A 144,179-nucleotide genomic window follows, 5' to 3' on the forward strand; every position below is an offset into this window, starting at 1 on the left:
TTTGTGGATTAAAGTATCTCTTGTGTTTTATTTGTATGTTGTCATCATTTTTGAGGGCTCAAGGCATGTCTATTTATTCATATGTCAACGTGTCTTGTAGATTTATAATATACCTATCGATGATCTGGGGTCTCATGCTGGACACATTCTTCTTAAGAATCTGCGACTTATGTAAATTGACGAGTGACATTATTCTTAAACCATCCATTCGTATGGGTGAAGTCGATCAAAAATCAGTCGAATTTATCTCGAGTGCCCCGAGTACTCGACATTCGACATTGACAATCGAATGCGACATCGTACCTCTGACTGTCAAACTTTCTTAGTGTAAAACGCTGGCCATTCATCTTTGAATGACGAGTATTTCAATTTCATTTTTAGTAACATAATTTAAAATGAATAGCAGTGATGAATATTATGAAGTTGGTGTGTAGAAAAACGTGCAAATAACGTGTTTACAATCGCTTCTGAATTGAAACACGATTTTAAAATTATTTTATCCTTTGCCAACCTCAAAATACATATAATAATATACGTGTACATAAATATGTAGTAAGCTTCTAAAATCGAATCCATTAAATGAATAGGTTTTACACATTTCGTATAACTTGTCAATGTGTTTACATCGAGCCAACGATCATTTTATATGTTGCTATGTCTTAGTCATAGAATAAAGAATAGTCCAGAAACCGCATACGCACATCAAACTGAAGGCGACTAAACTACTCATAAATGAGTAGGTTTACGTTTTGACCCATTACTTTCTTTGTAGACGTCGCTCAGTACGCAACTCCTGATTTGAATTCAACTATGCCGTGTTGTGTCCTTTTAAAGTGTAGAAATACTGCTATGATCTTAAAAAACAGGATGGTATCACATTTCATGTGTAATTAGCAAATGAATGTGTATGTAACAAATGCATTCCTTAAAAATTGAATTATTTTTCCATCTGTCAGATTGTCGAAGAAACAAAATGAACATTTTGTAAGTGCTGCCAGGGTAATAAAATTTTTTACCCTACTTTGCTCATCTAATGGGAGAACTAATGAAAATTGGATCTCGGATTAAACAACTCTATCGTAGACATTTGACCGACATTATCTTTAAAACATCAAATATTATTTACCATAATATAAAAATATCCGTTTTATGTAAAATAAAATTTGTTTTATATTTTAAGTTTAGAGTTCATTAATTCAATTACTATTATTAAATGACCCTTTACTTATCTACTCTGTTGTGTCAATCAATATTTCCTCGTGCACAATAAAATTTTAGAGAAATTAACAGATTGCTTTTTAAAAAAAGTAAAAACCTTACAAATATAAGGTAAAAAAAATAGTCATAACACAAATGTGTTATGACTATTTTTTTTCCCATCGTGCAATATTACGCGGTGACATCACGAATGCGCGCGGCGAATGTGGGGGGATTATTGGACACAGTCCGATGTATTCAAATATGATTTTACACTCCTTCTGGACTATTCTTAATTCTATGGTCTTAGTAAATATTTTCTTTTGTTCTAAAAAAATAAAACGCACCTATTCAAAGTACCCAAAGAAGCGAGTTTGACTAGAAACAATACATGTTTTTTTTAAATTTAATTTGTTGAGGCTTTTACCATTCTTGGTAATAGTAGTCAGAAACATACAATATCAACAAATTTTAAATGTGAGCAAAACAAGAAAACAAGGCAGAAACATCGTTTATTATAAAGGAACAAAATTTAATTTAATGCTTGTTGTACGCTGATGATGCAGTTCTTTTAGCAAGCAGCAAGGAGGCTTTGCAACAACTCTAGAATGTACTAGTATGATGTATGCCTGGAGAGCGAATTGGTGACGAACGAAAGAATATCATAACCTAATCAGTGCACGTTAGGGATGCTTGTTAAAATGAATGTCGTGTTAGTTTTTGGGGTTGCATATTGGTTTAATTGGTATCCTGACAAACAGACAGGTACGTCTGGAAACCAGCAGACATAGAAAGGTCGGTAAGTGGTAATGTACAAATATTTCATAACATTTAGTAAAATGTTTGACCACAAAGTAAATTCTTTAAATATTAATAACATTAAATATATTTATGTTACTAAATATTTTTATACTACCACTAACCGACTTTTCTCTGTCTATCGGTTTTGGGACGCACTCGTCTCTTTTGTCTCTGTTTGTCTCTGGTAGGTGCACTAGAAGTAAATAATCAATTTATTGTAACAATTCTCGTACCAACATCGAAATGCATTCACCCATATCCAGAATACATAGGTATGGCAATAAGTTCGAACAAATATTTGATATTTTCAATACATACACTGTAAATGCATTAAAATGTAATCTCACTCGTAATTTTTTAAAAAAGGAATAAATTTATTAAAAAATATATTATTAAATTTAACTATGTTTTCTTGGATACGTATTGTTTATTACTTTATATATAAATTGTACATTTGTGGATTTATTGCCAAACTCCAACTTCTTCCAACCAACTTATAAAATAAAGGTGTTTTTGAGATTATTTAAGTTTTCATATCGCTCCAAAAAATGTATTATTTACAATTTATTATTGTAGCATTATTTTTCTTTTTCATTATTACCTAGCTAAATACAAACCACTTTACGTTTATGTTAAATTATTCTCAATTTCACTTTGTTATATTTATATTTAGAACATAAGATTTTCTCACGTTGATTGTTATCTTTTATTTGTCATCTTAGATATGTTATGTTTCTTTTTTACTTTTGTGCAGTTTTTTTAAAAATATATTTTACTTTAACTAGTTTGGTGAGGTTGAATTATATATTTATAAAACATATTAGATATTACATACTGAATTGTTCACTGCTGTGATTATTTCTGTAAATTTTTATATTGTAAAAGGTTATTTGAACCGTTGATATAAAAATAAATAAATAATTACAATAAAATGCAATCCCATTATGGGCACTGGCAACACTGGACATATACAACTCCAGATGCCAGGCCTCAAAACTTTAAAGCGCAACATGTCGCCAACGACCGAGAAACTAAATTCATATAAGTAAATATATACTAGTCCGTGTTAATTTAATCTGAAAGGTGAGGGCGTAGCATAAAAGCAGACAGGTAATTTCCTATTTTAATCTGTAAATTAGAGCACTAGTTTACACTAACATTCCACTTCTGACAGAAGCATTAAAGTTTAAATCTTCCAGGCACATGGCCTCGACTGCTTCCAATATTGCTTTCATCAATACATGGGATAAATATTTATCAACAATCATCAGAAGCTCCGCCCAGCAATCGCCCGCGTTCCTGGCGCTTGGAGAGTTATTCCCCAAATAGAACGATTTATTCCTGAACTGGTGAAAGCGAGATCTTTCGAAAAACAATATTTCTTTATCACTTTGTTAAGTAGAGTTGTTCGCCATCAGGGGTGCTATTATGGATCTAATCGCGGGGATTTTCATGTATGGGCAAAATTATGTATAAAACTGTTCAAAAAACGGGAAAAACGAATACGGTTTAGCCAATTCAACCAAATTAAATGTTTTGAGTGATGCTTAAGGTCGCCATCGTGTTCTACATGAAAATCAATATTTTTGATTTCGCGTGTTCATATTTGTTTGACGTTTATTTATTTATGAAACTTTTAAAACATCATTTTAATTGTACATTGTCGGGCTTATTGCCTCCAACCAACAACCAACCAATAAAATAAAAGTTTTATTTTTATAATTCAAGTTAAAATATATTCAATAGAAAATAAAGATAAAAAAGCTAAAGATATATAAAAATAAAATTAATGCATTTGTATATAAATTACCTTAAATCAATACTATTACTCAATTGGAAAAGGGAAAAAAGAGGAAAGAGGAAAGGAGGAGAGATTGGGAAAGAGAAAGGAGATGTTTCTTCAGACGTGATTTAAACAGAGATATTGTAGTAACATCTTTGATGGTGGATGGGAGATGATTCAACAGTCGAACGGCATGGACACTATATGAGTAAGAGAAGAAAGAGGAATTCTGGATGGGTATTTTATTTTTTTTAACTCCCCGCTCGCCACTTGTATGTATATATGTTTGTATATGCATATATATATATATGTATATGTGTGTATGTCCGTATGTGTGTATGTATATATATCAAAATGTGTATACGAGAAAGTTTATATATTTTATTAGTCTGTGCTTTTTATTAACTTGTAAAACATTATCATGTATTAAAATGTAATTGCCTAGCTTGGAACGGGGTGTGTACCCTTGTTAGCTGGGCAAAGTAAACATAAAATTGTATTTATGATAAAATGTATAGATAAAAATATTTAAAAAATAAAAAATAATAACAAATCTTATTTGAAATTAATAAATAAAATTAATTCGTCGACTACTAGAAACTATGCAGCTTATTTTGATATTCCGGCCCGCAACTCGGGGGAAAATTGGTAATCTGACCCTGAATAAAAAAAGGTTCCCCAAGCCTGATTTATAATGTTCCCTATCAACACAAAGTAATCCATCCAATTAATTGTTCTACTGGCTGGTTAGTTATAATTGTTTTTAACAATGATTGATTGCTTAACTGACTAACGCAATGTGCGCCTAGGTTAACCCCATGCTCCCTGGTGGTACAAATTTGTCCTGTGCCGCGATTATGAACGCTATCTTCATCTGCACATATCGAGACGCTACACTTGACTTCTGTACTATCTCTATCTACCTCGTTACGCTCATCATCTCGGCGTCATATGATCAAATTCGACCAATGAATGACCCCGAAAATTTAGTCCGCGTTCCTTACTTCATAAAAATTAAAAATAGTTCTCATTTATATTTTAAACAGGCTTCTGTAATAAAAAGTGCCCATTTTAAAGCCATTTAAACCCATGATTTTTGTATGACTTTTGACAATTACCAAGACGGTATGCTTAGCGATCATCTGTATTTATCTACCGAGCGATTAAAAAGCCGACTCCTTTGACGTCTTGATACGTTCACTCGGGAAGATAGTAAAAGAGAAAAAGATATTGTTGGTAAAAGCTCACAATTACAAACGTGGCCCAGAGGAATACGCAATGTCACTAGCGTCAAAGGATTTATATAAAGTTTTCTGACGTAACCTGTGCTCCGAACTCATTTTGTCCCCAATTAAATGGCAGAGTGGCTGCAGAGTGAGCAATTATTACTACGATGCGCCGCGCCTCGGATTTTAACAAGAATTATGAGCCCGAGCTTTTACGAGCAAACATAACAAAATCATTCATTTTTCCGTCAACCGCGTCGCTTTTTCTGATCTCCGTCCCGCCTTTTGCCGTTCCCCGAGTTGACTCTATTTTACATCCTCATAAACTGGTGAATAATTGCGACGCGAGATTATTTCATAAAACATAGTACGGAGCATATTTGTCGCCGTCAAGGTGTATGCTATTCATTACATCTTCTTAAAATATATTGACTCGGATTGTGGCTCAGTTCATAAAGAGTAGACACACTTCTACTCACAAGTCTTTGGTTCCATCCCTCATTATTTTGTGTCTTGTCAATGACATATAATACATGAACACGCCATATAGAGTAAAGTATGTTTAAAGGTGTCTTAAAAGGCCTTGGTGTCATATTTGACGAAAAACTTTAATGAGGAAGTCGAGTGTCCCAAAGCACTCGACATCGACAATCGAATGCATTCAACAATCAAGCATATTTCATTTAAATTATTTATTTATAATTCTTGATGGAATTCCATTGTAATGATGTAATAACTTATATTTACATATAAGTTATTAAAAAATACTTGGTACACTTCCACTTATTTATTTTGACCAATTAGCGCTTTCACCCTCCAATGGGCATCTTCAGGCTGGTGAATATTATACAGTGTAAAAGTAAATATTATCTAAATCAATATAAATCAAGTATATGCTACCAAAAATTGAAGGATACTCATTTTTGGTACATAAAAAGTTTGTATTTTAACATTAATAATCAACATTCGTTTTTGGTGGACCCAAATCAGGTTTTCCTTCAATTCCTTATAATGTCAACCCATTTATTTATTTTCACTGGATTTTCACGAATGCAAACATAATATTAACTCACATTTATTTTATTATATCGAAAAATACTGATTAACATCTTAAAAAGCATCGGATACGCGATAACTCGATTGATGTTCTGAAAAACTTTCTGACAAACAGAAAAGTTTTAGTTAAATACACAAAAGCTGGGCTACCCCAAGGATCCATTCTGGGTCCAATATTGTATATTACTCACGTCTCGTAAATGTCAAATTTTTATAAGCATAAACAAATCAAAACAGGGATGGGGAGTACCCTAAAGAAGAGAATTTGTAGGTCTAGGCATTTTCAGTGCTTATGATCTGTCAATGGCTGGTTTAAGTGGCCATTTTACACACTGTGTAACATTCACCATTTTGCCTACGTTTGAACATCCATTTTTCTTCAATTCTTCCAATTGTTGATTTTAGTCAAGTTAAACAGCTGAAACCTTTGTTGCTGTGAAGAGATTCATCTGATTGATTTCACATACTAGGCAACGCCTGAAAACAATTTTCCAATTTTTAAGCTTCTTCTTGGACCAGTTGGTTTTATTGCATGATTTGTTAATCTTAATGACTCTCGAGGAGGGAAAATCCAGTCTTTTGACTACGAACATTTGGACGAACTCAAATATTGTAATTTTTAAGTATGTTGTCATCTAAAACATTTAAGTTTGTAAGTGAAAATTCTTGATGGAAGTTCATTGTAATTTATTATATAAATAAAACACGAGTGATACTTCAATCCACAAATTTGATATATCTGGATATCACTGATGGTCACTGGTGACCGGTTTCATCGCTTTCGCGACATCTTCGAGACTGGTATCTTTATTAAAAAGTTAAATGTATTTATACAGAACAGAGGTAAGGATACACAATTCAAAGTTATATGTAAGTAAATTAAATAAAGTTATTTTTATCTTAAGGATCATTATCAACAAATTTTCTATGGGTTAACTAATGAATTGATATAATGCTATTTTAATGAGTTTAAGTATTTTATTTTATTTTAGAAAACAAACGTTCCATCGAATTAAAAAATAATGTAAAAATAATTCATATTGCACCCAAAGGCCATAAACTTGACAAATTAGAAATTCTCGAAATTAATAGATTAAAAAATAAACCTGACGTAGAATTACTTAATGAACAGATAACACATGTGCATTCTCCATTACTTTACCCATTGTGATATAATTTTACTAATGACTTTTTACCCTTTGTTTTTCAGAAATCATTATTTACAAAACCACACTCAAGAAGGATGAGACACCAAAAATAAAATAAAATACTTAAACTCATTAAAATAGCATTATATCAATTCATTAGTTAACCCATAGAAAATTTGTTGATAATGATCCTTAAGATAAAAATAACTTTATTTAATTTACTTACATATAACTTTGAATTGTGTATCCTTACCTCTGTTCTGTAAAAATACATTTAACTTTTTAATAAAGATAACAGTCTCGAAGATGTCGCGAAAGCGATGAAACCGGTCACTGGATATTCCAAATTTGTGGATTAAAGTATCTCTTGTGTTTTATTTGTATGTTGTCATCATTTTTGAGGGCTCAAGGCATGTCTATTTATTCATATGTCAACGTGTCTTGTAGATTTATAATATACCTATCGATGATCTGGGGTCTCATGCTGGACACATTCTTCTTAAGAATCTGCGACTTATGTAAATTGACGAGTGACATTATTCTTAAACCATCCATTCGTATGGGTGAAGTCGATCAAAAATCAGTCGAATTTATCTCGAGTGCCCCGAGTACTCGACATTCGACATTGACAATCGAATGCGACATCGTACCTCTGACTGTCAAACTTTCTTAGTGTAAAACGCTGGCCATTCATCTTTGAATGACGAGTATTTCAATTTCATTTTTAGTAACATAATTTAAAATGAATAGCAGTGATGAATATTATGAAGTTGGTGTGTAGAAAAACGTGCAAATAACGTGTTTACAATCGCTTCTGAATTGAAACACGATTTTAAAATTATTTTATCCTTTGCCAACCTCAAAATACATATAATAATATACGTGTACATAAATATGTAGTAAGCTTCTAAAATCGAATCCATTAAATGAATAGGTTTTACACATTTCGTATAACTTGTCAATGTGTTTACATCGAGCCAACGATCATTTTATATGTTGCTATGTCTTAGTCATAGAATAAAGAATAGTCCAGAAACCGCATACGCACATCAAACTGAAGGCGACTAAACTACTCATAAATGAGTAGGTTTACGTTTTGACCCATTACTTTCTTTGTAGACGTCGCTCAGTACGCAACTCCTGATTTGAATTCAACTATGCCGTGTTGTGTCCTTTTAAAGTGTAGAAATACTGCTATGATCTTAAAAAACAGGATGGTATCACATTTCATGTGTAATTAGCAAATGAATGTGTATGTAACAAATGCATTCCTTAAAAATTGAATTATTTTTCCATCTGTCAGATTGTCGAAGAAACAAAATGAACATTTTGTAAGTGCTGCCAGGGTAATAAAATTTTTTACCCTACTTTGCTCATCTAATGGGAGAACTAATGAAAATTGGATCTCGGATTAAACAACTCTATCGTAGACATTTGACCGACATTATCTTTAAAACATCAAATATTATTTACCATAATATAAAAATATCCGTTTTATGTAAAATAAAATTTGTTTTATATTTTAAGTTTAGAGTTCATTAATTCAATTACTATTATTAAATGACCCTTTACTTATCTACTCTGTTGTGTCAATCAATATTTCCTCGTGCACAATAAAATTTTAGAGAAATTAACAGATTGCTTTTTAAAAAAAGTAAAAACCTTACAAATATAAGGTAAAAAAAATAGTCATAACACAAATGTGTTATGACTATTTTTTTTCCCATCGTGCAATATTACGCGGTGACATCACGAATGCGCGCGGCGAATGTGGGGGGATTATTGGACACAGTCCGATGTATTCAAATATGATTTTACACTCCTTCTGGACTATTCTTAATTCTATGGTCTTAGTAAATATTTTCTTTTGTTCTAAAAAAATAAAACGCACCTATTCAAAGTACCCAAAGAAGCGAGTTTGACTAGAAACAATACATGTTTTTTTTAAATTTAATTTGTTGAGGCTTTTACCATTCTTGGTAATAGTAGTCAGAAACATACAATATCAACAAATTTTAAATGTGAGCAAAACAAGAAAACAAGGCAGAAACATCGTTTATTATAAAGGAACAAAATTTAATTTAATGCTTGTTGTACGCTGATGATGCAGTTCTTTTAGCAAGCAGCAAGGAGGCTTTGCAACAACTCTAGAATGTACTAGTATGATGTATGCCTGGAGAGCGAATTGGTGACGAACGAAAGAATATCATAACCTAATCAGTGCACGTTAGGGATGCTTGTTAAAATGAATGTCGTGTTAGTTTTTGGGGTTGCATATTGGTTTAATTGGTATCCTGACAAACAGACAGGTACGTCTGGAAACCAGCAGACATAGAAAGGTCGGTAAGTGGTAATGTACAAATATTTCATAACATTTAGTAAAATGTTTGACCACAAAGTAAATTCTTTAAATATTAATAACATTAAATATATTTATGTTACTAAATATTTTTATACTACCACTAACCGACTTTTCTCTGTCTATCGGTTTTGGGACGCACTCGTCTCTTTTGTCTCTGTTTGTCTCTGGTAGGTGCACTAGAAGTAAATAATCAATTTATTGTAACAATTCTCGTACCAACATCGAAATGCATTCACCCATATCCAGAATACATAGGTATGGCAATAAGTTCGAACAAATATTTGATATTTTCAATACATACACTGTAAATGCATTAAAATGTAATCTCACTCGTAATTTTTTAAAAAAGGAATAAATTTATTAAAAAATATATTATTAAATTTAACTATGTTTTCTTGGATACGTATTGTTTATTACTTTATATATAAATTGTACATTTGTGGATTTATTGCCAAACTCCAACTTCTTCCAACCAACTTATAAAATAAAGGTGTTTTTGAGATTATTTAAGTTTTCATATCGCTCCAAAAAATGTATTATTTACAATTTATTATTGTAGCATTATTTTTCTTTTTCATTATTACCTAGCTAAATACAAACCACTTTACGTTTATGTTAAATTATTCTCAATTTCACTTTGTTATATTTATATTTAGAACATAAGATTTTCTCACGTTGATTGTTATCTTTTATTTGTCATCTTAGATATGTTATGTTTCTTTTTTACTTTTGTGCAGTTTTTTTAAAAATATATTTTACTTTAACTAGTTTGGTGAGGTTGAATTATATATTTATAAAACATATTAGATATTACATACTGAATTGTTCACTGCTGTGATTATTTCTGTAAATTTTTATATTGTAAAAGGTTATTTGAACCGTTGATATAAAAATAAATAAATAATTACAATAAAATGCAATCCCATTATGGGCACTGGCAACACTGGACATATACAACTCCAGATGCCAGGCCTCAAAACTTTAAAGCGCAACATGTCGCCAACGACCGAGAAACTAAATTCATATAAGTAAATATATACTAGTCCGTGTTAATTTAATCTGAAAGGTGAGGGCGTAGCATAAAAGCAGACAGGTAATTTCCTATTTTAATCTGTAAATTAGAGCACTAGTTTACACTAACATTCCACTTCTGACAGAAGCATTAAAGTTTAAATCTTCCAGGCACATGGCCTCGACTGCTTCCAATATTGCTTTCATCAATACATGGGATAAATATTTATCAACAATCATCAGAAGCTCCGCCCAGCAATCGCCCGCGTTCCTGGCGCTTGGAGAGTTATTCCCCAAATAGAACGATTTATTCCTGAACTGGTGAAAGCGAGATCTTTCGAAAAACAATATTTCTTTATCACTTTGTTAAGTAGAGTTGTTCGCCATCAGGGGTGCTATTATGGATCTAATCGCGGGGATTTTCATGTATGGGCAAAATTATGTATAAAACTGTTCAAAAAACGGGAAAAACGAATACGGTTTAGCCAATTCAACCAAATTAAATGTTTTGAGTGATGCTTAAGGTCGCCATCGTGTTCTACATGAAAATCAATATTTTTGATTTCGCGTGTTCATATTTGTTTGACGTTTATTTATTTATGAAACTTTTAAAACATCATTTTAATTGTACATTGTCGGGCTTATTGCCTCCAACCAACAACCAACCAATAAAATAAAAGTTTTATTTTTATAATTCAAGTTAAAATATATTCAATAGAAAATAAAGATAAAAAAGCTAAAGATATATAAAAATAAAATTAATGCATTTGTATATAAATTACCTTAAATCAATACTATTACTCAATTGGAAAAGGGAAAAAAGAGGAAAGAGGAAAGGAGGAGAGATTGGGAAAGAGAAAGGAGATGTTTCTTCAGACGTGATTTAAACAGAGATATTGTAGTAACATCTTTGATGGTGGATGGGAGATGATTCAACAGTCGAACGGCATGGACACTATATGAGTAAGAGAAGAAAGAGGAATTCTGGATGGGTATTTTATTTTTTTTAACTCCCCGCTCGCCACTTGTATGTATATATGTTTGTATATGCATATATATATATATGTATATGTGTGTATGTCCGTATGTGTGTATGTATATATATCAAAATGTGTATACGAGAAAGTTTATATATTTTATTAGTCTGTGCTTTTTATTAACTTGTAAAACATTATCATGTATTAAAATGTAATTGCCTAGCTTGGAACGGGGTGTGTACCCTTGTTAGCTGGGCAAAGTAAACATAAAATTGTATTTATGATAAAATGTATAGATAAAAATATTTAAAAAAAAAAAAATAATAACAAATCTTATTTGAAATTAATAAATAAAATTAATTCGTCGACTACTAGAAACTATGCAGCTTATTTTGATATTCCGGCCCGCAACTCGGGGGAAAATTGGTAATCTGACCCTGAATAAAAAAAGGTTCCCCAAGCCTGATTTATAATGTTCCCTATCAACACAAAGTAATCCATCCAATTAATTGTTCTACTGGCTGGTTAGTTATAATTGTTTTTAACAATGATTGATTGCTTAACTGACTAACGCAATGTGCGCCTAGGTTAACCCCATGCTCCCTGGTGGTACAAATTTGTCCTGTGCCGCGATTATGAACGCTATCTTCATCTGCACATATCGAGACGCTACACTTGACTTCTGTACTATCTCTATCTACCTCGTTACGCTCATCATCTCGGCGTCATATGATCAAATTCGACCAATGAATGACCCCGAAAATTTAGTCCGCGTTCCTTACTTCATAAAAATTAAAAATAGTTCTCATTTATATTTTAAACAGGCTTCTGTAATAAAAAGTGCCCATTTTAAAGCCATTTAAACCCATGATTTTTGTATGACTTTTGACAATTACCAAGACGGTATGCTTAGCGATCATCTGTATTTATCTACCGAGCGATTAAAAAGCCGACTCCTTTGACGTCTTGATACGTTCACTCGGGAAGATAGTAAAAGAGATAGAAAAAATATAAAAACAAAATTTATTTTTTATAGTGGCAACATTTTACGACTAAATGCTCTTATATGTTGATAGGGCAGAATCTAGCCACATTATCCACATAGCCACAGTAGCGGGTTGTGGTCAAGGGCTAGTGTCTCGGACTCACGGATCAAAGGTCCGTGGTTCGAATCTCACTCTACCCCAACTTGTTTCCCATTTTCTAATAGTGAGTTATTTACAACTCGTTGAAAATGGCCCTCAAAATTAAATACTTGCGTAAATTATAAGAACGCAAATATTTCTTTTAAAAAAAAAAATTTAAAAAATTATCTGTGCATCTAGGCATTCGTTTTCAAAACTGACAGTCATGTCGGAATTTAATTCGACTTCAAAATTTACTTATTTCTCTCCTAAGTTTTTAATGGGCTTTTAAGAAAAAGTGTCAACCTCAGAACGATGAAAAAATGAAATAAATCGTAATTACAGGAAAAATTGCTCTGTGAAACAAATTTTTCAATGAGTAGATATGCCCGTCGAGGGGTACGAGACCCGTCGGTACAAACCGATGTACTTACATCAAAACTCAATGGAGGGGGGGGATTCCTGTTGTTGTTTTAAATTTAGAAATCAAAATATTACCCATTCATTTTTTGGTCTGGGTAGGATTTGCTTCACAAAATGTAAGTAAGGGTACTTACATTTTGTGAAGCAGATAACGAAGTTTTATTTATTCATATTTTCTCTCTTACAAACCATAATTAATAATAAAAATAATGTGACCTCACTGGAGTTACCCGTGCCGAGGACACTTCACAATATACTTTTTTTTTTTAAATATTTTTACATTTGAGAATAAACAAAGAAGACTTACTTAATAAACAGAGATAATTAACAAAATGTTCAGACAGTTTTCAACACTACGTATTTATGTTTATAATTAATTTATGTCATCATCATCATCATTCCCTTTCCGCACCTAATGGTGCATAGGGCACTGCATTGATACACCAATCGCAGCGTGTGTTGATCATTTTTGTTACATGGAGGTAAGATGATCAGTCTGACGCTTTAGGTACCAGTCCAGGGACTATGAAGTATTCTAGTGTGAAAAGACCCTTTAAAATAAATATTTCAACCATGTCGGGAATCAAACCCGAGACCTCTTGCATGGAAGGCAAACGCACTGACCATTACACCACGAGGCCGACAATGTTTATACATGTATATTATTTATATTACAAAACGCACAATGAAAATAACAAAAACCTAACATAAGTTACACACTTGTGGAGCAGTTGATTCAATATTGGTTTGGGCGAATGAGACAATTCATTTTACTTCTACCTAGCTCCACTATCCATTTTTTATAGCGTTTTTGAATATTTTCTCGTTCCTAATTGTGTTAACCTTTCCCTCGTTGTCCTAAAAACACCCGCACGTTACGGTGCTGTGTAGTCACTACACATTTTAAAAAAAGGAGATTTAAAAGGGAAAAATGGATTATTTATAGGGAATGGCTTTAATTAACCATAATTTAATTCTTAGATGACAATATTTGAAATCTAACTGCTGAAAACATGAAAAAACATTGGGGTATCGCTAACGACTCGGGCGAAACGTACACCCGCGCCAACTTCCCGAGAACTACTGAGTAGCTATATACTGGACTACGTGACTGAAGCTAGGGTTTCCTAGGACAGCGGTGCCCGTATCTTAACGGTCGTAGTGAACGGTGATGCGGTGGACAGCCGTCGCAACAGTGACTAGAGAGTGGTTTCCTAGGAAAACGGTTTTGATAACATTTATTAACACCGTTTTCCTAGGAAACCACTCTCTAGTCACCGTTACGACGGCTGTCCACTGCATCGCCGTTCACTACGGCCGTTAAGATACGGGCACCGCTGTCCTAGGAAACCCTAGCTTTACTGAGAGTATACTATTGATGATATTTGTAATTTATCCCCGATTTCCGATAAAATGCTTTTTTTGTGCCTTATAAGTACTTATTATTTAATAACAAATTGTTTCAGTCGATACGTAAATGTGTAATGGAGGAATACTGAAAATCTAAACCCAATATTGATTATATTTATAAAGATATTATAGTTATTAGACGCAATGTATACTAGTTGCACATCACCGGGGAGGGAGGGTTAATAGATAGTGGAAGTGGGTTATAGATTTTAATTTAATAATACTCATATTAATACTACTATTTACACAAATAATTAAATAATAAAGTAGACTTTTAACCTTCTCTCCAAAATCAATATTAATGTCCCATTTCGCGTGACAAGAAAAAAGTATTTATTCCATCCGCCAGTCTGTAGCACTAACTATGCACAACACTTTTTCCTGTATCGTTCTTGCTCTAACTGTAATGTTTTTTTTTTCAAATACTGATATATTTTACATGCCCCTTAATTTATTTAAAAATAAATTAAGACTTATTATTTCTGGCTGCGATACGATCCCACTTACTATTTAATGATGCACACACCTGAACACTTACGGGAACACTAATACACATAAATACACATCTACACCTACTCTCATACAAATACACATAAACACATCCTTTTGTTGTAACACAATTTAATAATATGTATGATTTTTATTTAGAAACTTTGCTGCTCTGTCTTTAAACTGTATTTAAAAAAAAAAAGTTATTATAACATTGTCGACTGTTTGTTTCTTTAAAAAAAAAAAAAAAATATTCCCTAGTAAAGTTCAAAATAAAGAACGGTTGACTTCAAATCTATAAGGATTTGAAGCAAACCGTTATTTTTTAATATCAATTTTATGTTCTACTGTTAGTTTCCAAATGTCAGACATGACAGACTACACATACACAGTATAACAACTCCCGAAACTTATTAACAGCAAACAGAGAAATGCTTTAAATGTGTCGTGATGGTCAAGAAGCTAATGGAAGTTAATTGACGATGACCTTATAAGTATTAATGGGCCGTCATCAGCTCACTGTACTCGCGGAGACTCGCGGGGACAGCCGAGACAATGCAACCAATAACAGTACGAGTACTCGTAAGTCGCTAAAGAGAAGTAACCCACGCTAAATACACCCACATTTTGCACTCCCAAGCGCGAGACATGAACTGTCTAGTTTTTCGCGATTTATTTTAATAACCGTGATCAACTTTCTTTTTTCAACGCGTTTTTTATTATTTGAAAATGTATTAATCAACCCTTACGGACTTATACATTCATTTGACAAAATTAACATTTTTTTTAATGTTTGACGCATTTACTTTGGTACTATACAAATTATCAATATCTATTTCTGTACCTCAGAGGCAGACGGATGCAAATCCAGAATTTGATGAAATGACATTTCGATTTTCGTATCCAGTTTATGATCGTGTCTATTGATTTTGAAAAAAATGTAAGACTTATAATGAATGCACCAATGTTTTAAGATACCAAAAATACAAATTAATGTTCTGAATTATTAGAAATCACATAGAGAAAGTAGATTCTTTAGCCTATTTTTGAACATTTGATGTTTGGATTTGCATCCGTCTGCCTCTGGTTTTACAGAGAATTTGTATGATTAAACTTATCAAACAATTTGTTTTAAGTAAGAATATCGATTTTGTGGCTTGACATCATTTATATATGTACATTGGCGGGCTTTTTGTCGCGTAGTGATTTTTATACCAACATATATTATGTACAATTTACTAACATACATATTTATTTATTTATTTATTTATTAACGGACATCGTCCATGTATACAATTTATAAGGTTTAAATATTACAATAAAAGAATAGTTTAAAACATTTTTAAAAAAAAGAAAGAAGCATTGACAAACATAGGGGACATCGAGACAAGATCTGGACTATTTATTTAGTGCTCGTTTAAATCGTTGTAAACTTAAACCAAAAAAGTCCAGATCTTGTCTTGAGTTAACAATACGACAAAACAAAGGGCGAGTCATTGGAGAATTTAGGCGATAGTTTGTTCTATGCTGATCGATGAACAGTGCTTCATTGTTTCTCAATCTACGAGTCGGAATATTGAATTTTACTTGTCCCAGTAATGATGGAACATCGATTATACCATTTAGTATGCCGAACATATATATGGAGTCAATATTAGTTCTACGTTTTTGTAGACTAGAAATATTTAACATTGACTCTATTTCAGCATAAGAATAATTATCTCTCTCTAGTCCAAGCATCCACGCTATTTTTCGAAGCAAGCGATGTTGGACTGATTCAATGTGATTTATGCGATTGACATAGAATGGAGACCAGGCCACTGAAGCATATTCAAGAAGAGGGCGAACAGTTGAGCAATAAAGAGTTTTGATTGTACGGACATTAGTAAAATCAGAGGATATTCTGTTAACGAAGCCAATTAATTTCAGTGATTTATTTACTGTATTATCTATATGCTCGTTGTATGTCAGTTTATAGTCCAAAACAACTCCTAAATCTCTGATGGACTTGACTACATCAATTTTGGAGTTTTTTAATAGGTACTCGAAGGAAATTGGTAGTTTTGTTCTATGAAATGACATTATTTTGCATTTTTTAATGTTTAGTTCTAATTTATTGACTTTACACCATCGGTTAAAAGAGTTAATGTCTGATTGAAGAAGAAAGCAGTCTTGTAAAGTTTGAATTATTTTGAGAATTTTGTTGTCGTCCGCGAAGAGCCAAAAACGAGAGTAAGAGAATGATTGAATATGAACATAGTACTTAATTTTATACCGCCTTGGTTCAGGTGATCTTATTGCACCTGCCAACAGGCAATCTACGCAACAAAAGAACTGAAATAAAAATTTCAGTTTTGAATCATCATCACCATCATCATCGTCATCATCAATCCCTTATCCATACCTGTAGCCCAATCACAAATAACTATCGACGTGCTAATAAGCGACGTGATAACAATTTCTCACCATGGTTAATTTATTTATTTTATTTATTCAATAGCATAATTATACATTTTTACAATTTAAAAAAAAATTTCACTTGTTATATTTTTACTAAAACTAAAATCCCACCAAGCTACTTTTTGTAGCTTGTTGGTGAAGATTATATTTATACTGACTTAATAATATTATTTACATTTATAAAAACAATGAATAACATATAAAAATTAAAAATTAACAGCCGGACAGATCAAAATAAACATGTTTATACAATTTTTATTTTATATCACTACAGAGATGGGTAGAATTTTTGTTTCAAGATTATGGATATTCGAGCGTTTACAGGGCTTATGACCTGTCATAGGTTGGGTTCAAGTGGCCACTTTTATGTAGGTTCTACAACATTCCCCATTCCGCTTATTAGCGAATATCCATATCGGTGACATTTTTGGTTTTTGTATATATGTCATGAAACAAGGAAAGCTTTCGCTAGCGCGTTTGGAGCGCCATCTATGTATTTGATATTTGATGTTTATACAAATAATAATATATAAATTTATTTTTTAAATACAAGAAAATATATGAAAAAAATAAAATATTTACACCTAAGCTACTATTCATTTATAAACTCTTGATCGAGTAGCCACTCTCTTATTTTGCTCTTGTTATAATGTGAGTTAAATTTAAGTTCTTTTGGTTATAAATTAAAAATTCTAGGTACTAAATATTTGAGAGTTCTATTTCCATATTTATTACACACTTTTGGTACTACCAAGCCATCATTAGACGTGAAGCGTGTATTATGGTTATGTTTGAGAGGAAACTTGAATGTATTACTATGAAATTGTTCCAAAATGATGCAAAGCCACAGTAGTCCTCGAACAGACAGAGTTTTGATTGTTTTGTACAGGAGATCATTATTACTTCTTTGTTCGTAAATCTCGTATTCGCGATCACAATATTAAACGTGAACACCTAATATCAAATGTCAAAATATTTACGTTTCGCGACGTATAATCCTGCTGCGCAATCACGTATTTGAATTTACCGGTGTAAATATGGAAAATATTCCAAAACTGCTAGTTTTATTTATTTATTATTTATCACGCTATTTATTGCATTTAATGCAAATGTCAAGAAAAGCAGTCGCCATAGTAATTGTAATTTAATTTTCACTTTTTTTTTGTATTAGATACTCCTTACTATTTTGCAAATGCAATATATTGTATTATTTTTTAAAGTAAACGCCGATTATTCGCCAATGAACTGTATTTATTTACGAGGAAAACAAAAAACAAACCGACACACGCGTTGACTTATGACTGCGATAACTAAAGCATGTTTATTATTGTTCATTGTGATCGCTCGAATGCTCAGAATATTTTTTAATACGTCGATAGTTATTTGTGATTGAGCTACTGGTGATGAATAGGGCGCTGCGTCGCAAAAATAAATGAACAATATTTTGAGTTTGTTCAAATGTTTGTAGACAAGGACTGGCTTTAACTCCCTGGGGAGCTGTTAATATTAACCTATTACAACAGAGATAAAGAGCACTTTATAGAAGGTTATATAGAAGACTAGTCATCTACAAGGCTTATGACCTGTCATTGACTGGTTTAAGTGACCACTTTACTCACTGCGTAACATTTACCATTCTGCTCATATTTGAACATGGATATCCCTTCAATTCTTTCATCTGTTGATGTTTATGAAGTTAAAGAGTTGAAAACTTTATTTATGCGGTTGAGATTCATCTAATTGATATATTTAACCTACATACTACGCAACGCCTGAAAATTAAAAAAAGATTTTTTTAAATAATGCCAAAGAAGGCCACTTAAACCAGCCAATGACAAGTCAAAAGCCCTGTAAATGCCTAGACTTCCATATTCTGTTCTCAAAACTTTTTTCTATCTCTGTTGAAATAATTTTAAATAGAGATAGCCCTTCCAACAGGCATAACCATTGGCAGGTTGGTCTTGTATATTGGAATGTGAAACAGTCTATGCTGACGCTGTCTAAGGTAATTATCCGGAATATAAAAGCTAATGCTCCGCATAATTTCAGGGTTGTCAATAATACCGCGCAACAATTGAAAGAAACATTGAAACATTTATTTCATCGATTGGTTGGAAGAAATATTAGCCTCGTGGTGTAGTGATCAGCGCGTTAGCCTGCCATGCAAGAGATCTCGGGTTCGATTCCCGACACGGTTGATGTAAATTATTATTATTATTTTTTTTTATTTGGGAAAAAAACAACAGTTTTTACATATATTGTATAAAAAAAAAAGAATACATATGAACGAAAATTGTGAAAACACTCAATAAAAATTTTCCACGGTGATGTAAGATATCGATTAAGTACATTATCGGTATCAAAATAAAAGCAATTAACAATTGTTGGGCACTTAGAAACTTGCAAATAAAATGAAAATACATTTACTTATAAACAGTTATAAAAATAAAGTTAATAGAAACAAGATAAATTTAAATTTAAAGAATAAGAAAAGAAAAAAGTTATAAAAAAATAATGTAAAAGGTACAAAAATATAATAATGAACACACGAATACATTCATAATTACTGACATCATAAAACTAAAAGGGTGTACTGTCTATGAGGAATTTTCTACATTTCATATAAGAGAGATGAAAAATGTCTGCGTGACCGGAGAGAACAGTATTGTAATAATGACATGCTCTAAACAAAAAGTCGTTTTTCCTTGAGTTAGTCCTAGGTACTGGCAAATTAAATGTAGTTTGGAGTCTTGTTCTGCTGGGTTCAAGGTATTCTAAAGAACTTGTAAGTAAAGAACAGTCTACGATGCTGTTTACCAGTTTAAACAGGAATAATTAATCTGCAATCAGTCTTCTATACTCTAGAGTTTGAAATGAATTTGGTGTACAGTGAAATTTATATTTTATTAAATTAATAAATCTCTTATGTATGCTTTCTAGGTTTTTTGTGTATATTTTATATTGGGGATTCCATATAATTGAAGCATATTGACTTCTCAAATATGTGTTATATAGCAATATAAATGTTTTAATGTTTTTGAAGTCATTAGACATTCGCTTAAAAAAACCTAGCATTTTGTATGCCGTATTAATAATTCCATTAATGTGAATATCGAACACAAGCTTGGAATCTAAAACTATTCCTAAGTCTCTGATAACGTTATTTCTTGGAACCATTTCATTCATTCAAGTATACGAAAAATTTAAAGTATTATGTTTACGCGAGAAAGATATACAAGTGCATTTATTAATGTTAAGAGTAAGATTGTTGATGCGGCAATAATCTGAGAGGCGGCTCAAATCTGATTGTTGAAGGTTGCAGTCCTCAATTGAATTAATTTTCATAAATATTTAACTATCATCAGCAAAGAGTACATATTTGGCAGGATGAAAGCATTCCTGAATGTCGTTAATAAATATATTAAATAGAAGGGGTCCTAGAATTGATCCTTGTGGAGCGCCAGATGTAACAGAAAAACAGTTGGATTTATAACCAGAAATTACCACAGCTTGTGATCTGTTATCAATATTTATTAAAAATGATGTTTAAAAAAATAGAATATTTTATAGTCCCTAGACTGGGACCTGAAGCGTAAGACTGATCATCTTACCTTCGTGTTACATAAATGATCAAGATACGCTGCAATTGGTGTACCGATGCGGCGCCCTATGCACCATTAGGTGCGAAAACGGAATGAAGACGAAGAAGTTGTAAGAAATTACCATTTGGTTATAAAACCGCCAATGTTCAAATGCACATAAACAAAAACATAAATAAATAAAATATTTTAAATACTTCTTGGAACGTCCATATAAAACATCAGTAATTAAAAAATCACACATACAAAAATACTACACTCTCATTCATCCCAGATTTATATGCTTTATCCGTTACAGAAACCAAATATTATTTTGAAATAAAACTCACCCATCGTGTACTTAAATAATATAAATATAATCACAAAAAATACAATTTGAAACATTTTCTATTTCGCCCGTTAAGTAAAGGTTACGTCAATCTATTTTAAATAGGATTCGTTAGTCGATGTTCTTTTGTTTGGGGAAAGTCGTCGATAGAACAAAATGTTTTCCAAAATTGAAATTCAAACTAGTCGACCGTTGTATGGTGCGCGCGCTTATTCTAGACTGGCTATTTCCGATAACTTCCCGAGAAGCATGTGCGTTGTGTATGGTATATATAAATGATCATAAATTTGATTCATTTCTGGCAAACAACGCAGAGGCGAACTTTACCAAACGGAGAAAAATACTGTTTACCAGTCAATATGTTTTTAAATTATGGGCTTTTCCGGATAACCAAGTTTCCCCTAAATATATTTGCGGCAGACGGAAAAAAAATGTCTCGCAAATGTAGAAATTGAACGTCTATCTTCATCGGTATAAACTAATATCAATATTTATGTACGTAAGTGTGTATATTTGTATGAAAATTCAAAGCATCTTCGTCTTTTTTTTTCTTCTTCTTCTTCAGCCTATTCTCTCCACTGCTCGATAAAGGCCTCTTCCAAACGTCTCCATTCCTTACTATCACCCGCTTTCATCGTCCACGTTTTACCGGCAATAGAGGCGATGTCGTCGACCCATCTTTTCTGTGGCCTTCCAACACTTCTTTTGTTTGCCCATGGTCTCCGCTTTATTATTCTGGGTGTCCACCTGCCATCGTTTTGCCTCGCCAAGTGTCCTGCCCACTGCCATTTTAATTTCGCTGCACGATCCATGACATCCACGACTCCGGGTCGGCGCCTTATTTCTTCATTTCTTACTCTGTCTCTTAGACATACACCGAGCATCTGTCTTTCCATGGATTGTTGCGTGCATTTTAATTTCTGGCTCCTTTTTGCGTTACACACATGGTTTCTAGTCCGTATGTTGTCACCGGCAATATGCCAGATTCTTATACTTGTCTTTTTAAGCATATAAGGACTTCTTTATTTTCAAAAATACATTTCAGTTTGCCGAAAGCAGGCCCAACTTAGCCCTATTCTTCTTGGTAACTCCGCTGTCTGGTTATCTTTACCAAGTTTGACTTTGTGTCCTAGATATTAAAATTCATCAACCACTTCGATTTTATTATTGTTAATGAAAATGTCTTTCCCTGTTAGACTCGTAATCTTTGTTTTATGAATATTCCTTTTTAAACCAATCCTTATTAAAGACTCATGTAGTTCCATAATCATTTTGCCTAGTTCACTCATGTCTTTACTTCGTATCTTCGTATCTTCGTCAGTAACCGGTAATTGAACGTGGTTAGAAAAAAATATGCAAACATATTTTATTTATCATACAGAAAACTTGATTTAACTTTGTAGATAATAATATTTATCATAATCGAGGCCCAGGGCCCCAGGGGAAGGGGAAAGGGAAGGAGGAAAGGGAAAGGGGAAGTTAACATTAAAATTAAGTTTACTATATAAATTGTAGATTACCGATGAAGATACTTTATATTATGTTCATCCAAATATACTCATTGTCGTACACAAATATCGATTTTTCTTTATATACAGTTGAAGATAACTGTTAACTTCCATAGTAATCGGGGCCCTGGGCTGGTATTCTAAACGCTCTCGTGGCCGTATTATCTCATCTATTTACATACAAAATACACGAGAAAACTGTTTTCTCGTGCCACGAGAGTGGTCCAGAATAGCACCCCTGGTGCGTTCACACAACTCACTCAAGCGCATTTAAAATCTACAGGATGGTGATTTGAAAAGGGTTATGTTAAATCTTTACCAAAAATCTCTGTTGGGTTCTGTAAATTTGACCACATAACCGAGTATCGCACGCATTTACACTGCCTTTAGTATCAGGCATTGAAGAAACATTCACATTCTATCACTTCTTCACAATATTTTAAATAATACCACTTCGCCTGTTTATCTGAGAGAGCTCTTCCAACCTCTTTCACAACACGGACTATCTCTTTGTTCTAGTAACGAGAGAACCCTTTTAATACCCTGTCATCGCTCTAATTTTCTTGTAATTTAAATTTTTCTAATTTTTTTTGCAGAAAAATGTTTTTTTTATATAAACCTTGTATATTATAAGTAAGGTAAATAATAAAGCAACTCCCATATAAAAAATATTAAAAAATGGTCAGCGCGTTTGCGTGCCACGCAAGAGGTCTCGGGTTTGATTCCCGACATGGTTGATATATAATATTTATTTAAAAGGGTATTTTTACACTAAAAATATTTCATAGTCCCTGGACTGGTACCTGAAGCGTGAGACTGATCATCTTACATATGTATATGTAACGCTGCGATTGATGTGCCAATGCACTGCCCTATGCACCATTAGGTGCGGAAAGGGAATGATTATGATGATAATTATGTTCTAAATTATAAAAATGTGTTTTACTAGTTTTACTGTTTATGCTATGATACATCGCCTCTTTTTTTTCAATGCTTTTTTTATTTAAACCCTTTATTTATTGTTAATTTGCTGCATACCTATGTTATAATTTCTTATTTAATTTTTCTTTATTATTTCCTTATTTTCTGCTGTTTTTATTTCGTGTATCTATATTTTTTATAACGTGTTCAGGTGTTTTGTTTTATTATAATTGTTTTTTATTTTATACTTTTTATTATATAAATAAAAGACGAGTGATACTTTAATCCACAAATTTGCAAGATTTAATTTTTTATACAGTCGTTTCAGGGTTGCTGTGTTCGCGTTATCTAAAACATTTAAGTTTGTATGTGAAAATTCTGGATCACTCGTCTTTTATTTATATAATAAATTACAATGAACTTCCATGAAGAATTTTCACTTACAAAATTCAATTATTTTATACTTTATCAAAGGCGTAAGCCGTCGAAATAAATAACGGTAGTTTATATTTTTATACTAGATTGTTTTAAGTGTATAAATAATGGGATTTATTGTGGGCAAGCAGTTTTTATTAATAATAAAAAACATTACCCCGCAAATAAACGGTTTGGATTACTTGAGTTAATTTATTTATTTATTTACACTCTTTATCAAAAAAAAATCCATGTCCACTTTGCCCAGCTAACAAGGGTACATACTCCATTCCAAGCTAGGCAATTACATTGTAATATATTATAATAGTTAACAAATTAATATAGAGCACAGACAAACAAAATATAAACTTATTCGTATACACATTTTGATACATATACATACAGACATACACATATAAACACACACATATATAAATATATATACACATATATACACATGTACATACACACACACGTACATACACCCATGCGCATACACAAACATACATTAATAAAAACATAGACAATTTATTTATGCAAAACTTCATGGTTGTCATCTATAAATACATATTTTTTTAAATTATTCCTTCTTTTTTATATTTTATTTTCGACGTCCAGTAATAATCTCCAATCCGTGGCATGCATCAACTTTTCCGACTCTCTACGACCAATGTCATGAAAGAGCGAGGTCAACACCTTCCGCAACTTGACAACACTCCCGTCTTTCCACGATTCTGGCAAAAGGTTATGGACCTTTTTGCCTACGTAATAGTGTTGTCTCGATGCCACTATATATACAAATCTCTCGCAGAGAACAATTTCAGTAACATTTTAGGTTCCTTCTTGCACATGAGTATGTATTATGTTATGACGTGTGCGCTACCGGCGAACCAGTCCGGCCCTCGGAGGGCATTAATATCTCCTCGCGTGCATTGCGCCGGCCCGCTGGCGTCATCCGCGATCGCGCTGGAGCGGCGGCGGGGCGGCGGGAGGGGGGACACGAAGATCCGAAGGTAAAAATACATTTGGATAAATAAGAGGAGAAATGAGGGCCGCCTCGGTAATTAGACGGGTTCGCCGTGTCATGGGGCGGATAGGGGACCACCGCCACCTCCTGCAAGCTACGCACCCGCTCGCAACTCATCCTTAACCCTTTAACCCCGCCAATTATCTCGTGTATGTGGACACCATTGACATGCAATACATAGACACGCCCTATAGAGTAAAATATTTTTTTAATGGGTGACACGAAAACGTACCCATAGTGACTAAATACTGCTTATTTATACCAGTGGTGGTATTATAAATTTTATCTACCTAGGGGTAGTAATTATTTAATAAATATATGCATCTCCCCTCCCCTCCTTATCCGCTCTTCAAGCATTTTTGTCCTTATCCCGCCCAATTTACAGTAACTTAATGTTCTTAAAATAAATATATACAAAAAATCTTTGATTATTGAGTACATGAAAATAACATTTTCATATGTTTAAATTGTATGTATTTATTTGATATGTAATATATTTTCTTTACTAACTTTGTATACTATGTGGAAATCTGTTATTAGTTCTGAGTTTATACACTATATCTGTTTGTTTACTTAAAATATGTATGTAGAACTGTTGATTTCCCAAATAAAATAAAATAAAATTAAAATAAAATAAAATATATTTACAATTTTATATTTTGAGAACTTACTAATTGTCCTTATGGATTTCGGAAGTAGATTGTACACTTTAACCGAGTTGTAGGTCAATCCTCTTTGACCGAAGGTTGTATTTATTTTTTTATTTTTTGTAGCATCAAGGTGGAGTATCTAGTAACTCTTGTATTTGTAACGTACATCTAGTCAATGTCGGCCTCGTGATGTAATGGTCAGCGCGTTAGCCTGCCATGCAAGAGGTCTCGGGTTCGTTTTCACACTAAAATATTTCATAGTCCCTGGACTGGTACTTGAAGCGTAAGACTGATCACCTTACCTTCATGTAACAAAAAATGATCAAGATACGCTGCGATTGGTGAACCAATGCAGTGCCCTATGCACCATTAGGTGCGAAAAGGGAACGATCGTGATGATGAAATGTTAACTGTAGCTCTCCAAAAAAGAGACTAACTCTTGTGCTTGGAGAGTGACTTAAACTGTTTTAGCAGGGGCGAACCGTGTATATAAGCGATCATGCAAAGCTTACTATCATATTTGACTATCCATAATAATGTTCTACGGTAACTTTGTTTACAGAAAAACAAACAAGTAAATACTATTTCTTATAAATCATTGCCACTGTTTTTACTTTTCTCCAAATATATTTATATTATTTTATTTAAAAATATTAATATTTTGGACATCTTAAACCCAGTGGTGGGATTTTTCTCCTAGACAAAACTTGCAGATTATACAAATTCTTTGAAGATTCTCGATTTGGAAAACAGTAATTCAAACATTATTTCTTAAGGACTATTTTTATTTGCGATGAAACTTTTGACATATGACTCGCAACACATGTGGCGCTCGACTTGGTCGTTTATGGCATTATTAATTTCTAGAACAAATCGTCCAGTTGACATTTAAATCGTAATGAGAATACCTAATACTGACTCAACTCATTGTGCTATTTTTGTAAACTTTTATATAAGTAATGTGTTAAATTAAATTAGCTACACAATATAATAAATCACGAAGTTACGTCGTTTGAGTTGATTTCATAGATTCATAGGTGAGAGTTTTTGTATCACACAGAACCACGGAAAAATAGCAATTTATAGTATTTATAACTTACATTATAATATTATGTACCTACTATGTAAATTCAAATAAATTATATTTTTTTATAGCTTACCTGTAAATAAAATCACCGTTCGCCACTGTGTTATAGTTGTTTATATATTAGAATTTATATAGTTTTGAATAGACGAGTCATTGAGAAAAAAACAGAAAATAATATCACATTTATACTAATTAAAATTGAATGCAGTTTTTACACTTGTTCAAAAAATTTCTTTAAATTTACTTTGAACTTATTTATTTATATATTAGTTTTAATAGTTTTAAGTTCATTCGGGAGATTATTTTAATTTTTGACACCTATTTTGACACAAAGCTATTTTGACCATTACTCGTGCTGAATTTGGGGATTTTTATATTATTTTGATATCTGAGTGACTTATTCATCTCAAATTCTTTTATTTCTTCTTCTTTATAAATTTGTAAAATGGAATTTATTTTATAAATAGTGTTTACTGTATGAACTTTAAATCATTTATAACGAATTTTCGTATTGAATGTTGAGAATTTCTTTAAAATTACTTTAGTAAATAATCTTTGTACTATTTTAAGAGGGTTTAATATATTGGCATATGCATCATCGCCGTGTACCATCTAGACCAACAAGATAAAATCTTCTGTTTTCCACTGAAAACGCGTCAACAAACCATTTTAAACAATCTACAATACCTAGAATATGCGACCAATATATTTACCGAGGCTGATATTTTTTGTGACAATGTATGTAAATTTAGGTCAAAAATTATAGAAATTTTGAGAGAAGCAGACATTTGACTTTATTATTATTATTATATACATATATTTTGATTTCTTTTCTTTTACATTTATTATATTGAACATAATTTAAATTATTGTATTAAGTGTAAACAATTTTTTTGGTGTGTGCATGAGTTTCTTACACTAATATACTAAGAAATTGGCAATATATGACATGTGTACATACTGTTCGTTTACCTAATAAAATAAATAAATAAATATACACCCATCCAACTATACCATATTGTTACAAATATTGTACAGTTGAGTAAAAAGCTATTTTTTCATGATCGATTTTAAAAATATTCCTTAATTTAACTAGTTCACTAATATGGTCTTCCCATTTTAAGTTTTGGTATATGTATACACCAGTATTTGAAGATTTTATTTTTTTTAATGTGACGACACTTTGCGGCATATAATGGCCACACTGATGATCAAACGTCAAATGGTGTATAAAACTGCTTCAAAACGGAAATAAAACCAATACGGTTTGGTCAATTCAACAAATAATTATGCGTTTTGGGTAATGGTCGCAATAATGTTCTAAATGAAAATCATTATGTTTGATTTCACGTGTTCATATTTTTTGACGTTTAATCATAGGTGTGGCCATATATGAAACAAAAATTAGAGGAATGGAAAAAATAAATAATCCTTCATTTAACTACTCTCCAGGGGACAGAGAAGATTCATAATTAGTAGAAAACACTTTTGTGGCGCGTATTTTGAATGAAAATCATATCACCTTGCGCATTACCCAAAACACTTAATTAGGTTAAATTGACCAAACTGTCTTAGTTTTTTTTCGTTGTTTTAACAGTTTTATATATCATTTGATGTCTAATCATCTCTGTGGCCATTTTATGAAGGAAAGTGTCGTCGCATTCAAAAAATAAAAATCCCAAAATTAACCACTCTCTAGGTGGTAATGGTAGCGAAGATTCAGAATACCACTCCAGGGCTGCATTCAACATGCATCATATGCTCCCAAAAATTGAACGATACTCATTGTTGGTACATAAAAAAGTTTTTATTTTAACGTTCACAATCAACATTCGTTTTTTATGGATCCCAATTTTTCCCCATTCTTTTCTTAAATTCCTTATAATTTCGACCCATTTATTTCTTTTCACTTGATTTTTAGGAACGAAAAGATAATATTAACTCCTATTAGTGAATCACTGTAAGAAGAGCTTCGCAATTGTCGTAATTTGTCGTTTACAAAAAATTATATTTATATTTAGATATTAATTGTTTTAAGCTTTGTCTTTTAATGAAAAGTTACAGAATCCTTTTTACAATGTTTATCCGAAAGATTTTTACACGTTTTCATGACACATTGCATTTTTGTTTAGATTCGTCACGCCAAGCTGGCGGTCGAAGAATGACTAAATACGCGCTGGGCATGGGCTGAGCGTTTGAGCATGAGTGTCATATTTTTTTAGGACTCGGGGCAAATCTATGTATTAATATGTCAATTGTGGTCACTGACTCTGTAATTACAAATAACTGGGGGTGTCAGCGGCGCAGGGGACAATGGCGGTAGGCCCAGTCGGGATTAGTCAGCGCCAGGGTAACGAGAGCGAAATACGATTTTGATAGCGTCAAAGTGATGAGATGAGGGCTACGAACGAACCTACGAAACGACGGTATGACATGCTAAGGGGTCAGTACTTACATGGCCATTTTTTTTTTATTTCATCTTCATCATGATTATATCCTTCTGCGCACATTATTCCTGGGAAGGTGGACATGACATGTTTGTTTTAAATGTGGTTTTACGCTGAAATATCTCATTGGCTTGGGACCTGAAGCGTCACTGTCAACGACAGATCATAAGCCACGCAAATAATTAACTTGCGAGTGCCTGGCCTGGTTACCCGATTTAACTAACTCTTCTATGTAAATGTATCTACAAATACGAAAATGTTCCTTTTACAAAATTTGTTTCCTTAGTCCTTAAAATAAAGCTTGATTAGATGACAGTTGTCAGTTGTCAGCAAAAGTGACGACATAACTGCAATGCGTAGTAACGTCTAAGGAGTGATTTATATTGACACACGAAAAACCATTCGTATCTAAATTATTTTTTTAATCCAATGCTTGACATATAAATCAACATGATTATACAGGGTGTTATTGATTATACATTGGCACATTAAAATATTTTTTTAGATCGAATAAAATTTACAAAAATAAAATATTTAAAAAAACAAATGGTTGCTTACTTCTGTAGGGGAGAAATGAAGAGAGGGGAGGGGGAGTTTGATACACTGTCAACCGTACGGCCGCGCCCCCCTCGCTTCTCCCCTGCCGAAGTCAGCAACCATTTGTTTTTTAAATATTTTATGTTTAAAAATTCTTCGTTCTAAATATTTTTTTAATATGTCTTCTTGCCTATACTGATCATCATGGTTTCGGGTGTGACAAGGTTAAAAGAACACCTGTATAAAATCAGCTTTAAAACTAAAAAAAGAACAAAAATATACCTAAGCATTGCCAAAATCTATGAAATGGGACAAATTGATCAATGTAAATCGATCGAATAAAAAAAACATTTGTTGTTGTCCATGAAAAAAAGTATTTGCTGTCTTATTTTTTAGTGAATAATTGTCTTAAACACACTATAATAGGCTTGTTTTTGCGTTTTTATATCAATTTTCGAAAAAAAAAACAGAAATTCATGTTTGCATGAAAAATATGATCAAATAGATTTGATCGGTACATGATCAGTGATCAGTACTTCCCATCACTAGTCACATTAGTTTGGCAAGGACTATGAAACATTATTTTATTTTTATGGCATCCCAAATAAATAAATGAAATATTTATTCATTTGGCAACAAGTTTTCTGTCACTATTATTAGGGGAGTTCCCAAACTGTGATTTGTTTTACAAAATCACTCGCAAACGAGTGGAGGCGTACATAAAAAAAATGAGGTCAGTGATGGCCAGTATCTTTGCGACAGTGCGTATTTAACTATGAATTTTATAAAATCTAAATATAGATCTTCATTGTCAGATAAATAACTTTTACATACACACGCACTACGTCTGCCAACAACTAATATTCACGTTGATAACGATAGATTTGAAAAAAAAATCTTATTTTTCTTCTTTTCCACATCCGCTCCTAAGTGGAGCATGTGGACATCACCAGTTGCCTCCAGGAGATCCTATCGTCAGCCAACATTTTCGCCTCCTCCCACGTCAATCCAGTACCTCAATCACAAATAACTATCAACGTGCTAATAAGCGTCGTAATTTATCGTATCCGCGATCACAATGGAACATCCGTAAACACCAAATATTAAATGTCAAAATATTTACGTTTCGCGACGTATAATCTTGCTGCGCAAACACGTATTTGAATTTACCGGTGTAAATATGGAAAATATTCCAAAACTGCTATTTTTGTTTATTTATTTATTATTTATCATGCTATTTATTGCATTTAAATGTTAAAAAAAGCAGTCGCCATAGCGATTGTAATTTAATTTTAACTTTTTTGTATTAGATACTCCTTACAATTTTGTCAATGCAACATATTGTATTATTGTTTATAATAAACGCCGATTATACGCCAATGAACTGTTTTTATTTACGAGGAAAACAAAAAACAAACCGACACGAGCGTTGACTTATGACTGCGATAACTTGTTCATGATTGTTTATTGTGATCGCTCAAATGCTTAGCATGTTTTTAAGCACGTTAATAGTTATTTGTGATTGAGCTTCAGGTAGATTTTGTGCCTGCCCTAGCGTCGTACACATTTTGATGAAATGAAACTTTTTTGTATTTCTGCGCTAAACGTTATTTTTTAATGATGTTCTTGTACTATAATATTATTGTTCACACAGGACTTGTTTCGTTTATAATGTATTAGTGGTAAGTTGTGATGAATGAAAACATTTTTTTTAGCATTTTTTTTTTGCGAGATTTTGTTGTTACACAATAAACTCAGTCAGTTTATTATCTTCACTACAATTCTCAAAATTCCCAAATAGGCCTTTTTTTACTAAATGATGCCATGATGTACAATAAATAAATAATTACCATAATAATAATTTCTAATAAGGATTATTAGTAACACAATGTGATGTAATAATGAACATTTGTTCACACTCGTTATTTATCGCAATATATGACAAAATCATATTCAGGGAGAAAATACGGGAACATGTTTGTATTTTTTTATTTCAAAAATATTTACATAATACTCTTAAATTAAAGTCCCGCTGAGTTATATACATACATGAAGAAAGGCTAGACCGCTTTTTCTCTTAAGGTGTAGTATTTTTGAAAAATGCCTCATTGAATATGTTGGTTATTTATTTTTTAGAAAATCCTTCCACATTTTTGTAAATCAAATAATATTACTTTTGATTTGGTCAAATAATTCAACCTAAGGCTGGCACCACACTCAGCGGAAATTTCCGTCACAGTATATCCACGATCGAACGTGCAGTCACACCACATATATCATGGCGGATTATCAGTCGACTTTCGAGTATTTACCGTCGAAGCGGACAGTCCGCCTAATTTGGCGCATCCCATTAGAAAACGTGCAATGCAGAGTTGCTCATTAGACGCTGAGGGATGAACCGCCCCCGAAGAACGGAACAAACGCCAATGACGATTATTCCGCCCAAGGTCCACTGACGGAACAACTGAGCATCCGCGCAGTGTGCCGATAACAGTAAATGCAATAAAATGTATTGTAATCGTTCAGCGGCGACGGAATTTCCGCTGAGTGGCGCTCCTCAAAAAGTATTTGTGTCTTATGTCATTGTCAATAATAATACTCATTGCTCATTACCGTGATGTTTTTTTTTATGCAATCCAAACTCATAATATTACCGCTATTTTTTTTAAATTGAACAGTTGACAGTAGTACCTATTTATGGTTTAATCTAGTTTTTTTTTTTACATGAAAATTTTGGCGAGCGGACAACACTATTCAACCAAACTGTCAACTGTCTGCAGCTGACATGTGTCAAAATTTTGAAATTAAACGCGTGTTCTTATTTTTTTCTTATGATTATTGATGAAATTTTTTAAACGAATATATTTTAAGTAAAGTATAATCATGACTCAAAGAAGAAAAGTTCCATTTAGCAACAAACAGAAGAAGGATCAACTGCAAGCGAAGAAGGCCAAAGAACGCGTTGGTATGTCGTTTTTATTTTCCCTCTGAAATATGTTTGTTGTATCATATATTACAATATTTTAAAGATTTTTCAGGCAATATAATCGCGAAGGACATCAAACCCTCCCACTTGCCTACTTCGTCCAAGAAAAATTCCGATCGTTATGTATTGAAGTTTCGAAAGGAATCCAATGAAGAAGTTGAAAAAAAGAAACTCATCGCCAGGTATTTAAAAAAAAAAGCAATATTCCCAATTTCATCATCATCATTCCAGCATGACTAATCAGTAGATGCAGTACTTTATTTTGATGACTTATTATTGAAAACATTTATTTTAGAGAACAACTAGAACCGATTCTGGAAAGTAATTTGGAAATGAGTGAAGAGGAACTGTTTCCTGAAGGCTTAAGTTTTCCCATTCGTCCGCCGTGGAATTTCAAGATGAGTTTACAAGAGCTGGAGATGAGAGAAAACCGATATTTTCTGGTTAGTACTTAATATTTCCTAAATAACTACTGGAATAATCTCATTTTAATCTACGTTGTTATTTTAGTTGTATTTTTTAAATTAACATTTTTTTACGGGGGCACAGTCATCATTAACCACTTACGGCGGAGCGTAGATCTCGGCCGTCAATTTATATAACCGTTCAAGCGGAATTCTTGTTATTGTGGACTTTACGGCCTAAAACGGATTTTTCGTACTACTTTTTGAATAAACATAAACTAATTTTTACTATTTGTTTTTAATTTGTTAATACCATTTTTTATAATTATACAGTCGAACTTGGTTATTGCGAGGAAGGTGGGACTGATTGAATTTGCTCGTTATAAGCGTTACTCGTTATACAAGAGAAAGATTTTTTTTATACAATCGCTATTGCACATTGTCACTAAGTAAACAAGTAAATACATATGTGTACATATAATTCATACAGATTTTTTTTTTTTAATGTTAAGGAAAATTATAATAAACGCTTACAAACATACCTATCACACGAAGGCATTATTACATTTAAAATCGTCGTTTCAAAATTGTTTTGCGAGCTTTTCCGCATGCGCCTTCAATATTGATCCATCGATGGAAAATCCTGCGTTTCTTTGGGTACAAAACCGTTGGAGCAATGCTTCATCGACATATTAGTACGATCAAACTTTCTAAATTTTTTGTGTCCGTGATATTCTTTTAAATGCAGACAAATAAACATGCTTATTTTTCCACAATGTTGACACTGTGGATGATGATAGAGAAAACTTTGTACACACTTCCACATTTTTCACGCCACGTTTGATTTCACAAATAATTGCCACTTTTTCACAAATTAAGAGACACTTCTTCTTGTTAGTAGACATCTTTATAATTCAGGGGTTGGGTTTTAACTGATCTGGTCTAGAACTCATTTGACATCACCCACTTGTAATGTTTGTTGTGTATTGAAATAAGCATAGAACATTAAAAAATCAAAAAAAACCCCCGAAATAAGCATGTCATTCATAAGTTACAAAAGCAGCTGTAAATTGTAACAATGTGCCGAGCTGGTACTTACTAAGTTCACAAATCTTGGGTTTTTAAAAACCATGTGTGTTCATTTTTCAATATTGTCGGCAAAAAATCCAATTAGGTATAAGTACCTAAGTGTCTAAGGACACTTACATAGCTATCATAAACATAATCTGATCCCAACCCCCGGCGGTATTTATCCTTTACGTTAGCCGACCGTTTCGATTTTATTACATAGGTTCTTATTTCGAGAATGATGTTTTTAACAATTGAAGATTTTTTGTGTAATTTTTGACAGTATTTTTGCGAACAAACATACCGAAGGTATGTCCGAGAAGTAGCTCTTTATAACACTGAATAATTGTATGGAGAAAACCATGAACTAAAATGTCAACGAATGTTTCCTCGTTACATCCGAGATCTCGCTATTTCCGTGATCGTTATAACTGAGTTCGACTGTATATGTATATTTTTTTATCAAAATTTTTTATAAAAGTTTTACAATTTGCTTTTTAATTCTAACATTTTTATTATTTCCATATTTTTTTCTTTTTTACTATGCAAAGTTTTACTTTTTATTTTGCATTGCAGTATGCTTTTTATTGTTTCTACATGTATACAAAAAAAAGTGTTGCTTATTTTAAAAATTATTACTTACTATGTTTGTACTTACCTGTATATTTTTTGTAAATGCCCCTTGGGCGTATTGTAAAATTAAGTAAATAAAAATAAATAAATACCAGTCATCAAACAACGTCGTTGGCGTTATAACATCAAAATGCTCGGCAGCTGGGCAGCATTCTGCATCCCACTAGTTTGACGTTCGAGCAGTTAAAATATGTTTTCAATTTGCTATGTATTATATTATCTATCTGAATTAATGTTTGGCCATACATTATTTTATAATACCACGCAAAAACCTTTTTATTCATTATTTGTTTCCGTTACCGTACAACATCTTCCATATGACAAAAATGATCTCATTTTCTATATTCATTTTTAAATTTTATATTTGTTTGATAATTGTGGTAATATGTAATATATTTATTTTAGGAATTCATAAAAAATTTAGATAAAAAGTTTGGTGAGGAGTCTCTCAGCCATTATGAACAGAATCTGGAAACTTGGCGGCAACTTTGGAGGGTTTTGGAGATGTCTGACATCTTGCTTGTCATAGTAGACATCAGATTCCCTGTAAGTATATGCCCTGTGCCCGTATTCATTTATAATCAATATTGTCTTAGTTTTTTACACATTTTGTGTTTGTTTTTTATAGAATTTATTATTCCCTCCGATGATATACGATTATATAATGAAGGAGAAGAAAGAGATTTTACTTATATTAAACAAGATAGACTTGGCACCACCAGCTGTGGTCGCTGCTTGGATGCATCACTTTCAGGAGAGATATCCTCAACTTCACATCATTTTGTTTACTTCATTCCCTGGTTATAATATGTATGGACAGCATGAGAACAAAGCAGGTATTACGACCTATATATTTTCAAGAAATTGCAATTGAAAATTTAAATAAAATACCAGGAAACTGGGCTTTAAAATGTAATTCTCATACGCTTTTCTTAAATTGTGATTTTTCAAGCTACGTTATTGCCTACAGGTTTGCAAAAGCGTCGAAGACGAGGAAAGCTACGTATGTCGGCGGAAGGAGCTCAACAACTGTACGAGGCGTGTCAACGAATAGTCGGCGAGAATGTCGATCTCACTTCGTGGAAGAAAAAAATAATAGATGAATCGAACAAAGAATTCGACGATGTGGAAATAGAAGAGACAATTAAAAAACAAGAAGACACGACATATTACGAGAAAGAAAGATATTATAATGGGATTTTAACAATTGGATGTGTCGGGCAACCTAATGTTGGAAAATCTTCCATTATAAACGCATTGATGGGAAATAAAGTTGTGTCCGTTTCTAAAACCCCGGGCCACACTAAACATTTCCAGACAATATTCTTAACCAATAATGTGAGATTGTGTGACTGTCCTGGCCTTGTGTTTCCCTCCAAAATACCCAAAACAGCTCAGGTTTTAATGGGAAGTTTTCCAATAGCCCAGTTAAGAGAACCGTACACATCTATTAAGTTCTTGGCCGAGCGAGTTAATCTGATTAAGCTGTTGAATGTGAAGCACCCGAGCCAGGAAGAGGAATGGTCGGCGATGGACATTTGTGAGGCGTGGGCTGTTAGGAACGGGTTTTTCACTGCGAAAACTGCTCGTCCTGATGAGTACAGAGCAGCTAATGCCATCCTTAGGATGGTCCTAGATGGAACCATTCCTTTCAGCTTTGTCCCGCCTAATTATTCCAATAGAAAAGGTTAGATTGACTGAAATTTGGTTTTTATTTTACTCATTCCCAATACAATTCGAAAGTGTAGTGTGACTTTATTTTAATCAAAGGCAAAATTAAAATGTTTCTATTACTTTATATCATTTTTTGATAATACGATTATTGGCGTTTTAATTTACTGGCTTTTTAATAAATATATATTTTGAATTTTGAAATACGGCACACATAAACATATCCTTATGTGTGCAATAATAACAATGTACATATCTGTACCTCAGAGGCAAACAGATGCAAATCCAGAATTTGATGAAATGATATTTCGATTTTCGTATCCAGCTTATGATCATGTCTATTGATTTTGAAGAAATGTAAGTCTCATAATGAAATAACCAATGTATTAAGATACTGAAAATACAAATTATTGCTATAAATGATTAGAAATCACTTGGAGAAAGTAGATTTTTAGGCTCTTGTTGAACATTTGACGTTTGGATTTGCATCCGTCTGCTTCTGAGGTACAGATATATTTCATTTGTAAGTTGTTATTTCTTAACTATCTCTAACACATATTTCTTCCTTCTACTTGAATTTGATTTGTTTTTCCCATATTATATGAATTTTGCGACTTTGCCATTTTTCCTAAATGGGAGTCTGATTTTTAACTTTTCTCTGATACTGTGAACATGTTCATGTTGGCTTTGTTAATGTTTTTAATTAATAATATTATACACAAACATCATCGTGTTGTGAAATATTCTTCGCTTATATGTTAGTACTTTTAATTCATTTAACATCAGATTTATACTTGCGTAAAACATTGAAGTTTGTAAGTGAAAATTCTTGATGGAAGTTCATTGTAATTTATTATAGAAACAAAAGACGAGTGATACTTTAATCCACAAATTTGTGAATTAAAGTATCACTAGTCTTTTATTTCTATAATTATACTTGTGTATCGGGCGCTTTGAAGTTTCAAGTTTTTGATTAGCTTTAAATAAATTTAAAAGTTTGTCAATATAGAATTGTTTATGAACACCTCGAAAAATGCATTATTTGTATTTCAGAATTTTGGGAAACTTCGAGCGAGTTGGAGAAAATTAAGACAATTTTGGCTATTACAAGTGATGCAGCCAACTCTCAACGGGAAGAATCATCCAGTAAATCAGAGTCGGATGATCAATCAGAGTGTTCAGATGATTCTGGGGAGGAAACCGTGGTTCAGAATAAGTTTGCTGCACTCCTCGAAGAGTCTGATTGATACGAATCAACACGTCATAACATGCGGAAATAAAAACAACCGCTTTTAAAATACATAATACATATTTTTTCTCAGTTCACCTTTTAAATAATCTGTATAAAATGCAATAAGTTATAAATGTACTTCTAAATAAAACTCACAAGCATTTGTTAAAAAAATGTATTTTAAAATTTGTTAAAATAAACCATGTTATATTTTGTATTAAAAATAAATTATTTATAGTTTTTATATTGCCGAACACAGTTCATATCTACAAAAATATGCAGGAATTTGATTTTATTGCAAATAAACATAATAATATGAAAAATCTTATAATTGATCACATCTTAGTTGAGAAATTAATTATACACACGAGTTCATAGTAAGATTGCACTTCCAAAAAGAGTAGATGAGAAAATAGATTAAAAAAGATATTCTCTAAAATTTGTACAAATTTATATTATAGGTGCGTAATATCACTTCAAAATTGTCAGTGTAAATTATAGACGATCTTAAAAATACATTCTTGATAAGAATTAAACGACTACTACTTGACATATTATGCACACTATTATATACATAAAATTCTATTATGTTTATTCATGTATTTTTTCAATATTTTAATAGACCTAAATTTGTTGCAACAGAGAGGGAAAACATTTTTGAGAAGGAAATATGGAAGTCTAGTCATTTATGTCTTATAACCTGTCATCGCCTGGTTTAAGTGGCCACTTTACACACTGCGTAACATTCACCGTTCTGCCTATGTTTAAACATCCACATTTCCCTAACTCTTCCACCCGTTGACTTTTGTGAAGTAAAAGAGCTGAAACCTTTATCATGCGGGTGAGATTCATCTGGCTGAACCATTTCACCTACTAGGCAACGCCCGAAAACAATTTTTTCAAGTTTTATAATAGACATTAGTAAAATGAGATAAAGAATATGTAAAAACATATTGAAATAGTCAATAATAATCCATTCATTTATATGCTATATTGTGCATCATATGGTATTTCCCAATAATACATTTAAAAAGCCGTATATTCATACATAAAAACTATTGTAAAAATTACTATTATGAGTCGTCATCTTCTAGTTTGTTAGTGTAGAAGCTTTCGTTGCGTCTTTTAAAAGGCTTCTTAGTTGAGATAGGCGTAGAACACGTTGTAGGAACTGGTAGTTCCTCAATCTTCTCCGAGTCTCTTCCACAGTCTTCTGTTAAGGTGGTTTCGGTCACCGGAGTATTTTTCAACTCTAACACCGTTTCTGAGAATGATTTCTTAGGCACCGGTAGCATTAAAGGTGTCTTGGGACTAGAAAACGAGGTGTTGGATAGAAGATCGCTGAACGTGTTGTCGGAGTCAAAGTCAGAATTGGTTACGGAGTCATTCTTCCTGTTGGGGGTGACGGGAGAGTGAGCGGGTAGGACGTTTCCCATCTGCAGGAGTACGAGGCTGACCGGGTCGTCTAACCGGAGAAGGTCACACAAGCGGGAGGTTTGGGGGTTGAGAACCGGCGGTGGCTGCCTCTTATTGGCTGCAGCGCCAGGATTGTAGGGCTCGGCTGTCATCACAAAGTTTTGGGGGATTACGAGATCTCCGATCATTGTTAAAACGGACGCCTTTTCTTCTTCCGTCGGGGTAAAATTATATCTAAAATAAAATCAACTATTTATTTAAATGCTTCAGACGCTAATCATTCATTTACAGGAGCCAGGGCCCGTATTACAATGAGAAGTTCACAGAGTTACCTTCAATTGTCTATAAAATAAAATTAATATTTTAATGAAATTATTTTTAATAAAATAAATTGTTTGTTTTTAACCACATTTTATTTCCTACCGACCGGTGTCAAAGCTATATAAGATTTTTACATTTTGTACCGATCCATCCAAACTCCATACAGTTTTATCGGAATTTACATGCAGTAATGAGGCAAGCGCACAATTTCTTTAAAATGCTGGCCCTGCTATTTGTATAAAAGGAATGCCAAGTTTAATTAGTAGCTCAATTTTAGTGTAAGCTCTTATAAACAATGTAAGTAAAAAAAAGCCCGCCCAATTTACATGTGCATCCAATTTCTTGTATATACAATATTGATAATTTAACGTAGGCAGTTTAATATATATGTTAAGTAAATAATTAAGTTCATATAATATGTATATGATCTGAATGAAAACATAATTATAGGTATAAATGAAATATCATTTTGTGAATTTAAAGGTCTTTATTTGCATTTAATAAAAGTTTTAAGCTAAAAAATTTTTTTATGTTATTCCATAAAATAAGGTTGTTTTAAAATACATTAAATGATAATTTAAAACATTAAAAAACGTTACAGAAAATTAGTAATGTTTAGTTTCTTAATTAATAAAAATTGAGTGGAAAAAACTTTCATATATTTTTAATTCATAACAAAATATTTAATGTGTTAAGGGAAATGGGAAGCTAAAAAAAATATTCTTTTTAATATAAGTTAATATTATTATTTATTTTAATGAAGTAATTCGAGAAAAAAATATTTTGGGGGGGGCGGGGGTAGCCCACTGCACTAAACTGTCATTTTTTAAACGTCTTCACGAAACAGCTTAATTTTTGAAACGGTAACTGTTATTGCTATTTTTATAAAAAAAACTAAATGCCCATCTCTAACCTAATACGTGATCAGCAAGACAAAAAATAAGCAACTCTTACCTACAAAAAAAAAAAGAAATACCTCTGGTCTCCGTGCTCTCCGGGCATATAGCAGGAACTAGTCCTGACGCTGAGGAGGTGGTTGGTGAGGTGCAGGACAGTCAGCCACTGCAGATCGTACTCCAGTTGTATCGGGACGTCACTCTTGTGTGGAATGTTCACCACCTAAATCGTGATTCAAAATTTAGAACAATGTTTTGAGTACGTCCAAACGCATGCAGACAGGCTGGATTTCCTCCCTAAGGAGTCATATAGATCTAAATATGTTGCAACAGAGAGGTAAAACATTTTTGAGAAGGGAATATGGAAGTCTAGGCATTTACAGGGCTTATGACCCGTCATTGGCTGATTTAAGTGGTCACTTTTCACACTGTGTAATATTCACCATTTTGCCCATGTTTAAACATCCACATTTCCTCAACCCTTCCATCTGTTTAGGAGGATGGTAGAGTCGGAACTATAACATGTCTTCTTCCTTTTATGTGCTTTTTATTTCATTTTTATAATATTTTTTTTGTATTTTTTTCCCCTCTCCTTCTGTATTTTTTTTTTAAAAATATTTTTAAAAAATTTATTTGTTAAACGGCACACGTGCCTTTTACAATATAAAATATAACAATATAATGAGTTGTACAAAAATTATTCATAATAAATTAGTGTGAAATCTGCAATTGTTCTTACTTATTAAAATTGTTTTCTTGTACCTTGAGTTTGATAAAATGACTGTTAGATTTCCATAATAAATAAATAAATAATTAGAGTTTTACGCATTTTGAAATTAATGTTCAAAAATAGTTTTAATTTAATTCTTTGGCGGTGTTATTTCAAAACCATGTAAAATGAGGTTCCAACGTATTTTAATTGGTTCAATTTCAAAAATTTAGAATGGCAAACCTGTAAAAACTTCCTTCTCGGCAAGCACTTGTCCAGGGCGAGGAACTTGGTGTAAGTGTCGGAGTCGGCGTGTGGCACCAGCGCTGCGTGGCGACAGTGCAGGTGGGCGGCGAACCAGTGGACCGGTCGCAGCTTCTCGAGCAGCTCTGCAGCGGGAGGGGACCCCAGGCGGTCTTCTTCTATCTCTTGACTGGAAATCACAAACTCAAATAGAAAATTTGGGCATAAACAAAGACAAAACAATTTTCAACAAAAGCCATTCGTGGGAAAAAATATTCAAATTTGGAAACTGCTGCGGGACATTGCATAGCTTTTTTAAATTATTGACTGTGTTATTATTATTATAGATTACTTATATAGCGCCATTTTTGTAATATACTACCTCAAAGGTGCTTTACAAAGTGATTCTATACATAAATAAATTTAATTGAAGATTTTAAATTTGTTATTTGATTAAAAGAATTTATTTTATTATCACATGCTAGAGATTTATTCAAATGATTTAGAGAACAAGTGGGTTTTAAATTACTTCCGAAACGTCACTTCACTCTCACAGCCTCGCACCTCTGCTGGGAGAGCATTCCATGCCGTAGGGCCTGCGACCGCAAATGAGCATTCACATCCAAATGCGTTTGCATACAGGCATAACCTTTTCTCTCGCCGTACACGTAGCTGATCTAAGCGTAAGACGCCTGTCAGCTAGACCATCGGGAATGCATAGTTTCCTTAGATATTCCAGATGGTGATAAAAATTGATTTAACAATGTTTTGAGCATGTCCATATGTTTGCAGACTGGCTGGATTTCCTCCCTAGGCAGTTATTTAGATCGAAATTTGTTGCAACAGAGAGGGAAAACAATTTTGAGTAGGGAATATACAAGTCTAGGCATTTACAGGGCTTATGATCTGTCATTGGCTGGTTTCAGTGGCCACTTCACACACTAACATTCCCCATTCTGCCCATTCTGTTGTAAATAACTACATATTAGAAAATCGGAATCAAGTTGGGTCAGAGTGGGATTCGAACCACGGACCTTTGACCCGTGAGTCCGAGACCCTGGCCACAGGACCACAACCCGACACTGCGACACTGATGTTGATATGCACTTGAGCGAGTTCTCGCTGTTGCCCGACAGACAAGTTAATTAAGTATTTCACGGCGACTCTACCAGAATCAAACACAGAAAAAGGTCTTCCACCTATATCAAATGGTTTATCAATCTTAAATAAAATCCCTCAAACTTTTTAAATTCAGTATTAGGACATATTCGAAAATCTTTTGATAAAGAAAGCGTCTAAGCTGACGTAATGTCGGCCTCATTGTGTAGTGATCAGTGCGTTTGCATGTCATGCAAGAGGTCTGGGGTTCGATACCCGACATGGTTGAAATGAAATATTTATTTAATCAGGTGTTTTTACACTAGAATATTTCATAGTCCCTGGAAAGGCTACTGAAGCGTAAGATATCTGATCATCTTACCCTCATGGGAGAAAAAATATCAAGATACGCTGAGATTGGTGTACCAATGCAGTGCCCTATGCACCACTAGGTGCGGAAAGGGGTGAAGAAGAAGAAGAAAATGACATAATTCTATACTTACGCAAAGAAAGGCTTGTCTTTAATAAGTCGGGAAGTGTCTCCATGCTGAGCGGCGTTCCGTGGCCAATCGTGAGACATCAAAATGTCAATTTTTTCTGTTAACTGACGAAGACGAAATACCTAAAACCATAAACACTCAGTTTGAAAAGAACAACAGTTAATTATCATTTATTTTTTTTTTTTTTTCCCATTATAATCTATGATTTTTATCTTGTTTTGATTACGTTTATGAGCACACACTATTTATATGTGTGTTTATATTTTTTCCTATATTTAAAATATATTTGAGTATTTACTTATTTACTAGCCATTTGGCTATTCTTTAATTTTAGTTGTATTATTTTACTCTATTTTCTTACTTTTAAAAAAAATATTTCTTTAACCATTCTGATCTGGTTTTTTGAGTTTTTCTTTTCAATAATATTTTTAAAAGCATCAAAAATAAAATAATATATGTTCATTATTTATAAGTATACAGTATTATGTCTGTACTCTTTTATTTGATTATTAATTAAAACTAATGTCTGAGCACCCGATGACAAATGATCATTGAATAGTTTATCGGGACAAATATGTTATAATTACTTTTTTTTTCTTTATGACGTATTAATATTGTAATAATGTGTATATTTTATCGAATAAAGACTCAATGAAAAAAATAATAAAAATAATAAAAATAATGTGACCTCACTGAGGTTACCCGTGCCGAGGGCACTTAACAATATACTTTTTAAAAATATTTTTGCATGTGAGAATAAACAAAGAAGACTTAATAAACAGAGATAATTAACAAAATGTTCAGACAGTTTCAAACACTACGTATTTATGTATGTAATTAATTTATGTACATCTGTATTATTATTAATATTACAAAACGCGCAATGAAAACTTGTGGCGCAGTTGATTCAATATTGGTTTGGGCGAATGAGACAATCCATTTAACCGCTTAATGCTTTTGAACGAGCATTGTTCGCATTCTTCTCCATCCATCAACATTCGCATCGTAGATCCTTTTAGCCGTTCTTTCGCTGTCCATTCGCTCTGCATGTCCAAACCAACGCGGCACCCTTTTCTTATTTCTGTCGATAATACTTATCTCAGCCTTACATAGTTCACGGATCTCGATATTTGTGCACCTATCATAGGTCGTTTTACCACACATTCGCCTGAGAGATCGCTCTTCGACAGCATTAAACCTACTTTCATCATTATCTTTCCAATTCCATACTTTGCTTCCATTCTCCGTTGTGAACTGCTAGTTTTGCCTCCTGCGACCCAACATTTGTGTGCCAAGGTGGATTTCAGTGCACCGTTCACCCTGTTAACTTAATGAATGACCAGAATCTGATACGAACATCGAATGTTAAGGATCTGGGCGTTAGATTTGTAAGCACTCTGACATTTCATGAACACATAGAGACAATCAGTGGTGATGCATTGAAGATGTTAGGATTTGTTCTGCGTACTGCCAGGGTTTTCGAAAATACCCGCGTACTGAGAACTCTTTACAACTCCTTGGTGCGAAGTAGACTCGAGAGTGGCTCGATGATTTGGGGGCCACATGAACTGAAGTACTCTCTTATGATAGAGAAAATCCAAAAGAAGTTTCTGAGATATCTCTACATGAGAGAGTGCGGGTATTATCCTTGGCTCTACCCGACCGAGTTTCTCCAGGGTATGCTTGGCTACAACAGTTTAGAGACTAGAAGGAATGTGTATTTGACCACACATTTTTATCGATTGTTGCGCGGTATGATCGATAATTCTGAAATTATGATGAGCATTGGTTTGTATGTTCCTGATAATTACCTAAGACAGCGTCAGCATAGATTGTTTCATATTCCGATATTCAGGACCAACCTGCCTATGGTTATGCCTGTTGGAAGAGCTACCGCTATGTTGAACAACATCGCTCTGGATATTGATCTGTTCCATGTATCCGAAGGGGTTTTCCGGAGCAGGATTCTTCGACTCCTTTGACATGAGTCTCTTTCGTGTATTTTTTTTCCTTTTTTATAATATGTACGTATTGAATATATTTTTGTAATGTATATGTTATATTTAAAATAAATAAATTGAATTGAATTGAATTGAATATCAATATTTATAGCACGAAATGGAAAGAAATGCAACAGTGTTTGATTATGTCCAAATGCTTGCAGACTGGCTGGATTTCCTCCCTAGGGAGTTATTCATATTTAAATTCATTTCAACAGAGAGGGAAAACATCTTTGAGAAGGGAATATGGACGTCTAGGCATTTACAGGGCTTATGACCTGTCATTGGCTGGTTTAAGTGGCCACTTTACACACTGAGTAACATTCACCATTCTGCACATGTTTGAACATCCACATTTTCTCAACTCTTCCATCTGTTGACTTTTGTGAAGTAATGTAAGTAATGTAAGTAAGTAAGTAACGTCCATATTCCCTTCTCTGTTGAAATGAATTTAAAAATGGAAAGAAATGCATCACCAGTGTTGCCAATGCAGTATAATACGCACCATAAATTGCGGATAAGAGAATCGTGATGATACCTACCTCCAAATTACGGATGTGGTAAACACTCTTCTTGGTGTTGTCAGTATACGGAGTAACTTCAAAATGTCCCTTGTTGTAATCATAGCCTTTGAATATCCCTGAAAGACCTGAAAACAAATTCATGTTATTTAAAATAATATGAATTTCAAATGCCAAATTCTATTATTTGCAGGTAATACGTTAATTTATGTAGCTGATAACGATTATGACTCAGCAATAAGGAAAATAAATGCAGAATTAAATACAGTCTCCAAATGGCTTAAACCAAATAAGCTAAAACTAAATGTGGAAAAAACAAAATGTATAATAGTGGGTAAGAAACGCTGTTTTAACCCATTACACCACTAAAAAAGATGACATAATTTGTTCATGCAACACACTATTTAATTTTGACACATTTTTTATAACAATAACATTAAGGCTAAATTAGTATTTTGTAATAAATTGTGATAATTACATTTTATTATAAAATCAGTAACCGAAACATACTTATTTATGTAATTTTTATTAATAAAGTTATCGTCATTCAGTTTTAATGTAAAAAAAATCACTTCAAAGACAAACGAATCTCCGGCTTTGTGAGTCAGTGACAAATTGACCTTGGCCGGCGATTTCCCGGCTTTGTGTTGCAATAGATTAACAATGATCACAGTGTTGAATTAGATGGAGAGGTTCTTGAGAATGTTGAAAGCATAAAATATCTAGGAGTTTGGATTGACTCAAAATTATCTTTTACAAAAAATGCAGACTATACGAGTAAGAAAATCGCAAAGAAGGTATCCCTTTCCATTCCGTTTCTCCACAACTCGGTTTGTCAGGAAGTTCTTCCTGGGGTTGGACGAGAAGGAGGCAGTGTTTAATTTCAACCTCTGAGATAGCGGTTTTAATTCATAGTGAATATTGGTTTCAACTTGGGTACATCATATTGCTCAGTTAAGATTTTGAATGTTTAAATCGAGTCACCGCGCTGCCTCCGCTCTTCCAGTGAACTTAACCCCAGCTCCCTTAAGCGGTTTTCATAAGATTTATTTTTAGAGAAACCACCATTTTAGTTTTACTTCTCTGGACTTTCTTCAACAACTTTCACACTACCTCAATGTATTTATGGGTTTTTGACGAAACATTTACCTCCTATTCGAATGCCAGCAACTGTAACAACTCCCGCATGACCCAAGTAGAAAATATTTGGTGCCACCCAGCCCCCGTAAGGAAGCTCTTGCAGGTAATTAGAAGCTTCGTGGTTGCCTCCGATAAAGATCGTCAGAATGGGGGCGGTCGCCTCACCGCTGTAATATCTGTAATTAAGAAAATGCATAAGCTTAATTATTCAATTTATTCTAACCTTAAAATTTTACGCTTTAAAACAAGGTTTTATAGAAGAGAAGTAATTTTTTTATTTATTAGACAACGCGTTGCTTTTTTACTTGTAAAACGTGCAAATGTTGTGGAACTTTGCCGGAACAGCCATACAACACAAATCATTGTTGTTTCTTACAGACTGAAAGTCGCCACAGCATATCAACAAATCGACTTTCACGTTATTTTTTTCTTGCAAATGTTCAATACACTTGTATATTTTTTCTAATTCGCCGTGTGCACAGCCTTCAACGGCGATTAACATCTTGATTAAGTAAAGAAAAATATTTTTTGAAGTTGTATAAATTATTTGTCAAATTTGAAAGACCGCTTTCGCTTGACGTTGGCTACAAATCGGCGATTGTCAAATTTATTGCCATCATAGACTAGACATGGTTGCCATATCTACTTTTAATTTTCAGTAATCCTACAGCCACAATGTTTTTACTATCTATTCCAATGGGAATGATATCTAATTCAATAAATAAATATAAATCTCCTATTTTGATAAAACGCCTTAACAAAAAAAAAGTTATTTTGAGGATAGCCAAAACCACCTCTACAAGGGGGTCCACCCTGTAAAGGGGGTTGTGGGATAGCCATAGTTGATTTGTAAATACTTTCTGCCAACTTTACGGAACGAGAACTTTTTAGAAGCAATGTTTTTCAATCGCTAATAATAAAGTCAATCATTGAAAATGCTAAAAAAAAATCTATGATGAACATTACGAAAAATTATTTTTGAAATTAAATAAAAAAAATAGGTTTTCATTCATCGAGTTAACTCGATGATAATATGGTTGAAACTATTCAGACAGACAGAACCATCACGCCGTTTCCCCATAAGGATAGGCAAAGAGGAAAGAACGCCACAACACTCTATCTTTGTACACAGATCTTGCTTCCTCCACATTCATACATCTTCTCATGCACGCGCGCCGATTATTCTGACTTTTGACATGTCCATCTTTAAGTATTTGTTGGATTTGGTCAAGCCATGTCTTTCTCGGTCTTCCTCTATTTCTGCATCCATCAACATTCGCATTGTAAATATTCTTAGCCGTTCTCTCGCTGTCCATTCGTTCTACATGTCCAAATGTCCTTTCTTGATTTTGTCAATAATGCTTGTCTCAGCTAAGGCTGAGACAAGCGTGTAAGCATAATGTACGGATCTCAACATTTGTTCATCTATCGTACATAGTTTTACCACACATTCGCCTGAGAGATCGCATTTCGACAGCATTCAGCCTACTTTTATCCCTGTTTTTCCAAGTCCATACTTCGCTCATGTGTGGACATCAGGGACGGGACCAGGACTCAGCTGTGAACTGCCAATTTTGCCTCTTGTGACAAGTATTTATTTGCCAAGGTCGATTTAAGTGCACTGTTCACTCTGTTCCCGGCACTCACCCTCCTTTCAATATCTTTCTCAGTCATTCCATCCCTAGTGAACATACTTCTCAGATACACAAATTCCTCTACTTGTTTTAGTATAACTCCATTCACAGTGATTTCACATTTAGTCATACTTTCATTTCTTTCAAAAACCATCACATTCGATTTATCGACATTCATCAGCAAATCGCTTCTCTTGCATACATCGTAGACCTTTGTTACCAAGAATTGCAGTTCCTCTTTGTTGTTAGCAAGGAGTACAGCATCGTCAGCATACAAAATACAATTGACTTTTAAATCACCCATTTCTGCTCCCATTCTTAAGCCTTTTAGTTCTTTCATGCAGTTATTGATATACACGTTGAACAGCCACGGTGACATAACACATCCCTGCTTCACTCCTTTATGAATGTCAAACCACGATGTGTATGATCCATTTACCCTAACACATGCTGTGCTGTCTTTATATAGAGAAGCAAAAGCACGTGTTAGATTTCCGCTTACTCCGTACTCCGATAACACCTTCCATAATTTTTCTTTCAACTCTATCAAACGCTTTTTGCAGATCGACAAATGCGCAGAAAGGCTTTTGGTTTTTAGCAAGAAATTTTTCTGTCATGTTTCGTAAAGCAAATATTTGATCCATACATCCTCTTCCATTCATAAACAGGCAGGCTCTGTCTGTATCTGGGACACCTGACCAAAGAACCAGGGCGTCACCGTGTTCCATCGAACCGCTTCCTTTTGTCCATCTTTCCGTTATACGTTTTTACGTTTGGGTTGTAACTCTTTTCTTTACCGTGAGTTTTATTTTGCAACTCACAAGACTTACTGTTTATTATTTACTACACAGCCAATTTCGATTAAAGTGCGTTCCTCACATACATTTTATAAAAGATTTTTGAACAACAATTAATGTATGCTGATAGTTGGTGTAATAAGCTAAATAAAAAAAATATTTAAGTTATACTTGTACATATATTTTTGTTATCTATTGTTTGTGTCTAAATTGTTGTTCGTGTTTTTCTTATGTTTATTGTATAAATGTAAGTTGTTTTTGGCTGATGTTATTATGTTTTGGCAGAAGGGAAAAAAATCTACTTGGTGTTGGTACAACACTAACCTCGTTTGACATTTCAAACTCATTATCTTTCTTTTGTCTATGTTCAATATAAATTATAACCTCAAAATAAAGAGTTGTATACAAATTACAAAAATATAGTATATTAATCAATCCACCTATTGATATAAATATTTGTATGCTAGTGTCGTCTTTGTTGTAATTTAGGATTATTATAATAATTAAAATGCTTTCTGCATTGAGATTGATATTAAGAAAATCAAGAAAATGGAGCGATATTAATAGGATACCTGTAGGTTACTGTTCCCCAGCTTGTGCGCAATATCACTCTGATAAGTTAAATAATGTAAGCGAGGAAGAAAGATCAAGTTCACCACTGAAGGATCTATTAGAAAATGCAGCATCGTTCAACGATATCAACCCCAAGAATGAAAATGATAGATGGGCTACGCTTCCGTACCCAGTACTCATGAGAAAATATATAGATGAAGAATCCGGCATCGATCCTTCGGATGTATCGATTATATTATTTCCTGGCCAAGGAACACAGTTCTTAGGAATGGGAAAAGATTTACTAAAATTTCCAGATGTTTCCGAACTGTTCAAACTCGCCTCAGAAGTAGTCGGTATTGATTTACTGGAGATTAAAACGGAAGAAGAATTAAGTAAACACGCGCAAGAGATGATAGTGGTTTGCAGTCTCGCCGCTCTTGAAAAGTTAAAAGAAGAACGACCATCCGCTCTGTCTTCTTGTGTTGCCACGGCTGGGTTCTCTCTCGGAGAGATTACAGCTTTAATTTTTGCAGGAGCTATCCCGTTGGAACAAGGCAAATATGATTATTATTATTATTATTATGATTTGTTATAGTCTTTGCTGGTGCACCCATATCTCGTGTACTGCTTTTTTCCAAGTTCTACCTCCTTCTAAAATGTGAATAAATGGTTTTTGAACTAACATATTACAACAGAGATGAAGAACATTTTAGAGAAGGTAACATAGAAATCTAGGCATCTACAGGGCTTATGACCTGTCATTGGCTGATTTAAGTGGCCACTTTACACACTAACATTCACCATTCTGCCCATATTTGAACATCTATATTCCTTCAATTCTTTCATCTGTTGATTTTTGTGACACCTTTATTTATGCGGGTGAGATTCGTCTAATTGAATTATTTCACCTACATACATTTTATTTTTTCAATTTCAATGCTTCTTCGTGGACCAGGTGGATTTATCAACAATATTTTGAGTTTGTCCAAATTTTTTTAGACAAAGACTGGATTCAACTCCCTCGGGGGCTGTTAATATTAACATATTACAACAGAGATGAAGAACATTTTAGAGAAGGTAATGTAGAAGTCTAGATCTACGAGGGAGTTGAATCCAGTCCTTGTGTACAAAATTTTGGACAAACTCATAATGTTGTTGGTTTGCCAACTTTGACGGAAATGGAATGGACAACTAGGCTTGGCAATTTATTCCAGTCTGAAACCACCCGACTGGAAAGGAAGTTTTTCTTGAGATTGAGGTGGAGTTGTGGACGATAGAGCTTTCAATTATAACCCTGTAAATTGGTGTTGAGATTTAATTGATATAGCTCATGCAGGGGGCAGTCAAAGTAATCATTCTTATAAGTTTCTATCAAGTCCCCTCTCCTCCAATGATGCAAGTCTTAGCGCTTTTAATCTACTGTGGTAAGGGATCCTTTTGAGTAATTTTAAGATTTTCATAGCTCATCTTTGAACTTTTTCCAGTAACTCGATGTCTTAAGTGAAGTAGGGACTCCATACTTCGTATCTATACGCCAATGGCGGTCTTATACAGGGCTATAAGCACCTCCACCATAAGTGTATCATAAACATTTTGGATTTTCTGTTATGGTTTTGTTATCTTTTTTGATAAAGTGGATTTTGCAATGTTGCAGGACTGAAGCTCGTCAGCGTGCGTGCTGCTGCGATGGAGGCTGCTAGCAAACTAAGACCAGGAGGTATGCTGACAGTTCGGTTCGGAGCCAGCGCTAACATCAAGAAAGTATGCGCCCAGGCCGTAGAGCATTGTATCACAAATGGTGTTAAAGATCCATTTTGCTGCATAGCAAACTATATACAGCCGAACCTAAAAGTTCTTTCAGGAAATGAAGAGGTTAGCATTAAAATTTTTTTGAACTTGTGGCAGATAACACCAAAGCCCTGAGGTTGACAGGTCTGAACGCGTAGCCCGCTGCAACGTCAGCTTGGACAAGATATTAAACGCCGTGCATCGGAAGAACACATTACATTTCATCTTGGGATTTCGTGTCGCCCGGCCACCAGCTCCCCGCCAGTGTTCGCTATCATTAGAAAATGGGAGTCAAGCTGTGGTAGAGTGCAATTCGAACCGCGGACCTCTGATCCGTGAGTCCGAGACACTAGCCACACGACCACAACTTAGTTCATTATAATTAAAACATTTTTTCTAACTACAACTTTGGCAAAATTATTACAAAAACAAAAACTATAAATCGTCAGATTTCTGGCTCAATTTGCTAACAAAAAATCTTAAAATGAGATTTCTTCATAACTAGCATCAAATAGGCTTTGTTTAAAAAGTAAATACGTCATATTTTATAAATACAAAAAATAATACATATTTTCTATTACTCAACTTCATATTCAAAACATTTTATATATCCAATTTCCCTGGACTTACTCATTGCCGCCTATCTTCATTACTTTTGTTACATATAAGGTACGGTGATCAGTCTTACGCTGTCGGTGCCTGTCCAGGAACTTTGAAATATTGCAGTGTAGAACCACCTTTAAAATCAATATTTCATGTCCACCCTGCCAGGAATTTGACCTTAGACCCCAAGCATAGTAGGCAATGCGCCAAACACCACACCCTCCACGTATGAGACAAACATCTTAGCCATTAGAGTGAAGGGTTGCCAAAATTTGATAAAAATAAATTTTAATTATCAATGGCTCTGTTCTATAGAGGGAGTTTTGAGTTACACTATTCATTTTTTTTTTAAAAAAAAAAACACCCTTTTTAATTTATACAAAGGTATGTCTTCAAAATTGTTGATTTCATCTTGTTAGACATATGTTCTCATATGGATAGAAATAAACTCAACAATCTCTTAGCTAACTAATGAAAACGTTGTGATAGTTTGCATAACAACTTTACACCTAAAACTAGTAATCACTGTGCATATATTTTACATTAATTATTATTTATATTGTAGATAATTTAAATAGCGCCATTTTCATAAAGATCACCTCAAGGGCGCTGTACAATAAATATCCCAACACGTCTTGCAGCTATATAGTGCATGGACGGTTGAGATTCTAGCTCTTCGCTCCCAATTATAATTTCATTTAATAACAGATAGGAGTTAGATTACATCAAGTCTTGCAGCTACAAAGCGCATGGGCGGTATGGAGCTTAGCCCCAATTGCATTATTTAAAAATTGAATTTTGGTTTCTAATTATTTTTCAAAATATTTACAAATAAGAGCTGGATGTAGCTGCAAGGTGTGTTACAACACACCCTAGCTACAGAGCGCATAGACGGTTGGAATTCTAAACCCTATTTGTGAATTTTAGTTTGAAATAATTTGAGAGTTTTATGTCAAATATCCATTGAGCGGAGTAGTAAGATAGTCAAGTGTTCACGATAAAAAGTAAACAATAAACAACCCAATAAAAAAAAAAAATATGTACATATTTACATATATATTTCACTTAAGGTGATAAAAGTGAAAATTTGTTGCAAATCAGTTAAGATCTGTCTAAACTTGGTCAGCTCAAAACTAGTAATTTCTAGTAATCTCTTTATGGAACTAAGGCATTGTTATGTCCAATCATCACTACAATATTGGTTCCACAATATTATTCTTTGTTTTATAGGCTCTTGTCTACATTGAGAAGCACGCTCGTGAATTGGGTATTCGATTAACAAAGCGCGTTCGTGTGAGCGGCGCTTTCCATTCCCCCGCGGTGGCAGCCGCAGTGGCCCCCATGAAGGAGGCGCTGAAGTTGTGTGACATCAGCTACCCGCACGTCAGGGTCATGTCTGGTGTCGACGGGATGCATTACAGAAATGAGGCGCATATTAGGAATCAGCTCCCTAAGCAGGTAAAAATAAGAGCAATGTTCGATTGATCTAATTATTGTATTTATTGTGAAAAATTATCTGAAATTTAATTTTTAAATTAATGTATTTTTCTAACTAACTAACTAACTAACCATCACGCCATTTCCCCAGAGGGGTAGGCAGAGAGGATAGAACGCCACACCACTCTGTCCTGGCACACTTCCTTTGCTTCCTTCACATTCATACATCTTCTCATGCACGCACGTCGATTATTCCGACTTTTCACATGACCACTTTCAAGAATTGGTTGTACTTGATCATGCCATGTCTTTCTCGGCCTTCCTCGACTTCTACAACCAGACACATTCGCATCATAAATCTTTTTAGCCGTTCTTTCATCATTCATTCGCTCCACATGACCGAACCATCGCAAAAGACCTTTCTTAATTTTGTCGATAATGCTTAACTCAGCCTTGCATTCTGCTCTAATTTCGACATTAGGGCACCTATCATACATTGTTTTTCCGCACATTCGCCTGAGGGATCGCATTTCAACAGCATTCAGTCTACTTTCGTCCCTTTTTTTCCAACTCCATGCTTCGCTTCCATACATTAGGGTTGGTACCAGAACTCCATTATGAACTGCTAATTTAGCCTCTTGCGATAGACACTTATTTGCTACGACAGACTTTAAGGCACCATTAACTCTGTTACCGGCACTAACCCTCCTTTCAATATCCTTGTCCATATTTCCATCTCTAGTAAACATACTACCCAGATATACAAATTCTTCGACCTGTTTCAAACTATCTCCATTTACTACAATCTTACATTCAGTCATAGTTACATTTCTTACAATGTATTTTTCTATCATAATAAAGTGTTGTATAATAAGCTCCATAACTAAAATTGGTTTTTGAAAATGTCTCATAAATGTGGTAAATAATATAATTAGGTAAATAATAAAGAAAAGGCATTTTGCATTAGTAAATACGTACGATATATCGTCGGTGATACTGCAGTACCACGTAACCTGAAAGTATTTTAAAAGAGACAAAATTAATTTAGATGAAATTTTGTCAAATAAAGTTTTTATGACCTAGTTCGCATATTTATTAGACACACCTCGTAGATCTGGTTAACTATAGTTATTAGCAATATTGATATTTCACTTAAGGCTGTAGTCTGGTAAAATGTACAAACAATGAGGAATTCATACGATTTTGCCATTTTCAAACTAATGTTGTTTTCTTTTAAATTGCGCAGTAATAAAAAAACATAAATTAGATAAAAACAATATTTTTTAAAGGTATTTCTATTAAAAAATATACTTAAAAGTTTTATATAACTAAAATATAATTACTTTTCGACTGGCAGACTACGCTATTTCAAATTAAGACTAAACTTCGGAAGGGCGATTCTCATATAAAGCCTAAGTATTGAACTAAAATTTCATGTAGTGATTTAAAGATAATAAATTTAACATGAAAGTGACCGAAGCAAAATCTTATTTTTTTGTTTTTGAAAAGAAATACAAGCATTTTAAATCACATAAATTTTTGTGACATTTTCCTTTATTTCTACATAAAGTTATGCCTTCGGTAATACTTTTAAATAAATAAGTTATTGAAATATTTAAGTTGAAACCTTTTTTTATAGAATTGTATTATCTTTTTTTTTGTATGATTTCCTAATTTTTCGTGTGTTTTACCCGACTACAGCCTTAAACATAACTGAATCATCTTTTAGATTTTTTTCCCTATTTTCATAGTTTATTTTTATTTCCAGATTTCTCATTCTGTTCGGTGGGAACAAGTAATGCACAACCTTTACTCACGTCCGCAGGGACGAAATTTCCCACGCACATTTGAAGTTGGACCAGGACATACTCTACGTGCAATACTGCGTCAGGTTAACGCAAGAGCGTGGGATAACTCCTTTTCCATAACAGTATGAGAAGCGGCCGTGGAGGATTTGCGACAGCAAACCTTAGGCGACTTTCAATAAAACCAGACGGTGCCTTGACTTGACATAATTCCGAGGAAGGAATGTAGAAGTCTAAGCATTTACGTAGCTTACAATATATATAATAGTTGACTAGAGTAATAAAAACAGAAATATTTACATAAATAAAATGAACGTTATACATTTTTTATTAATCACATGCAGACTAATAAAATTATTTTTTTAATGAAAAAACAGTAATCAATATTTTTAGTGCATAAATGAATGATTATTAAAGTTAAATCATTCAAATTATTATATTAGTATAAAAACATATATTTTGTACAAACGGTTCTTAAACCCGAACAATCTGTTGTCAAAAATGATGATTTACGTGCTTTCAATGCTATTGTATAATCTACACATTCTTGATATGGGATTGAGAAATATTATAGTGTGAAACTCCAACGATATTTGTATTATAATAGTTAAAGGGGTGGTATCCTGAATCTTCTCTATGGTTAATTTGGGGATTTTATTTTTTTATTCGACAACACTGCTTCACATAATGGCCACACTGATGATTAAACAGCTAATGATGTATAAAACTGTTTAAAATACTTAAAAAACAAATACGGTTTAATTAATTCAAGCTAAATAAGTGTTTTGGGTAATGCTTATGTTTGCAATAATGTCCTAAATTAAAATCATCGTATTTGATTTCACGTGTTCATCCCAGGTGATGTGAAGGAATCAAAGAATCATCACAAACATGGCAGACTGGTGAATGTTTTAAAGTATGTAAAATGACCATTTAAATCAGTCAATGACGAGTTGTAAGCTCTAGAAATACCAAAAGTTGCATAAATTTGTTATTAATCAAAACAAATGCAAAATGTTATAGACGTCATTAGAGAGTAAGACATTTTTGTACTTTTGCTTAAATAAATGAGGATTAACATATAATGCAATTATTGCTATAAAATTTAGTCTAATCTCATCTGTTTAACTTAAAACACAATATTATTGTTTCCTATTTTGTAAATATTTTATTAAAATGTTTTCTAGAACTCTGTGTTTTACTGAACTACTTACATTTTTCATCAGTGGTGACCATCAACTGTTGCCAGGGTTTGTGTTTAAAAAGACATAGAAAAAATTGTTTGTTGCTCATTGACCAATTATTTCATAGATGCTTCCTGAGCCCTCAAAAATGATGACACTTAACTGATGCTGAGACGCTCAGTAATGCCCAATCCATTATTATTATTATATTAATTTTAAGCGAGTAGCTTGAAGCTGATATGCTTAAATCTATTTAAATGAAAGTTAGTTGTTGGCGCACTTTAACTTTTCCGAAACAAATATAGTCCATTTTTGAACCCATTCAGACTACACATTGAGATCAGGTCTTGTGGCAGCTTATTCCAACCATCAACAACCCTATTGCTCAGGAAATGCTTCCGCGGATTTAGATTGAATCTCGTTTTCTCTAGCCTGAGACCGTGGCTGGTATTTTATTTAGTTGTTCTTTGACCGCCAGACAGGTGACATTTCGAATCGAAACCAAAATACCTGCTTGTGTCATGAATGTGTGTAAAAACCTCTCAGATTGTTTTAAGAATTGTGTCACTTTTTGTTGGTAAATATTTATTCACGAGTGATTAAGAAATCAAACAACCTTTCAATATAGCCCGTTATAAGATGTTCCATTGTAATGGTCTCCCTAAACCTATTAAACTAAAGCTCCTCCTTCCATCCCCTCTTCTTTTTTTTCAATTATTTCTCAAATAACACAAAATATTTCAATTTGTTGCAGCAGAGAGGGATAACATTTTTGAGAAGGGAATGTGGCAGTCTAGGCATTTACAGGGCTTATGACATGTCATTGACTGGTTTAAGTGGCCACTTTACACACTGTGTGACATTCACTTTTCGCCACATTGAATTAACGTGTTTTTTTTTAACTATTAAAAAATCCGCTAAAATATATATTCGGTACTCAAAAAGACAATATTGGGAATACCTACATACAATTAAACAATTGAAAACACATATAATTTGACGGATATAAAAAGATAACTATTTGAGATTTATTTTACTTCTTTATCCCAAAATATGATGTCGTCCAATATTCAGGGTGTTCTTTAAACCCTGTCACATCCGAAACCACGATGATCAGTATGAGCAAGAAGACATATTGGCATGTTAAAAATTTTTTTAGAACAAATAAAATTTAAAAAAATAAAATAGCAAAAAAAGCCAATGGTTGCTTACTTCTGCGGGGGTGAAACGAGGAGGGGGAAGGGGGGAGTCTGATACTGCGCCGCGCTCCCCTCACTTCTCCCCTGCAGAAGTAAGCAACCATTTGTTTTTTAATATTTTATTTTCAAAAATTTTCTTTGTTCTAAATATTTTTTTAAATATGCTAATATGTCTTCTTGCCCATACTGATCATCGTGGTTTCGGATGCGACAGGGTTTAAAGAACACTCTGTATACTAACTGATATTCAAACATTCAAACTGCCTTTAAATCAGAATAGTGTTTGTAAATTGACAAATAATTTCCTCAAAAAGAAAATTTTGAATAACTGTCTTAAAAACTGTATTATTCCACTAAGGTAAGGGGAAAATAAAAAAATCATGTACACTTTGTTCATTTATGGTTGTTTTTTTTTCGGTACTAAAATTTAATTCTTTAAATCAATTGATTATTTTAAAACGAAATATGAAATTCATCGGTAATTTTTTTTTACATAATTGAAAACATACTATGCATAATTTTATATAATATTCCCAAGGAGTTTTTGTAAAAAAAACTCATTTAGGGACATTAAGATATCAATATTTATTTACAGACGTTTTTTATAATTTTAACTACTTACAACATTTTTTACAAAAAGCAGAATAAAAATTATGATACACTACAAATCAAAAGGGTATGAATAAGTTTTTAAAAATTATGAAATAAACATAATACAAGGTATGGAAATGAATTCAAAATGATACAGACGTAATACAATCTATAAAAAGTTTAAAAATTATATGTATGTATACATAGAATTAAGAATAGTCCAGAAACCGCATACGCACATCAAACAGAAGGCGACTAAACTACTCATAAATAAGTAAGTTTACATTTTGACCCATTAGTTTCTTTGTAGACTTCGCCTGAGCGAACTGATACGCAACTCCTGATTTGAATTCAAATTTGCCTTTTAAAGTGCAGAAATACTGCTAGGATCTTAAAAAAACAGGATGCAATCACATTTCATGTGTAATTAGCAAATGAATGTGTATGTAACAAATGCATTACTTAAAAATTGAATTATTTTTCCATCTGTCACATTGTCGAAGAAACAAAATGAACATTTTGTTAGTGATGCCAGGGTAGTAAATTTTTTTACCCTACTTTGCTATCTAATGAAAGAAATAATGAAAATTTTATCTCGGATTAAACAACTCTATCGTAAACATTTGACCGACATTATTATCTAATCTTATAATCATCTTTAATTATTATTTTCATCTTATCATATTATCTTTAAAACATCAAATATTATTTAACATAATAAAAAATATCCGTTTTATGTAAAATAAAATTTATTTTATATTTTAAGTTTAAGTTCGTTAGTTAAATTACTCTTATTAAATGACCCTTTACTTATCTACTCTGTTGTGTCAATCAATATTTCCTCGTGCACAATAAAATTTTAGAGAAATTAACAGATTGCTTTTTTTTTACCTTACATTTGTGTAATAATTATATTTTTTCCCATCGTGCTACATTACGCTGCGGCATCACGAATGCGTGCGGCGAAAGTGAGGCATAGTGGGAGAATTATTGGACACAGTTCGATGTATTCAAATATGATTCTACGCTTCTTCTGGACTATTCTGATTAATATGTATGTATATATACAAGCTGAACGAGTATGAGAGTGCAAATGTTAAAAAAATGCAAGAATAAAATATGAGTTTTATTTTTTTACACTCACTACCCACGACTTTAAGGAAATGATAAACATATAGTTCTACATTATCTCTAATGATAAAAATATTTGGATAAATATTGAGAACTCAAATATTTCTTCAAAAAATAAAGTTATAACCGTGAGAACCGATATCACGTTTCTACAAGATATCTGTAATCTCAGTAATCTGTGGTTTCTACATAAGTATTAAATCTATGGGTGGGGATTGTGGGGAACAATCGCATAAAGTGAAAATGCCTTACTTTTCAGGAAACAGTTTTTTGTGTCTTAAAAATTGCGTAAATCATATCTAACATTGGAAGAATGTTTTTTCATCTCCATACGTATAGGAATTGGATTATTGCTTATAATCGGGAATACATGTAATTAGGTGATACTTTTCAATGTTTTGAAAAAGTGTATCTTATTTTATAGATAATAACTATTAAATTTATCTTGTGTAAAAAAGTACATTGATAATATTAACCTTAATAAAGCTATTGGACTTACGTGTTTTGGAACATGTGTGAACATATATAGTTACATACTACAAGAAGAGCAAATAAAATAAAAATAAAAATTTGACTTATTTGATTTTTCCACCGTCCATATATATAATATAAATCCTACAATATAAAAAATAAAGGTAAGAAAGGACAGGTATGCATAAATATATAAAGAAATAATAAGGAAGGCAAAAGGGAAAATAACTACATTGTTTGATTTTGCTTGTTATTTTTCACACGTTGTGCATAAGTTGCAAAGTAACATAGTACACTGGCGCTACAGCGCAAAACGGGATTAATATATTCCAAATTGCCCCGCAAATAATATTTTCGCACCTCAAGACATTATTTGACAAACGTATGTAAAATAGGGTAATACCTTTCATTGAGTTTGTCTATGATTGTTTTGCTTGCTCGCTTCAAAATCTCCGCATTTCCGCGTTTTCGGGTGAAACATGGCCGCCAAAGCTGGCGTGCCCGCCGAAATTATGGCGGAAAATGTAACAGATTACAAGCATTTGCCTAATATCCTTACGACGGACGAATTGTCGGTTATATCCAAACCTATAATAGGAAAAATCGAATCTTACATTGACGTTAAATTCGAAGAATTTTTGACATCCAAGGGGTTGTTTGAAGCCGGCCGGAGGGAAACAGGTATTCAAGTTTTATTAACCTATTTTTAACTAAATAATACTTAAAACCGACGTATTTTGTGTTTGTAATTTTTTTTTGATGTATGGAGTCGTCTAAAAGCATTATTTTTGGTACGTAGATTGGCTGTCTATCGACTTCGTTTTTTCAAAAAGCATGACTTGTCAACGTGTGTACACAACAATCTAAATTGTAAATACTTATTGTCTCTTTCAACAGTTGGGATAAGTAATGTTCATTAAATATTAACTCTTTATTTCGCTCTATACACAGAGCTCAATATATTTAATAATTGTAAATTTTACCAGTAAAGTGTTGTTTTTGTGAATTCAATAATTATCATTCTTAGCCGTGTCATTTCGATTGTATTTTCGATCATATTCATGCGATAGTTTTAGTTGTAGAATTAAATATTTTTTTACTATTTTCGTCATTAATATTTGAGGTAATTTAATTTGCCCAGATATAAACATCTGACCATTAAAAAAGGTTTATTTTATCGCAACATTAGATCCGTTTTATAGATGTGGTGGCTTTCAAATTGAATCCACGAAATTACGGTTTGGATTCCGTTAAAATATTGTTAGGATTATATACGTAACATTTGTTTCGTTATGCAGAATTTCGTCTGGCGTATTTAAAACTGAGAAAATATTATTCCAAAACTTATCACGATCAGGCGTGTCGCGTGCGCAGAAAATTTACGTCGTACGTGATCCAAAACAAAAACTACACTACCAACAATAGAACACAGCATGATTTCATTTGTAAATACCGTCGAACTCGGTTATTACGAGGAAGACGGGGCCGACTGAATTTGTTCGTTATAAGCATTACTCTTTATACTAGAAAAAGGTTTTTTAGATCCAATCACCATTCCACTGTCCATTAAAACAGTGAAAGCATTTTCGAAAAAAATAGATATTGGTGTTATCTGTTGCAGTAAGGTCAATTCTGTTCTGCCGAAAACAGCCTGGGCGCTTTCATACCTAAAACTAGAATTATCACCTTCTGAAAATTAATTGATCCATGTTAAAAGGGCACAAGTCACACTTTTGGTGATTTTGTCATTTTTAAAACATTTAAGTTTGTATGTGAAAATTCTCAATGGAAAGTCATTGTAATTTATTATAGAAATAAAATACAAGTGATACTTAAATCCACAAATTTGGAATATCCAGTGACCGGTTTCATCGCTTCGCAACATCCTCAAGACTGGTATATATTGAATTTGGGTCATGGTTTTGCAATGTTCGGGTGACATATTGAATATTTTGGGGCCCAGAAACCTGAAATTTCTTCGCCCGAATTCAGAGTTTGTGGTGACCCCATGACCTATCCTCTAGTTCAACTTCTGGTAGTGTGGGAGCGTTCCTCTTGGGATTTGGTAGAATAATTTGCTTTCACAAAAATTATTATTCTCAAATATATAATTGCCTTAAATCTAAGATCTCAAATTCTTCAAATAACTTGACGCTGGGGTACCTGAAGGGCTTTTTTACAATTATTTTAATTATCGATTTTTGAGCAGATTCGAGAGGTTTTAATATTGATTTATTAGTGCGTCTCCATCAATATTAGATCTGGCTGCTTTCTGCAAAATCTATTCATTAGGTTTTGTGGTCAGCCAGACTTTAAAAATCACCATAATTCCTTTAACACTAAAAAAAAGGGCCTTACTTATAAATCGGGTATAAAGTTAAGCTTGAGAATAGTGGTAGAATAATGATGGTATAGCAAAAAGTATTACTTATAAACCTCGCTTAGAGTTGAACTCGGTTTAAATCTGGGATAGCGACCATAGAAACTTATACCTGCACATTATGTGGTATAACTCTGGTATAACTTTCTATCAATGTTCCTTCCAAAGTTTTAAGAAATAACCCTCTTCTTCACATACCTCTTGTTTCATCTAATTATAGGCAAAATTCATATTTATGGCGAACTTTTAATAATTTTAATGTAATAAATAAATCATTTAACATAGATTTATTTGCAAATAATCTGAATGACGTACGGCGTTTGCTTTCGAAATAATTCGTAGTATTTTTTCTTTTCTTTTAAATTTACATTTAATTACTATTCATTTTATGTTCGAGAATCTTTTTTAACTTACTGTGATGCTACTTGTGAAAACCTGTAATTGGCTTATTTGTTTTGTTATATATATATATATATAAGATAATTATAGCTGTTGGTTATCCAAATAAATAAAATAAAATAAGCACGCGATCTGTCAAAAGTCATATTTTTCGGTAATCAAAATGGATAATTTATCAAATTTTTTTTCAATTTTAAACAATTTTGAAGTCCTGCGACCTTCTTTAAGTGATTTTTATTAATATCTGAAATGTTTGTATGTATTTTAACGAATTGTGATAAAAAAAGAAACACAAATAAACTAAAGAACTCGTTTTTACCTTCTCCTCTTCTTCCCTATTTTGATTTTTTTTTCTAACGGTTTTCTCCGTGTTCTCCATTACACAACAGTAGTCTCAATTTGACGTTTGTTTGCTGTTGTTATAAAAGTTACTGCGCACGCGCACATATCAGTGTTGACTGTTTAAAAAAATAAAGCACGAAATAACCCGTGAATGTAATAAATATTTTTATAAGTTAACTTTTTTTTATATCGGTTATAAATAGTTAAACCAGATATAGTTATTTAGTAATTTAAACCTGGTATAATGAAATCTAAGGCCCATAGTTTACTTAAAAAAAATATTATAACAAATGAATAAGTGATTCTTTACAATTAAGTAAAAAAATGTAAACAAAATATAAAGTTTATATTTGAAGCACTAACTTTGTGGTTATTCATTATAATAAATTAAATAAAACAACTTTGTTTTTAACTTTTTATTTTTTATTTTTTTATTTTATTATATAAATAAAACACGAGTGATACTTTAATCCACAAATTTGGAATATCCAGTGACCAACAATAAAATAAAATACTTAAACTCATTAAAATAACATTATATCCATTCATTAGTTAACCCATAGAAAATTTGTCGATAATGATCCTTAAGATAAAAATAACTTTATTTAATTTACTTACATGTAACTTTGAATTATGTATCCTCACCTCTGTTCTGTATAAATACATTTAACTTTTTAATAAAGATACCAGTCTCGAAGATGTCGCGAAAGCGATGAAACCGGTCACTGGATATTCCAAATTTGTGGATTAAAGTATCACTCGTGTTTTATTTATATAATAAATTACAATGAACTTCCATCAAGAATTTTCACTTACAAACTTAAATGTTTTTGTTTTTAACCACTATTTTTTTTTTTTTTTTCCACCGACCGGTTTCAAAGCAAACAAGCTTCTTTGTCAAGGTTTACGTTAGTTACGTAAACCTTGACGAAGAAGCTTGTTTGCTTTGAAACCGGTCGGTGGAAAAAAAAAAGTTAGTGGTTAAAAATAAAGTTGTTTTATTTAAAAAATAAAGTGTAAATAAAATATAGTGTATTTAAAAAATAAAGTGTAAATAAAATATAGTGTATTTAAAAAATAAAGTGTAAATAAAATATAGTGTATTTAAAAAATAAGTGTATTTAAAAAATAAAATACATGACAGCATACAGCTGCTTTCTGCATAATAAATTTCTGCGTAACAAGAAAACGTTCAAAAAGGCTATAAAAAATTTACACTGTAATTAATATTGAAATTATGGGTAAAAGAGCATATTTAAATAGCTTCTTTTTTAAATGAGTAGTACTTTTTATTGTCATCTCATTTTATCGACAAAAAATTGCATTCTAATGTTAGCACTTTTTTATCTTTTTTTATCTGATATCTGTCATTCTTCTAGTAGCCCTTATTTGTGTCCCCGCATACAGCCATGCCTTTGTGGGATTTATTTTTGTGTTTAAGTAATATTATTTAGTATCTGTGCTCTTTTAAGTAATTTTTCTTTTTCCCTTTTGTTTTCCCCTCTTTATATTTATTTATCATTTCAGGAGATAAAATCGACAAGTTGGAAAATGAAGTCTGCGAAATCACATCTAACTATGAGCATTGCAGAGCCAAGTTGGATGCCACGGAGCAAACTCTGCAGGAGTTGGAGGCTCAACTGTCCCTGTCCAAGTCCGAGTTGCAACGGACGCAGGAGTCCCTCCATCGTATGGAGACCGACACTGAGGACTTCCGTCGCCAGAGGAACTCCGCCGTGGACGAGAGGGACGGGCTCAGCGAGATGCTGGAGCGCCGCAACACGGAGATGGAGAGGTTGCGTGCAGACCTCGCCACCATGTCCCAGCAGCTGGAGAAGGCCATCAACGAGAAGTGCGAGGCGCTCTGCCACACCAATGAAATACAAAACAAAGAAATATCCCTCAAGTTTAAAGAACAACATATGGAACAAGAGAGAACGCTGTTCAAGACTCATATCCATTCCCTAAACGAAGAACTCAGCCGGTGTAATGAAGAACTGCAGACTATCCGCTTCTCTCAATCCAATAGAATCCTCACCCTCGAGTCTCAACTGGAAGAAAAGATAGAAGAGGCTAAAATTAACGAGGACAAGATTAACTCTCTGAATGAATCCAAAAGGATGTTGTCGAACAAGAATGAAATTTTGACCCAGAAATTACTCGACCAGCATGAGTTGGAAGAAAGTTTGTGCCAAAACTATAAACGCGAAATAGAATCCAAGACGAAACTAGCGGAGTTATACAAGAGTATGCAAGACGACGCCGAGGCGAAGACCGCAGAAGTTAGTAATGGTATTACGGAGCTTCAAAAAATGCTGAACGAAGCCTTAGAAAAGTACGGTGAGCTAGAAACTAAACACAAACAACTGGAAATGGACCACGAAGAAATGTTAGAGAAGAAGAACGAGACTATCACCTCCCTGAAACAAGAACTGGAACACGCTAATGATCTCCTGCAAGGAGCTAAGAACGAGAGCATCACGCAAGCCCTGGAGCACATGTCTCCCACCGCCGCCGTCACCAGTCGCCTCATCCGTTCCGGGATGTCCCTCACGCAGATATACACCCAGCTGTGTCAAGTGTCGGACGACCTCAGTCGGGAGAGAGAGGAGAAGAAGAGATTATCCGAAGCTTTGACTAATGTGTATAACGAGCTCAGTGACAAGGCTCCCATGCTGGAAGAACAACAGTTGCAATATGAAGAAGCCATGCAGAACAACGCCGGTCTAACTCAGCAACTCGACTCTCTCGTCATCGAATGTAATCAAATGAGAGACGAGTACGCGGAGGCGATGAAAGTATCCAACCATTTCCAGAGGGAAAATGACAGGCTCAAGAGGGAAACTACAGATCTCGCCCGGCAGGTTTGCTATCTTCTGAAGGAAGTAGAACACGGAAAGGGAGCCTCCGTTCCTAGCGGAGATCAAGACTCTTCAGCCACCATTACCACCAACAGCACCACTAGCTCGTCCGAGCACAGTTCTTCCCGTGTCATTTCCAAGCACTTGGTTACTTTCGGAGATATTCAGGAACTACAAGCCACTAACCAGAAACTTCTCAAAACCATCAGAGATTTGAGCGATAAACAGGAAGAAAGCGAGAGACAGAAAGTACAGTTTGAAATTGGAGAAATGCAATCTAAATACGAGACTATCCAGAACAGGGTTACCGAGTTGACTGAAGAGCGAGACAAACAAACCAAGATGGTCACCAATCTCATCAGGCAGAGGGACATGTACAAGAAGCAGTACCTCGACATAGTGAAGGGACACGGACACGACCTGTCCGCTAGTCTAGACAAGAGCGATAATTCCATGGATCTCAATGATTCCAGCAGTAAGCCGACGGTTCCTTCTCCTCGGGCACCGATTAAACAGAATGAATTGGAATCCCTGAAGTCACAGCTGGCTGAAGTCAAAGGGGCTATGGACAAGAAAATTGAAGAATATAAAATGTACAAAGAAGAAACTCTGACCAATCAAAAAATGTTGATGCAGCAAATCGAGGATATGCGCAAAGAGTTGACTGATATATCCGGCGCTTATAGCAAAACCGCGGCGCAGCTAGAATTCGTCAATGAGAAGCATAAAACTGTTCAACTGAATATCACCACGTACAAGAAACAAATATCTACTCTCGAACAGAAGTGTAACACTTATAGTTCGACCATAGGGAAGCATGAAATCTCCATCAAACATTTGCGGGAAGAGGCGATGAACGCGCATAACAAATTATCTAAAGCTGAAGTCTTGCTTCAAAATGCGCAGAGAGAAAACGGTCAACTGAAAAATACCGAAACTAGGTTGCAGACCGAAAGAGATCTTCTAAAGCAGGAGAGGCAGAGTCAATCAGTTTTACTCAGTAATCTAGAACTCATTAAGGCCAGTCTGGAGAGGTGCGAAGGGGAGAGTCGGATAAAGCTGGAGTCCCGGTTAGACAATGCGAATATGGAGATCGGCTCCCTGCGCCGATCGTTGCAAGAAGAACAAACTAGATTCCGCGAGCTCGCCTCGCACCTGGAGAAGCAAACTGAACATGCCAAGGCTAGAATGGAAGAAGAAAAGTCTCAGGCTGACAAGTTGCGAGTTGAGCTGGCCTCTCTGAGAGAAGAGTTAGTAAATAAGACCACCCACATAGAAGAAATTAGTAAAAAATTCGCCACGGCTATTAACCCGACCAGGCTGGACGGAAGTTTCGATTCTATTAAAAAACTTAAAGAAGTCGAAAGCCAGCTTAGTACTAAACAATCCGAGATAAATTACTTGCAACAGCAAATCGAAGTAAGCAAAGAAAGAATTCAACAATACTGCAATATCAACGAAGAGTCTGAATCTCAACTGAAAGTGCTTCACGATCAGTTTGCGGAGTACAAAAATACTTCCGAATCCAAATTCAACGAGCTTTTGCAGTCTGAGAATCAGCTCAAGGATAAATGTTCAGAGTTGGAAGCCGAGCTCTCCTTGCAATCCGATGGGCAACATGTCACTACCGTCGGCCTTAAGTCAGAACTTATCAAGGCCCAGGAAGGTTTGAAGGCTGCACTGTTGGAAATCAAAGAAAAGGATGCTGAATTGCGAGCTGCTCAAGTCGATGTGGCCCGGTATGCAGAAAGTGCCCAGTCCGCTGAAGATAAGTATGCTCATGAAATGGTCTTACATTCCAGTGACATTCAAGCCCTTACTCTGCTGAAAGAGCAATTAATAAAGTTACAGCAAGACCTCGATGAACTGAACAGCGCTAAAGAGCAAGCGTTATATAACCTCAATGAAAGCAAGATTGCTTGGGAAGGCCAAGAGAAAATGTTCAATACTGAAAAGGAAGAAATCCAATCTCGTCTTTCGGATTTAAATCAACAAAATGCATTATTGCTCGATCAAATACAGGCTTTAAGCACGCAACTAGCTCTAGCCACCGTATCCAAGCAATCGGATAACCTTAATGAATCTGGCAATGCTTCTACCGTTGCAGAAAGTTCCATGAATAGATCATTCAACGAAGATGATATCAAGTCTTCCGAAAAATTACTGCAGATCATTAAATATCTTAGAAAAGAAAGGGATATTATCGTAGCGAAATTTGATATTTTGCAATCTGAAAATTTAAGGATCAAATCTCAATTAGATGCCACAGAGAAAAAATTGGATGAGGCCAAATTGGCTCTTCTGTCAGAAAGGGAAAAGTTTGAAATGAACTCAGTTTCACTTTCTAAACATTCTGAAATCTTGAGAAAAGTAGAAACATTAAACGCCATCACAGATAGTAATAGAATCCTGCGTGAGGAGAGAGATAGCCTTCTCCGGAGAGTCAATGACCTCTCAGATAACACAACTAGACTAGAAGAAGCTCTGGGACCTCTCCAAGAAAGAAACAAAGAATTCTCCATGAAGATAGACACACTGCAATCTGAAAATGTTTCCCTGAGAACCGAAGCTAACAGGTGGCGAACTCGGGTGAACGCCCTCGTAGAGAGAGCAAACAAGACGAGTCCCGAGGACTGGAAGAGGCTGCAGAACGAGAGGGAGACATTAGCCAAGATGCTCACTACAGAGAAGGATAACTTGAGAAAGTTGAACGAAGAGTCCGCCACTATCAAAATGGATAAAACACGGTTGGAAGAGCAAATCAACAATCTCAACAAACAGCATGTTTCTCAGGCGGACGATTATAGGAAACAAGCTGAAGAACTGAGCACATTGAAGAAAGACATCGCTCGAATCACGCAAGAACTGGGTGAAGCCAAATCTTCTCTAGCAGAAAAGACGGAAGAATTGACTAAAGTATCGGAAAATTTGGCCGGAAAAGAGACCATTCTCGCTGATATACGTAACAAGGAGATGCAGATTCGAAAGATTGCCAAAAAATACAAATCTCAGTATGAAGACCTCACCAAGACCGTAGAAGAGGATAAAAAGAAATCAGAACTGTTAGCCACAGAGGCTGCCATGTCCTCTGAATCTCAGGTGGAAGCGCGTAAAGAGCTGGAACAGAAATTGACCGACTTGGAGAGAGCTCACACCGAGAAACTAGCGCAGCTAGAAGCTCGGGTAAACCAATCTCTGGAGGAGAATGAAACCCTGAGAAAAGATAATGAATCGCTCAAGCTCACTACTGGTGACAAGGAAGAAAAGGCCAAGCTTGTTCTCAAGCAGGCCAAAGTTAAGATTGTCCAATTGACAGAATCAAATGAAAATCTTGCCAAGGAACTTGCGGAGATAAAGAGCAAGATAGAATCAGAAGAACAGAACAAGGAAGAGAGTGACACTCGGTTCGAGTTACTAACTTCGCAGTACGAGTCGCGATTCGCCCGGACGGAGAAGGAGAAGGTGGAATTGAATCAAGACGCTCTGCGTTTGGCGCGGGAGTTGGAGGGCGTCACGCAGAAGGTTGCGCAGTTGCAGCGGCAGCTCAGCAACCAGCAGGCTGCCAAGCCCTCCACCAGCTCCAGCCTGGGAGAGAAGCCGGCGGGAGAAACACCCACTGCTAATATCAAACCGATGGCGGGTGAGATATTCCTCCATACATTCCCTCTTTTTTTATCACTTTACTTAGTAATTATATTTTGAGGTTAATTAAAATTTCTTTTTCCAAGGTGCAGATCTGAAAAGAGGTCACAAGATTTCTTAAAATGATCCTGGTAGTCAAATTGTATCAATCAAGTCGGTCTATGAATATCTCCTACAGGAAATTTTGACAAAATCAAAACACTTCCATACTAATATATTACATTGCTAATGCTTTGTAATATGTAAAGCAAAAAAAACTTTAAATCAATAGCGTACTAAATAGCAAAATTATGAAATTGTGTCTATCTAAAAACTTCCATCTTGATTTGCCAACAAATAAGAATTCGGACTTGCCAGTTTTCCTTGTATGCTCACGAGTTGTGACCATTAACTGTTGGTTCGCCTTGAAAAAGACTCAGTAAAAAAAGTGTGTTGAATTAACAATATTTTGAATATGTCTAAATGTTTGTAGGCTGGATTTTACTCCTTCCATACATTCCCCTCTCAAAAATGTTTTTTCCCTCTTTTACAATAAATTTCAGCGATGTTCTGATGTTCTTCAATTGTGTTCGCAGCTCACTCGGCCAGTGTGTCCGGAGTCGTGTCCCAGCAGAGGCGGGCGGCGGGAGAAACACCGTTCGCCTCCATCCGACCCATGGCTTCTCACGCCTCGCGCACCGCCGCGGTGCTCCCCACCAGCGCGCAGCAACCCCCTCACACCACAGGTCAGGCCATCACTTGTACCGTTAGCTCGTATATGCCGTCGATTTCCAAGAATGGAGAAGTTCAGTGGTTTTTACTTGTTAAAAAAAAAGGTTAAGATTTATGTTGCCCCATAAAAGTTAGCCTAATAATTAAAGATGAGCAAATTAAAGAAACAGAATATGTAAAGTACTTGGATTTGGTTGTAGATGACAAATTAGCGTGGACAAAACATATCAAAGCAGTTGTAAAAAAACTGGGTCCAATTATTGGAATAATGAGAAGAACAAAAGTCTTTGATAAAATGACAACATTAATGAAACACAATGCTTTCATACTTCCACGCTTTTTAAAATTATTTTTTGTTTTGTTTTTTACAATGTACATAAGAGGCAGGCGCCGTGGCGTAGTTGGTTAGACGGCTATCTGTGATACTGGCGTCGCGGGTTCGATTCCCGCCAGTTGCAAGAAAAAAATTCAAGAAAGGTTTTTTTTCTCAATTGGTCTGGGTGTTGTGGTATATTTTTCATTACCTCCTTCCATATCCCCTCTATCCCACCTGCTGACAAGCCTCAACATAGAGGCTTAGCGGGTTATTCCTTTTAAAAAAAAAAAAGGCAAAACAGAGTATTAAAAAAATAAAGGATAATTACATAGCAATGAAATACATATAAACAGTAAAAATAGTAAACAAAAAAACCCCACAAAGGCATGGCCTTGTTCGTGGGTATACAAGAAACGTTTATTAATTTTTGCTCCTATAATAAATAGACAGGTATAATATTTTTTTGTAATATAAGAAAAAGAAAAGAACATATTCTGTAAAAGATTATAAGGTACTTTTTTATTTTGTAGTAATTAAAAAAGGAAATAAAAAATATACAAAAACACAATATTCCTTATTATTAAAGGACAACAAAATAAATCATAGAAGAAAATTCCTGATGATGAGGTAGTACTACCTTGAAACCGGTCGAAGTGTAACTCAAAATTAAAGTGGTTTACACAAATTTATAAACGTATAAAAATAAAATTAAAAATATATGCTACCCGGGGGACCTTAGAATCCCCCTTAGGCCCAGAAGGGTTCATTTTTATGATTTTTTTCGTACATTTTTGAGAAAGTTTGCAGTACATTAAAAAGCTCTAATTTATTACCGCGTGTAAGAAACACAGCACCGAACATCCTCGTTGTCCTTAATCAGCAGTTTGTACATTTTTCCAGGCGGCGTGTCTGCGGAGTGCGGCATGTCCAGCTCCCCCAGCAGCTCTCACCACACCACGGAGTACATGCCGGCCAGCTCCTCCGCTCGCCACCTGCCCCACCACCCCCGCCACCCGCACCACGCACCTACACCCCCCGAGTCCACGCAGGTGACTGTCACTTTATTTTATTCGTCATCATTATAGACCGGATTATATGCAATTGCGTATTTTAATATGGTCGTTTAGCTAACGACACCGCGTAAGTCATTTTGTTATTTTTACGGGACAGGAAAAAAATGCACTCATGTGTTCTTTGACTCTCGCAATTTTTCTGGCAGTCTGCCCGATGTACACCTTGGTAGTATGAAACGATATTGATTTATTTGACAAATCGTAGTCTGCATTACTTTACGGGCTGTTTAACCAATCACGTAATGCAGGCTGTAAATATAAGTTAGAAGTTAATAATTAGAAAGCAGATAGCTGAAAGCAGAAACTGCCGGTATGTGCAGAAAAATAGATCCATATTATCCGCAGAAGCCGAATTCAGCAAGCGCATTGTCCTATTAATGGGTGAATTCTGATTTGCATTTGTATGGCTTCTGGGTGCGTAAAACAGTGCATGAGATCTCACTCTAGTACAATTATAGGGAACATACAAATCTCTTTCGGTATATTTGGATTTACAAATAGAGTAAAATCTCGTTTTACGTTCCTCGATTTTACATTTTCCCGCTTTTAACACCGAAATATTTAGGTCCCATTTTTTTCTCATTCAATTTTCCCCCCAATTAACGTTTTTCAAAACCCCAAAAGACGAGCCGCGCGCCGCCGCGTGAATGGAGAATAAAATCGAGGTAAATAAAAAAATGTGTAAATTATTACTACTACTACCATCACGCCATTTCTCCGTAGGGGTAGGCAGAGAGAATGGACCACCACACACGTCTATCCTGGCATACACTCCTAGCTTCTTCCACATTCATACATCTTGTCATACATGCCCTTCGGTTCTGTCTGCTTTTGACATGACCAGACTTAAGATTTTGGTTTATCTGATCATGATCTCGTTACTGTTCATTTTTGCCATTTATATTTGTTTCACCATTCTTTCGTCATCCATTCGTTCTACGTGACCGAACCGTCTCAGAGACCATTTCGTAATCTTATCAATTATACTTGACTCAGATTTACACTCTCGCCTGATTTCATCATTCGTAACTATCATACATTGATTTCCCACACATTCGTCTACGAGATTGCATTTCAACCACATTCACTGGGTTTCATCCTTCCTCTGCCAGTTCCATGTTTCACTTCCATACATAAGTGTTGGGACTAAAACTCGGTTGTGCACTGCCGATTTAGCTTCGATTGACATATTTTTATTAGCAATTAAATTATTGTCTCAAAATAAATTCAAAGTAGGTGGAGTGTAATTGACCATTTTGTTTAAGTGTCCAATTTTGTCATTTTACTAAATCGTGACATGCAGTTGACGCATGTTTAGGAAGAATAAAGTCTTTACATCAATAAATTACGATGCAGAAAGTTTAAAAAATTGGCAATAGAAATATTATTTGATGCTATAAACATAATGTGAAAAGGGGATAGTTTAAACAGTTATCAGAAAAGTGTGAAACAGTTTTACCGCGATGTATATGACGGTTGAAATTTTGTGGTGCCATACTAAAAAAAGTGATACCATATAAATAAAATTTCCCAATATTTGGGAAAAATCGTTGTATGCATTTTATGTTAATTAAAGATTTTATTTTCGTGTTTTAAAGGTTAAGTACCTAGATAAAATTATTTAAACCTGTATTTTTTTAAATTCAATAAAAAATAACACATTTGTAGTATTGCTTGAATAAATGAAAAATCACCATACACAAGTTCTTACAATTTTTCTGCAGTATATTTAGTATAGTCTTGTACAATAATTATGTTTTAATGAAATTTTTTCCATACATTTCTCATTTCCTCACTTTAGAGTTTTCCTCAGTTTTACACTTTTTTGTTGCTCCCTTGAAAAACGTAAAACAGTGTTTTTTCTGTATTGTAACATCTACAGTTTCGAAGTAAAAATCCAAGCATCTTAATGGATTTATCTACAACACTAGTGATATGGGACTTAAACGTGAAATTCGCTTCAAGTATATGGCACGATAACCCAGATAAATTTGTTGCGCATGTGAAAGGCGTGAAAATCTAAGAAGTTTAAAACTCGAAAAAAAATTATTATCAATAATTTTAAGCGATCAGCTTAAAGCTTGTGCCTGGTGCAGAAAGGGAATGTTGTTGTTATTTTATATACGCTCCCTAGTTGGAGCGTGTGGTGTCCAGAAAGAGCCCATTTAACAATACTATTTACCTAATGATTCTTCCTGTTTAAGGACATGGAGTCGGAGGTCGTGGGAGGAGCCGATGTTGGAAGTCTTCCATCTCAGATTAGCACCCAGCCCGCTTCCACGGCACAGAGTGGACCGCAACAGGTGAATATTTGTACCTCCGCACAATGTTTCGTCTCTATCACCCTTCTGTTATATTATCTGCATTTCAAATGCCTGGCATAAGATGTCCTCTTCAATTTCCAGGCTCACAAGCAAATGATGCCTATATAATCCTGTGGTGATAATGTGCTTTATGTGTTCAGACCGTGGCGCTGGTGATGCCGCGTATGGAGCCCCCTCTAGCCGCCCCCCACTCCCACTCTGACAGCAGCGGCCAGCAGCCACACACCCTGCACCCTCACCACACTCACCATCAGGTATGGAAACTCTCAATCCGGGGCCCTGCATTACAATGGGAAGTTAACATTCACATACCAAGTAAAATTGATTTTTCTGTATGAAAAATAAAATATATATACTACATGTTTAATTACAGATAATTGATGAAGATATTTTAAATTATCTTGCAGCTAAAGCGCGCATGGACAGTAAGAAATCTAGCCCCATTTAATTATTATTATTTTATTTGACAATGAAGTTTAGAGTTTTAGTGATATTTTAAAAATCAAAAAAAAAAAAAAAACAAATTTCCAACAATAGGATTTAGATTACAATGAGTCTTGCAGCTACCGAGAGCATGGACGGTTGGAATTCTCGACCCCATTCACAAAATGTAAGTATTTGATAATCAACCTTGGCAAATAAATGTTTGTCGCAAAAGGCAAAATTAGCAGTTCACAACGGAGTCCTGGTCCCGACCCTGATAGGAGCGAAGTATGGACTTGGAAAAACAGGGATGAAAGTAGGCTGAATGCTGTCGAAATGCGATCTCTCAGGCGAATGTGGGGTAAAACTATTTTACGATAGATGCACAAATGTTGAGATCCGTATCTTATCTAAGGCTGAGACGAGCATTATCGACAAAATCTTGGTTGTTTATTGTTGTTGTTGATAAAATTTACCTAATGCAGCTAGATTACCAATCGCATGGACGAGTGAAATTCTAGCAACTTAAAATTATCAATAAATTTACAAAAATAAACATTGAGCATAGTAGTAAATTTGTCAAATGTTTATGCTGAAAAGTAAACAATAAAAAAAAATTAAACAGAAAAATCACCCTTTCAACACTATGAATAACAACACAAATAAAAATATCCAAAGTGTGCTTTTGTAGTTTTTGGGGAGTTACTGTCGCACATGTGGCTAACAGGCTGTTTGCTGATTCCTGGAAGATGGTTGATGCCCACGTGTAGTTACCGAGACGAGGAATGATGCCTATTGTTCCAATGACTTTGTATCCACTTAGGTCTTTATTATTTCGTTTTATAATGGGTATGCAAAATACCTGTCCAATTTTATTTTAATAATACAGTAAAACCTCGTTTTTACACTTTTTACACTGAAATGTTCAGGACCCATTTTTCTTCATACAAATATTCCCCACAATTAACGTTTTTTATATTTTTCATAACCCCCCCCCCCCCCTGGTTTCACGCTTAAATAAATTCGGAATTCATTTGATGTGTCAAAAAAGCCAATATTATGTCGTAATAATGATGCCGCCGAATTTTATTTTTATGGAATTCGTATTTTTTCCATACATTTTTCATTTCCTCACTTTAGCGTTTTCCTCAGTTTTACACTTTTTTTCTTGCTCCCTTGAAAAACGTAAAAAGGAGTTTTACTGTAGTAAAATTAATTTTCATTTATCTTACGTCTGTACTTGTATTAATATCATTGGTGGAATACAGCAGAACTATCCATTGATTTTTTGGCAGGGTAACCTAAAAAGTATTATGTATTACATACTTACGATTTTAATTAACCAAAAATACTGCTAGAGCATCGGAACGGCTATCATTATTAGAGTAAAAATAGATGTAATTTAAAACTAACGGGTCTCAGTATGGACTAAATTCTATGGAGAATGAATTTACTGAAGTTTGCGGTATTGTACCACTGATTATATATTACTTTTTATTTTATTTAAAAAACCTGTATTCTTCATCTGCCCGGACACTTAGTTGATTTGATTCTATCCAATTAGTTCATTTTATTAAATTTTGCAGCAAGCTTCCAGTTCTTCCGGTGGCAACAACTCCAGCTCCACTGTCACCACGTCCCTGGGCCCGGCGGCCAGCAGCGGAGGGGGCGGCGGCGGCGGCGGTGCCGTCGGAGCGGGTTCGGGGCCCGAGGGGAGGGGGGCCCTCAAGAGGCAGCGCCCGCCCCACACCCTCAAACCGCAGCCAAAGAGGCCAAGAGTGCAGGTATGCGTGCATAATTATTTCAGACTGATTCTATGCACAGAACGAAACATCCAAAGCTAGCAATAGAGTATTTTTTTAATCTGATGTTTTTTTTCTAAGGTGTTAGTGAGAAAATAGTTTCAGCTTATTACTTCCACTGTTTTTTTGAATTAAATAAATAAATGAAAATTAATTTTGCATTAAAATCCTGCAGCCATTCGATAAAGCATTTTTTATCGAAATTGTTCCCGGTAAATTAAGTTTTGAAATTGGCATAGAAATATTTTTAAATGTGTAACTTAAAAGTAAAGGTATGTTGTACCATCATTACGCATCGGCTGCTAGGTCCAGTGCGTTCTCCCAAGTTTGCGTCCCACGGAGAACCACGTGGAGAACCTGATGCTTTGTAAATTGGGCAAGCGCGGTAAGGCTCTTAGAGAGCATCTGCAGTATATGACGGTTCTCACCGGAGTACGCTGCGTCCATTCTCCTACTACTTCATTACTCACAAAGTCAAACCGCTGCACGCCCGAGATTCTTCGAGACACCTATTCTCATAATTCAGTATTTTGCTATGGAAGATTTCCGGTATGCTTGTTGCTTCTGGACCAATGGGAAGAACTGAATGAGAATAAGCGGAAATGAACCTCTGACGTTACCCGCGGAGTTATTTCAGAAATACAAAACTTTGAAAAATCGTAGCGCCGATAATACGATATATAAAAATTAAAAAAAAAAAATTGACTTAGTTTAACAGTCTATTAACAAATATTTTTTTAAAAAACAACCACTGAACTTCCTCATTGAAATATAAATCGAGTGTAAATTTAATAAAAAAGAATGTTTCAAATAGTAATTGGCATTGAGAATGTTTTCCCTGTTGCAGCAGGGTTTCCAGGGCCAGGTGACAGAGTCAGAGGTGGAATATCAGGTGCCAACCTCATCCCAACGAGACCAGGAGGATGACGGAGTCATCGTTGTGGACTCCGAGGATGAGGAAGCCCAATACACAGACAACTATCAGGTTATTCAATTATCTGTTGTTTAATATTTATTTACTTTTGTGCAGTGGTCAGCACTGAATTTGCTTCCTGGCAGGGGGTGTCACAAAACAGTAGATACCAACAGCTAAATACAACATTTGAATAAAGTGCGCATTGTTATGTTATGTTGGTAAGGATGAATTTCAGTGCTAGGGAAATTGGATATAAAAAATGTTATCTTAAATGCGTTAAAAATTAGAGCATTTTATTGTGCATCGAAGTTTCTCAAAAATGTATGAACACATTAGTATAAATATGTTTTAATAAAAAACTATTTGAACACATCATAAATCCTAGTGAACAGCTTTTTAGAATAGCAAATCAATTATGTTTTTAGATATACTTCTGGTTTCCAAGAAGCCATGTTTTCGTTTATGATCAGTGATCAGTAATTTTGCTCTTCAAAGAATTCAGAGTACTGAATATTATTCAACAGTATACATTGAGAACGGTAGTGGTTACACACATAAATAGAGACATTTACCCAAGCGTCAACCACAACACAAGATACTCTAATAGGAATCTGATTCTAAGTGAAGGGGTCAACACTGTTCTGGCATCAAGACAACACTATTACGTAGGCAAAAAGGTCCATAACCTTTTGCCAGAATCGTGGAAAGACGGGAGTGTTGTCAAGTTGCGGAAGGTGTTGACCTCGCTCTTTCATGACATTGGTCGTAGGGAGTCAGAAAAGTTGATGCATCTCACGGATTGGAGATTCTTACTGGATGTCGGAAATAAAATATAAAAATAAGGAATAATTAAAAAATATATATTTATAGATGGCAGCCATGAAGTTTCGCATGAATAAATTGTCTATATTTTTATGAATGTATGTATGTGTATGGGTGTATGTATGTGTGTGTATATATGTGTATATATATAAATATGTGTATATATGTGTGTAAATATATATATATATGTGTATATATATATATGTGTATATATATATGTGTATGTGTGTATGTATATGTATCAAAATGTGTATATGAATAAGTTTATATTTTATTTGTTTGTGCTCTCTATTAATTGGTTAACTATTATCATATATTAGAATGTAATTGCCTAGCTTGGAACGGGGTGGTATATACCCTTGTTAGCTGGGCAAAGTGAACGTAAAATTGTATTTTGATAAAAGGTGTAAATAAATAAATTTCCCATCACTAATGACATTAGATTGATGGCTGTCATTTTAATCAAGCTATATTTTTAAGGACTTTTATTTAGTACTCTATTAACAAATAAAAAAAGCAATGAATTTCCTCATTTGAGCTACTGGATATTTGTTCACCTAACCATTAAATCCAGTGATCGCCATGTTCTCGATGTATTTTGCAGGACCAAGAAATGTACGAAGAGGAGGGGGAAGAGGAGGAGGAGGAGGACGATGATGAAGAGGAGGAGGGCGTGGAAGACGAGGAGGAGGGCGTGGAGGGGGGCGAGGAGGAAGAGGAGGGCGTGGAGGGGGGTGAAGAGGAGGAAGAGGACGAGGATGAGGAAGGCGGCGAGGCGGAGGGCGGCGAGGGGGAGGGGGAGGAGATGCCACACAGCGGCGAGGCCGAGGAGACTTCGCAGGTAATCAGAATGGGACATGTTGACTTTACAGAGGAGGGATGAAAGCACAGTGTAATGTGGCTAAGGCTCAAGACACCTAGAGTAGGATCCACTCAGTGGACACTTTTTAATTATTTTTTTAATACAGTATAACTCCCCTTTTAACATTTTTCAACGAAGTTACAAAAAATGCACAACCCAGGAAAATAATGAAGCAAGAAAATAATTCAAATAAAAAATAAATAATTACATAAAAATTAAGTTAATGTTTTAAATTATGGTTTTAATATACCGCCCGAAAAATTGTAATTGTAAATTCTGGCATAATTGGAGTTGTGGAATATTTTTTTTTACGTATTTTCAATGATTTCAATAAAAACATTTTAATAGTTTGTATTTTGTCACACGGTATTTTAGTGTTTTTCTTTACTTGTTTTAAAAACAAGTTTAAATAATTTTATTTGTTAATTATTAAAACTTAAATTCGAGATGAATGCAATCCATTTTACTACTGAAAAAAGTGACAGATGACAGATCGCTGGCTATTCCAGCGTTATACCACGTTGGACGCAGGTCTAAACGTAGAATAAGTTTCCATGGTCGCTATCCATGCTCTATATCGGGTGTAACTTTATGCGGGGTTTATAAGGCCCAGTACGATATCTGCTAGTGATTATAGTATATTATTATTGTAAAATTTCTGACGTCAGTTTGTCTTTTTCCAGGAGCTGCCGGCGCAGTCTGGCGGCGACTCGGAGGCCGTGGGCGGCAGCAGCGACACAGGCCCGGGGGGCGTGCCCCCCGCCTCCTCCGCCCCCGCGCCCTCCGCCCCCGACGGGCCCCAGATACAGGCGGTCACCAGTGGGACGCAAGGTTAAACATAACCTTATTTACATTATCCACTCTGAACTGAGAAAGTAGCGACGCATCGCGGCTGTTATGCAAATTCACAAATACCCGACGTGTTATCCATTCGGGGTGCTTTGATATCATTTGGAAATACGTTTCGGAATCATTAAATTTAACGCCACAAAATCGCCTCTGAGTAGTGCCTACTAACGTCACTCAACACAAACATTCTCGTTTTTATAGTTTTAGGTGGTAACATAAGTTTTTTCCGTTTTTTCCAAATTAAGAGAACAAGAGGTCAAATTAGTCAATAATGTATTCTCCTCTATTCTCTCGATTGAATGCAAAAAGGTGGAGGTGTCGAAAGTCACACATAATAAATATCAAAAACATAGATTTTCTAACATAAAAAGACCAATTCAGTATTCATAAATTAAGTAAACGTTGTTAATATTAATATTATTTATTTATGGACTTATTCTGTCCGTTTCACAATGGTAAATACATTTCTTTATACAATTAAAATAAATACAAAAAAAAAAAATTAAAGCGAGGTTAAATGTAATAATAATTTATTTATTTATTTCATCACTTCACATAAAACTTTATATTTTTTCTTTTCTATATTTATTTATTTAAATATAAATAGCAGACATGCGACAATAATTTCGAGTTCAAATAGACTACTGATCTGGTGGGGTGACCGTCTCGAGGCAGTTCTCGGGACCCAAATCCAGAAGCCAATTTTTAACAAATATATTAAATTTCTGTTTATTTGTATTAAATTACAAATCAAGAGGTAGAGTGTTGTACATTTTGGGAGCAAGGTACATGTAACTCCTCTGACCAAACGAATTTGTCATTTTAGGGGGCACAAATAGTTCTCTTTTTTATCTTGATTCATGGATGGTATTATATTTACTGCCACCATTTTTATGTGTGTGAACGAGAAGTGCCGCAGCGTACAGTTGCCCGACGTCCAGAACACCCACTCGTTCAAACACCTCCGTTGTGGGTGTTCTGATAGGGACCCCGTGCAGAGCCTCGAGTAAATACTTTTGTGCTATTTCCAAGGTATGCATAGCACCTTTGCTGGCTCCACCCCGTGCAATTATTCCGAAATTTATAATGGTTTGATACATTGGTAGTATACTTGATTTAAAGTTTTTTTGTCAAGAATGTTTCTTACGGTATTAAATACATAAACTTTTGCTGAAACATTGTCTATGTGAATTGTCCAGTCCAAGGTACAATCGATTTAGATTCCTAGATATCTCATATTTTTTTATAAAGTTACATGTGCATTTGTCACTATCCAGATCAGTTTTACTTACTACCTCAAGACAGGATCCGATCTATCTTTGTGATTGTTTAAATCTAGAAAGTCCAGATCTTGTCTCGAGTTTTCAATGCGACACACTCGTGCAACGTGGCAAGAAATTTATAAATAAAATACTTAAGTGATAAAATATTAATTGTTAACATTTATGTTTTCCATGGAGGTAATAAATAAAAATACTGAATGCACACTCTTGAGTCTTCCATGCACACATATATGAACGCATACATATTTATTTATACATCAACGGTTCAAAGTACCTTTTACAAAAAAATAATAATTTACAGAAATGATCACAGCAGTGCACAATGATCATGTAGTACGTAGTATGAAATAATAGAATAATTAAATCCAAACAATTTAGTAAACATATAATACAAAAAGTTAAAAAGAAACATAACATTTCTTAATAAAAGAAAGCAATAACTATGATAAAATCTTATGTACTAAATATAAATATAACACAGTAAAGTTGAGAATAACTAGATAATAATAATAAAAAAATTAATACAACATAAGTACTTACAAAATAAAAGTTTTTTGAGCAATAAAACAAAAATAAAAATAGTTAAGTTACTAAATAATAATACCTCTATTTAGTGAAATCATCATCATCAGTTGGTTGGAAGAAGTTGCCATTTGGCAATAAATCCACCAGTGTACAATTTAAAATTATGTATAACATGTTAAGTAAAGAAATAAAAAATCACGTACTCCAGGAAACAAAGTAAAATTTATTAATATATTAAAAAATATATCCATTATTTTTCTAAAAAATAACGAGTGAGAATTCGTTTTAATTCATGAACAGAATTTGTATTGAAGATATCGAATATTTGTTCTAATTCATTACCATACCCATGTATCCTGGGTATAGGAGAGTACATTTCAAAGACTTCCATATGTGACGTAAAAGCAAACACGATATCTTGTAGAGCAAAAATTTTTCTTTCGAATGACGTATAACCTTTACCATTTTTATTTGCGTTTGGTTTTTAGTTTTAAATTTGGAAAAAAACAGACGCAACTTATGTTAACACCTAAAAGTATCTTATATAAATGTCTCTGAAGAATTGGCTTTTTCGGTCATTACCGGGGTGGATTCCGAAACATCCCAAACTGATAACGCATCGGGTATTTGAGAATGTGTTGCCGTTCCGCAGTGTGAGTGTAAAGTAGATGCAAAGACCAAACTGAGTAAGCAACACCGCCCACGAAAATTAGGACATTGTTTGAAAACAATAAAACCTTTACAGTAAGACCCTGATTAACACAAGGGATATGTTTTCTCCGCTGTTCTTCCGTCTCGACATATTGCAACAGAGATGAAGAACATTTTAGAGATGGAATATAGAAGTCTAGGCATCCCAGGGCTTATGACCTGTCATTGGTTGGTTTAAGTGGCCACCTCACACACTGTGTAACATTCACCATTCTGCCTATATTTGAACATCTATATTCCTTCAATTGTTCCATCTGTTGACGTTTGTGAAGTTAAAGAGCTGAAACCTTTGTCGTTGCGGGTGAGATGCATATAAATTTGGTAATGTATCCAAAACAAAACACATTTATTGGATTTTAATTCTACTTTATATTTTTTAATATACAAGAGGGTATATTGTAACGCGTTTTGTCTTGTTAGGACATTTAAATATTTAAGTTAGTTTGAGTATATTTAAAAAAGTAAATTAGAATAAAAATCCAGTAAACGTGTTTTATTTTAGACGCATTATCAAATTGAATGTGGAATTCTACCAATTGTATGTATACACAATAAATTAGATTCATTTGATTGAACTATTTCATCAACGTTCTAGGCAGCGCCTGAAAACACCCACAACAATAAAGGTTTCGGCTCTTTAACTTCACAAACGTCAACAGATGGATGAATCGAAGGAATATAGAGGCGGAATGGTGAATGTTACACATGGCGTAAAGTGGCCACCCAAACCAGCCGATGACATGTTGTGAGCCCTGTGAATGACTTCCATATTTCCTTCTCTAGAATGTTTTCCATCTCTGTTGTAAGATAGTGGGGAAATGACTACATCTAGGTAACTTCAAAATCAGTATTTTTGAGATAACCCTAAAAATGTATTTTTTTATCTTCCTCCATGAATGCTACAAAAATAGGCTAGTCGTGATTCATTGAAATCATATTATGAGGATTTGAAGGCACGACTTGGCATTCATGTAGTATTCATGGGTTCACAATGGAGTTCAGGTGCCGACCCTGATGTATGGGAACGAAGTATGGACATGGAAAAACAGGGATGAAAGTAGGGTGAATGCTGTCAAAATGCGATCTCTCAGGCGAATGTGTGGAAAAACTTTGTACAATAGATGCACAAATGTCGAGATTCTTACATTACGTGAGACCGAGATAAGCATTTGGTTTGGACAGGTAGAGCGAAAGAACGGCTAAAAATATTTACGATGCGAATGTTGATGGATGCAGAAATAGAGGAAGATCGATAGTCATGGCATGACCAAACCCGACAAATACTTGAAGATGGACGAATGAAGAGGAAGCGAGATCTGTGTGTAAAATCAGTGATAGGACATTCTATCCTCTCTGCCTACCCTTACGAGGAAACGGCGTGATGGTTTGTTTTCATTGTTCACGGAGGAGGGTAAAAAAATATGTTTTTAATCGGTAACTCACGAATGCTGCTGTTACTCGGTTGTAGAAATTACCCCGCGATATATTACTCTTTTTCTTCCTTCGCACTCAAGTTTATTCTACGGTTTAAGAGAGAATCAAAACATATTAAAACTATTCAAAATTTGACTGCCAATAATTATAATGTCTGGCGACCAACAATGGTGCATATTATCTGTAATGTTATAAAAATGTGTGATATAGTCATATTTCGCTGTTAGATATTTATATAAATTTGTCTAACTATTTAGGCGCATTCAATAATACAAAACTACTTTTAAGATTATACTGTTCTTCCAATTTACCTATTGAAATTATAGACCTTATTTCTTAATAAATTCACCGCCAACTTCTGCAGATTACAAATGCCCCTATAGTCTTTAAAAATAAACTCAATTTTAGAAATCTGTGCAGATAGTAATTAAATGCCCAAGAAATAATAATTTATACAGCGCCTCTTTGTGAAAAATCACCTCAGGGGTGCTGTACAATAAATATCCCAACACGTTCTACAGCTACGGAGCGCATGAACTGTTGGGATTCTCGAACCTCGTTTTCAATTGAACTAAATTTCCAACGTGCACTTTTTTGGCAAATTTTGAAGTATGGTTTTTCAGGGTAAATATCTCTTTTTTTTTTATTGTATTTTGCGGACGATAAGACGCATCGGACCATAAGACGCACCCCAATTTTTGGTTGAATTTTCAGAGCATAAAAGTGCGTCTTATCGTCCGAAAAATATGGTATGTTGCGAATTTGATTTATTTAAATGTTTATCTAGTTATTGAAATGTTTTATCAAGATTGTTTTTTTTTTCTTTAATTTCCGTTTGGAGTAACTTCTTTTTGAAAGTGAAACTGGGAATAAAGTGTATTTGAAAGTAACTTATTTGGAATTAGTGGCATTTGAAAAAAACTGTACCGAGTGTTGTAGTCAAAGTTATGAATGTTTTTTTAATTGTTTTATTTATTAAATTAAATGATTCATCTGTTGTAACACGCGACAGGATGCGCTCATAGCATTGGTCGATTTGGAATGAATCCAAATGGCTAGTTCTTTCTTTCTTTGCAGTCTCAATCCTGGGGATTGGTTTGCAGCAAAGTCTCGCATCTCGTCCTCCATTGGTCTCTATTCACTGCAGCCCTCTTCAGCTCGACATATGAGGCACAATGTAAATCCTCGCACACTTTCTCCAAATATTCCCGTCAGGGGCACCCTCTGTAATTTGTCCCCTCAGCCATTCCCTCTGTGATGGCGTATAATGTGGCCGATCCATTGGGCTTGCCTCTTTGAGATGGTTTTGATTAGGTGCCTCCCTTTTTCGATTCTGCTGAGAACCTCGTCATTAGTGATGTGGTCTCTCCAGGAAATTCCTAATATTTTTCTGTAGCACCACATCTCGAAGGCCTCTAGTCTTTTTATCTCTTTCAGTAAGGCACCATGTCTCACAACCGTACATCAATATGCTCCGTACATATGTCTTGCCAAGTTGCTTGCGGAGTTTTTATATTATTTGAATAAAAAATCTTTGATTTTTTGTTAAACGCAAGCCTCGCGGTGTATGCGTCAGTCGACTTCTCTTTTTGTTCTCCCATCCCAGGTGATCCTGCTTCCAAGGTACACAAACTATTTGACTAGTTACAGAATCCGAAATAAGTTTGGTTTGTATAATAACTATAGTCCTTAAAATATAGTTTGATTAGAATGACATTTGTCAGCAAAAGTGACGACATAACTTTGTAGTAACGTCTAAGGAGTTATTTATATATTTTTTAATACAATGCTTGACACATAAATCAACATAAATATATAAAATCACCTTTAAATTTTTTAAATTAAATTAAACCTAATTATTAACGACGTTCTTACAAGGTCACATCATTTTGCATAAACGTTAAAGATTGGACAAATTGATCAATGTAAATTGATCAAATAAAAAAATAATTCATTTGATGTAGTTCATGAAAAAAGTATAAATGTATTATTTTTTGGTGAATAATTGTCTTAAACACACTATAATAGACTTGTTTTTGCATTTTTATATTAATTTTTGGAAACAGAGTTTCATGTTTGCATGAAAAAACTGATAAAATCGATTTGATCGGTACATTATCAGTGATCAATAATTTCCCATCACCAGTGACATTAGTTTGACAGCTGTCATTTTAATCAAGCTATATTTTAAGGACCATAACACGCGCTGTAAAGATGATATTTGGACTGGATTTAATGAAATGAGTTTTTTCACCGTCTTTATAATGTTTTGAAGAATGTGGCAAATACAACTCACTTTCTTCAATGTGAAATAAGTGCACTTTGGAAATGTAGGCCTCAATTAAGAATTTTTGGCTACAGAGCGTATGTATGGTAAAAATTCTAGACCCCCAATTACACGCGTATCTTTGCGAATATGTTAATAATTTACATCCTTCACTCTAAGTGACTTATTTCAACATTTTTTATTTGGAAAGTCACAATACTAAGTTAGATTTTTTTTATTTAGAATTAAACATTCAAACCTTGTTTTATCTTTAAAAAGATTAAAGTTACATAGTAGCTGTGAGAATATACTAAGTGTCGCTTAATTTTATAATTATGTGTATCGTTAATGTAGAATTTTATGATGAGTAAAAATACGAGTCAATCTAGGTTATTTAAGCTCAGTAATTAAATAACATAATGTACCGCTTGAATAAACATACAGATTGTACGCAATTTTACGGCTCACCGAAGGCGTATAAATAAAAGTGTAGATTACCATCACCCGCTGTGCATTTTGATGGCTATATAAATGATACCCATTTTGGACTCCGAGCCTCCGGTCTTTTCTTATTTAATAGTTGACCGAATTACTGGGCAACTTCTGTATGTTTATTGATGTCAGTCTAAGGGCGTTTGGTCAGAAGTATTAGGTAAGATAAGATAAATGTATTTTAAGACAGTACGCCTGTAACAATTATTAAAGCTGTAACTATTACAGTAATTATTTTTTTTAATATAAACAATTGCGTTTGTTTTAATTTCTTTTTATTTCCGTCTCTAAAATTTTATGGGTGATTGTATTAACCAATCTGGCCCTCCGAAGAATCGATCGTTGCTTATCTTTCCTTGTGATCAAACTAAAAATTGCCCTGATTTGCATGTATTTCACAATATTAAAAATGTTAAAATGTCCCATGACGTGCAGCAGGTAGTAATATCCCAAATACAATATTGTTTCCACCATTATTTTATCATACGAGGCAGATCTTATATTTAGTTTACTTGCCAAATATTTAATATTATTATCAACTTATATTTTGTTTTGTTCCTTGTGGTGATAGTTGCATGAAGTGAATCCCTACTTCCTTCAATTTCCTTGTGATCCTCCATTAGAATAATATATTTTGTTTTTTCCCCGTACGTAAATACTTCAATGTTGAACAACGTAACATACATATAACGCACTGTTCATGGGACATTTTGTAATGTTAATGTACCTTACATTGGCTCGTGTGAGTCTGTAAGCGGTACTCGTAACAATGTATTAGTTTGTAATGTGAGTGGAAGGACATACTGTTAGTCCCATTGAGTTCCTTGTACTGAGTAAATTTTAAGAAATTGTAATTTAACCAATAAAGTTCAACATTGAAATATAACGTTTCTTTTATTTCACCATCCTTTTCCCATTTCCCTGTAGTTTATTCATATCTGCTCTCTGATGCTTGCCATTTTAATTTATTTAAAAAAATATTTTGTCACAACGGACGGCTTCACTCGTAAACTTGGTATAAAGTCACGCCTGGGCATAGTGGTACAATACGGATGGGAATACCATCCTTATTATAGTATTTATTTATTTATATTTGGATAATTCATATTGCGCCGTTTTTGTGAAAATCACCTCAAGGGCGCGGTACAATAAAGAGCGCATGGACGGTTGGCATTCTTGTTCCTCGTCTCCAATTGATATACAGGAGCTAGATTACAGCACGTCTTGCAGCTACAGAGCGCATAGACAATAAGAAATCTAGCCCCTATTTACATTTTTTATTTGACAATAAAGTTTAGAGATATTTAAAAAAAAAAAAAAAAACAAATTGATAAAAATAGAAGCTAGATTACAACAAGTCTTGCAGCTACTGAGCGCATGGACGGTTGGAATTCTAGACCTCATTTACTAAATTTGGATATTTGATAGTTGATAACATTTACCTATTGAAGCTAGATTACTAATCGTCTTGCAGCTACAAAGTGCATGTGAGACGAGTGAAATTCTGGCAACTTAAAATTATCAATAAATTTACATAAACAAACATTGAGCATAATAGTAAATTTGTTAAGTGTTCATGCTAAAAAGTAAACGATAAAAAACTAAACAGATAAAGTACTTCAACACTGAATACCATAACAGATAAAAATATCCGAAGGGTAGCTTTTGTAGATTTTGGGTAGTCACTAGTCAGTGCAAACACATGTTGTTTGCTAAATTCCCAGAAGATGGTCTGGTCCACGTGTAGTTGCCGGAGGGTAGAATAGTCGTAGAATAAGGATGGTATTTCCGCCAGGAGCTTGCACACTAAGAATAAGAATGTCTAGGTAACTCTACACCAGGTTTACAAGTAACCCCCAGAGTATGACGTGTAAGTAAAATGCTCACAGACTTGGAATTTTGCACTTTTGATATTCATTTATCTCACATAGATTAGCTAAGTAGTCAATTAAATTATTGGGATTCCTTAAAAGTGAGACCAAACCCTTAAAAAACCAGAAACTCTGATATGTCCATACGAGGTGTGTTTAGAAAATATCGGTAATATTCCAATTTCGCCGGTTTGGAGAGTTCGATTGTCATTTTTTTTTGTTGATATGCATGCGCCTGAAGTATGCTAAAATTTTCAGCTGTATTATTTTCATTGTTTACTTTGTCTGTGGCTGCCGCTAAGGTTGGACGTGTTTTTATGAGCTCGGAGATTTTCAGCATATCAACAACCGTTGAAAACATGGAAAAAGTGAATTAAATGGTTTTGAACGATCGCCGAATCACAACTAGAGAAGTCGCTAATGATGTTGGCATATCGATTGGCTCATGCCATGAAATTTTTTTTAATGTTTTGAGTATGAAACGCGTGGCAGCAAAATTTGTTCCAAAATTGATTTTTTAATTTTGAAAAAAAATAACGGCGAATGGAAGTTGCTCAGTTGTCTCTATATCAGTGATTCCCAGAGTGGTCTATATCGACCCCTAGGGGTCTATGACTTGCCGGTTGATGCCGCCCGTCAATTAATAAATGCGTTTGTAGTGTCTAGAGTCGATTATTGTAATAGTATCTATGCAGGTCTACCAATGAACAAAATGACTCGCCTACAATCTGTATTGAATGCCGCAGCGAGACTTATTTTCGGAATCTCTAAGTTCAGTCATATCACTCCACTACTTCGGGAACTACACTGGCTACGTTTTCCACAGAGGGTCGAACACAAACTCTGTTGGGTTATGTATAAGTCACTGCACAACTCTGCTCCGGAATATCTAAGGGAACTATGCATTCCAGATGAACTAGCTGACGGGCGTCTAACGCTTAGATCAGCTACGTCTACGGCGAGAGGAAAAATTATTTTACCTCTACGCAAACAGCGCACTAAATTTAGTGAACGCGCATTTGCGGTCGTAGGCCCTATGGCATGGAATGCTCTCCCAGCAGAGGTGCGAGGCTGTGAAAGTGAAGTGATGTTTCGGAAAAAAACTTAAAACCCACTTGTTCTCTAAATCATTAGAATAAATCCGTAGCATGTGACAACAAAATAAATTATTTTAATTAAATTACAAATTTAAAAGAATCACTATGTAAAGCGCCCTTGGGGTATTTTGTTACGAAAATGGCGCTATATAAGTTATCCATAATAATAATGTGTACATATTTTGAATCGGGTGGTGGTCCCGTGGCTATTGTTGCGGACTCACGGATCAGAGATCCGAGGTTCGAACCCCGGTCTACCCCAACTTGATTCCCATTTTCTAATAATGAGTTATTTACAACTCGTTGAAAACGGCCCCGAAATTGAAATATTTGGGTAAATCATAAGAATGCAAATATTTATTTTAAAACAAAAAAAATAACATGTTCCACTCAAGAACACCATTAAAATAATATGTTCCACTCAAGAACACCATTAAAATAATATGTTCTACTCAAGAACACCATTAAAATAATATGTTCCACTCAAGAACACCATTAAAATAATATGTTCCACTCAAAAACACCATTAAAATAATATGTTCCACTCAAGAACACCATTAAAATAATATGTTCCACTCAAGAACACCATTAAAATAATATGTTCCACTCAAGAATACCATTAAAATAATATGTTCCACTCAAGAACACCATTAAATACCTGGGAATGTATTTCGACAGAAGACTTGCTTGGAAGAACCACATCAAAGCCTAGAGAGATGATTTGAATTTTCGATCGAGTCAAATACAGTGGCTCGTGGGAAGATGCTCCAATCTTACGCTAGAAAATAAATTATTATTAAATTACGGCAAGGACGGAGAACATTTTTAAGGAGGGATATGGAAGTCTAGGCATTTACACAGCTTATGACCTGTCATTGGCTGGTTTATGTGGCAACATTACACACTGTAACATTTACCATTTTGCCTATGTTCATCCATATTTCTTTAATTCTTTGCAAATATCGCAAGCACATTTGTCAGTTTTTTTTCCCTCTATTGAACTCGAACAAAAGGAGGTGTTGAAAATGCTCACTTTCGTCTACTTGACATTCCATTTTGAAGGCTTGTAATTTTATTTTTACTATTAATATGTATTTCATTGCTATGCAATTATGCTTTTATTTTAATACTCTGTTTTATCACTTATATTTATTGTAAAAAAACAAAAAAATAATAATAATAAAATAATAATCGTAAACAATGCTTTGAGTATGTCCAAATGTCTGTAGACAGGCTGGATTTCCCCCCTAGGGAGTTAATTAAATCTAAATTTGTTGCAACAGATAGGGGAAACATTTTGAGAAGGGATATGGAAGTCTAGGCATTTACAGGGCTTACGACCTGTCATTTGATGGTTGTTGTATATTTTCTTAAGTATGTATCTTTGTTGAATTACCTTATGAAGTAAAATAAAAAATATATTTACGGTACATAGAACCTTTATGCATGTAAAAAATTCACTTGGCAATATAACGCCTTTGTTCACTCACATCATCAATTTTATTGTAATTTCTCAGGAGGCAGTTGCTCTCTGGTACTCGGTGGAAATGTGGTCCCGGGTCCTGGAGCCGGAGTCTATGAAGAGGGAGATGACGGCATCGTACCCTCCACTCCGACACTATATGTTCCTAGAAGAAACGATGGGTAAATATTCTTTCGAAATAGATGCTGATAAGTTCATAATTATCGCCTTCTGTCTTTGTATTGATTATGTTTCTAATATAAATAACTTTCCTTGTAAGGTTCGGTGAAGCTGTCAGTTCCCCGATTGGCAGCGGAGGGGGACGCTTCACGTTCGCCGAGGGGAGTGGTGCAGGGGGGGGTGGAGACTCGGCTGGAGGGGGCGGAGCCATGGAGGACACGCACGCCGATCTCGCCTCACAGCTCGCTCCACAAGGTTCCTTTCTACCTTAGTCATTTCTTCATTGCTAGATCGTAATCATGAAAGCTAAGTAAGATTTTGCAGGAATGTAAAGATGTATGTTCTTGCCATGGATGCCAAGATGTATGATCTTGCCATGAATATCAAGATGTATGTATGATCTACCTATGAATGGAAAAATGTATGACCGTCCTGTAAAGGCCAAGATGTATAAATCTAGACATGAATGCCAAAATGTATAATCTTGCGATGAATGCCTAGATGTACGGTACGATCTTGCCACAAATGTAAAGATGCATGATCTTGCCATGAATGCCAAGATGTATAAATCTTGCCATGAATGCCAAGATGTATGTATCGTGGGTACACTGGCAAAAAACTTTCAAATCCCTGTTTTAAGAATTCTTGTATTTAAGTTTTGTTCCGATTTTACTCTTTTATATCTTATTTAAATATAGTAAGATGTTTAGTGCTCATTTAAGAACATGTTTTTAATTTTACATTTCTTAATTTTATATTAAGTTTTTTTAAGTTTTTAGCCTAATAAAATAAAATACCCGTTATACAACTTAACCTTTTTTTTATTATTTAAAACATTTAAGTTTGTAAGTGAAAATTCTTGATGGAAGTTCATTGTAATTTATTATATAAATAAAACACGAGTGATACTTTAATCCACAAATTTGGAATATCCAGTGACCGGTTTCATCGCTTTCGCGACATCTTTGAGACTGGTATCTTTATTAAAAAGTTAAATGTATTTATACAGAACAGAGGTAAGGATACATAATTCAAAGTTATATGTAAGTAAATTAAATAAAGTTATTTTTATCTTAAGGATCATTATCAACATGAGACACCAAAAGTAAAATAAAATACTTAAACTCATTAAAATAGCATTATATCAATTCATTAGTTAACCCATAGAAAATTTGTTGATAATGACCCTTAAGATAAAAATAACTTTATTTAATTTACTTACATATAACTTTGAATTATGTATCCTTACCTCTGTTCTGTATAAATACATTTAACTTTTTAATAAAGATACCAGTCTCGAAGATGTCGCGAAAGCGATGAAACCGGTCACTGGATATTCCAAATTTGTGGATTAAAGTATCACTCGTGTTTTATTTATATAATAAATTTTATTATTTACTTACAATATTACATTTTTATTATTTTTTAAAACATTTTTAAAATTATATACTTTTTTTTTACAGGACTCGCCAAGCCAATTAATATGGCTTGTCGGTAAAGATCCTTTACATTAAATCATATGATAACACTACATAGTTGTAAAATAATAATTACTACTTACTTAAATATAAGGAGCGAAAAAAAGTAAATATAATTTATGTTTTCAAAAAATATTTAGAAAAATGTAAAAAAAAGCAAAAAAATAAGTAAATGAAATCGCAATTATTAGATAAAAAATAAATACAAAACCGGAGTACAAAAATTAAAAACTTAAATTTATTTTTACAACTAGATATATGAAATTTAATATGACTTAGTGTATTTTGCCAGTTTGTAGAGCGTTAAAAACTTTACAAAACTGCATCATTAAGTCAAATCTGCATATCTTCGAGTTAACGTTTTTTGCCAGTATACCCACGGTATGATCTAGCCATAAATGCCAAAATGTATGATCTTGCGATGAAGGCCAAGATGTATGTATGATCTGGCCATAAATGCCACAAATGTAAGATGCATGATCTAGCCATGAATGCCAAAATGTACTGTTTTTTTTTGTATTATTACAAAAGCTTAGTCTAGCGCAGTTTTTAAAATTATTTAGAGACTAAGAAATTACCTTTTTAGATTTTTAATTTTAAGTTTAAAATTTATGTCTGAATCGCTCGAACTTAAATTGTCCATTTTTGGTCAAAACGTTTGCAGCTTTAATTAATGGTACGAAGCAAATAGTTTTTAAAAAAATCCCCAAAAAACCTTCACAAATTAAAAAAAATTAATTAAAAACTGATCCAGCAGAACATACATGGAGGTGATTCAGATACCCCTAAATATGAGGTACCTACGAAAATTTCCTTTAGACTTCACTTCTCTGGCTATCCTGTATATAGAAAACTATAATTGGCCTATAATTTTGGTTTATTTTTAAATATATATATTTTTTTTTTGTTAAAAAGGCTGTTGTTTTCTTTTAATAAATAAATAAAAGTAAAAATAAAAATAATCTTCTCAATTGATGGAAATGGTATATTGAAATAGTTTGTCGTGTTTCAGGGGATATCCCGTCCATCACAGTGACGGAGCCGAGTTCGGGGGTAGTGGAGGAGGGGAGTAGCGGCAGGGCGGCGGGAGACGAAGACACCCCCACGGTCAGTTCGCAGGGAAGCCAACCGACATCGCCAGCCGTACAGGTCATTGTCATGCCAGCATTTCCTTACCCGCATATTCCTAGTGGCGTATTGACACGACAATTTCAGCGTATCTAGTCATTCTTGTTACATGGAAGATAAGGTGATCAGTCTCATGCTTCAGATGTCGACCTAAGAGTAATGAAATATTGCGATTCAGAAAGAACCACTTTTAGAACCAAAGGTGAAGCATACGAAACTGTGGTAAAGCTATGCAATGTAATGTACAGTCGAACTTGGTCATAACGATCACGTAAATGGCGAAATCTCGGATATAATGAGGAATCATTATAGTCCTTAAAATATAGCTTGATTAGAATGACAGTTGTCAGCAAAAGTGACGACATAACTTTGTAGTTACGTCTAAGGAGTGATTTATGCTGAAAAATCTTTTGTATCTGGCGTGTTAATTAATTTTTCAATACTATGTTTGACATATAAATCAACATAATTATATAAAATCAGCTTTAAAACTAAAATAAACCTAATTATTAATGAAGTTCTTACAAGGTTACATCATTTTGCAATAATGTTCGAGATGGGACAAATTGATCAATGTAAATCAATCGAATAAAAAAAGAATTGATTTGATGTTCTTCATGATAAGAAGTATAAAATGTCTTATTTTTGGCGAATAATTGTTTTAAACACACTTATAGGCTTGTTTTTGCGATTTTATATCAATTATCGGAAACAGAGTTTCATGTTTGCATGAAAAAACTGATAAAATCGATTTGATCGGTACATGGGTCAGTGATCAGTACTTTCTCACTACTAGTCACATTAGTTTGGCAGCTGTCATTTTAATCAAGCTATATTTTAAGAACTATAGTTGACATTTTAGTTTGTGATTTTCTCCATGCATTTATTCACTTTAATAAGGAGCTTCTTTTCGGTCATACCGTACAAAAATATTGTCAACAGTTGAGCGAAAACTCTCCTAGTAAAACCTAAGTATATATGTGTGTGGTATAACAACGCATAACTATTTTAAAATTACTTATTTTGAATTCATCTCTGCAGGTTGAAGAGGGGCGGGAGGCGGAGGCTTCCCCGAGCAGCGCCAGCCGGGCCCCGATGCGAGGGCAGATCCACCAGCGCCGCCCGCTGCGCCATACGCCTCGCCCTGCGCAGCACCACCGCCCCACGCCTATAGTCTGGACACCAGGTCTCATATCTGATAATATAGTTATAAATAGAGGTTTTCCGATAATTCTGTACTTACAAATGGAGGTTTTCTTGACTGTGCCATGTGTATTATTTGCAAATGTCACGGTGCGCTGTTTGCGTTAACATTTCGAATCGCATAACATAGTTTATTTACATTTATTTTATTAATTTATTTACATCAGCTATTCTGTTTTTTTCTCCTCTATGGTCACAAAACGTCGCCCTTTCATAGTCTTCTTCATCTTTGGGAACAGGAAATAGTCACAGGGATCTAAATTCCATTTTCAAGGGCTGGACAAAAAAATACAAACGGAGGGTAGTTAAAAATAATAAATTCACAAAATTTTTTTTTGCTGCTTTTTTCAATATTGTTTTCATAAATAATAAATTCTAGCTGAATCACAAAAATGACGATGAAAATGATTTCTAGGTTTTGTCTATTGATTCAACTCACCAACAAGTTGGTATAATGATAGAGACTAGAGACTACCTTCAGACTCTTGAGCTGTCAGTTTTCTGTGCAAATTTCTCTGACCTACAAGTTGGTATAATGTTAAGCTAGGGTTTCCTATGACAGCGGTGCCCGTTTTTTAACGGCCGTAGTGAACGGTGATGCAGTGGACAGCCGTCGTAAAGGTGACTAGAGTGTGGTTTTCTAGGAAAACAGTGTTATCAACACCATTTAACACCGTTTTCCTAGGAAACCACTCTCTAATCACCTTTACGACGGCTGTCCACTGCATCACCTTTCACTACGGCCGTTAAAAAACGGGCACCGCTGTCCTAGGAAACCCTAGCTTTAGGGACGAGAGACTAGCTTCAGACTTTTGAGCTGTCAAAAACACGAAAATGCCAGCAGTAAATGTCCATAAAACGTAATAATTTTAATTTACGAATTTCTCCGACCATCAAGTTGGTATAATAATAGAGACTAGAGACTAACTTCAGGCTCTTGAACTGATAGTTTCTGGGTTTGAAATGTATTAAAACATACAAAATTCAACGGGACTTAGTAATATAAATTATACGTAAATCGCGAGAAAACACAGTTTGCGTGGACATCACTTCGGGGTTTCATTGCAGTCAATGAGGAATTCAGGGCTACGGAAAATTTAATAGGAAAAATGTTTTCTTACACGTAAAAATTAAAGCATTAAATAATAATTATTATTCGTTATAAGCAGCAGCCTTTGCTGAACGTCTGTATCTCGTGTTCTGCTTTTTGTCCAAGTTCTTCCTTCAAAAAAGCATCCAAATGGTTTTTTAACTGGTTGATCGAATTGGAATGGATAACTAGACTTGGAAATTTATTCCAGTCTGAAACTACCCTGCTGGAATAGAAGTTTTTCTTGGGATTGGGGTGGAATTGGACAAACTCAAATATTGTAACAAAATAAGTGTTTAAACTAATAAATTAAATATGCCAATTTTCAGCACGGGGAAAGGATTAAATCTTTACTCACTGAGGCTGTTTACTTCCGAACAGTAGTCACAGTATGCCTCGTTTATGTCCCGCCCTCGCTGGCGCGTCTTAATACTAAAGTTTCATATTAATTTTTGCAGATGGAGATATGCGAGGGAACCAGTTCATGCAGCGAGGCATGCAGCGCGGGCGCCGCCCCAACCGCCGCCCCCACCCGCCCTTCATGCGCTTCTAGGGCACCCCGCTCGCGCAGAAGACTGAGACAACGCCGGCCGCCCGACTGCGATGGGCGTCGTCGGCTAAAAAATCGTGGCCGAGCGTTACTAGAGCCATCCCGGTTTGTACTGGAAGAATGACTCCGTACTGAAATATCGTATAAATAGACGGGCTGCTTAAATCAGGTTCTTTGAAAGGCCAGTTAAAATAACGAATCACAGAAGGCTGGTTATTTGACCACTAGGAATAGTTAAAATTTTAAATAAATATTCTTTTCCCATACAAAAAACTATAATTAATGATCAAACAACCAGGCCTAGCAATGGCCGTTAATAAATGATTTATTAGGTTAGGTTTTACCGAGGTAAATTAAAGACAACAAAGTGGATAAATCAAATGCAGTTTTTTAATTCTACAAACTTTTTGAACTATTAACACATTGCAACAGAGCTGAAGAGTATTTCGAGCCATAATCGGCAGAACAACAAATGCGTCATTTTTGGCGAATTGCATTTTTTGAGAAAAAGTTTCCTTATTACACAGGTGTTAAAATCATCGTAGCTCTATAATAAAATTCACCTACCACATTTAAGGAAATGTATTTTTATTTATTAAAAGAAAACAACAGCCATTATAACAACAAAAAAAACAATATTTACAAATAAACCAAAATTATAGGCCAATTATAGTTTTCTATGTATTATTCCGCATCATTCCACTCTTAAAAAATGAAAAAATGTTGACATATTATTTTTAAACTAAGCAAAACAACGTAACCGATGACAATGTACGCGGTTACGCTAGCTCGCACCACTGTCAGAGTTATTGGCAAAACAGCGTTACCGCCACTATCTTAAGAGGGGAAGGTATTTGAACAATTTGGCTGTCATTTCAGGATTGGCTGTAACCAACCGTTATAAATCACATTTACCGAATTATTAAAAAAAATATATATGAAACAAAAACGAAAAAAAACCTTCTCCTGCACAATTCACTATTTGTCGCTTATGTTGTTCTGCCGATTAAAGCTCGATTAAAGAGAAGATATATAAAAGTCTAGACATTTACAGGACTAATGACTTGTCGATGGCAGCATTATGTTTGAACAATCATATTTCTTTAATTCTTCCATCTGTTGATTTTTGTAAAGTTAAAGAGTTGAAACTTTTATTGGACTTTTATTGACTACGTCTGACAAGTTATTTCGCCTAAATACTAGGCAATGCCTGAAAATATTTGTAAATTTTTGTACTTTTTTTCCCATTGGTTTTATCAACATTTTAAGGTTGTCCAAATGTTTGTAAACTACGATAGCATTATTTGTTTTTGACATTGACAAATTTAAACGAGTTTGATCTTCTTTCGTCATTGTCATCTATAATTTACCTTTTGGAATTCTACCGAAAACTTACCCAACTGTTGCAAATATTTGTCCGTATGTTCTGCGTTGATGTATTATAATTGTTGTAATAATTGTATATCCATGATTGAGGGACGGGAGTCAAACGATTACTTTGAACGATATTTAAAAGATATATAATAATATGTTTACTAATTAGGAAAAGAATGAAACGAGGGGATGAAACTTTTTTATATCTATGACAATTGGAGCAAATGAATGGAATGTTAATTTTACTTGTAGATATAAACTGTGAATTTTTAAATATTATTATAATACTATATGAAAACATTGTATACAAAATGTATTTAAGAGTAAAAGTGTTTGAAATGTTAAAACAATTTTCTTCGACAGATAAATTAGTGTCTAAAATTCATTTAAAACATACACAGTAATATCTGTACCTCAAAGCTGAAATGCTTGAAGTCACATTTGGTAAATTTTTGGGGAGAGCGATTTGAAGTTGTAAAACTGTTTCAAATGTATCTCTCGAAGTAAAAGCACAATTTATTGCTGTTCTTTTGGATTTATAGACTTGATCAGAATATTTAAGAAAAAAAACATTTAAAATATGGACTATCAAATAACTATGCGAATTCAATGTTTTTTGTTCTAACCGCCCGGCCCGCGACTTTAGTATAAAAAATAATCTAGAATATTGAATGAAAAACAATGTATTTATAAAACATTATTTAGGAAAAAACATTAAATTACGTGCTATTAATTATTTATGAAAATAACTGGCAAATATAAATTTAATGATATGATATTAATAGCAATAAAACAGTAATTGAAAGTAAACAGTATGTGTAAAAAAGCAAAGTAAAATAATGAAACTAACGTCAAAAGAAATGACATAATTGTTAAGCATGGTTGATTATGACAATAGGACTTAATCTTGTGCAAAATCCCTCACTGCGTCAGAGCTAGTTTGTTATAAAAATTGTGGAATTTATTCGGTATCCACTGCTTTAATACCAGCAAACCGTTGAATTTTGTTGAAAGCACGAGTATTATTACTGCACTACTGGTGCTTTAGGACAAGCTATTTCAGTACTGGTATACTGGAGGAGTCCGACGTTTTTAGCAGTAATAGAATTTAAATATACAAACAAAATGACATTCATAATTCAATTTTGCAAAAAATGTGACTTCCAGCCTTTCAGCTTTACGGTACAGATATATATTATAATCCTTGTATTATCTAATAACAAATATTCTCATAAATAAATTATGAATAACACACCGAATGTATTTTTACGTCTGATACGAGTTTTCGCATATCTCTTTACACCAGTAATGAGTACAGCAGGGGGTGTAAGAAAATCCAAAAACAAATACATTGTTTTGCTGTTACGCATTGTTAAATTAAATGTACAAAAAAATCATATTTTTTTGCACCATATTATTTCGGGAGCCCAGTGCATTCTCTTTGTTTTGTTAACATGGAAATCAAAACTACATCTGCCATGTTTCGAGAGTATTTTTATTGTTCTTATCAATGAGGAACTTCAGCCCTACGGGAAATTAGATACAATTTTTATTTTTTTTCTCCGCGGTAAAAATTAGAGAAAATTAAAAATTGTATGGCAGAGTTTCTTAAAAAAGAATGAAAACAAAAAATATGTATTTTAATAAAAACAAACTACTTTCAACTACGTCACTTGTTTATATGAATCAACCAATGATAGGAGAGCTGTGAAAGATATCCGGTTTTCTTACCGTAAATGGACCGATCGGCAGAACCGACAGAATAAACGGAGGAGAACCTCTGACGTCGCATGCGAAGTAATTTGAGAAATACACAACTTTAAAAAATCATAGTGCTGATAAAACGATATATAAAATTTTTAAAAACCACTGAACTTCTTCATTAGGGACGCGTGGTCATCCCTACTTATTGTGTATTTTTATAATTTTCTTAGAATAAACAGAGATTTTTTTATTAGCTAATAAATTAATCTAAAAAATCACAAGCCGATCGGTACTATTCTTATTAAAATCTGTTGAGAAATAAGGGAGATATAAAGGATTAAACTCTAGTAATTTAAATGGTGCCAAAATCAAACAATTAATGATGTCATCAAGTATGACGTCTTCCGATGTTTTTTCATCAATGTCTATGGATTTTATAGAGTATTGTAGATAGCTTTCTTTTTCTATGTGTCGTTTGTTTATATTTACGGCGTTCTGTCACTTATCAAAAGCTACGAGTTGTGATTTATAATTTTCATGATAAATTGATAATTATATTTATCATTATCATAATAAATCAATATTTAGAAGAGGTTGAAAACCATAAAATAAATTCGAGATGTAAGATGTAATCCGTTTTCACTTTCATCTGTCAGTGCCTGGAACTGGAGTGTGGAGTGGGTAAGGGGGGGGCTTAAGATAATATGCATAGACAACTCTCCTTATATTTCTATCTGTGGCCTATGGCATTACCAAGATTAAAATGAATGCATTACTCGTGAACTTCTGTGACAAAATTTATTACCAACTTACGAAACTATCGTTTTTGAAAAACCTTATTTTCTAAATGAAAATATTAATTATAAGGGCTTATATAAACCTCTTTTATTTGTAGAGTAGGTTAAATCCGATATTCCTCCCGAGTGATAATACCCTATTCATTCTGAAATTCCTTGTATTATTGTGTGTAGTTAAATAAATTCTCGATTATTGTAAATATTATATATGTAACTGGCATTTGGTTAGATAAAATAAGATTGGAAATTAAAAAAAAAAAACAATTCTTCAGTACTTACTAATGTGACTCTCTTAGAATATCATCAATGTAAGTTCAATAGTGTGAGCCAATAAAATCAAAATACGTTATTTTGGCATTTTCAGTTGAGTGGGACGCCGTATTGATGGGTGTTAATTTCGAAATTTACCAATATAACAAATTCCAAAATGGTGCTTGTTCTATTCGCTTCGAATACTTTGAGAGTTGTAGGTTTGTTATCATAGATCATTGACTAAACTTAGCCCTATCGGAAATAATCCAATAATGTCAAACCACAGGATCTAAAAATAAAACCACGAAGAGCTCTATCTGTTTGGCAAACTGAATGCCGATTTTTGAAGTACATTTCCACAGTTCGCAAGCATCGTTCGAGTGTAAAGCGTCCAATTATTACAGACCACAAATGTAAAGATTCATTAATTTGACAGGAGACTATATTAACAATTGAAAGTTCTATCGCTACAAAAGAAACTACCTTTGCTTATTATATATATCGCGCGGTTACTAAATGAGTATTTTTTAAATACATATTAGTGAGGAAATTTAACAACACTTTTTTGGAACATAACAATTTGAACGTTAAATTATACAATGAAACATCTCGTTCTGGTTCTATTTAACACACGACTGTTGTTAACGAAAAGCAGACTGTAATGAAAAAAACTAATTTCGTTCACATATTACAACAGAGGTGAAGAACATTTTAGAGAAGGTAATATAGAAGTCTAGGTGTCTACAGCGCTTATGAACTATCATTGGCTGGTTTAAGTGGCCACTTTACACACTGTAACATTCACCATTCTGCCCATATTTGAACATCTATATTCCTTCAATTCTTTCATCTGTTGATGTTTGTGAAGTTAAAGATCCGAAACCTTTATGCGAGTGAGATTCATCTAATTGAATTATTTCACCTACATACTAGGCAATGCCTAAAAAAGTTTAATGAAAATTTCTACACTTCATGAACCAGGTGGATTTATCAACAATATTTTAAACATCAACAGATGAAAGAATTGAAGGAATATAGATGTTCAAATATGAGCAGAATGGTGAATGTTACACAGTGTGTAAAGTGGCCACTTAAACCAGCCAATGACAGGTCGTAAGCTAGATGCCTAGACTTCTGTATTACCTTCTCTAAAATGTTTTTCATCTCTGTTGTCATATTTTAATATAAACAGCTCCCCAGGGAGTTAAATCCAGTCCTTGTCTGAAAAAATTTGGACAAACTTAAAATATTGTTGATTTCATTAAGTTTTGTAAAAGGTTAAAAATATTTGAAGAAAGGAAAGGAGCATGGAAATGGACCTACCTTTGATGCTATGAGGATGTCCTTCTGTTTTGAGCATTGGATGATGAAAGTTCACTTTTTGTGATGTAAAAAATTTTTGTAATGTCAAATTTTTTTGTAATGCCAAAAATTTTTTTGTTTCGTTCCAAATCCAAACGTTCTATTTTTGTATTTCTCTCTTGATGTAAGATAGGTACTATAAGGATGGGTCTAGGGAAGGATAGGGAAGAAAGAAGAAAACACAGTATATATCTAAAAACGATATAAGATCATGTGAAATTGCTGCGAATTACAGATGGGCGTTTCGGTTATTTGAAAGAAGTAACCGTAAAAGTTACCTTTTCAAAAATTAAACGGTTTTGTGAAACTGTGTCTAAATAACAGTTTGCCCTCGCTATGTGGGCTATAAATCTGGCACAAGTAACTGCTGGAACAGTTAAGTTAACCTAGACAGATCAAAGGGGGGGGGCGGTTTGAATCCCCCATAGACCGATTTTGATTCAATAACTCAAGTATTATTAAAGCTTTTTGTCGTATATTTTTTGTAATCGTGAAATTAATAGAAAGAAGCATTTTCCTGTTTTTGTTTTTAAATTTTGAAATAGTTGTTTTTTTTTTAATATTAAAACAAAAAAAGACATAAATAATACAAAGGTCAATTTTACTGTATGTACATAAGCATTCGGCAAACTAACATAAATGAATAAAATACACGAATGAGTAAAATGTGTGTAAGCGAAAACATGAATAAATTATTGCACGGTCATGAACACTTCCAAAGTTTTATTCTCCCGATGCAATATACAAGTACGCGCTGGGGTCGTTTGGTCCCCCGTCTGGATTATGTGTAATTTTTGGATGCTTAGTGAAGGAAAGGTTAAAATAAAAAAGTTCCACATTTTTTATTTTCATGTTGGAGCGGGTGTCCACGGTTTTTCGACGTTGCTCCAAAAACTTTTTTTTTTTTAAAACTGTTCAGTTGTATCCTGACCGATTTTTATTTAATTTAATTTTAATCCTGACTAATTTTATGTTTTTCATAAAGGATCAATTTTGCTCACATACCAATATTAATGGTTCAATTTTCTTATGAGGCTATTGCAGCTGTTTCTGGAAAACAACTGTTACCGTTGTTTTTACTAAGTAACAGTATAATACCATGTGAAACCATTTTAGCTGTTTCGGAAGAAAAACTTTAAAAAAAAAACTTTGAATATAGTAATAACATCATCTATTTTGACTAAAGATTATGTGTACTTTAAGCGAAATAAACTTAAACAGTTTAATAATATAATAAATAATAAACTTTTTATTATCAATATGTATATTAATGTTATAATGAAAAATATGCAATGAAAGATGCTCAGTATGAAAAAATACATTTGATTTTCTCCGACCCATCCAATATCACTGACTCCCTTAGTATTTTTTTCCCTGTAATATTTTTTTGTTCCACAATTTTAGTGTAAATTTTATATTGTGTATGACGGCTGAAGCTTTTTAATAAACTGATATTTAAAATTGAAACAACTGTTTTAATCTACATACGTATATATTTTTATGATTCAGCTTTTTTACAGATCTATACAGAGTGTTCTTCAAACCCTGTCACATCCGAAACCACGATGATCAGTATGGGCAAGAAGACATATTAGCATATTAAATAAATATTTAGAACAAACAATTTTTTCAAAAAGAAAATATTTAAAAAAACTAATGTTTGCGTACTTCTGCAGGGGAGAAGTGAGGGGGGCGTCGCCGCGCGGTTGACGGTATATCAGACTCCCCCTCCTCGTTTCTCCCCTGCAGAAGTAAGCAACCATTTGTATTTTTTAATATTTTATTTTTGTAAATTTTATTCGTTCCAAAAATGTACTATAATGTGCCAATATGTCTTCTTGTACAGATTGCACAGAGGTAGAATTTAAACTAAATTTTGTATTCCATTCCACATTAAAGTTTAATGAGGAAATTAAAGAAAATGGATGCAATTTTTTTTTCTTACGCGCTGTTAAAGTTAGAGAATCAAATTACGCGGCAAAGTTAAAACCCAGCACTCTCCTTTCCATGGCTCTATGTCACTGATATGTGTAAATTTTTTTTCGTGAACACAGAAGTTTCACAGCCATATGTCAATACAGGGAGAACACAAGCATCATTATTGAGAGACAGAAAAACAAATAAATGGATTAGAGCGAGAACAAAGGTCACCGATGTGGTGCATAGGGCTGCCAACCAGAAATGGACCTGGGCTGGTCATATAGCCAGAATCAGAGACTCTAGATGGACCAAAAAAGTCCTGGAATGGCGACCCAGAACGGCTAGAAGAAGTGTTGGCAGGCCTCAGGCAAGGTGGTGACATAAGACGAGTTGCAGGAAGTGGTTGGATGCGGTTGGTTAAGGATAGGGAAATATGGAGACTAAAGGGGAGGCCTATGTTCACCATTGAACAAGAGACGGCTGATGATGATGTTGATGATGAATGAACGGAAAAATCGAACCTTTAAAATTCTAATATGGATTAGAACACATTTTTTGAAACCCCGTAAAAATATTGTTTTTCCTACCATTGACCGAATCATCACTGCATGTCCTCCAGCTCTGATGTCAGAGGGGGGTATGAAAAAGTTAAAACTAGATAAAAGTGCGTGTGTGTTACACGCAACACACACAAAGCTATTGGAAATGATCCTTTTTGTGTCAAAACTTAAAATAGCGGACATTTTTTATTTTACACCAAAATTATGTTCTGAAGATTGCCTACAACAAGGTGTTTATAATTGCGTCGATTTATCGACATCGATTTAATTTCTTAGATTTTCACGGCCCTAGTTTCTTCATATTTCATATAAAAGTGTTATAAGGATATAAACTTAAAAAATTTTCCTTTATACGAAAGGGAATAATATGAAAAACAGTATTAAGCCAATAAATGAACATTAATAATTGAAATTGAAATTTCTTAACGATTTTTTTTTAAAAATATTCTTTTATATTTTCTTGGGGAATTTGCTGATGAACGTCGATAAATTGAATGTGATGATTTTCGGAAGGAATGAAAGTATGACTAGATGTGAAATCACTGTGAATGGGGTTATACTAAAACAGGTAGAGGAGTTTGTGTATCTGGGAAGTATATTTACTAGGGATGGAATGACTGAGAAAAATATCGAAAGGAGGGTGAGTGCCGGGAACAGAGTGAACGGTGCACTTAAATCAATCTAGGCAAATAAATGTTTGTCGCAAGAGGCAAAATTAGCAGTTCACAATGGAGTCCTGGTCCCGACCCTGATGTATGTGAGCGAAGTATGGAAATGGAAAAACAGGGATGAAAGTAGGCTGAATGCTGTCGAAATGCGATCTCTCAGGCGAATCTGTGGTAAAACTATGTACGATAGATGCACAAATATTGAGATCCTTACAATACTGTTGGCGTAAGGCTGAGATAAGCACTATCGACAAAATCAAGAAAGGAGCTCTGCGCTGGTTTGGACATGTAGAGCGAATGGACAGCGATAGAACGACTAAAAATATTTACTATGCGAATTTTGATGGATGCAGAAATAGAGGAAGACCGAGAAAGACATGGCATGACCAAATCCAACAAATACTTGAAGATGGGCATCTTAAAAGCCGGAATAAATAAGATGTATGAATGTAGAGAAAGCGAGATCTGTATACAAAGATAATGATATGGCGTTCTATCCTCTCTGCCTATAAGGATAGGCCCCGTAAGGACGGGGAAACGGCGTGATGGTTTGTTTGTTGTTTGCTTTTTACTAATTTTCATCGATTTAACTGCGCGTGATTTCTATGTTGATTTGTATGGAGGGAACCGAGTGAATAATTATTACTGTAGAAAGCAGTCTTTAAAATTTTAGTCTGATATAAACATAGGAGCCGGACGAACGTCGCACTGTGGGACCAAATTCAGAATTCACCATAAAAAGTTTAAAAAAGTGTTATTATAAAAACAACCTAGGCACAGTGATAGAATAAGGATGTGGTATCATATAATCTATCTATCTTGTATCTATCTATATATCTGTATATATAAAAATGAATCGCCGTGTTGCGTCTCGCAAAAACACGAAAATGGCTTTACAGATTTACGTGCGGTTTTTTGCAAAATTTTCCAATTTACGTACTCAAGGTTTACAAATAATAACATTTTCAATATATTGACTAGAAAAAAAGTTAGAAGCATATATGTGTTTTCATCGATTTTCCAGGGTTGCATTCGTCTGAAATGCATATTCCAAAAAATTTAGAGAATGTTATTTAAAAAAAAAAAGTTTGTATTTTAACGTTTACAAACAACTGATACTGAATTGATTGATTTCCTAACAATTTCTTAATTTCTACATGTTAACATATTTTTAATGGATTTTTAGTAAGTTAAAAAAAAATTAACCTACATTCGAGACATTTTTAACAAACGGATTCTTACACAGAATGCACCACTGCCGATAAGTAGCGTAGAGTTTGACATTTGCAAAAAGAATTCTTTATTTGAAAAATTATTATTTCATGTTTTGGCATTCAACCACAAACAAGTACCAAGGTGCCTACCTATGTAATTAAATCCAATATTTGAATATTAAAAATGTTTAGTTTTAGAATTAAATTATAAACAAGTACTTAGGTACCTACATATCAATTAAAAGTATTTTTTATCCGGAAAGTTTTTGCACGTTTTCACGATAGTCATTTTTCTTTTATTACTATTTATTTATTGACGGACTTATACAGTCCATTCCAACAATGGTAAACACATTTTCTTAAACTAAATACAGGTACAAATTAAATTAAATACAACGAAATAAAATTAAAGCTAGGACAAAAAAAAATTACTACCTCTAGACAAGATCTGGTCTATCTTAGTTCTTTCTTTTTTTTTGGTTTTGAATTAAATGTCAAGGTCCCGTCGAAACACGGCTGATGATTAAAGAATTCCTAAATTCGCGTTGGGCATGGGTTGAGTGCCTTAATTTTAGAGGGCTCAGGGTAAATCGCGCTCTGAATTTTCTTAATTAACACATATTCCTGTATTTTTTCCATGGATTATTGGCACTAGAGTAGTGATTTTTACATGATTTTGATTTGAGCGCGACGAGGCCTCTTAGCCACTCGCATGAGGAGATAAAACGAAAAACTAACCCTTATAACGATATATAAAAAGCTTAAAAAAATCCAAAATAATTAACGTGTGTAATTAATTACGAAAAAAATGTTCTTTCAACCAGCTAATAGCAGGCAAGCTAACGTTCGGACAGGACAACGTCTGTCGGGTCCGCTTGTTATATATATTATAATTCTATGGATGGTACAGTAAAAATTCTTACTCATAAACCTCGCATAAAGTTAAACCCGGTATAGACCTGGGATAGCGATCATAGAAACTTATTCCACGTTTATACCTGCGTCCGACGTGATATAACACTGGAATAAGCCTGCAATCCGTCATTTGTCACATTTTTCAGTAATAAAATGGATTGCATTTATCTCGAATTTGAACAATTTAGAAAACATGCTGTCTTTTTAGAGATTTTAAAGTGAAATATATTTTATGAGTGTAAAAATGGTCGTCAAATTTACATTACATTCAGATAAATTTTATTAAGCATTTATTTTGAAAATTATTCTTGTTATATTTTGCAGTATTTATAAAGAAAGATTTATAACATTTTATATTTAAATTTATAAATATACGAGTAGACATCAATGGCATATTTCATTTCGGAATGTTTTTTTTTTAATGACTAATGTCAATTTGTGCGTTGTGTAATATCTATGAATCAACTTTATTCAATTATTTGTGTTGAATTTTCTTTTTCAATAGTCCATAACGCCCAGAAAATATAGTTTATTTACAGTTTGTTCTTTTAAAAGAAATTCCAAGTCGTAAACACCACATTGGCTTGGATTTCGAAAGTTACGTTTTATTTATTTATTTATTTATTAACGGACATTGTCCATGTATACAATTTATAAGGTTTAAATATTACAATAAAAGAATAGTTTAAAACATTTAAAGAAAAAAGAAAGAAGCATTGACAAACATAAGGGACATCGAGACAAGATCTGGACTATTTATTTAGTGCTCGTTTAAATCGTTGTAAACTTAAACCAAAAAAGTCCAGATCCTGTCTTGAGTTAACAATACGACAAAGGCGGGTCATTGGAGAATTTAGGCCATAGTTTGTTCTATGCTGATCGATGAACAGTACTTCATTGTTTCTCAATCTACGAGTCGGAATATTGAATTTTACTTGTCCCAGTAATGATGGAACATCGATTATACCATTTAGTATGCCGAACATATATATGGAGTCAATATTAGTTCTACGTTTTTGTAGACTAGAAATATTTAACATTGACTCTATTTCAGCATAAGATTGTTTAAAGCATGGTTTTGTTTAGTTACAAATACTAATACGTTATTCGTATTAGTCTATACTAATACGAATAACTATTTATGCTAGGTCGTAAATATTTTTATGAGTAACCTTTTCCTGATACCGGGTATAAATAGTTACACTGGGTATATTTATTCCTTGGTATAAGGAAAACTAAAAGTAAGGCCCATTGTACTAGTTTTAAAAGTTACTAGCGGACCTGGCAGACATTGTTCGGTCCAAAAATTGGCTTGCTATTAGCTGGTTCACCAAACGTTTTTTTGATAATCGAATTTTCGCTAAACTATATACTTAGTGACATTTGACATTGATTTCGACATTTCAATCTTTTCGTTCCGCCATCGTGTGATTTGCTGTTGCCAAAAGCAAAATATAAAAAAAAGTACAATATCACCTGCCATAATATATTAAATAATGCTTCTGTACGTGTGATGAATTATTAATACTCAAATATTAAATTTAAGATTGGTACCTAGGTACTTTTTTATGGTTGAATTCCAAAACATAAAATAATTCATTTTAAAATATAGAATTCTTTTTGCAAATGTCAAACTCTGCTCTTCTACCATAAGGGGTGCACTTCATGTAGGAATGCAATTTTCAAAAATGCATCAAATGTGAGTTAATATTATTTTATCATTATGAAATTTATTTCAACAGAGAGGGAAAACATTTTTGAGAAGGGAATATGGAAGTCTAAGCATGTACAGAGCTTATGTCGTTGGCTGGTTTAAGTGGCCACTTTACACACTCTGTAACATTCACCATTCTGCTCATGTTTGAACATCCATATTTCCTCAACTCTTCCATCTGTTGACTTTTGTGAAGTAAACGGGCTGAAACCTTTGAAGAGCTGAAACCTGAAAACTCCCTAGGGAGGAAATCCGGTCAGTCTTCAAGCATTTGGACATTTGTTTTTTTTGTATATGCATTCTAGTCGAATGCAACCCTGGTAGGTCGATAAATAAAATATTTATGCTCATAACTTTTTTTATACTGATTGGATTTATTTATTTATTTATTCATTCAAAATTAATTTAAATATTAATGAACTTATTAGGGCTTTTTGGGCTAAGCCCGTATCAAGCCACAATAAATAACAATAAAAACACATAGTAAAATTAATTACATCAAATTATAATGACATAGAATAACAATCTAGAAAAAAAATGTAAATGTAATGTAAAATCCCAAAGAATACAATGCAAAAAAGATAATCAGAGATATTTTAAAAATATTCTTTATACAAATTAAGAATCACACGTACTCAAATATACAAAATAATGGTATCATTAAAATCAACAAAATTATAGTAAACTACTAAATAATGGTAAAAAAATTGAAAATTTTAAGATCAACGAACATCCGAAGCTCAAAGCCCGAAAAAAAACCGCACGTAACTTGGTTAAACCATTTAGGAGGAGTTCAGTGACATCACACGTACAGAAGAATTATGTATATAAAGATAAGTAAGGCCCTAAGGCCAATCTCGTCAGATCTCGACTGTCGCATGATTTGCGAAAACGTAAAGGCATAATATCACAACTTGGAAAAATGACCGTGAAAAATTACGAAGCATCAGACGTTAATTAAAATGTTTATGTTTTAATCTTATACATAGAGGATTATTAAAATCATGACATCACTTTTTCAATAGAGTCGCTAATGAAACTTACTGTCGAGTGAAATGGTCACGCAAATAGTGTTGTACTTCAAGTAATTATAACGTCATTTCTAGGTGTTTAGTAGATTCTAATGAGCTGATTTAAAATACATATTATTACTAATCCACGTTTAAAACACCGTAGAGTTTATTATTTATTTAAAACATATTTTATCTCTCATTGAATAATTTTTTGTTATTTTCTTAGGTTAACCTTTTCTTTTATTTCTTTCTTATTTTATTTACATTTTTTAGATCTTAACTTTAATGGGTACTTTTAATTTTCTTATTGTTTTTATTCTTTCTGTAGATATGAATTGAAATTTTCGATTTACTTTGTTTTATTTTTTATCTTGTTTTGATTACATTTATGAGCACACGCTATTTTATATATGTGTTTATATTTTTTTCCTATATTTAAAATATATTCAGGTAACTTGCTATGCTTTAATTTTAATTATATAATTTTACTCTATTTTCTTACTTAAAAAAATATTTAAACTGTTCTTATCTGGTTTTGTTGAGTTTTTTTCTTCTTAATAAGGCGTAAGTATAGCCTGTGAGCTCGCCAATACATGACAGATGACAGTAAACATAACCATAGAAAAACATAGCAGTTGAGCTCTCAGAAGTAAAGCAACGTGAATGCAGCAATGCTTGAACTACATGTCAATAATATTCTAATAATAAATAATATTATTTGGCCATACGGAACTTTAAAGCACACATTGGTTTAATTACTAATAGTATTTTATCGGTTAGGTAGGTGTATTAAAAAAAAATGTTGCGTACCTGAAAAAAGCACAAATAATTATGTTTTTGTAAATGATGTCAGTAGTGATGTAAATGATGATGATGTAAATGTAAATGATGTCAGTAAATAACGTCACAAAGCCACTCAGAGAGTGGCTTTGTGACGTTTTGACATTTTTTATAAGAAATTCATGGCGTAGCCGAAATACTGTTTTAAAAACGAGGATGTTTTTGTTGATTGACGTTAGCAGGCGCTACCCAGGAGCGACTTTGTGACGTGAGAAATTATTTAAAAAAAGAGATTCATGGCGTAGCCGAAATATTGTAATTAAAACGAGGATGTTTTTGTTGATTGACGTTAGCAGGCGCTACCCAGGGGCGACTTCATGACGTGATGAAATCATTAATTTAAATATTTTTTTTCATTTTACATAGCGTAGTCGAGATAAGAAATTGCGTGGTGTTTCGAAATTTAACCGTGTAGGTAGCCGCCTAGTTACAATATTATTTTTGTATTTGTATAACTCCTGTTTTATAATGTTTATGTATTTATCGCTATAAGAATTAAACTAAAGATAGTTTTTACTTTTAATCGCTATCCGTTTTTTTAATTATGTTTGTAACACTCAATAATATTTTTTTTTCAAGTAACCAATGTTATTTTTGCATTTTAATTAATATTGTTAATATAAAGCGTATTTTTATTTATTCGAATTTACTAGACTGTTTTTATTACAAAAAATAAAAATGCATATTTCTCTATGTATTTTTCTGTTATAAACAATCTATTAAAATAATACACATCAAATTTCCATTGTCTGTTTATTTGATTTGCAATCTTCTTTTTTTTTCGATGGTTAAAACTCTAGGAAATTCAAAGACAATAAAATTTTTACTGTCATATATTGGCGAGCTCACACGCTATACATAGCCCCTTAATAATATTTTTCAAATCACCAAAAACAAAATTATATGTGTTCATTATTTTATACATATACAGTATTATGTCTGTACTCTTTTTATTTGATTATTAATTAAAACTAATGTCTGACCACCAGATGATAAACTATTATTGAATATTTTATCGGAACAAAATATATTTTAATGCTTTGTTTTCTTTATAATGTATTAATAACTGCGTAACTTTTTCTTATTATATAGTATGTATAATGTAAAAGCCCCATGGGCGTCAACAGAAAGAAAAAAAAAAAAAAAAAATGTGTAAAAAGTCTAGTTTAAATGAAGTCACAAGTTTTTCTAAATTAACCAATCATAGAGTGTCGTGATAGATTTCCGATTTCCGGGAAGCCAACCCACCAAAGAGAACTAGTATCATCACTCGAGGATTTAAAAAAAATCTTCGCGTTGAAAGTACGATACATGGAAATAAAATAATAAATTATTTTGGCTTAGTTTGATAGTCCATTAACGAATAAAAACAAAATAAAAAACGCTTGATCGGATTTAATTTATTCGAAAATGTATGCGTCATTATTCATTATACAATAATAATCGTTCTTAGTAAGGAGAGAAAAAAGAGTTCTTAAAATGACCAAGAGTCAACATTTTTTAAATACATCTTGAGTATACTCTGCACCTAACAATTAGACAGAAAATTCCAATTGACTGAATCATTCTAAGATACAGTTTTTTTTAAATAGCAGGAATAATAAAATTTCTAAACAAACCATTCATTGGCTGAAGTGTTTCCATGTTACATTAATGACTAACTTTATTAGTTTTGCTCCAATGTCGGCCGGTGATATGTAGCTAGTACACATTACATCTAATAACTTAAATATCTCTATAAATATAATAAATTCTTGGTTAAGATTTAAAGGTATTCCTCCGTTATACATTTACGTATCGGTTAAAATATTTTATTATCAAATACTTATTAGGATACTTTCTAGAAATAGAAAAGGCATTTTATCGGTTCGAGGAATTCTGTGGCTCTGTATCATTTTGGAACAAAGAAAAATTGATAAATTCAAACATTTATTGGAACATGGTTATAACACATGATTCACACAAAATAAAGGTTTAGTGATTCCAAAGACAAGCAACAAATATGGGTCAAGAACTTTAAAATATGTGGTTCCAGTTATGTTCAATTTGTTACCAAACAATCTGACAAATGGCACTACCAAAAGTGACAAGGGCAAAATAATAGACTGGCTATTCGATCAGGAGTTTATATATTAAAAAAATTGAATATTTGTAAATATAGATATATATAAAATAGAATTTATAACCAAGTATTATTCTCATGGATGTTTATGTGTGTATATGTATGTTCGTATGTATGTATGTATGTGTATATATGTGTATATATGTATGTATGGATATGTATGTGTGCATATACGGGTATATATATGTATGGATATGGATGAGGATGTTATACAGATATAGACTTACATATAGATATAGATATGGATATGTTAATAAATAATGTTTTTAATAAAATGCTTTGTGCCTATTAAATATGTACACACTTCTGTTTAAAATTTTGGTACTCCGGTTCTGTATTGATTTATTTTTTACCTTAAAATTGCGTTATCATTCACTTATTTTTTGCTTTTTTTTTACATCTTCTAAATATTTTTTTGAAAGCATAAATTACATGTACTTTTTTTCGCTCCCTATATTTAAGTTAGTAGTAATTATTATTATACAACCATGTAGGACTATCGTATGATTAATTGTAAAGGATCTTTACCGACAAGCCATATTCATTGGCTTAGTGAGTCCTGTAAAAAAATAATAATTTTAAAAATGTTTTAAAATAACTAAAATGTAATATTGTATGTAAATTATAAATAAAATAAAAAAATAAATAAATCAGAAATCGCAGATAAATCACTGATACAATAAAAAGTTTACCTATGTGTTGCATGTCGCGGCGTATGACGTAAAAGAGAACCGATTATATTGAAGGTATATATATATATTTTATTTAAATATTTTTTTTACAATATACATATGAGGTAAAACAGAGTATTAAAAAAATAAAGGATAATTCCAAAGCAATGAAATACATATTAACAGTAAAAATAGTAAACAAAAAATCCCACAAAGGCATGGTCGGTTCATGGGTATACAAGAAATGTTTATGAATTTTTGCTCCTATAATAGACAATTATAATAGAATATATAATAAAATATATCCCTAGTTTGTGAAATAATTCAGTTAGATGAATCTCTTCATAACAATAAAGGTTTCAGCTCTTTAACTTCACTAAAATCAACAGATGAAAGAATTGAAGAAATATGGATGTTCAAATGTGGGCGGAATGGTAAATGTTACACAGTGTGTAAAGTGGCCAATTAAACCAGCCAACGATAGGTCATAAGCCCTGTAAATGCCTAGACTTCCATATTCCCTTATCCCTGTTGTAATTTGTTAATAGAAAAAAAGAGTTCCTATCTTTAGTTTGAATCCAGGATAGTGCGTGTTTTTAAAAAGGAAATTTTTAAAGTTTGGGATCAATGAAATATCAGTAAAAAAAGAATTAAAAACTTTTGGGCCTATTAAATATGCATGTCTCTGTGCGAGGCTCGTTTTACAATGTGGTATTTCTAACACACGATTCCTTCTTTGACTTGATCTATTTGAATTACTTGTAAATAAACTTTGGTTCTTAAATATATATTTTAAACATTGAAAACAATATATTTGTCTTATACTCGTATTTAAAAGTTTAGCTTCTTGGAACAATTGGAAAGAGTGAAAAGTGCGATGTTTGTGAAGCATTATTTTATATATATATATATAGTTTGAACAGTTTCTAATGATTTAATATGGTTGTTGTAAGCTTTATTATTGCTGATGAAAATGTCTCTCCCTGTATTTCATAGACCCTTTTTAATATAAAACCGTTTTAAAAGATCGTGATATTTCCTTATTGACTATTTGACCGGTGACGGACACTCCCCGTTAACTGATTTTCACGACTTCGATTATAAACATGTGAGTCGAGGTCCTGTAAAAAAAGGGTGAGTGAATAATAACATCGCCATCCACCCGTTCCGTGACATGAGATGCGTCACCGGACGGGTGGCCGAGGACTGGACCGGTTGGTAGGTGGTAGATGACACTTGGCAGTTTGGTAGACGGCTTCTGCAGACTACACCCAGACACTAGCGTCCAGTCTAGACTAGGGTTGCCATATTTTGCTTGGGTCTGATCGGGACATTCTGGAATGCGGATATGTTCTAACAAAAAAGGCAATTTTATAACGAATTTTCAGAAATATAATAGAAACGTTTTTCTTACATTTTTTGTGGTGCCTCTTTATTTATTTATTTAAACGCCTTTAAGGCTTTTACATGTTTTTACATACATGTATAAAAATAATGTAGCAAAAAATACAAAAATGTTTTTTTGAAGAAAAAGTAAAATTATCATATTTACATATTAGTATAAAAGTGGAAGGAACATAAGTGCACTTTTAAATATGAAGACAGACATGCATTTTGCTCAGAGAAAGGAGCAAAGAATAAAAATAAATTAAGAAGAGAAAGAAAAATAAAAAAGAAAAAAAAAGAAAAAAATAAATAAATAAAAATCGTTTCATATTAGTAGAAAATATATGAGGTTACATAATAATACATACATATATTGCAATGAAGAACAGGGGTTCATTTTATCGTATAAGTATTGAAATAATCTTAAAATTAGAAGAAGTTAGAAAAATACTTATTTAGAATACATTTATATGAGTCAATAAACGGTAAGCAATTGAAATCAACATAGTATTTTTTAGGTATTACAATTTGAAGATAGTAAATTGATACACTACCTTTGAAAATTTAAAAGTGTTATATTAAATATATCTACGTCATTTGCGTATTCGTTTGCCATTCTTGCGGAAGAAAGACGGCAGTCCGTATTTTTTCTGATTCCAAATTAACATGTTACTGCAATATTAATTATACAGTCCCTGGCAGCAGACGGTATTTTTTATCGGTCCTTTTCACTGGGCCAACATCAATGGCTACGTTCCCACTACGCCGGACCGGCAGATTTGCCGGAAACCGGCTCCCGGACAATGGTGTTCATATTAACACCGGATCCCACAAGAAGGCCGGACAGTCTCCAGTACTCATCTCAGTTGAATTCAGACCTGTGCCGGAATTCGGACCTTTCTTTTTCTTCCAGTTCATCGAAGTTTGATTTCAGTATTCGACATACTCCAAGCCATGCTGCTAACTTCAAAAATTTGTCTTTATAACCGTCTTCGGTCTTATCCCACAGAACAGATCTCTGTTTGACAAGCTTAATTAAAGTGTCTGCGTTTATATATATATGCTACACGTCTACCTTTATCAGAATGCGAAGCCGAAATGACGCGAGGGGAACACGGGCGGGGCGAGCGGAGACAGAGATACCGGAGCAAACTTGTTCACATTGCTCCGGTCCGGGTATTCTGCCGGCGCTTCGCAGTGATAAAACGCTCTGTAAAAATGCCGAGCTCGGCGTTTTTGCCGGATCCGGCATAATGTGAATAGCTCCATATAACTTGTACGGCCACTGGCTCTTCCGGCATTTTTACCGTTCCGGCGTCCGGCATAGTGGGAACCTGGCCAATGATATAACTGTTTCCACTATGGTTTTATGAGCAGGAATGGAAATGAAATACTCGCTCAGTTTAAAAAATTTACGAAAAACATTTTACTTTTACAGAACCTATCAACTTCCACTATATCGAGGTAAGTTCAGCTTCTATAAAGTTCTTAAGATATATCAATTGCTGAAACCATTTGCCACCTTATTTTCACATTCATTGTCAGTACGGTGTGATTTTTGTTGATTAACAGCGTTGTACTGTGTAAGTTTAAATCGGGACATTATAAGTTTCATCGGGATGTCGGGACAGGGGGCTCAATAACGGTAAAAGTCCCGATATATCGGGACGGATGGCAACCCTAGTCAAGACTCATGTCTGTACTATGAACTATGCGGATCAGAAAACTGGGCTCGTATTACGAAAATGTGTGTATTTGTATGAAAATTTTAAGTTTCTTCGTCGGTAACTTGTAATTGAACGTGTTTTAAAAACAATTTATCATACAAGAAATGTCATTAAACTTTAAAATAGCTTTGTTTGACTCCCCATTGTAATACGGGCGCAGGTCAAAAAACTGATCAGATTTTAATATTAGTCGATTTCGCAACATTTCGCATAGATCAGGGGTCGGCAGTTTGTCAAGTGAGAAGAGCCAAATTTTCATGGAAACGGGATAACCAAGGAGCCAGAGAGCCGCATATATACATATATTTAGAGGTGGATTTTTAGGGGAAAAAGTTAGAGATGTTTTATTTACATTTTTTTATTTATTTATCATTCATTTTTTGTACATCAATGTTACAGTTAAGAATGATTTATAATTTATTTTAAAAAATCATTTGAACGGTGTCCATGCATCTCTTTTAAGAGCTTTACTATATATGGCAAATAGCTTCGAGTGTAGTCTTTCGAGTGTAGTCTTTCGAGTGTAGTCCTTCGAGTGAAGTCCTTCGAGTGTAGTCTTTCGAGTGTAGTCTTTCGAGTGTCTTTCGAGTTTGGTCATTTGCGGACGGGCTAAAGAGTGGTAGAGAGTATGTCGTACGAGTCTAAGTTTGTTCAGCGGGTCTTTCTAAGTTATAAGGTTGGTTTAGATAAGGTGAAATTGGAGCTTTTGACCGAAGTGAGCGAAGAGCCGCAAACGTCTAGAAAAAGAGCCGCGAGCCGCTCCTGCCGACCTCTGGCATAGATCGTTAAATATTGTTTTTTGGAAAGAAAAATCCATATGTCAAATAAAAAGGGGTTAATTTTTATTTACACTGTTTGAGTATGCCCAAATGCTTGGAGGCTGGCTGGATTTCCTCCCTAGAGAGTTATTCATATTTAAATTTATTTAAACATTATTGAGAAGGGAATATGAAAGTCTAGGCATTTACAGGTCTTATGACCTATCATTAACTGGTTTAAGTGGCCACTTTATACACTGTGTAACATTCACCATTCTGCCCATGTTTGAACATCCATATTTCTTCAACTCTTCCATATGTTGACTTTTGTGAAGTTTAGATGAACCAACAGCAAAAATAAAAAATATGTATGTTTACTTTTATTACTGAATTAATTTGTTGTATAAATAATTACTTGTAAATTGCTGTAATAAATATGTAAAAAATAAATTAAAAAAAAAAAAAAAAATGAAACCTTTATTCTGCATGTGAGATTCATCATTGTTTCTGAAGATGATTGGCAAAAGACTTGATACAGACGAATTTCAACAATTTTATGGGATAGAAACTATCGAAAGCTTGAAAGGAGACAGCTGACTCTTCAGCTTCGACCTCTGTCGATATTGATAAAGAGGAGCCGCCGCCTGTACCTACATTTTCAGAAGCATGCACTATCTTCGAAAGCTTAAAAACATTCTACTACTCACATTCAATAACTAATGCCGAAAAAAATATTATTTGCAAAGCGAAAATATAATGTTGACGTACGGGAATAAAACAAAAAAAACAAACGTCGATGAACGATTATGATTTTTTTTTTTTAAGAAAAGAAATATTTGCGTTCTTATGATTTACCCAAATATTTAATTTTGAGGGCCATTTTCAAATGGAATCAAGTTGGGGTAGAGTGGGATTCGAACCACGGACCTTTGGTCCGTGAGTCCGAGACACTAGCCACGGGACCACAACCCGATATATTTATTTACACCTGAAACTTGTATCTTTTTTAGAATTTGAACCTGCCAATGGTAATGCAGATTGCCAGGGCGGTATCCTTACACGATCTTATCTCCTTGTGTATTGACCTCTTATTCCCGCATTTGTTGTTTTCCCGCATTCATAGTTTATTTTAATAAGTCCCTTAAAAAACGATAGATAGAGGTTTCACTGTATATATTTTATCATCATAAAATTATATTATAATGTATCATAAAGGACATGTGGCGTTCAAAGCGGCCATGTCTATAAGTGCATGTACACAATAAAATACCTTATTCTAGGATGTGGTGTGGTTTACTTAGTTAGATACCTACTTTTGAAGATTCCCGAGTCACACATTCCATCGTGAAATAGTTAATGTTATTTGAATATAATCAGCAGCCACATGACAGCGAGACAAGCCAATTAATATCTATGTTGTGAATCATTTCTAATGGCGCTTCGTTTTTTCTTTCGTTATTTATTCATCAAACGTGTATATTCGTCATTTCTATCTCGCGGAACGTGAAGAATTCGTTGATCGTCATCTTTCGCAATTGATTAATATGGTAATTAGTTAATAGTATGTAAATATAAAATTAAGCTCGTGTGCTAAAAATACAATATGACTGTGATATGTGCCAAATGTGCTCCTCGTAACAAGCTTAGGTCATGGGCCAGGAAGCAGAGCGTAATTCTCTGGCGAAAGGCATCTGGTCAGCATTCCATGCGAAGGAACTGAAAAAAGGTACTCGCAAAGGTGAGCTTTCGACCTAATAAGCTCAGCCTCGTCAAGGGAAGGTTATAACTAGAGCCCGCCTAGGGCACTGCAGATTTAACAAACACCTTGCTAGAATGAACCATTCCGAAACTTTAGATGTAACATCTGCAATGCAGACGAGGAAACGCTTACACACATTATGTGTGAATGTGATGCTTTATATCATAAAAGGATCCTCATCCCCGGGGAACCGCTGGCACTGGTCAAACCTGTGCCTCGATTATGAACGCTATCTTCATCTGTATATATCGAGACGGTATACTTAACTTCTGTAATATCTGTATCTTACCTCAGTATGTTCTACCTACTTGTCATATCGACTTTATATGATCTAAACAAACCAATGAGTGCTCGTAAACAATTAGTCCGCATTCCTTGCGTCATTAACATTAAAAATAGTTCTCATTAATATTATAAATAGACTTCTGTGATAGAAAGTGCCCACTTCAAAGCGATTATAAACTCCAATAAATCGCAATTGAAGCTGAAAAAGCTCGCTTAAATATGATTTTTATATGACTTTTAACCATTGCCAAAACGATATGTTTAACGATCGTCTGCATTTATCTACTAAGGTAGTACTGAGCGATTACAAGGCCGACTCTCGATACGTTCTTCCAGAAAGATAGTAAAACTGTTGGAAAAAATATAAGAACTAAATTTATTTTTTACAGTGGTTACTTTCTACCGCCTAGATACTCTTATATGTTAATGGGACAGAACCTAGCGACATTATTTTTTGCATCTAGGCGTTCGTTTTATTAAAGTGACAGTTATGTCGGAATTTTCTTCAAAATTTACTTATTTCTCTCTCATATTTTTAATAGGCTTTTTAGAAATAAAGTGCCAACCTCAAAAATATTTAAAAAAATAATAACTCATAATTAAAGGAAAAGTTGCTCGATGGAACAAAATTTTTGACACTTTTTATGCGTAGATAAACGTATCGAGGGTTTCTAGACCCGTCGATATAACCGATGTACTTACATCAAAACTTGATGGTGGGGATATCGGTAGTGTACCTTTGTAGTCGGTCTGGAGACTTTTATCTTCAACTATGACGTCATACTAAAGCTTTGTTATTTTAGAGCGTAGATATATACTTCCCCTTGTTTCATATCGATGTTCCTACCCAAAATTTGAATGTGGGGGGTCGATAGTATATCTTTGTAATCGCTTAAGGGAATTTATCTTCAACTACACCGTCAAGGTGAAGGTATGACGTCTTTATCTTCCCATCATAATCGAGGCCCTGGGGATGTTTAAGAGCTCGCCCCCTACTTTACTGATCTGGGCATGGAGGGGGAGATTTAGCAAAATAAGAACTCTCGCTTTCTACATAGCACCCAGTAGCTCAATCACAAATAACTGTCGACGTGATAATAAGCGCCGTGATAACAATCTCTCACCATGGTTGTTTATCGTATTCGCGATCACAATGCAACATCCGTGAACACCTAATATTAAATGTCAAAATATTTACGTTTCGCGACGTATAATCCTGCTGCGCAATCACATATTTGAATTTCACCGGTGTAAATATTAAAAATATTCCAAAACTGCTATTTTTATTTATTTATTGTTGGTCATGCTATTTATTCGGATTCAGCCGGCGATTGGCAAGCCAAATGTCAAGAAAAGCAGTCGCCATAGTAAATGTAATTTAATTTGCACTTTTTTGTATTAGATACTTCTTGCGCGCCATTGTTCTTGGACTTTGCAACAATGGTGATTGGACTCATAAATAAAGGTAATAAATCAAAATCAGTGATCGAACATCCATTTCCTGTACCTTAGCCTTGTACATGACACGTAAGGCTAAATACAGGGGTCCAAATATATATAAAATAAAAATAAAACTTTTTTGCAAATGCAATACATTGATTTATTTTTATAGTAAACACCGATTTTTCGTCAGTGAACTGTATTTATTTACGAGGAAAACAAAAAAAAAACCGATATGAGCGTTGACTTAGAGATTACACACGCGTTGACTTATGACTGCGATAACTTAAGCGTGTTCATTGTGATCACTCAAATGCTTAGCATGTTTTTAAGCACGTCGATAGTTATTTGTGATTACAGGCTCTTTATAGACATGGGCTTGAAGGCGAAAACTATTCACGGGGACCCGTCACAATAGACCTTCACAGATCGCAGTGACGTCAGGAGCAGGCGGCCTACGTGGTGTAGTGGTCAAGAGGCTTGACTCACGTACGGAAGGTTCCGGGTTCGATTCCCGGTGAGAACGCAAAAAAATAAAATGTGATTTTTCTCAAGCCTGGGTGCTCTGTGATGTAATTCACCACTGTAATTAGGCCTCCTGGCCTGCTGTAATGCAAAAAAAATGTTTAAAAAAATAAATTAAATAAAATAAAAAATAAAATAGCACTGACCCCCCCCCCCCCCACCTCTAAGAATAAAAATGATAATGAAATATTATTAAAAAAATGATTTCTCAAAAATACTATTTTGAAATGTTGAAAGGCAGAGTTGTAATGTTTCAAGATTGTTGTTTTTGATCCCAAAATAGTTTGTTTCGCAACCGATTACAATAATTATATTATGAATTATTCATGAATTAGTGAATCAGGTATGCAAATCGCGAACTTGTTATAACTTATAATGTATGATTATATTCTGTAGCTGTCTGTAGCTACCTACCAAGGAGAGTTGACTTTGTTAAGTCGAGTAGTTTGCGGTCGATGAGTCGCTTCGGGGAATCCTTTAACCGGATGTAATGACTCCTAAAGGCGCACAGAAATGGTAATATACCAACTTGGATTAGTCAGAAGGAATGGCGCTTGAAAAGAAATGAGGAAATGCAACCATCACGCTTTATTTACTTAAAACATTTAAGTTTGTAAGTGAAAATTAAAGACGAGGCGGAAAGACCGACAAAGATATTGAGACCGCGAGTGATTTTTGTCAATTATGATCTCTGAAAAACAAAGGGTAAAAATCATTAGTAAAAACATATTGTAATATATTTTTGACCATATACCCATTGTAATGGGTATAGTAATGGGGAATACACGTGTGTTATCTGTCCATTAAGTAATTCTACGTTGGGTTTATTTTTTAAACTATTAATCTTGAGAATTTCTAGTTTGTCAAGTTGCCTTTTGGTGCAATATGAATTATTTTTACATTATTGTTTAAATCAAAGAAATGTTTATTTTCTATTGAAATACATATTTTTAAAAATTTATAAATTTTAATATATATTTTTTTTATTTTATAAAATGTATATATTTCTAATAAAATAGCATTATATCAACTCATTAGTTAAGCCGAAAAAATTGCTAATGATCCTTAAGATAAAATTTACTTTATTTCATTTACTTTCATATAATTTTGAATTATCTATCCTTACCTCTGTTTTGTATAAATACATTGAACTCCTTAATACAGATAGCAGTCTCGAAGATGTTGCGAAAACGATGAAACCGGTCACTGAATATTCCAAATTTGTGGGTTAAAGTATCACTCGTCATAAAATAAAAATAAGGATGTTTGTGAACACTATTTTTATTTATTTAATTCTTGAGTTAGTTGTACATTTTTTTTGTTTTTGTTACATGATTGTATACAAATGAATATTTAAACTATTTACATATCAAAACATTCAATATTGCAATTCATTCAACTATGGCTTGCGTGCACCAGTCCTGATTGTGTCAACTCGAGACAAGATCTGGACTTTTTTGGTGTTTTCTAGATTGAAACAATCACTAAGATAGGCCAGATCTTGTCTTGAGGTAGTAATTATGTTTTTTCTAGCTTTCATTTTTTTTAGTTGTATTTTATTTCAATTGTACCTTTATATATATTATAAGGAAATATGTTTGCCATTGTTGAATAAGTCCGTAAATAAATAAATAAATATTGTCAGTGAAAATACTTCGTCGAAGTTATTATAGAAATAAAAGATTCGCGAAAATCACATTAATTAAACTCGTATATTTATTTATCCAGTGATACTTCATAAAAAGGTCCTTCTGACAAAAATATTTTAATTAAATCACTACGATTATTACAGGATTTTAAATTATTGTTTATTTTGTTCTGATTATATTTCACACAGATACGTTAACTGTATTTTTCATTTCAGGGCACATAAATTAGCCATACACAATTCTTCGAAAATCTCACTTCAGAATCAAAAAATAATTTTAGTTTTTAGAAAAATAACATATTATCTTAAACCTTTGTAGATTTAGCAAAAATTCTGCATTAATGTTTTAAGAAATGTGAAAGAAAACAAAAAAAAATTGTCACTCGTTAATTTATTCGAAATATATAACTGGTCACATTAAAAAAAAAAAAAAATATATGTATGTGAGGAGTATCTGTACAAAAGTGGCTATTTCATTTTTTCTATATTTTGTTATTTTAAAAAATCTATTTGGTGAAAATCTTTCCTAGCTCCAAAAGTTGCTATTCATAGATAATTAATAAAGACATTTGTCTTTATTAATTATCTATGTCTATAAACTTAGTCTATTTAGACTAAGTTTAAATTCAGTTATGTTAGGTTTGGTTTTTATTCTAAGGATTCACATTGGCCTAATCGAGTCTGTCCAACACTCTTTCCTAAGAAAAGTGGCATGGTTGCTAGGATTGCAAATGGGTATATATTCAATTCCCATATTGAAATAAAGCAATCTCTCAATCTGTCTTCATTGTAGAAACGTAGAACGGAGATAGACCTTTTACATTTAATTAATGCTATAATTGATGTCCCATCTCTGTTGCCATCAATTTCTATTCATGTTCCCAACCTTAGAGTATATAATGTATATACTCTAAGTTCCCAACCGTGTCATCAGAAGTCAAAATCTGCCTTTTATCAAATCTACTAAGAGAAACTTTTGTTTTTACGCCCCAATGTCCAGAATATGTAGATTAGCCAAATCGTCACACAACTTGGAATACTTTGGGATAGATCTTCTAACATTTCGTAGATTTATTCGCCATTAACACAGTTTGGGATGAAGATGAATTTGCATGGATCAGCTCGAAGCCTAATATGTTGATCGTGTTTTTGAATATATTTTATACCATTATTTTACGGCCCATGTTCGTCTTTGCCACATAGTTTTATGTTATTTATTGTGTATGCAGACAATTGGTAGAATTCCACATTGAATTTGGTAATGTATCCAAAATAAAACAAGTTTATTGGATTATAATTCTACTTTATTTTTTAAAATATACGAAGGGTAGATTGTAGCGCGTTTCGTCTTGTTAGGACATTTTCAAAAGTGGCATTTACAAATTTACATGTGAGGAATGTGATGCCATTTATATTTCTCAATCAGGCTGATCTTTAAATATTAGATTTAAAGGACATAAAGGTGCGTTCATTCAACAAAAGCCAGAAAAATTACAATTTGCAAAACACCTCATCAATAATAATAAACATAGTTTGACAAACAACAATAAACCTGAACCATTACACATAGAAAATAAAGGCTATAGACTCAATCTGTTAGAACTATTTAAAATAATGAAAATGACAATAACCCAGCTAATATACTCATAAATGAACAGTTAAACCTAATTAATTCTCCCTTTCTTACTATTTTCAAAAAATAAAAACTAAATTATTTGAAATTGTAATCCTGTTATTGTAAATTTGTAATTTTATATTATGTACGAGTATAATAAACTTATTATTATATTCCTTCTCAATATATAAAAACTTGTCGTGTTCCTAATCAATTAAATCAAAATGAAATAATTTTATAAAATCTGAATGTATTTTTACCTTAGTTGACATTAAACATGAATGAAACCTGTATAAAACACCAATGTAGAGTTTCAACAATATTTTTCAAAATAAACGTGTATAAATTAAATAAATATTTACATAATTATTATATTAATTAAAAATAATAATAATAAAAATAATAATGTTTGGATAATTTATATAGCGCCATTTTTGTGAAAATTACCTCAAGGGCGCTGTACAATAATTAAATATCCCAACATCTTGCGTCTTGCAGCTACAGAGCGCATGGACGGTTGGGATTCTAGTTCCTCGTCTCCAATTATGATATATTACAATTATGATATATATGAGCTAGATAACAGAACGTCTTGCAGCTACAGAGCGCATGAACAATAAGAAATCTAGCCCCTATTTACATGTTTATTTTTTAAAAAAATATTTGACAATGAAGTTTAGAGTTTAAGTGATATTTTAAAAACGAAATAAAAAACAAATTTATAAAATTGGAAGTTAGATAACAACAAGTCTTGCAGCTACTGAGCGCATGGACGGTTGAAATTCTAGACCCCATTTACTAAATTTAGATATTTGATGGGATAAAATCATGCCCATTCAAATATTTTTTTAAATGGTAGGCTTTCCCCAATAAAAAAATATACTCAGTATACCCAAATTGATTTTTAATTACTGTACTTATTTTGGCTGGTATAGAAATCCACAATCATGAAACAGCAATTATTTTTAGTAGATAAGGAAACTTTGTAAATATTTAAGTTAGTTTGTTTGAAAATGTCCTAACCAGAAGAAACGCGTCATAATATACCCTTCGTATATTTTAAAAAATAAAGTAGAATAGGGTATTATCACGTTTTTTTTTGCAAAAAAAAAGCAAAAAAATATTTTTTTTTATGTCCACGCGTTAATTTTTCAAGGCGGTTTAAAAACGCATTCGGATGCCGAACGGGCTTGTGACGTCACGCGTTACGAATCCAACTGACCGTTCAAACAAATTCATACGAGTTTGTATAGCCTACGTGTTGTTTTCGTTGTAATCGGTTGTTTTGCACTGTTTTAACTAATTAACGCGCATAAAATGTCCTTAGTTATAAGATTTTTTTTATTCTTATTTTTTATTTTTATTTATTAATAACAAACAACTAAATACATTTTTTTACATTAATCAAATACATATATTTACATTAACGTTTTCCATTACGTAAAAGAAATAAACAATTCTTGTGTACATAATGGGGAGTGACGTCTTGCAATAGATTATTTTATTTTAATCAATAATATTTTTAAAATAACATATATAAAAAACAAAAAAGGTATTAACGATGTTTTCAATCAGTGTTACATAAAGAAAAATTATAGATGTAATTTTTTATTTCTTTCTTAAATATATTGTATTCCTGACTGTACTTTTTATTATCTTTGTTCATTTCATTAAATAAAAATATTCCTCTGTAAGTATAATTAATTTAGGAATTAGAAAGATACAAGTACTGTTTAGTTCCGATGTGCACAAACACTACGGTGAAGACGCCAAATAAAACTTTTTTGGCCATTCCTAGTACCTAATCGAAAAATGCGGAAAAAATGGTTGAACGCATTTGAACGTTATGAAACGAGATGTTAAAAAAACAAACCACTATACTTTTTTCCGTATGTCATGTTCAGTACAAAATACTAAATTTAATGATGTAGACTGTAGACTATAAAAATTTACTATCAGTAGGTACTGAAATTAGCACTTATAAAGCTTGACAGGTACTACAATACTAAAACAGTTTATTCTTTGAACGTTATTGTTTATATTTGTATTATATTTCTATACTTATGTTACTTAGTTTAATTTGTAGAACTGTTGGTTTTCTAAATAAAAAACCTACCTTATTTATTTGTGAAATTTATTACATTTACGAAATGGCAACTGACCTTGAGATGCTGGACAGTCTTCACACTTGCAGGAATCTATTATTTCCTGTACTTCATGTCATTTTTGTTCAGTACTTATCCATATTTTTCGTCATATAACTGTTGTAGTTGGCTTAGGCCATATATTTAATAGATAAATTTAAATTTAATGTATGGAAGCGAAGCAAGGAGTTGGAAAAAAAGGGACGAAAGTAGACTGAATGCTGTTGAAATGCGATCCCTCAGGCGAATGTGCGGAAAAACAATGTATGATAGGTGCCCTAATGTCGAAATTAGAGCAGAATGCAAGGCTGAGTTAAGCATTGTCGTCAAAATTAAGAAAGGTCTTTTGCGATGGTTCGGTCATGTGGAGCGAATGAGTGATGAAAGAACGGCTAAAAAGATTTATGATGCGAATGTGTCTGGTTGTAGAAGTCGAGGAAGGCCGAGAAAGACATGGCATGATCAAGTACAACAAATTCTTGAAAGTGGTCATGTGAAAAGTCGGAATAATCGACGTGCGTGCATGAGAAGATGTATGAATGTGAAGGAAGCAAAGGAAGTGTGCCAGGACAGAGTGGTGTGGCGTTCTATCCTCTCTGCCTACCCCTCCGGGGAAATGGCGTGATGGTTAGTTAGTTAGTTAGTTAAATTTAAGATTTAGTTCGCAAAAATCATTAGAACTCCTTCAATCTCAGAGGTAATTTTGAATCCCGCGACCCGAAACGCCTCCCTAGTTTGGTAAATTAAATCACAAATTCGTTCTAGCACCTTCTATGTACAATTACACTCGTTCCATTACCAATTGCCAATGTTCACTCGTTAAGGAAGTCTCCGTTTTGCAGGACGATTATTTCGCCATATTGACCAATGAGTGTAAAGTTAAGTGACCCTAGGTCACAGGATAAGACGTGGGTGTAACGAGTACAGGATATCGTCTACAGTGTGATGTATAAACATATAACGTAACGGCAATGACGCGGGGCAATTGTACCTCAATAATTTAACAATATTCAAATGGACGAATATCCTGCTGAGTCACAAATTAGATCAACATGTCGCACCCCTGGAAGTAAATTGAAGTTCGCCTAAGAGTACGCATCTAGCAGACTTTGATTCCGTAGTTTAAATGGAAAAATACCGATTCCGAGACTTTATTTATTTATTCACACTCTTTATCAAAATACAATTCCATGTTCACTTTGCCCAGCTAACAAGGGTACATACCCCGTTCCAAGCTAGGCAATTACATTTTAATATATTATAATAGTAAACAAATTAATATAGAGCACAGACAAACCAAATATAAACTTATTCGTATACACATTTTGATTCATATACATACAAACATACACATATATATACATGTACATACACACACACGTACATACACCCATGTGCATTCACATACATACATTCATAAAAACATAGACAATTTATTTATGCGAAACTTCATGGTTGTCATCTAAAAATATATATTTTTTTAATTATTCCTTATTTTTTATATTATATTTTCGACATCCAGTAAGAATCTCCAATCCGTGGCATGCATCAACTTTTCTGACTCCCTACGACCAATGTCATGAAAAAGCGAGGTCAACACCTTCCGTAACTTGAAAACACTCCCGTCTTTCCACGATTCTGGCAAAAGGCTATGAACTTTTTTGCCTACGTAATAGTGTTGTCTCGATGCCAGAACAGTGTTGACCCCTTCACTTAGTATCAGATCCCTATTAGAGTATCTTGTATTATAGTTGTGGTTGACGCTTGGGTAAATGTCTCTATTGATGTGTGTAACCACTACCGTTCTCAATATATACTGTTGAATAATATTCATTACTCTGAATTCTTTGAAGAGCAAGTCTCTTGGATAGCGAAATGTTTTTTTTTTAATTACTCGGATTCAAGATTTCTGTGTCAACACAGAATTTGCCAGTGCATGGTATAGGTGTTTCAAGTCCGAGACTCTAAGTATATTTCTAAGTGGGATGAAAAAATGTATTAAGCGCTTGATTTTTGATACCGATGTTTAAAAAAAAATCACATTAGGTAAAAGACAAAATGTTTATCTCAATATCGCTCTTGGAAATGATCATCTTGAAAAGGCTGACTTGCCAAATATTTGGGAATCTACATAGATTCACAGCTCTCATTGATTCACCATTTTAATTATGTTAAATTTTAAACCTCTTCAATCACTGGTATAATGCATAGGTTTAGGGGAGTTCTTCCGATCTCACTACGCCGTGCAGTGTACTTTTCAATGATACACTCTCATTTGGTATACTTGTCGTGCATCTGGGGATTTGCCACAAAAAAGTGTGCATCAGAAATACAAGTAATACAAAATAGAGCTATAAGAAACATATACGGTATACCAATGGAAACGCATGTCAAAGACATTTACAAACTTACTGACATTCTCCAATTTTTGGTCATAATAATGAGAATGCAAAAACGGTGTTTCAAGGTGTAAATAATGTAAAAAAATTATTAGTTATTACATTTTCCCCATATATTTTACTATATTTATGAGTGTGCGTATCGAGACGTTAAAGGAGCCGGCCTTGTTATCGATCAGCAAATAAATATAAACGATCGTTAAGCGTACCGTGTTAGTAATTGTCAAAAGTCATTAAAAAAACCATGTCCAAGCGAGCATTTTTTACTTGAATTGGTATTTATTGGAGTTTAAAATCGCTTGAAGTGGGCACTTTTTATCACAGAAGCCTTTTAATAATATAAATAAGAACTATTTTTAATTTTAATGAAGTAAGGAACGCGGACTAATTTTTTGCGGCCATTTTTTGATTGGATTCGATCATTTGATTTCAAGATGACGAATAGAACATACCGAGATAGATACAGATAGTACAGAAGTTAATAAGACGGTATACTTAACTTCTGTACTATCTATATCTAACCTCGATATGTTTTACCTACTTGTCATATCCACATCATATGACCGAAACAAGCCAATGGAATGACCGCAAACAATTAGTCCGCGTTGCTTACGTCATTAAAATTAAAAATAGTTCTCATTTATAGTTTGAATAGGCTTCTGTAATAAAAAGTGCTTACTTCAATGCGATTATAAACTCCAATAAATCCCAATTCAAGCAAAAAATGCTCGCTTAAACATGAATTTTGACTGACTTTTGGAAATCACCAAGACGGTACGCTTAAGAATCGTCTGTCTGTATCTACCGATCGACTGCAAAGCCGGCTCCTTTAACGTCTCGATTCATACACTCGGAAAGATAGTAAAACAGATAGAAAAAATATAATGACTAAATTATTTTTTTAGAGTGGTAACTTTCTTACGCCTAGATACTCTTATTTGTTAGTAGAACAGAACCATGCGACATTATTTTCACATCTAGGCGTTCGTTTTATAATTCGACTTCAAAATTGACTTATTTCTCTCTCATATTTTTAATAGGCTTTTAAGAAAAAAGTGCCAACTTCAAAACGATTAAAATTTTAATAAATCGTAATTAAAGGAAAAATTGCTAGGTGGAACATAATTTTTGGCACTTTTAATGCGTAGATAAACGTATCGAGGGGTTCTAGACCCGTCGATATAAACCGATGTACTTACATCAAAACTTGATAGTGGGGGTATCGGTAGTGTACCTTTGTATCGGTCGGGAGACTTTTATCTTCAACTATGACGTCATTATGAAGCTATGTCATTTTAGAACATAGATATGTGTACCGTAACGTACGCTTCCCCTTGTTTCATATCGATGTACCGACCCAAAACTTAAAGGTGGGGGGTCGGTAGATAACTTTATAATCGCTAGAGGAAATTTATCGTCAACTATACCGTCAAGGTGAAGGTACGACGTCTTTATCTTCCCATCATAATCGAGGCCCTGGACTGTCTGACTGGAGATATCTTAAGCATTCTGCGATTTAACCACACTTCCCATCTCAGATTATTATCTGAACGCCACACGCCTACCGGTTAGTAAATATTATGTAAATTAAGTCATTTGGAGGCGTTATACATACATATATAAATAATAATTAATTAACATTCCGTTCTTATTTATGGGCCAAACAGGTTGCAGTGGATAAAACCGATCGTAATACACTCATGTCACATACAGGTTTAGTGACTTGATAGTTCATATTATGCCGTGACTCATAAACCTGCCGATATTTGAGGTATTCCTGGAAAATACGAGCAGAATTCAATCAAAACATAAAATATTAAAATAAAATAGAGGTTTGGTGATGTATCCAAAATAAAACAAGTTTATTGGATTATAATTCTACTTTATTTTTTATAAAATTGGTGTTTCAACCAATGTAGAGTTTCAACAATAATTTTCAAAACAAACCTGTATAAATAAAATGAATATTTTTATAATTATTATATCAATTTTAAAGTCATACCCTTACAAATATTTTTAAATAAGTGAAAGTTTTTCCCCAATATAACCAAAATATTCCTCTAATATACTCAGTATACCCTAATTGAATTTTAATTACTGTACTTAATTTGGCTTGTATAGAAATCCACAAACATAAAATAGCAATTATTTTTAGTATATAAGGAAACTTTGTAAATATTTAAGTTAATTTGTTTGAAAATGTCCTAACAAGACGAAACGCGTCACAATATACCCTTTGTGTATTTTATAAAAAATAAAGTAGAATTATAATCCAATAAACTTGTTTTATTTTGTATACATCACCAAATTAAATGTGGAATTCTACCAATTGTCTGCATACACAATAAATAAAGTAGAGGGTTTAAAGGACAGGTTAACAAGCTTTAAATGGTAGGTAAATTACTAGCTGGATGGCGGCGTTATAAATGGCGTTTCCATAAGTAAAATTAATGTCAGTTTTTTATTATTAAATCACAGAAGTCATAGAATTAAGAATAGTCCAGAAACCGCGTACGCGCATTAAACAGAAGGCGACTAAACAACTATTAAACGAGTATTTTTATATTTTTTTCATTGTTTTTTTTACAATATTTATAAGAGGTAAAACAGAGTATTCAAAAAATAAAGGATAGCAATGATATAAATATTAATGAATAGGAGAATATGAAATAATAGGAGAATAGGAGAAGCAATGAAATACATATAGAGTGGGCCTTAAATGTATACCTAGTTTCAATTACCAAAAATGTAATAATTGTAGAACTTTCAAATGTTTTATTTATTTTTTCAGAAACTACAATAAATGGAAACTTTAATAATATCTAAGTTTTAAAAATTATACTGTCCAAGTGAGTTCCACCAATTTGTTTACATTGTTTAAGGCAAAATCGCAATTTCTCAAAAAATACGTCGAAAATTCAGAGTACTGAATATTATTCAACAGTATATATTGAGAACGGTAGTGGTGACACACATATATATAGACATTTACCCAAGCGTCAACCACAACCATAATACAAGATACTCCAATAGGAATCTGATACTAAGTGAAGGGGTCACCACTGTTCTGGCATCGAGAGAACACTATTGCGTTGGCAAAAAAGTTCATAACCTTTTGCCAGAATCGTGGAAAGACGGGAGTGTTGTCAAGTTACGGAAGGTGTTGACCTCGCTCTTTCATGACATTGGTCGTAGGGAGTCAGAAAAGTTGATGCATGCCACGGATTGGAGATTCTTACTGGATGTCGAAAATAAAATATAAAAAATAAGGAATAATTAAAAAAAAATATATTTTTAGATGACAACCATGAAGTTTCGCATAAATAAATTGTCTATGTTTTTATGAATGTATGTATGTGTATGCGCATGGGTGTATGTACGTGTGTGTGTATGTACATGTGAGTGTATGTGTATGTACGTATGTATATACATGTGTATGTATGTATATATGTATGTATATGTGTGTATGTGTATATAAGTAAATTTATATTTTATTAGTCTGTGTTTTCTATTAACTTGTAAACCATTTCGTGTATTAAAATGTAATTGCCTAGCTTGAAACAGGGTATGTACTCTTGTTAGCTGGGCAAAGTGAACAAAAAGTTGTAATTATGATAAAATGTATAAATACATAAATACTAAATAAATAAAAAAAGTTGCCCGTGGGATGGCGTTAATTTCCCGTACAATGTTTTGTTTTAACTGATTTATGGTTGTTGGATTTTCTTCATAAACTCTTGATTTTAAGTATGCCTACAAAAAATAATCACACGGGCTGAGATCCGGGCTCCGTGGAGGCCACTCAATGTCTCCTCCTCGTGAAATGAGCATTCCGGGGAACATCTCCTTCAAACGGTAGAAGATAGGTATCATTCGGCTTCAACTCTTGCATCAGTTAAGTTTTATAGGCTTTTAGATGTAAACCGTGACGTAAAATTCTTCGCAAAATGGTCCTCTTGTTGTTTAAGGCTTGGCTACTTCTCTTGCGAGTTAATTGTTGCGGATTTTCCCTTACTAGTAAAAGTCACTAGATGTCAATAAAATGCACTTTTTTAGACAGCTGGTAAACCACGTGAAAGCACGGGACCGGGACACAACGCGTGGTTATATAATCACGTGTTTACACGGCTCCGGAATACAAAGTGTTAAAACAAAAAAAATGTATTTCCTTGTAATATAATATTTTTTTTTAGAATGCACTGTAAAAAAATAACATATTAGTTCTGGTGTATCGTCTATTAGTAACTGATATTATATATTAAAATAGGAGTGTGCCTGAATATGCATATTTATTATCCGCAATTACTTTTGATTTTGAAACAGCTGTTGAACCAGTTTTTAGAAACCATATTCCTATTATGCCTACCGGGGTACCCCAGTTTTAAAATGCGTCATTATGTTAAAATTCAAGAAACTTGAATCAAGATTAGCTATTCTAGCTGTTCTAGCATTGGGCAGTGAAAGTATTTTTTAAAAAGGCTTTGTAAAACGATCAAGAATGTAAGATTGTTTGTGGAAGGAATGCTTTTCCGAGACATTAACGATTGCCTTAATTTTCAAATTATAATAATGATATCAATATGTTTCTTTTTTGGGTGAAACCGTGTGTGTTGGATTTGTTATGTAACTTTTGTTTGTAGACTCAGTTTACCCTGAAGATTTGATTTGAGGTAATTTACAAACAAATACGTTTATTTATATTTTTATATATCTCTAGCTTTTTAATCTTTATTTTCTATTGAATATGTTATGTTACTTGAATTATAAAGATGAAACTATAATTTTATTGGTTGGTTGGAAGAAATTGCCGTTTGGCCATAAGCCCGCCAATGTACAAATAACAGTTTGTACAAAAAGTTTAAAAAAAAAAATATTAAAAAATACTCGTAGCTCCTGCAACGGTAGCCGAAACGTCGGAACAAATCCAACACACATATTGATAACAGTGACCGTGAAAACCTTCGCACCTATAATAACGATTTTTTTTCACTTAAAAAAAAGAGTTTTTGAAATCAAAATTGTTAAGATTTGTTTAAATTACACCATTAGAAATGTTCCTCTGAAATTTTGCCATCAGGGCCTGAAAAACGTGTAATAATAAAGTATGAAAATTTGAAACAGGTAAAAAATTGGAGAATTAATCACAAAGCTTCCTTATTCTCAGTTATGTCAAAAATAAAATAAGAAGCAGGACTTTTCAACTTTGGAATGACTGTTATTTTAATGAAACTACCGGACAAATTACTAAAATGTTTTTTCCTACCATATAATATGCTTTTGATTACAGGAGAATGCAGAAAGCTGATTTTGAGCTCACCCAAATCCTCACTGGTCACGGTGGATTCATGCATCGCTTCAAGATCTCCGAGGTCTTCAGCTGCCCATGTGATGATGAAACACCTCACGATGTCTCCCACCTGCTGATGCATAGCCCCCTTTTCAGCTTTCAGATACAGCAGCTGGAGGCGCGATGCAGAAGTCTGGGCGGGGACCTATGCGTCATCGGATCGGTGATACTTCATAAAGAACTCACACGAGAGGTAGTATCTTACATGGTCAAGTTAGTGCAGGACATTGGTAAGCACCAAAGTAGGACTCAAAATGCCGAACAGTCATCTAGTGGAACGGAAGGCCTGGCCGGTTTCTTCTAAAGAGTTTTAAGGGGTTTCCTCTTTTTTATTTTTTTAAAATTTTATTTATTAGGGATATAAACAGTAAAACATGTAAAAAAAAAACAAATAAAATACAAAGATAATATCAAGAGAAATTGGTAAAATGTGTGTACTATTTATGAAATTTGTTCTATTGGTTTATATGTTACGTTTTTTATGATTATTTTAGTTTTTTATTGTTTATTATGTTAATGATAATTAGGTTAATTGGATTGACTACGTTTTTTTTATTGTTATTATTATGTTAAATTTGTTAAATAGCTAATCTTAGGCATGTTTCACATTTTGTAAAATATTGCCCTCGGCACGGGACACCCCAGTGAGGGAACATTATTCTGTATAAAAAAATAATACAAACAATGTAAAAACATAAATAAATAAAACCAATGACAGATACCCACAGAAATACATTAAATACTCGTACAATACATGCTAGTGTGTTTGTGTCAGTGTAAGTGTGTGAGAGGGTGGGTGAGTGGGTGTTATTCTGGAATGAGGGTGGACATGTGTATAAATATTATTGCACAAGTGTCAAAAATATATAAAATATTAAGAATTACAGATAAAATAAGATTTTATTATAGGAACTAAGTATAAGAAAAAAAAGTTTATTTTAAAACGCGCATTTTAAATGTTAATTTGTGACAATCAAACGGATCAATGAGGGGAAAGTTTAAATTTTATTCACGAGCTAATCGTATAAGTGGAGAGTTCTGGGCATAGTTCATACGAACTGCTGGCACATGCAATAGAGAGCTCGACGTGTGACGGGTGCGGTAGCCAGGGACATTTAATGATAACTCCGACATAAGAACCGGACTTTCAAGGCGTCCACTGAGTATGTCATGTAGGACCCCGTGTCTAATAGTAGACGGCGATTTTCTAAACTAAGCAAGTCGTGCTTTTTGCAGGAAGACATATAATTGAGATCGGTATTCCTGCATCTCCAGTTAAGATGTCTAAGAAATGTCCATTGAATTTTCTCGAACCTTTCTTAATGTATGACATATTGCGGAGAGCAAACAGAAGAGGCATACTCGAGCAAACCGCGAACATAAGCAAAGTAGACTGTTTTAATACACGCGATATCTTTAAATACCTGACATGTACGAAGTACAAAACTAAGATTTCTATGTGCACGGGTCAGTATGTCATCGAAGTGATTCTCAAATTCACTAGAGCAAATGCTAGAGAAGCTCCTGATTGGCCTACTATAGAATATCATAATAAGCTTATTAAAAACAGAAAAATCCACTTTTAAACTGTGCATTTTAAATTTTGTACATAAATAAGCAAGATAAATAATTAATGCAACTCTCATACATAAAAAAAAAACTTGCTTATTCAACAACTGTGATGAACTTTTACCCAGAAATAAGTTATTCAAAGCATGGCTTACCATGAAAAACCCGAGGAAATTTCCGATTGGTATATTCACATAATTTAAAATAGAATTACTACGAAGTTTCACAACCTTGCGGTCTGTAATCGCGTCCTCTCGCAATCAGAATAAGCAATTAAATCTATTTTAATCGTATGAGAGAATGACTGTATTAAGCGTTTTATCATAATCTTTTCCTCGGAATCCAGAATTATAATCATTAGTTCATAAACCCCGTAAAAATGTAATTAGTAATGATGAATATTTTTAAAACTTTTATGTCGATGTTTCTATTAGAACAAACGTATTTTCGGTGAAACAGCTAAATGACGGAAAGGATTTTTTCAAAAATATTTAAATCAATTCCAAAATAATTTAGGTAAAGCAGATGTCACGTAAAACTATTAGGGTCATGTAAGATCAATACCAAAATGGAAGAAGGAAGTTCAGTGGTTTTTTTATATTTGTTAACATACTATCGAACTAAGCCAATTTTTTGTTTTATTCTCTATTTTGTTATCTTCTTTTAAAACCGATTTTTATATTTTTGTAATTTTGAAACTAGTTATCGTCGGTGAGTCGTCCTGACATTTATTTATCATTATTTATTTATTATTACTTTGTACATACATTTTTACAAAAATGGCACAAAAAACACTTTGGCAAATTCTGCTTGTACTGGGAGTAGGCTCAGTATATGAAGGGTCGGCAAGCCAGAAATATTAGTATGCCTAATATTGCAATCGGTTCTTATATGGGCAAATGCCTGTTTTAAGAAACCGATTTGTTGCGGCAAATATGGTTTTCGAATATGTTTCCTATGAAGAAAAATAATATTGAAGAAATAGAAAAACAGTTATGGCCCAAAAGAGAAGACTAAAAAGTACAGTTTACGTTAATTGTAAAAATAAAATTAATATATTATGATAACCACATACCTTATACATAGGCAGCTTACGCTACTTTATCTTACTGCTTGCAGAACCAACCTGCCAATTGTAATGCCAGTAGGAAGAGCAATGTCTTTACTCAATCTTATCTGATTATTATAAATATTTTATTTCATCTCGTATTTTATTTAACATTTATTTTGACGAACACAATAGCGCAATCAATTATTTGGTATGGTATTACCAGTTGGGGCTTTTCTTGTAAAACAAACATTAAAAAAATCAATTTTTACCAAACTCCGCTCTGAAATCAATCAACAAATCAGCTAGAATTGATAAGGAAGAGGTACCTGAACTTTTAAAAAGCAAGGGTGCCTGTCCGTAAATGCTATTTTATGGCTCAGATTTGTTTTTAGATATCGGTTTGATAGTACCTACCAGAAAAGGTATATACATATACATATACATAATACAAGGCTAGCACAACGTAAAGGCTTGTCAGTCCCGAGGTTTGTTAACAAGTATGGCCAAAAAACAGTTCATTACACAATCTAAAAGAGACTGGTGAAGGCCTTGGTTTTCTCAGTGTTCATGTATGATGTGGAGTATTGGACACTGAGGGAATCTGAAAAGAAAAAAATCGAAGCTTTCGAGATGTGGTGTTGGCGGCGAGTGCTGCGGATTCCGTGGACGGCCAGACGTACGAATGCATCTATTCTCCAGGAACTGGACATAGGAGAAAGGTTGATATCCATGTGCGAGAAAAGAATCCTGCAGTTCTTTGGGCATATTTCCAGGGGAGATTCTGATAGTTTGGAGAAAACTATTCTCCTGGGAAGTGTCGAAGGGACAAGGTCGCGTGGACGTCAACCGACAAGATGGAGCGGTACAGTCACTCAGTTATCAGAATCATCACTGACGAATGCCTATAGAAGAGCACAAGACCGTTACAGATGGAGGGAGACTGTCCACAGACGAGCCATGCCTGGAGTCAGGCGTAATCACCATCCTCAGACATGAGGCACGGATTGAAGAGACACAATCCTAAAATTTTCAATAAGATTCCTAAGCAGATGGCTAATATGTAACAAGGCTTAATATTGATTATTGTTTTATGTTAACAATCAACTATTTACATTTTTGTAAATATTTTTTTTGTGAAAAATACGGATGCTTTTAGTTTTTAATCGTGGTTATATTACTTTTTAAATTTGTAAAACTTCTTTAACTTTTTTATTTGTAAAGGAAAAATAAGAAACCGGTTTCGTTATTTTTCCTTTTATATTTTTTGTTCATATTAACCTTCTTAAAGGCAAAAAAAACCTTATAAATCAAGAAATTCAGTTTTGGTTTTGGCTGAACATCTTGTTTTGGCCAGTCACTTGTTCTTAGTGGTGAGGGTCAGTGTTATGCAAGCTCCTGTGAAGATCTTTTTTTAAATTTTTTTTTTATTAAGTTTTATTCATTTTAACAAATAAGTAACATACAAAATTGTATTTTTGTTCCCGCAAAGCCGAAGCTTATCTGCGGGTTACATTACATTTTTCTTTTAAAATTTATAAGTAAGTACATAGTTTAATAATAATTAAAGAATAAAATATATTTATACACTTAAGTTTCACTTGCTGTTTAATAATTTTTTGACTATTTTTTTTAATGAAATTAGGTTTTTTTCTTCACGATTTTCAGCTGGTATCAAATTGTACAGTTTTGGTACTACACTACCCATTGTTCTGTCACCATAGTAGTTTTTCTGTCGTGGTACCATCAGCTGCTGCGCCGATACTTGTCGGGTCATGATCTGGTGGTTTATTTTGGATTTAAAATTGCAATCGAGGAAATGATCTGTCATTATCTTATACTGACACTGTTTGTTAATTGGCAAAACGTTAACAAAATCAAATAATATTTTATTGTTGTATTTTGCCTCATTCTTTATTTTTACAGGTACGATAATTTTTAAAATTTGTACCTGAAAGTTCAAGACTCTATCCGTATAAGATTTAAAACTTAATCCCCATATTCTTAATCCATATTGAATAATTGGGTCAACTAGCCCCAAGTAAACTAGTCTCAGCACTGGGTATGGTATGTATGGTTTTAAATGGTACATGTTAAGTAGGCAAACTCTTAGCTTATTGCAAACTGTTTTTATCTGTTCTTCCCAATTAAAAGTGGAATCTATAATAATACCTAAATACTTTGATACGTGATCTATTTTTGTGCACTTGCAGTCTTGTAGATTGATATGCAAGCATTCGTGAGTGTGTGCATATATTAACAAACTTCTTTTGGTCTATTATATGGGGACGTAATGTGCAACGCTTTCGTTTTTTTTATATTTATTGTTAGGCTATAATCATGTGAACATCTTAAAACTTGATTAAAATCCGATTGCAGTTTTTGCTGCGCGTCTATTTGTGAGTCTCCAATAGCAACAATTGTGACGGGTTGGTTAGTCACCACAGTTTTATGTAGCGCTGAACTTCCTCATTCTTAAAAAATAAGTCCAATTATGTGTGATATAAAAAACAAATTAAAGAAAAAAAACTCTGATCCTGTTGATACGTAGACATCATTATTCCTGCCTTAAATATGGTTTAGGGTTTCTTGTCTCTGAGGGAATATCTTTACTGATATGAAATTTTAATTTTAAGGTCCTTTAAAGTGAAAATATTTTCCCAATATCTGATATTCATTTGGTCGTATGATTGCGCAATACGATGAAATAATTCCGAGGAATCCATGTGGGTCAGGTGACGTCAGACCAGGCGGGTCTGTCAGGGGGCCTACAGCCTAGAGTCTAACGGCGAACGGATGCGGACGTGGAGAGAATGAGGACGCTATATATGTGTGCTCGCCAAGGTCGTTGTTCATAATTCGCGTTTGGTGAATAAATATATTTGTGCCGTTCTTTCTTTATTCATTTATTTATTTGCACTCTTAATCCAAATACAATTCCATGTTCACTTTGCCCAGCTAACAAGGGTACATACCCCGTTCCAAGCTAGGCAATTACATTTTAATATATTATAATAGTTAACAAATTAATATAGAGCACAGACAAACAAAATATAAACTTATTCGTATACACATGTTGATACATATACATACAGACATACACATATATACACACATATACATATATACACATATATGCACATGTACATACACACACACGTATTATTTTATTTTCGACATCCAGTAAAAATCTCTAATCTGTGGCATGCATCAACTCTTCTGACTCCCTACGACCAATGTCATGAAAGAGCGAGGTCAACACCTGCCAACGGTTATGCCTGTTGGAAGGGCTATCTCTATGTTGAACAATATTACTTTGGACATTGACATTTTTTACGTCTCTGAGGGAGTTTTTCGTTACATGATTCTATTACATTTTTAACATATTATTCTCTGAATATTATGTTTACTTTTGGTTTTTTTTTATATATACCTAATTTTACCTAATTATTTTAATTATTTCTATATGTATGAATTAAGATACTCCATTTTGTAATGTACATATATATGAATAAATAAAATTGAAATTGAATTGTTTACATCTGTCTACTGTAAGGTCTATTCAGTATGTCACACCCTTCCGAATACGCGTCACCTTTGTTTGTCGTTTCGCTTTACGCCCGACTAAAGCTAGGGTTTCCTAGGACAGCGGTGCCCGTATTTTAACGGCCGTAGTGAACGGTGATGCGGTGGACAGCCGTCGTAACGATGACTAGAGTGTGGTTTCCTAGTAAAACGGTGTTATCAACACCATTTAACACCATTTCCCTAGGAAACCACTCTATAGACGACGTTACGACGGCTTCCCACCGCATCACCGTTCACTACGGCCGTTAAGATACGGGCACCGCTGTCCTAGGAAACCCTAGCTTAACTGAGCAGGACGGAGACAGGAGATAATTCGCGAATTGTAACATATTAATAAGACGTTTCGTGACGTTAAAATAGCTATTTAAATCAAATATTGATTAAGATAAGAACATTATTTGCCGGTGAAGGTTATATCATCGCTTTTCCAGATCGATTTGCGCAGTATCTCAGCGTGCATATGGGCATTTTAGTAATTTCGAGGAGAAAAGTAGCTGGCGAACGCTTGCAACAGACTGAAGTCCGTTCTATCAAACATATGCCAGTCGGCCGCAGGTTGAAGGAACATATTTCGAACGCTTATACCTCAATGACTAAAGTAAGTAATTGACTTTTGACGAGTATTCAACTCGGGCAAACTTTTCAGGGTATTGTCGCAATATGATCGGGATCATCGGTGTATAAATATACACGTGAACCACTTTCTATAAGAACAAGTGGTGATTAACTCAGACAAATGTTGCGCAATCCGACACGAATGGAACTGCATCTACAGGCCAGACCGGCCCAACCGCGAGCCAGCTCCTGCTTTTGTAACCCTAGAAGGAATTAGAAGCGTACTGAACAATTTTTTTTAATTAGAATTAACATTTAACGCATTAACTTTGTGGTCAAACATTTAACTAAATTTAAATATTTGTATATGACCACTTACCGATGTTTCTATGTCTACCGGTTTCGAGACGTACCCGTCTCTTTGTCAGGAGACCAGAAAACTGGAGGAGATTCGAATGACGGTTGTGGACGAACAAATAAACATAAACGAATTTTCTTTTTTGCAAGTTTTTTTATGTATTCTTGATGAACAAAACGAGCTTCGAAATTTCCAAAAACAACAATAATTGGGAGGTATATTTATATCTAAAGGCGACCGCGCAACTCGCTAACTGCTTTCTTCTTGTCGCGATTCCGAATAAACAAATTGGAGTTTTTTTTTCTTAACGTCATTTTGTTGGTGAGATCTTCTTCTATAAAATGAACTTAAATTCTATAAAGAATCGTCAAAATTAGAGCAATGGCGGTCAAGAAATCAAAAACTTTAAAAAATTCTAGTATTTTGTGGTAAAAACGGTATTCAAAAATCAATTTTTATATGCAGACATTGGTTTAGTTTATGTAATACACCTTTATCTTCAATTTTAAAAAAAAATATATCGATATCTTTGGCCGTTCTTGAGTCATCGCGGCAAAACTAGCGGAAAATAATGTATTAAGAAAATCGCAAAGTTTTGGAACAGGATTACGGCCATTACGCGCACTCTGCCGGCCGCGCACGGCCTTACATTTTTGGCTCTCCTGAACTCAATTTTGCGAATATCGAAGTTTTTTTGCTCCAAAATGTTCTTAAAAGATTGAATTAACTATGAAATTATGTTCTATGATTATTTATGTGTTTATAAACCGTTAATAACCTTCGGTAGTTCTACTTTTGTCGACCTCGTGGTGTAATGGTCAGCGCGTTAGCCTACCATGCAAGAGGTCTCGGGTTTGATTGCCGACGTGGATGATATGAAATATTTATTTGAAAGGGTGTTTCCAATTTTTTTTTTTTTGTTTTTTATTTATTTAACTTTTTGTACATAATGTTATTTGTACATTGGCGGCCTTATTGCCAGATGGCAATTTCTTCCAACCAACCAATAAAATAAAAGTTTTATATTTATAGTTCAAGTTACAGAACATATTCAATAGAAAAAAAATTTAAAAAGCTAAAGATATATAAAAATACAAATAAACGTATTTGTTTATAAAATACCTTAAATCAAAACTATTACTCAATGGGAAACAGGAAAAAAGAGGAAAGAGGAAAGGAGGAGAGATTAAGGAAGAGAAAGGAGATGTTTCTTCAGACGTGATTTAAACAGAGATAATGTAGTAACATCTTTGATGGTGGATGGGAGATGATTCCACAGTCACACTCAGAATATTTCATAGTCCCTGGACTGGTACCTGAAGCGTAAGACTGATCATCTTACCTTCATGTAACAATTTTTTTATCAAGATACGCTGCAATTGGTGTACCAGAGCAGTGCCCTATGCATCATTAGGTGCGGAAAGGGAATGATGATGATGAGTTCTACACTTCAATATTTCGCTGTCCCTGGACGAGTTTATAAGGCGTAAGACTGATCACCTTACTTTCAATGTAGCAAAACTATTCCAGATAGGCTTCGAATAATTTTGCAATGCTCTTAGCGTAGATAGATTAAGATTATAATCATTTTAATTTTTCAATTTGTTTTAATTATTATTAGGAATTTATATGTTATTAAATGTACATTTATAAATTTTAGCGTTTACCCGCTGCTTCACGCGCGTGGTATTATTAGGTTCAAATAAAATAATTAATTAGTTTTGTCGTTTTGCAATGAGAGTTTTCCGGATAGAATGATATATTTTTTACGAATAAAAAGTAACTTGTATCGATTGCCAGTCTTTAACTATCGCCTTGCAAAATAATTTAAATATCTGCTAGTCTTTGGCGACGTAGCATTGTTGTTCTGTTTTATCAATTATTAATTCATTTTCCACTAAGAATTTTAAAGAGGGAGTGATTTTTTTCGAGATGAAAAGTAGCCTATTTCACCTTTCTACTCTCCGGAGTCCCGAAGATAGTCCCGCCAATCAGTCGCTCCGTTGCGACGCGACATGAAGGAAACGAACTTTCGCATATGTGTGGATTATTTTTATTATTTTTTTTATTTTTTATTTTTTATATCTATTAAAAAAAATGCGTTCTTACCCTATCTTACACTATATTGATTAAAACAAATACTTTAACAGTATAATTTAAGTCTTTTTCACAAAATGGTGTACAAAACAAAAAATAACTTATCTTAGTGTAAAGTTTCCGCAAACCAAGTTTTGTAAAATTTTCATTGAAAATAAACGTAAAAATTGCATTTTTCAATAAAATATTATAAAAGCGCCTATCCATGAATAAATAATTTCATATTTTCGTTTAGAACCACCTTAACATTAAAAATAAATTATTAAACTTTTAATAAATTTTCCTGCAGCTTGCTC

At 33.6% G+C, this 144,179-nt stretch overlaps 4 protein-coding genes across 6 annotated transcripts; 3 read left to right on the top strand and 1 right to left on the bottom strand.

Annotated features, from left to right (window-relative positions):
• Window positions 1-32,707: 32,707 nt before the first annotated feature.
• On the top strand, window positions 32,708-38,206 carry Ns4 (Nucleostemin 4). 2 transcript variants are annotated; one of them, XM_088231514.1, is made up of 7 exons: window positions 32,708-32,950; window positions 33,024-33,153; window positions 33,267-33,414; window positions 35,482-35,622; window positions 35,705-35,912; window positions 36,047-36,763; window positions 37,801-38,206. In XM_088231514.1, exons 1-7 carry the CDS (start codon window positions 32,869-32,871, stop codon window positions 37,992-37,994), a joined length of 1,620 nt encoding a protein of 539 aa, XP_088087640.1. In that variant the 5' UTR covers window positions 32,708-32,868; the 3' UTR covers window positions 37,995-38,206. The 2 variants fall into 2 exon arrangements, with proteins under 2 accessions (XP_088087640.1, XP_088087639.1); XM_088231513.1 differs by having other exon boundaries at window positions 32,732-32,950; window positions 33,015-33,153.
• Window positions 38,207-38,591: 385 nt separating this feature from the next.
• ldbr (lariat debranching enzyme) lies at window positions 38,592-47,425 on the bottom strand. The gene is made up of 7 exons (XM_088231515.1): window positions 47,128-47,425; window positions 46,832-46,998; window positions 45,704-45,810; window positions 43,165-43,283; window positions 41,564-41,753; window positions 40,692-40,834; window positions 38,592-39,628 (listed from the first exon to the last, which is right to left on the bottom strand). The coding sequence occupies exons 1-7, from the start codon at window positions 47,322-47,324 to the stop codon at window positions 39,052-39,054; spliced, it is 1,500 nt and encodes a 499-aa protein (XP_088087641.1). The 5' UTR covers window positions 47,325-47,425; the 3' UTR covers window positions 38,592-39,051.
• Window positions 47,426-49,622: 2,197 nt separating this feature from the next.
• Window positions 49,623-56,630, top strand: beg (malonyl-CoA-acyl carrier protein transacylase beg). Its single transcript, XM_088231502.1, has 4 exons — window positions 49,623-50,362; window positions 51,463-51,680; window positions 53,430-53,657; window positions 55,405-56,630. The coding sequence occupies exons 1-4, from the start codon at window positions 49,762-49,764 to the stop codon at window positions 55,570-55,572; spliced, it is 1,215 nt and encodes a 404-aa protein (XP_088087628.1). The 5' UTR covers window positions 49,623-49,761; the 3' UTR covers window positions 55,573-56,630.
• A 3,851-nt stretch (window positions 56,631-60,481) lies between these two features.
• On the top strand, window positions 60,482-102,088 carry LOC148278372 (nucleoprotein TPR-like). 2 transcript variants are annotated; one of them, XM_088231524.1, is made up of 15 exons: window positions 60,482-60,698; window positions 64,666-69,639; window positions 70,217-70,366; window positions 71,569-71,717; window positions 73,946-74,044; window positions 74,206-74,319; window positions 76,075-76,272; window positions 77,138-77,275; window positions 78,633-78,869; window positions 79,574-79,721; window positions 90,936-91,062; window positions 91,161-91,315; window positions 93,551-93,687; window positions 94,708-94,852; window positions 96,418-102,088. In XM_088231524.1, the coding sequence occupies exons 1-15, from the start codon at window positions 60,497-60,499 to the stop codon at window positions 96,510-96,512; spliced, it is 7,068 nt and encodes a 2,355-aa protein (XP_088087650.1). In that variant the 5' UTR covers window positions 60,482-60,496; the 3' UTR covers window positions 96,513-102,088. The 2 variants fall into 2 exon arrangements, with proteins under 2 accessions (XP_088087650.1, XP_088087651.1); XM_088231525.1 differs by having other exon boundaries at window positions 77,141-77,275.
• The last annotated feature ends 42,091 nt before the right edge of the window (window positions 102,089-144,179 follow it).

This window comes from Micrasema longulum, unplaced genomic scaffold (assembly GCF_059751315.1).
Source record: "Micrasema longulum isolate JH-2025_06_02 unplaced genomic scaffold, ASM5975131v1 h1tg000888l, whole genome shotgun sequence".
Taxonomy (NCBI): Eukaryota; Metazoa; Arthropoda; class Insecta; order Trichoptera; family Brachycentridae; genus Micrasema; species Micrasema longulum.

Coding starts and splice junctions, on each gene's coding strand:
- ldbr (XM_088231515.1), bottom strand. CDS start 47,324: ATGTTAATCGCCGTTGAAGGCTGTGCACACGGCGAATTAGAAAAAATA. Junction 45,811..46,831: donor TGCTGGCATTCGAATAGGAG/GTAAATGTTTCG, acceptor ATTTGTTTTCAG/GTCTTTCAGGGATATTCAAA. Junction 41,754..43,164: donor AAAGACAAGCCTTTCTTTGC/GTAAGTATAGAA, acceptor TGTGATTTCCAG/TCAAGAGATAGAAGAAGACC.
- Ns4 (XM_088231513.1), top strand. CDS start 32,869: ATGACTCAAAGAAGAAAAGTTCCATTTAGCAACAAACAGAAGAAGGAT. Junction 33,154..33,266: donor AAAAAGAAACTCATCGCCAG/GTATTTAAAAAA, acceptor CATTTATTTTAG/AGAACAACTAGAACCGATTC. Junction 35,623..35,704: donor TAGTAGACATCAGATTCCCT/GTAAGTATATGC, acceptor TGTTTTTTATAG/AATTTATTATTCCCTCCGAT.
- LOC148278372 (XM_088231524.1), top strand. CDS start 60,497: ATGGCCGCCAAAGCTGGCGTGCCCGCCGAAATTATGGCGGAAAATGTA. Junction 69,640..70,216: donor TAATATCAAACCGATGGCGG/GTGAGATATTCC, acceptor TTGTGTTCGCAG/CTCACTCGGCCAGTGTGTCC. Junction 77,276..78,632: donor AATACACAGACAACTATCAG/GTTATTCAATTA, acceptor TGTATTTTGCAG/GACCAAGAAATGTACGAAGA.
- beg (XM_088231502.1), top strand. CDS start 49,762: ATGCTTTCTGCATTGAGATTGATATTAAGAAAATCAAGAAAATGGAGC. Junction 50,363..51,462: donor AGCTATCCCGTTGGAACAAG/GCAAATATGATT, acceptor GCAATGTTGCAG/GACTGAAGCTCGTCAGCGTG. Junction 53,658..55,404: donor GGAATCAGCTCCCTAAGCAG/GTAAAAATAAGA, acceptor TTTTATTTCCAG/ATTTCTCATTCTGTTCGGTG.